Consider the following 144,179-nt stretch of genomic DNA (forward strand, 5'->3'; position numbering starts at 1 on the left):
CTCATCTGTCACTGTTGTGTGAAACGCTGGTTCAATACCACCATCTTGTGGGTGACAAGGTTCAGGACTTCTACAGCAGAAGGTGACCAAAACAGAAAAAATATTGAAACACGCACTATTCCTTAAAAGGTCAACTCTATAGCCGTTAATAATTCACTGCAAAGTGTAGGTTGGTTCTAAGGCTTCTGCATTATATTTGAGCAAAATTAAATGGGACTCCATTAAATATAAACCCATGAGCTTACTGTTGCACAGATTTATTTTAAAACAGCATCACATTGCAAACAATTGTTCACCACTTGAATGCAACACCAAATTTAAAGGTCCCACTACAACATCAGGCAGTTCATTCTCATTCCACGGGGGGAATCTGATAATGAGGTTTTTGTCAAAGTTGGCGGTGTGTCACATGAGACAGGTCAGTCACATCCAGTCCATCTTTTTTTTTTTTTATATATATAAATTTGCCTCCACATTGCAGGGTTACCACTGCAAAGAGATTCACGTCCTCCCAACACAAAAACTGTTTTTAATGCCCGCATATGATCAAGTAGTTTCATTTTAGTGCCTATATGCGACAGAGTACTGATTGGTTCTCACTCAAACACATCCCCCAACCAACAAGTGATAGTAAACAAAACAAAAACAAAATAAAAAACAGAAACAAGTGAACACAAAGTAATCTGAGTGGGGGGATAGAAAGTGAACTTCATGATCTCCAGGCTGACAAACCTGCCCCAGATGTTGTAGATCTTGCCACACGGTCCTCTCACATTGAGTACCACCACCAAACAATACGTGCGTTACTATGACTGGCAGTCAACGGTATCTGATTTATGACCTCCCCGGGATGAGAACGCATTGGGTCAGCAGAGCAAAGCAAACATGTCATATAAATGTATTTTAAAAAGGCAAAAAGAAAAAGTTGTGTTAATGTTTTAAAGAGCTGAAGTACAGTATTTACAGGAGATTAAAAGCAGACTACTGTACAACTCTTTGCTACATTTACATTCTCACAGATAGGCTTAATTTCCAGATAAAAATAAATACACATCTGATTTCTATTACACAACCCTTTGCATGTCTTATTGCTCATCTATTAAAATAACATTGTAATCATAAAAATCTCATACAGTATATACACACACATACATCTGAAGCAGGTGCATTTCTTTACATTACACACATGCCGGTTTGCATTCTCATATGATTGGACCTCTTCTGTTCCGAGCCACACTTTTGGTCTTTCTTTACATGCATGTTTGTATCATCTACAATATTTTTCCCCCTCCTCTCTCGTTCACTGGGATCTGTTAACTGGGTTGCCAATGAGCTCGGGGCACTGCTCCTCTCCTTTAGCAATCCTGTCGCACTTTCTGAGCAGGTCGTAGTTGATCTTGTCGGTTATGATGCTGTCCTGCTTGTAGTCAGGGTGCTTCGCGACAAATTCCCTCATCCACTTGGCCATGGTCATCAGTTCACCTATTTAATATCAGGAGAAGTAGTTTAGGGAGCGTTACAAGGAGAAAAATGCTTTTGCTTATGAGACTACTCAGTATTAACCTTTTAATGACACTTTACCTGAGGCACGTTTCTTTATGAGCTTCAGATAATTCAAGATGGTGCACCTGGTGTCCACATCCACCTCCATGTTTTCCAGGTAGCAATTAAGTATTGGGATAAGCCCTTGAAATACTCCCTCCTGATGATTGAAGGAAAAAAAAAAAAAAGAAACATAAAAAAACAAAATGCTGAAGTCTCCTCAGCAGGATAGAAAAAGAAAACTTAAACTACTGCAACTACAAACCATTCCAGATTATTTCAAGAGATTTAAAAACCGATACCCTTGCGGCCAAAACTTTTAATATTGTAAATGTCTCTCTTTTATTTGTATAACAAAGCTCCTTTAAAATTGGATAACTCAAGTCTGCGGGTTTCATTTCATCTACATGCATCTGCAAACAATGTTTTCTTCACAGGCAGAAATATTGTTCCTCTATCTCCATCCCAGAGTTTGGCTACTAAAATACATCTGCATGTTAATTTTAATCAATACGATGATAACTGAGGGCAGCTTTATTGTCTTATCACTTGCATAGTGCTCCATCCAAAAGCTGGTTCATGAATAATGACAACTTATAGTTGAGAACATCATGAGGGTTTTAAAATCAATAACATTCAACTCTGTTCAATTCATTTTTATTTGTGTAACAGTCAAATCAGTGCTCTGTATACTGTAAGGTAAAGACCCTATCAGAAAGAAAACCACAATAATCCTCTAGAACTTGGCGACAGTGGGAAGGAAAAAACTTCCTTTAACAGGAAAAAAAACCCTCTGGCAAGACCAGGTCATGGCAGGGACAGACATCTGCTATGACCAGACCAAGGTGAGGGGAAAGAAGAGAAAAGGAGAGCAGACAGAAGTGTACATCTGCTTCTGCCAAAGATTTCTTATGTTAAAAGATTCCCAACACACCACTGCCAACTGCTGCTGGATGAAGATCGTTAGGTTTCTAATTGTTATATTGCATGGCCTGACAATATTAAGTGCCTTGCAATAACTGCTATTGGAGTTTGGCATCATAAATCTAGGAATCCCTTTTCTAATCTTCAGAATCAACTTCTCAGGGAAATGGCTAAATTACTGGGTTTGTTGTTGAAGCAGTGGTTATCGAGGCAAAAATGAACTCTTCTCTCTGCAGGTCCTCATTTTTGTCTAGAGACACAATCCCCCTCAGCTCAGTCACGGTCTGATGAAAATCAGTTGTCTAATGCATTTTTGCTCTTCACAGCAACAGTTAACCTGCATGCAACTAATGCCTCAAACATGACTGGCCTATACTTGCACTACAAGTATAAATCTGTCATTACAGACTGAAAACAGGATTTAAAAAAAAAAAGTTAAAAATAAAAAGAAAGAAGGGATCGTGACTTACAAAAGGTGAACTGAAATAAAATGACAGATACGGTCGTTCAACATCATTTTCCTATTGAGTCATTACTACCAACATAGCTCAAACGTCATGTGCAGGAGAATAACTCACCTTTCCATTGATGATTGTGTCAATGCTCATCAGTGTGTACTCCTCATTGGCACCATCAGACTCCAAGCCGTTTTGAGCAGAGGCGGTGCCATCGAGCACCGGGTTGCAGCCTGCAAAATAAATATATCAGCTGCTTCAGTCTGAGGCCTTGACAACAAGCGCCGATCCAAAGATAAACTGTTTTTTTTTTTTTAAGCACCTTTAAAGATGTCCTTGCGGAAGTAAAACATGCCTTCCTGGACAGCGTTTCTCTTCTGCGCGACCTTCATGTTTTCATCCACCTAATAAAAGACACTTCCTGTATCAGATCACTGTGTACAAAAATTCACAGCCCTACTCACCGGTTAATTTCCTTTTTTAGAAAAAGAACTGTGGGGTCGTTATTACCTTTGACAGCGGGATTATGAAGTCCAGTTTGTAGGACAGGATCACACGGGTCAGCAGGACCACAAACACCACATATGCAGCGTTTTCAAAGTCAGTGAGCTGCACCTGGAAAGAAAGGGCAAAAAAATAATAAGACAACTCACCACATCACTGAATTTGAAAGCAGATTACAACAAAACAGTCAAAGAGGTGGGCAGTACCTCCATGGGGCGGAACTCGACTCTCCAGCCGATATCAGAGTTTGGAGGGGGAGGTTTGAACCTCATCGTCTGCCAGTTGGTTGATTGGAGGTTCTGCAAGAAGTCTGAATGAATATTCATGTACACTGCATTTTTACATGCAGGTGGCCCTCTTCTAAAAAAATCATTTAAATTCTCACCTCAAAGTGATCTGACTCGTTCTCGTCATCCAAGTGTATTTTCTCCTCAAAGACAGAGAGTGGGTCTCGTATAAAAAGATGTGCTATGTGCTGGGCCAGGAGCTTGTCGATGCCTATTCACACAGAATGCATTATTCATTTCATTACTGCACGATCATCTCGTTTAGAATTTCCCCTGTGGCTAAAACGTTTGTATTTTCAGAATCAGTACCTGCACTTAGCAGCTGCTTGTAGATCTCCTCGTCTATCGTCAAATCAATGTCATTGTACTTTTCCCCACAGCAGGACAGGTAGCTGTCAATGGAATCATACCTCGACTTGAAGATCCTGTATTTGTTGTTTTTTAACGGCTTCAAGGAAAGAAAAACATTTCGTTACTGCTTCACTTTCACTTCAACAAACTATAATGAAAAGTAACTTAGTAAAGAAAATAAAAAGTTGGCTCTTTACAAGGTTAGATGAGAAGCATCATAAGCATAAGAAAAAGGGGAAAAAAGCAGTTAGTAAAGTAGTAGTCGATGACAAGAAATTTACGGCAGAAGTTTGTGTTTGACTAAAACCTATTTTAAATCCACAACTGCCACTTAATAGGACTCAGCACAACACTCAAACTGCATAGACCATCAGTGGTCCTCTGGCCATTTTACTATACATATTTATCATTTAAGTTACAACTACAGCCATGATTACAAATTATTTTTTAAACACATGTAAGAAAGTCTGTATAATCTGAAATCTGAGCATACTCAGTCACTGCAGTGGTTATAATACAACTTCCAGTGTTTTGTTCCTTGCACCTTTATGCAAAAGCATTATGCAAAAGCAGAAATGCATCTTAGTTTGGCCTCTACACACAGATGTGACACTGCACTTCATTATAGGAGGAACGACTGTTTGCAGAATTTGGATAGATTAGTTTCCAGGAAGCATGAAAACACATGATGTGCCTACTGTCACCACGAACACCGGCTGGACTACTCATACTAGAAATACAGTGAGTAAATTCGAGGTTTTTAAATCTGATCAGTACACTGAACTAAAATGACGGCCTGAACTGGGTTTTCTGAGTTCAGCTCATCTGGCATCATCAAGCATGAAAAGCTTATGCTGACCTGCAGCTCACGCACTCTTTGTAGTTGGTTTCACAGTCTCATATCATATTAAACTGCTTGAAAACACTGTCAGCAAACTGCACTCAAAAGAAAAAACAAACATTCAAACTTTGTTGGGAAATCTCCCCAGTAACTTAGTTTCACCATTGCACTCGAGTTACTTCCGTGGATCTCAAGGGCTAATGACTTTAAATGTCAGAAACAGGAACACAAAAAGCCCCTTTTAAATCCAACAACTCACCAGAAGTCTGCCTCTACAAATGAATAAAACACATTTATAAAGTCATGGCTACTCCTGGCCGTTTTCAGGTCCACCTGCTCACCTTTAGCCCGCGCTCCTCCTGCGTCCTGTCGTCCACCGAAGCAGAAATAACTCCCCAGCGACAGTCGATGTCTGACACATGGCCTCTGTAGAAGGGTGAGGCTGCACTCAGTGCCATCTGGTAAAGAGTGAAAACTCTCTTTAGTGCATTTAAAGGAAATGTGGGTTCAAATAAATAAAATCGATGCAAATTTGTTTAAAAAAAAACAAAAACAAAAAACAAGCAACCTACTTAAATAGCTGTTAAGAACCCAACAGCGCTTCAGAGCTTCTAACAAATCAAATGAATGCATATCAAAGAGGTGACGTGGACTGCATCAACAAAATACCAAAGATTTGCATAAATATGTATTTATAACACTTGGTTTGTTTGCAGGTTTTACTTTTTGCATCCCCCTGCATGGACTGTGCATCTACTGTAGAGCCACAGACAGTGTTTATTTACAGCATCCATTTATGTCAGTGTGGTCTGTTTTTGGCTTCTTAGACATCACATCTGCTATAGCACAGCAAAAACTGCAGGTTCTAAAGCCGCTTCAGCATCAAGCGCATAAATAGCTTGATAAGCAGTTGAAACAATCCTGCTGAGAATGAGGTCAGTTACGGAAACTTAATATATGACAGGAAGCAAGTGTTTTGTTTATCTACTCACCACAATGGGGCAGAATGTTGCTAGTTGGTCATAAAGATACCTTGCCTCATCAATGCTGCAAGCCTGGAATGTCACCTGCAAAAGCATCGTAAAAGTAGGATGAAGTACACTTATAAGTTACTTATTAGGAATGTGAAGCTGACAAAGACAACCAGACGTGGCATGCTGCTCGGTCATTTCATTCACTACCTGCAGACAGCAGTTGCCCATGCCGAAGCCCATGGCATCCATGTAGATATGGTCAGGCAGAGCCGCCCTCGCCGCTTCGCCATCATCCTCAGGAAATTCTTCCACAAACGGAGATGGAGTGCACTTGTCTTTGAAAACTAAAGGGTGACAAGAAATTTGGTCACAGGCATTTATTCCACAATGTCTTAAAGGCAAATGAATCACATAAAAAAAACAAAACAAACAACTTTAACTCCATTTACAGTAGCTTACAGATTCCACATTACACATGTGTTCGACTCTGACCACATCTACAGGTCGCAATTGTTGCTTATCACAAAAAAACAAGAATATAAAAATATCCTCAATTCAGTCAGACTTACTTGGCACATTTATTACAACTTTTTCTCCCCTTCTGTGACGTATGTTTCTGGTTAGAGTGCTGAAAAAAACCCGTAAAAAATACAAGTAAAATGTATTTATTTATACAGCACTTTTCACAGATTCAAAAAAATAATAATAAAGTGCTACACAATAAAAACACAAGAAGCAAAAGTATGAGATCACAATCTAAAACGTAATAAAAATCAAACGTAACCATGCAGATATTTCCTGCCCATCAGTTTCTGATCTATTTTGCTCAACTAACTCCAAAATTTCTAATTAAACACATCTAAACTGTACTGACATTACAACCATGAAGCCTACCTGAATCTCGGGTGTCTGTTGATGGCTTCATCGGGGAAAAACAGCGACTTGGACACTCCTGTTTCAACAGGAGTTGGTCGGTACTCTGGTTTGGTGAAACCCGGGCAGCCTAACCTGAACAAAACCATCACATAACACAACATTAAAAAGCTGCGGCTGACATTTTTTTAGAACAATCCCATATCAGCTAATAGATTCACATTTGTATTGACTTCCTTTATGAGGGTAAAAACCTTTGATCAGTATAAACTGAAGCACCTTGGAAATGCGGTGACGGTGCAGAGCGTTTCTTTGGGGTTCAGGACAGACGACGCCTCGCGCCGCCTCTTCCTCATGTTGCCCTCGACAGTGTTGAACTCTGACATTGTCCCGCCATATGGCTGACCTGGAGTTCCCTCGATCATGTAGCTACCATACTCTGGTCTCCACAGTGTGGGGTGACTGCAAAAACACACAAAGTGTATTATTAAGCTACAACACTTAGAGGTCAGGCTGGAAAAAAGGCCCCTGGTTTCAGTATCACGATGACCTTTCTGATTAAATAAGCGGACCGCTCTCCCTTTATCATACGTCGGGCGTAATCCTGGCGGGGGCAAATGAACGCGACACATTTGTGCTTCTGAGCCTGCTCTTTGGTGTGTGCGACAGAGGGGCAGTAATGAGGAATGCATCGGCTCTACTATTCCCACTGTCACTGGTATTTCCCCTGGGTGAAGTTGGCTACACAGATTTAGACCAACGTCATGGGCTGCAAGCAAACATAACACTCAGGAGCCTGTACAAACACATTTACAGCGACTGCAGAGATAGCACTACAGATTAGACATGCAAACAGTATTCCCAGGAGGAGCTCATCAGGGGGGAAAATACCTTGGCATCACCTTGGAGACATCAGTCAGTCATCAAAACTTTTGTAACCGATTAATTTCTGTGTCACATATTTTTAAAGCCACCTAAACGACACTAAAAAAGGGCACATCACAGAAACACTGTGCTGTACCTTTTTTTGTTTTTAACAAGTGTGCTACGCACCCTTTTCTTGTGCTGCAATATTAATTGAACTATTGAGCAGAAAGACTGGAAGATTTAAGCTTTGGTACCATGTGCAGGGAGCCTGTGCCAAAATCAAACAGAATAACTCAAAGCTCTGAGTCGGGGAGATGTGTCTCTTCCAGTTAACTGCTTGTGCAAAGACAATGTGATCAACAGAGAGTCTCTGTGCATGTTCTGTATGGACACATTTTTTTTTTTTATAACCTTAGGTTAAAAACTTCTGATGAGATAAGACAACCATGTTTGACTGTTTAAGACTGTAGTTTTTAGAGTGTATAGTAAAAAAAAAAAAAGTTAATCTGAGATCATATTAGTAAAAGAATAACTACTGATCTCAGGAGCGTTTCACAGCATAAATACTCAAAAGATTTTGTGTTAATGGCACCAACTTGTGTGATTTGAGGAAAAACAAAAACAAATAAATACTCAAATACAGTGAATGGAAACAGCTGATTGAGAGTGAAAATCCAGCAGCCTGTATGATGTGAGAAACAGGATGAGACAGGAGGGTCTGACTCCTGGACAGAGCAGCCTGCACACTCAGAATGGGACATTCAACCCAACTGCACTTCTCAGGTGGTTTTGTTTAGGCGTGTGTGTATGCATGTAAATAAAAAAACATGTAAAAAATGTTTAGCATTTTATTTTTGCGGGTATAAGCTGCCACAGAACTCTGTTGAACATTGCACATTAAACTAAATGTTCTGCAACAGCTGGAGGAATAGGGAGCTGTAATTTCTAATGCATAAGACCTCCACTGAGCAGCTATAGCATCTGTTACTTTAAGTCACATTGACGCATATCAAAAAGAAGTGTTTTCTCTTAACTGCTGCACTTCCAATTTAAGTTATAAAAAAAGCCGCCATGCACCAACTCAGGAGGATTCACTGAGGCTGATAACAAAACAAATACAAAAAGAAAGTGTCCGCCTGCGATGCATCCTGATTTAACCTTTATACGGCATCTCATCTCACTCCTCCTCTTCTTATTATCCCACTGTGTCATAAGCAAAGCAAGATCCGCCATTAATCTCTCAGCGTACATTTATTCAAAACAAACCGACAGCCTTTTTGTCACAGCTCCTGACATTTGAGGTGTGGCATTTATTCAAATGTTATTCATATTCTAGTTTTGTGTGTTGCCATTTCAGTACAACAACACTGTCTCCATAGTGTAGTGGTTTACACATTTGCCTAACAAGTAAAAGATCCCCAGTTTAATATTGGGAGGAGACACAAAGGAGAAAACAACACTAGCCAAGTAAATTATGAGCATCTTTCATATTTTAGTAGCATATGCAACTGAACACACACACATACACAGTTAAAGTGTACCTACTTGGGGTTTATGTTTTCTCCCTGGTCCTGCAGAGTTGCTAAAACATCTCCACCATTCAGGACGAGGCGAACCTTCTCATCCTTGTCGTCAAACTCCACCAACATGTATTCAACCTAAAAGCAAAACGATCAAAGACAGAATTAGACAAATACTGTATTTAAAGTACTTGCCTGATTTTTTTCTTTTTAAATAAACACCAGACTTTCCATTGGCGCTATAGACGCCATCACATCAATTCCAATTCATCAGTTACATTTCCTTGACTTTTGACTCTGCTACCCTGTAATCCCCTGTCTGAAAGAGGGATTAATCTATAACAACAGCATTCCACATGGTTTGAAATCAAAATACTTTGTTCAAGCTGTACAGATTTTTGTGGCTGGTGACGGATGAAGAGATGTGAAGTTTTGAATGAAAATGTAAGAAAAAACCACAGCGAGCAACAGACAAAGCCACATACATTGCATAGTAGCCATTAAGTTACCATCCACACAGTAAGGAGTGTCCTCATGTGGTAGCAGGCATGCCAGCAGTGTAAGCAGTAAGGGAAAAATAAATAAGTGTTGGACCACCACCAGTGACAAAGCTGGACTTCTGTTTTGTCATGTTTTTTTGCTCACGGCTCTCTTCAACTCTAATTCAACGCCCCGAACACCTGACTTAAAAGTCAAAACTGGCTCCATGGTTACGGCCTTGTCATGTCAATAAACTCAAACATGCTGGGAATTACATTGGCCTGCTTGCAATATGTGAAGCAAACTAGTTTTATATCGGGGGCCATATACAGCTACCGGAGCGGTTGGTGCAAAGGAGCACAATTTCAACAAGCACATCTCGGTTTTTCTACACGATAAAGAAATGTCTAAAATTGCTACCCAGACTGTCCCGTAATTATAAAGCAGGAAACTTCTTTTAATTTACAGAAAATGTCCTGCTTTATTTATTTTATGGTGGACACATGAAAAAAAGAAAATTCTATATCAGACAAACACGAACTTTTCTGTCATTTAATTGTTTATCTATTACTTAATTACTTGTGTGTAGGCAGAGTAGGGCAAGCTGTAATATATGTAAAAATACAGTTAAAAGTCCAAAACGTATGCCTTCCTTTGAAATTTTCCAAATATGGCCAGAGGGTCGGATTGGAGTCTTTGCCTGGCCAATTCTGGAACCAGGTGTTCTGACAAAACGTCCTACCCATCAAGCTGCCCTACTTGTTGTTACTGCGCATGCGCACAATTCAAAACGGCCATGTTTCCGGTGTAAATAGTACACGCCTATTATTTCATCCTACCCCGATCTTGTGCCGATCTCATTGCTTTCGAAAAAAGGTTTGTATTATAAGTTTTACTTCTTTATTACAGATCATATTTGTTTACCTTAAGCTGCTCAGTCGAAGTCATATTCCAAGTGTTTATTTGGTGCTTTTAAACTTCTGCAAACCTTCTCAATTTATTTTAGTCGTCCTGCAGTTACTGGACACCACGCTCCGTTGTTATGCTGAAGAAAGTACTATTGCACCACATACTTGTTAATTGCGTGATAACGTTGTGTAGTCGTTTTATTTACTGTATGGATTCCGAAGCCATGTTGAAATTGTCCGATTTTCTCCTTAGTTATGGAGAAGAAATACGAGGAACTGCTCGAGTTCTGCTGAGTTTTGCTGTTAAAGGTAAATAATTCCATTTATTGTTAGCTACAATTAGGACTTTACATTATAATAATGAGAAATCTCACAGTTTGCAGAACACTACCTTGCTTTTGGAGAGGTCAGTGAAGTATTAACCACTACAGAAGCAGTTGTGCTGGAGCGAATGCAGATAGCTTGCACCCTACTTGAACATCGAGGTAAGTCCAGTAAAGTCCTTATCACGTTAGAGTGTGTACTTCCAATTTAAATAGGGCTTTTTAAACAGCACAGTACAAAAAGTGCTTTTCAAACACTTTCAGATAAGACCCTTCTTTAAGTCTAATTAAAAAAATTCAGGGGACAAATTTGCCATGAAGTATTTGTGGAAAAAATTTACTATTATTTTTGAATTAATCAATAAATAATGTTTGATTAAAACCTAACCATAAATGTGTTTCAGGGAACGCTGAGGATTACTGCATTGTTTGCTCTATGTTAGATGCTGACGCTGACCGCAGCATGATTGAAATGGTAAAACAAAACAAAACAAAAGAAACACATAAGTCTTAGTATCATTACTTGCTAATCATGTTTAAAATGTTGACTAATAGTATTCACCAAACATAATATGAGCTATTTATTTTTCCTTTCCAGGTGCAGTGTGAATCTCACCAAAGATGGGCACATTTTGCATGTGCAAAATATAAAGAGAGCAACCAAGAATATAAATGCAAAAAATGTAAGGAAAACACATAACAACTTCAAATAAAAACAGCTGTCTTTTCCCCTCCATGTCTCTTTGCATTATTTGTCAACATTAGATGATTGTGTGCTGGAGGCATGTTTTAATAGTGTGATTTGGCCATCTGAACATGCTACCTAAATAAATCCCAGCAGGAAGCACGTTTTAATAGTGTGATTTGGCCATCTGAACATGCTACCTAAATAAAACCATGCAGGAAGCATGTTCTTAACGTCCTAGCGAAATAACTCAAAGTTTTTAAGTGTGATTTGGCCATCTGAACGTCCTACCTATACGACGGAGCCATTAACCACGTAAGGTAGCATATTCTGATAAGGTAGCACGGATTGATAGACAAGACCATAAATTTACGCTACGGTAGGACGTTTTGACAAGGTAGGACGTTTTGTCAGAACACCGGGCCTTATGTTTGCCACCGTTGGTATACAGTATCAAAGAGCTGCAAGGTTTGTTACAGTTACATGTGTATGTGCTGCAGTCGGTCAAGGTGCGCACACACACACTTAGTCTCTATCGACACAGGACCACTGTTGCATCATGCCCAGCCGCATTACTAATAGATTAAAAGCATTAACAGACAACACCAGCATTAATATTATTCCACAATCCTTACCTCATCGCCCCACTTTAGCACATCTTTCTGACGATCCTTCAGTTTGTTGTAGATGTTGAGAAACTGGATGATACCGTGTTTTCTAATGTGGTCAGCATACTTTCGGGTTTCTTCCCAATTCAGTGGAGATCCCTGTGACAGTAGACCCATCGCACACGCTGACTGCAGGTATAAAGTGACCGCTGTTCGGCTCTTGCTGCCTGCTTTCTATTTAAACGGCACGCCGGGCGATAGCTAGCTAGCTCGTCTGTCCAGGTGGGAGAGCTCGCATGAAGCGTCGGTTAAAACAAGCGGCAGAGGATGGAGGGTTTTCAGCAGAGCCGCGGGCTGAATGAAGGATCTCTTGGGGCTTCTAAGCAACAACGTGCCCTGTCGGTAACCTCAGCTGGACGTCCAAAAGAAACAGGCCCCTGCTCATCACTTGCTAATGCCTCGTTAGCTCGGTACCGTGAGTTAATAACTCCGCACCCGCTGCTAAACGGACGACTTAGTGCCTGGTGACACCAGCTCGGTAAACAGCCACGAACTGAAGCCAGTAAAAGCGCAGCTATATGGGAGGGAATGACAGCGACGTGCGCCGGTAGAGAAGTCGGTGTTTCGGAACCACTCTGCCGCACGCAGTCGCTCAGTGTTGTTCATATGAACGCCCTCCTGCTTCAACACACGTGACATCTTCAGGCGGAGCGTAGCGTGGAGTTGCGTCACTATGACTCAGCAATCTTCGCTTCGAGTCTCCGCCCACTAAGCCGTCAATCATAGCGAGCACCAGGACACGTTCAAGAGCGCTGGAAAAGCGAGATGCCGTAGATCAGACGTTCCCAAAGTGTGGGGCCCGCCCCCTAGGGGGGGCGCAGAGCCATTGCAGGGGGGGCGCGGCATGAAAAGGGGGGGGAAAAAAAACAAAACAACGCTTGGACACTGCTAGCACGGGCGCCCACACAAAGGCAAAGCAGGAGATGAAGCATAGCTGAATATGTTTCCAAACCAACTTCATTCTAAGCCAAAGACTAGAAAATATGGTGAAGCATATCTTCCCTTTGGTTTCACCTGCACAAGTGCCGAGGTAGGTCTCCTTGCAGGATTGGTTTTCCCTTTGTTGGGAGCAGCGCTGGGCTGTTTAAATTACGGACAAACAGTATCCCACATTCTTGATTTGTAGTTCACAAACACTTGTTGTAATGACTACTCCTGACATTTTGGAGATGTTTGCTCTTTATACAGTAAAGTTACAGTGGGATACAAATAACATCAGGCTGATCCTGCCACAATTTGTTCCCCAGTTCAAATCACGGACAAACAGCATCCAACAGTTGTTTATGTTTTTGAACCCATTTTGCACAGAGAGGGATTTTTTGAAAATGTATTGATAGCAATGTTGAATATTATTACACAGGAAAAAAAACAACTACATGTAAAATAATTACACCGTGACGCCTCTGCCTTTCTAAATGGAGGGACAGTAACTGTGTGTAAAACCTGCAGACAGTCAGATTAACAGTATTTCATCTCTATCTGCCATTCTGCAATTCATCTCATGTAAACAATAACGTGCACACAGCGTGACGTGAAAAAAGGCACATACCTTTGACATTGTGTGAAGAACTCTGTATTCCTCGTCCACACTTAAACGCAAAAAAGTTTTAAAAAATCTCCGTTCTCGGTGATTCGAAACGCCGTTTACATGGACGAAACAGCTGTGTTTTCAAAAATACCCGTGTAGGTGCGGACGTAGCGTAAAAGACTTAGTAGTTTATTTTCTTACTACTTGTAATTTATTGCAGATTACTTGTATTTGGTTAATTGTTTACTAAATGTTTGAGGTGTGAAATAAACCGCAATGGAGCAAAATATGGGTGTGTGTGGTTGGAGGATGTGTTCGTGCGTGCGTGCGTGCGAGGGGGGGCGCGAGCATTTTTCTTGTAAAACAAGGGGGGCCCAGCAAAAAAAGTTTGGGAACCACTGCCGTAGATATAAGATTCGTCCAGATTACAGTTTTTCGCAAATGCTAAAACATTTCAAACGTTTCCACCATGTTCCCCAATGTCTAAACACACTCTTTTCCAAAGCTACATAAACACAACCACACCTTCTCACTGCAAAACTCAAACTTTCACACCAAAAGAGCAGCTCGAAGCTTTCAAAAATGTAAACACTATACACATCATTACACACTACAGCAAAACAATTGAAAACACAATGCTCAATTTGTGAGAAGGTTCTTTGTTTCATAACTGCCAATGCATATTTTTAGAAACCATACAGTAACAGATTGTCGTAGATCTCTGCGAGGATTAGGCATTTAGATTTGAGTGTTTCATATGAAGAGTATAAATCTATAGAAAATCCTGCATGTATGTACACTGTAACACAACTCAATGCAAAAACAGAATCTATTGCACACAACAGTACTCCTGAAAACATGATCAGGGTGTGAAGGTTTTTTTTTTTTTTTTTTTTTTTAAATTTACATTAGTCACGCCACAATCACTGTGCGGCATCATGTCGCTGAGCTGCATCGGGCCACATCACCTCATCCACGTCGCAGGCTATTTTATCTCTTGCCAGGCACCGCAGGAAAAACGCCCTGGAATGGCAAATCCATCCTTTGAAGGCCTCCGCTGGGATGTCAACACAGGCCAGCTCCATTGCCCTTAGGAGGTTCTCTCTTGTGTATGGTTGTCTGTCATAAACCTTGCATCTCCACGATGAGAAGAACTCCTCTATAGGGTTCAGGAAAGGGGAGTAGGATGGCAGACAGATGTTTAAAAAGTGGTCACTGTTGGTGGTGAACCACTCTGATTTGGTGGAAGCAAACATTGTCCCAAATGATCACATAAATGTGATGTGCAGGCCCAGGATGGTGTTGTTGGTGGTCCAAGAGGATGCCTTTTAGCTCCTCTAGGAAGGTGAGGAGACGTTGGGTGTTGCAAGACCCAAGGACAGCATGCCGGTGGACAAGCCCCTCCGAACCCATGGCCGCACAAAGGGTAATATTACCCCCCCCCGTTGGCCAGGGACCTCAGTGATGGCTCTTTGGCCGATGTTACGGCCTCTTTGCCTTCGTTTCTGCAGGTTGAAGCCAGCCTCATCCAGAAAGAGGTACTCATGAGGTCTGGCCATCGTGTCCAACTGTAATATCCTCTGTGAAAATGTGAAAGTGCACAGGTGTTCAGAACAACAGTCAATCAGGTAGCATAGTATTGTCCAGAAGTAATGTAGGCCACTGAGCAACACAGTATGTCCACTAACTGTACTGTGAACATGGATATATACTTACTTGCACTTAATCGTAACGTAGGTCTTTGTGTCGTGCAGAGTTGCGCTCAAAGGGAACCCTATAGATCTGTTTCATCCGCGTCTTTTTGCGCCGGAGAACTCGGTCTATTGTAGCCAAGCTGACATCGTCAGTGCTCTCAAAGTTGACATTATCGGCAATGACTTTGTCTCTGATCTCCCGGCGTCTGATGAGGTTGTTCCCAGAACCATATCCACAATGAGGGTTTCTTGTGCCACTGTAAATATGGCAACCCTCCCACCTCTATGTGGCGTTCTTTCAACTCTAAAGAAAGAAACGTGTTGTCAATTGACATGTGTTACAATACAGTCACAACTGATTTGAAACCAATAGACTACTTTCACAGGTTTGTAAAACTATTGTGACAAAGAAAGCAATCGAGTACAATACCTGTTGTGTTGTCTGAATGCCCTGATAATGGTGGCCACGGTGAACCTACTCAGGTTTGGACGGACTCTTAGTCCTGCTTCAGCCATTGTCACGCCATGGACAATGACATGGTCAAGGACTGTCGCTCGCATCTCGTCCGTTATGATGGTGCGAGGTTGTCTTGCTCTCCCTCCTGGACCTTCTCCTCCCCCATGTTGGCCTGCTCCTCTTCTTCCAGGGCCAGCTCTTCTCCCTCCTCTGCATCAAATTCCTCTTCCCCTGACTCTGCCTTCATCCATTGTGTTTGTTTGGACTCTTCAGCATGCTGTGCACTCTGAACTTGCTTTTATACATGTGGTCACAGCATTAGCAACAGGTGTCTTCAATTTTGAGTCGTTGTGTGTAATGAATGACGCCAGGTGTGTTCATTGTGTTCAAATATTGCTGACTGTGGCAAGCATGTTGCATCACATGAGCTTTCATTTGAGAATATGAGCAGAGTTCTTTTGCAACTTGTGTTTTAGCAAGAAAAGATGTGTTTAGATTAATGACAACGGAGGATTGTGTTCTGTGAATTGTGTCTTCATGTGTTTATGATATTGGTAAATGATGGCTAGATTTAGTAAATGTGTTTAGACAACTGGTCATTTGGTTTAGGGGATTGGCTTTTGCGTTTTAGCATTTGAGAAAAACTGTAAAATACTTTAATAATTTAAAAATTCTTTTTTATTTCTAATTTTAAGATTTTATTTTAGTTTCATTTAAAAGAAAAACAAGCAACACAAAGAAGAAGAAATAAATATCATGACAGTGAGCAACACCAAAATAATCAAAGAACTTATTTAAGAAGGTCTATTTTTTTCTATAGGGTCATCAGCGAGGCTCCACAGGCAACGTCTTTCATCCTCTGTGTTTCTAGCCAGGAACAGATTTAGCTACAGTCTATAAATGGTAAAATGATAATGGAAAAATGGGGCACTGAACTTCAAAATGGGGCACTGAACTTCCTTCCTGTGGAAATCAAGTTAAGCTATTGAATTACTGTTTTTGTTGTTTAATTTAAATTTAATTATCTAATCACGTTTACTCTCGAGCAACTGTTAAAATCAATTGACTATAGGGAAATCGTTCATATTCTCTTTACATTGACCTTTTCTAACGCAGATTACTGTTTGCCATTGTCTTTTCCATAATTATGAACTGATTATTTTGGTAAGACCAGAATCCACGCCAACTCAGGTTAACCTGCTGTATGGCAAAGTATTAAACATTCACTTTAGGCTTAATTATCAAAACTGGTATTATGTGACTTTCTGTCTTGACAAATAAATAATGAATATATACATTTACATGGAAGATTTGGTTTATTCTTACATATATGAAAAAAAGAGGGTTATTACATTAAGAACAATGACTATTAAAGACAAAATATCATTTTGTCTGAGTAAATGTGCCTCCTTGTATACACAGAACACAAAATTAAAACACTGTTGTTTATCTGACATAAGGCAAGCTTTTCGTTTCTTTAGTTTTTTGGTTTCATGTTCATTTGGAGTTTTCTGATTATTGGCTCCCTCTTTGTTTTTGTTTTTTAAAGTAAAGAATAGTATGAGGAAGACTACGGAAAACAAAATCAAAAGCCTCCATGTCCTGTTTGTTTGTTTTTGCAGGGTAACTTATTTACCCTTAGTTTCCACAGCACTAAAATGAACGAGTCATGTTTAGGGTAGAGTGTTCATACTAAGGCAAATTTGCAAAAGTAAATGTAATAATGATACAGCACTCTCGTGAGAGGGCGAGGATAGACCTATTGTATATGCATGAGTTGACAAAATAGCTTGTAGGGTTATTACACTCATAGCCAAATAAGGATTTAAGGATGTGGTTTAACCAAACACAATCGACTGCTCGGGTCACACCCCTCTGTGTCGATAAAACCTGCACAGTCACTTAGAGGCAATCACTACAAGCAATGTCACTGTCGATGTAATGTTTTTGTCCAAATATTAAGAGTTTCTTAAGTTTTATTCATAAATATATAGTAAAATACATTTGTGAGACTCGGTTTACAGCTTGTTTAAATACACGTGGGATGCAATTTTATTTTTTAAATTTTTTATTTTACTATAAATGAATATTTTGCTTTGAATTGAGGATTTATGAGTTACTAAAGTGGCGGACAGCAGCTGTAAGTGAAGACCATAGCAAAACCTGGCTAACATGTACATTACAAGTGATGTTAATGCAATAGCACAAATGTCTCACATGGTAGCAAAAAAATGTGTAAACGGAGCAGAACATGAACAGATGAGAGATCATAAATCACAGTCAAAACATAACTAACAAATTTCATTGTTCGGGCTGTAAAGTCACGTTTGCCTTTATGACAGGCCGTGTTAAACATATGATATACTCATGTAGGTTGCCTGTAGCACCGACTTCCGGACTAGCTGTGAGTTTTGCTTGTAGGTAGATAAAAAATCCCCTTTCACACTCTCACTTAAATAATCTTCATGTTTATGTAATTTACAAAATGCTTAACACATTCTCCACGTGTATGGTTACATACTTATATAATAATTATTTTGTCTCGTTTCTTATATTAATTACTTGTTTCTTTTTTTGAGTGTCTGGAAAGCAAAAAGGTGTGGCAAAGGTTGGAGGATTGTGAAGTACTGCAGCTAGATTATAAAGATTAGATTATTAAGCCAAAGCATGTGCTGCCATTGTATGGGGTTTAGAGAGGTTAGGAGAGGGTGGAGAGCTCCCACTGCCCCCCCAAGAGCACAAGGCAACATTAAAAAAAACCATTCAGACTTTCTGTTTGAATTGCTGTTGTCTTCAGGCAGACGTTTTAGGACATCAAAGATAAGGACAAACATATTATAGATAAGTTTCCAAAAACCACTAAACCACTTCAGTTACACTAAACTCTGCTGGAGAATGACTCATGCGATCAATGGTCATGGAGACTTTCACTGTATATTGTTTTCTGTGTATGTGCAGAGATTCAAAATGATGTGTCAAAGACATTACAAACATTGTGGGACCTATAAAGACTGAATTAAGACCAGAAACAAAAGGTGCATATCTCTTGGATATTTTAGAAGACAGGAATGCCGCTTTGCTACTCTAGCCAGTTTACCAACGACGCTGTGAAAACCACGCACAACTAAATCCCGCTGATAATCATTCAATTTAAGGTTTGTACCGTCAAACAATCCAATTCAATGTTATTTATGAAGCATTTCTTTTTTAAAAACAACAGACTTTGACAAAGTGGTGTACAAAGCACCAAAACAACACAATAAAACAATAAAAACATTAATAAGTACAAGATAAGAAAACACCACTCTCATTCTCATTAAAAGCCAAAGAGTAAAAATGAGCTTTAAGACGTAGTTTAAAAACAGGCAACGAGGGGACCAATTCTAAATCGGGCAGGGAGATTGTTCCAAAGTTTGGGGCTATAGCTGAAAAAGCTCAATCGCAGCTGAGTTTTTTGGGACTAGCAGGCCTCAGTGACCTCGAGGGGACATATGGAGTCAACAGCTCAAACTCACAGCTAGTTTGGAAATAAGACATTGTGCTACAGGCAACGTAGATGAGCATGTCATATGCCTAACGTGCCTCAAGGGCTTGTCATAAAGGCCAGTGTAACTTTAATAATAATAATAATAATAATGGATTGCATTTATATAGCGCTTTTCGGGACCCCTCAAAGCACTTTACAATACCACTATTCATTTAATCTCACATTCATACACTGGTGAAGGCAAGCTACAGTTGTAGCCACAGCTGCCCTGGAGCAGACTGACAGAGGCGAGGCTGCCATATTGCACCATCGGCCCCCCTGGCCAACACCAGTAGGTAGGTGAAATGTCTTGCCCAAGGACACAACGACCGAGACTGTCCGAGCCGGGGCTCGAACCGGCAACCTTCCAATTACAAGACGAACACCCAACTCTTGAGCCACGACCGCCCGACTTTACAGACTTAACAGTGAAATATTCAAGTTATGAAATTAGTTCTCTTGATCAGCTTTTGACTGTGAGTTATGATCTCTTATCTTATCAAGTTATGCTCTGTTCAAACACATTCTACTTTTGCTTCCATGTGAGCTCTTTGTGCTATTGTATTAATGCCACTTTTAATGCACATGTTAGCCAAGTTTTGCTGTAATACTTGCAGATGGTGCCCACCAGTTTCTGACTCATAAATTCAAACTTTATGAGTTGTGTTGAAAGGTCATTGGATTTTTCAGCCCAGTTACAAAGCACAGAAAGCTGTAAATGCACATATAAATTTGCAAACACAACACATTCTGATTTGTTGATTTATGCAAAGTGTGCCCAAGAGTAGCAATAAAAAATGGTTTTCAATAAATGACCACAGCTCAGACTAGCTTATCCTTATTCTCTTTAATTAAAACAAAGAAAAAAATGGAAACACATGAGCAGTCAGGGAATCCATAAATAACGATTTCCAGCAAAGCTCAGGCTCTGAACATCATTCCCGAGTTAACTTGTTCCTTTTTTTTTTTGTCCTTTTTACAAAAACAGTGTGTCACCATCACATCTAAACTCATTCAACCCTCATTGTTCCAGCACGTTCCTAACCCCAACCTGTTTTCTTTGCTGCAATAGTGTTTATGGTGATCACACAACATACAGAGCAAAGCTGCAGAATGCTGCACGTGGCACACAAGCAGAGAATCTGCAGTCTCGCTCCGTGGTGCGTTTCAACACCAGTCACGAGCACCTACTCCTGGTAGGTGACGCCAACACTTATTCCAGCTCCAGCTTCTTCTTCTTTTCAAGTATCTGAGAATCACAGTAGCTATAATCACCATAAACAAGACTGTCAGACCATACATTGTTTCCATGGCACTGGGCCAAAAAAATAGTTGTGCTGCAAGTGAATTTTAACAGGAATCTTGAAATTTATATCTTATATTTGATTTTAAATAGCACTCCATTTGCTGTAGAAAAAAGGCTAACAAAATTATTCTGGCTGAATTGGCCCCAGAGTTTGATTTGTCAAAAAAAAAGAGGAAAAAATAAAGAAGATAAATTAATAATTTACTACATCAATTTATCTCTTTCATAACCATTGCCTGGCTTTACTGATGCCAAATATAACATGAAAACTAAGGACCATTTTCAGGAGCTTGGACAAGTTGGAAACCTCCGGACATGTAAAGTACAAGGTTGTTATGATCTAATTCTTTATATACTGACAGGTGCAGATGAAACTGAACTGGCTCTGGACTCTCGTGTTTTCCGTGTCGGTATGGTGACGACACAGCATGAAATTCCGACTGTGGCTTCTGGCAGCTCATCATCCTCAGTCCATTCATTGAGGTCAGGGTTGTAAACCTGAATGCATTTCTTGTACTTCTTCTCGCCCTCGTTCCAGCCACCGAGGAGATAGATCTTGCTATTCAAAATGGAAATCCCTGCTGTGCTCACCCCCGTGTGAAGAGGTGCGCAGTAGCTCCACTGCCCACTATGAGGGTTGTAAGATTCGACAGCAAGGACGTCCACCCTCTCCCCACGCCCTCCTAGCTGGCTTCCGCCGATCACATAGGCGCGGTCTCCCACAGTGGCGGCACAGTGCCAGCCTCGAGGCGTGCTCAGACTGCTCTTATCCTGCCAGGTGTCAGTGGAGGGATCGTAAGAGCACACAGACCTGGAGTAGGCGTTATTAATGTAACCTCCAGATACGAGTATTTTTCCGTCGATCACGGAGCTGGCGTGGCAGCAGCGGGGGACCTCCATGGGTGCTTTCATCTGCCACTGGTTGGAGGAAGGCACGTAGCACTCCACGGAGGCCTGCACACCATCAGCATTTCGCCCTCCGATGGCAAACAAGAGGCCATTGAATGTGTTGAGGCTGAAGTGGGTGCGCCTCTGGATCATGTTGTTCAAGTGAATCCAAGCATTGAACCGGGAGTCATACCTAAGGAATGCAAAAGGGATTATTTTATGCTATACATACATTAACTAAAATGACAGATGGTGGGCTTACGTGTCTTAGTTCTTACCTGCAGAAGTTGCTCACGGCATGTTTTGCCTGGTTTCTTGCATCATTCTGGTCCTCACCCCCCGCAACATACAGGAATCCGTCCAGGACTGCAACACACTGATTGAAGCTCTTTGCTGGCATCTCCGTCAGCTTATTCCACACATTATCTGAATCTCTGTAGAGAACGTCTTTGCTGAGAGATTTCTCTGTCAAGGCAGGGCGTCCGCCAACTGTGAGAATCACCTTGAGACCACCACGTACTTTTGTTCTGCGTGACTGGAGGATGTTCTGTTGGTACGGAAGCAGATGGTAATTCATAGCATCGACGAGGAGGCGGTGGCACTCGGGGTCCTGCATCATTCTTGGCACACCTTGGACATGATTCACCAGGTCTTGGGGAGTGATAGTGCCAAACCTGATGAGAGTTAGCAGATCTGCCGCATACTTTAACCTCTTCTCATCAAAGTCCAGCCATTTCATGGCAATCTGGAAGGCTGTAACTTCAGAAGGTAGCTGCAGGGAATCATCTGACAGAAATTCGCTGATCTGCTCATAGGTTAGCTTCAGGAACTGCTCCATCTCAGAAAACTCTATGAAGTTCTCTCTCATGAACTTCTGAGTCGCTTCCTTGGTTTCTTTGAGGTCGTAGGCATCAGCGATATTGGCTACGTACATGCAATTCTCCACACTGAGCTCCTGCATAAGGAAGTCACTGCACATCTTCACTAAGGTGCCAATCTGCAGCAGCATGGCTGCAGCAATAGTGCTGCCAATGCTGTAGAGCGACAGAGTGAGCTTTCCCGAGTATGCGTACGTAATTGCAGTAGCGAGGCCAACCGGTGAGAGGTCGTTCAGGTCTATCTTCTGGAGGGTCGAGTCCTTCTTCAAGATGTTTCTAATGTACTCACTGCAAGAGGCCATGACAACCTTGTGCACATCAAATGACTTTGATTTGGTGGCGACTGTTAGATCACAGAGGAAGCTTTCGTTTCTCATGGTGCTCAGACCTTCAAGGAGGTTCGGGGCATACACAGAATCAGTGACTTCAGTCGAAATGCAGCTAAAGCCATTTCCGCCTTCAAGCAGAGTGTTCAGCCCGTTAATCTTGTTGATGGGGCTGTTCTCAACTATCAGGGCCATATCATTTATGTCTCCCTTGCTCTTTTTGGTTGCCTTGCTCTTTTTGGGTGCCATGGTTTTAGCAGCAGAACACAGCCCGGACCTTCTGAAAAACGAGCACATAAATGTTAGCTTTTTTAGTCTATTTCAACTTGAATGGATAAAAAAGTGTTTTATGAGTGAACTAGATAAAACCATCAGCTGCAGATAAAGTGCGACAAATGCAACTTGTGACAGAAATGAATTGTTCTGGGTTATCTTATTGATGAAAGCAACTCATTTTAAGCAGTGGGGACAGGGGCAGCAAAAGACACAGCTACCCAAGTTAATAGGTAAAATAATTGGGTAAAAAAGAGCACCCGAGAGAGCAACTGAAGAAAGTGTTCAGCTCTTTGTGGAAGACCATAAGGGCAAATAGTAGACATTCAAAGACTTTAAGGAAGATTCAGATAACCCTCAGAGAAATACCTGCACAAAAGGGACAAGACGGAGGCTAAAATGAACTGAGGCAAAGCAGAAAAACTGATTGTTAAAGATTTGAAATTCTGTTTGGAACTCATTGGTGCTCCGTCCCCAGGGCTAAAGAAGAAAAGGGAAAATCTAGCTTACTGTCACAGTGTGGGGTACGAGAGCCAGCATCTGTGAGGACATGAGGGTTCAGGAGGTGCACGTGGCACCCTTTATCCTGAAAATCACATAGTCAGGCTTTTAAGGGCAACATATGTTGCCATCCAGCCAACTCGTCTTTTGGTAAGAACCTTGCTTATTTTAACAAGACCATAATGAACTGCACTGAGCTCACCATACCCTGTGTGAACACTGAAAATGAGCTTATATTTTTCAATGAACAATAAAGTTTTTACAGTTTTAAAATGTGATGTGTTGTCCTCATAGTATCATCAATGAGCGAATAATTGCTATCTGTTTTGTATTTATATTTTATATTATGTTATTATATTTCTAATTTATATTAATCATTTTCTTGTCAAATATGTAAGATGTCTCCACCTCCAGTGTTGGTTTTGTTTTGGAACTGTTCAGATTTCTTTTGGCAGATTTGAAAACGTGTGCTACCAGGTGAGCCAGGAGTGTTTAAGTGCATCAGCATGCTCCCTCTTTGCATCTGTCACAATTTATCAGCAGCATGTCCAGGAATAGCAACACTGGCCGGCTCACCCATGACGTTCCTTTTATAGACTTTGAGACATGAACAGCAGGCCTAATGTCCTCTGACTGTTTGCTTGTTCTTTTCTTTTTTGACACTTTTCTTTCATAAATTGTTTCAAGTTTGTCTTAAAGTCTACACTGACGACCATATACAAGACAAAACACTATCAGAAATGTCATTGCTGGCATTATTTACCACAGGCCTAGCAGACACAGATGGTTCTTTTTCCCATGAATATGTTTGAAAAATGAAATTACAAGTTCTACTCATCAGACATTTTTGATATTTTGAAGCACAATATTTGGAGTGAGAAAGCAGATTTTCTGTTCTGTAAAAGCTTACAAATGCTGATGTACGAGCTTCCTCTGACTGCCTCCTGCTTTGTTATAATGCCAAACAATCAAGCTTTAGAAACTTACCTAAAAAATGAAGTTGAGGCCGGTGAAGAGGGAGCTTGCACCTCCAGTTACTGGAGCAGGAGAGAGACCAGCCGTCACCCCCGTGGAAAGGGATATGCAGTAAACTCCTCCTCCAGGGGAGTGGGTTCCAATCAAGTATTGTGCAATACCAGTGGCAGAAGACCCTCAACGTGAAAGTGTTCCACAATAGCCTGTAATCATCTGATGACAACATACTGCCAGGTGGTTGTGTATCCTCAGTGGGATGCCATGTGTCACGTGATTAGTGCAAACAACTTTGTACCTTTTTACAATAAAACTATTAAAAGTAAATATTCATTTGCAGACACGATGTCACTGCCAAATAAAGGTTTAATTATAGAGAGGCACGTGCAACATTTAAGCAACGTTAAAAATGTAATTGCAAAATTCACAGTGACCATACTGTCATTTGTTTTACACCTTTTTTTAATGTAATATTTTTTTTTTGTTTTACAGAATATTTATGTACTCCTAAAATACAGCCAGCTTACATTAAAATGATGTTTCAATGTAAAATGTAAAATATAGCAATTAGTGTCCCAGTGCAGCACATTTAATGATCTGCATGCTAAAAGGCTGCAGCTAGAGACAGAGACAGCAGAAGTCTGAGGAGATGTTGAATAAAGGTGAATTCTGCAGCTTGAGAAAGCATAAAGGTGACATATTTTATTATTAGTATTATTATCATCATCATCATCATTATTATTATTATTATTGTTATTATTATTATTATTATTATTAATAATAATAAAATAAATAAATAAAAATAAATAATAATAATAATAATATATAGTATCAGTATATCAGTATACATCAGCATATAATTGTGGGGACTTTCTCTCTATTGTCAGGTCTTAACTTTACAGTATAAAGTGACTTGAGGGGATTGTTGTGATTTGGCATTATATGAATAAAACTGACTTGAATTGAATTGTTCTGAATCAAATAAATTATTTTTTCAAAACTAACCTGCTTATAGATACAAAACCTTCACTTTTTTAAATCACACCAGCATGGCTTATTGCTGTTTGCTGATTTGAAGGGTGCTATATCCATTTTATTGGCCTTACACGTGTGTTCAAAAGGCCAACAGCCTCCAGATGGACGCCTGCAAATAACCAAAACTGAGTTAAGTCAATTTTAATTTAATTCAGTCAGTACCAAATCTCCACGATAGCCCGTGGGCACGTCTGATTGTAAGACCCACACAGTAAAAGGTCCCATAGCAATAATATTCTCAAGAAGCACTATATGTTACCGGTTCATATACACGTATTTATTATAAATTGTTGTAATTATAGGACCCACCCTCCCAGTAAATGCTTTAAGAAGCAGCTCTTTAAACAATAGGCTTAAGATGATCCGGCATTAGTGGCATCATTTTAAAAGCCACACCTCACATACCATTATATCATTTGTCACTGGTTCCGCCCATTACTATAATAGTGTCATCAACGAGCGCGCGCTGCCCGCTGTGTGTAGACGGCTTCACGTGAGTCACCGTGATGGCCAACAGCTCTGATGTGGTGAAGAAAATCATGAAGCTCAAACGTCAGCTCTCAGACAAAGCAGATCCCGCTACGGTAGTTATCGTTTGATTTAAACGGTTTAAAACGTTTTTATAATCCCAAAAAAAACGGAAAGTTTTGAAGAATTATTTCACCGCTGTTTCATTACCGGCTGAACAAATCCCACCTGCTTTAGTCATGGCTTTGTCTAATCATTGGCTCACAACACCTGCTGCCACATCAGTCGCTATTTAAAAAATGACTTTGTTCCCTTAATGAAAATTATGAAGCTCAATTAGATTTTTGTTTTTGTATCTATATATTTTGTATTAGTATATGTGTGAACAGAAGCTGAGCTGGCAGTGTTTCTCTGCCGCTTTCACACAGCACTGAAAATCCTTTGATTTGGAGTGTGTGTGTGTGTGTGCGCGCGCGGGGGGTGGAGGGTCAGGCTATTTAAACTTGGCTGGCTGCTGCTAAAAATGGCAGCTCCTGCAGTTGTTCAGCTTATGGCTGCTGTCCATCATCAGTGCACTGCAGGCAACTTTAACCACCTATGCCTGTGCAGTATAAGCCTACACATATCGTCTTTGTATCCCGTGGATTAATTTTCAGTTGAGGAATTTACACGCAAAATCTGTAAATGACCAATTTAGCTTTAAAGACATAAGCTGCTGCTGCTACTACTACTACTACTACTACTACCACCACCTCCTATCAGGCAGCCACGGCTATATCCATTTATAGTTCAGGGTAAAAGGAGCAGTCTAAGTGGGTGTGTAAGGTCCCCATACATAGGTTCTGCTCTAAAATGCACAGTCAGCTACTGTGGAAATCCAAAACCAGGACTGCCATATTTGGCAAGTCAGTTTATCTTCGACAGAGATCCCATTCTAGGTACTTTTTAACCAAAAACAATCAATCGAATCACCTTTATGTTGACAAAAATGCTTGAACATTATGAAATGCACCATAGCATGGCTGCAGGCAGTGGGGATAATATGCTTGTCACTCTTTCCAGGTTCTAAAAATCTTGCAGAAACTCAAGGATCTGGATATCACTTTAGATGTTCTTGCCGTGAGTCTCTTTTTCACAGACTGTTTTTTTTTTTTTTTGTTGATGTACATTGTGGTTGTTTTTCATTTTTATTCACCTGATAATGGTCTGATCATCAATTAGGAGACTGGAATTGGCAAAACTGTTAACTCCTTACGCAGAAATGAACAGGCTGGAGAATTAGCAAAGTCTCTAGTAAAAGGTTGGAAAAAGCTTCTCTCCAAAGAATCCACAAGGTAAAGTGCATTTAACAATAATAATAACAATAATAAAATATTGCTTCTTAATTTTATGTGTTTAGCGGCTTAATCTTGAATTTTCATTCTCCGCAGCCGTGGAGAAGATGGGACTTTCTCTGAGAGCCTTTCTGTGAAAGACAAACTAGATGATCAAAGCAGTCCAAATAATGGAAATTTGGAAATGGAAGATGTGAACAATAATCCTCTAACATCTCATCACAGTAAGAATAGTGATTCTTCAGATGACGGCAACTTTAAAACAGGGAAAAGGAAAATGGATTCACAGAAAGGACAATGTGAGGGACGGAAAAGAAAAACAGACTGTGAGAAAAGTCAAGAAAACCAGTACGACGTGTTAACACAGAAGGACAAAATAGACAAGAAGAAGAAGAAGAAGAAAAAGGATCGGAGCAACCAAAAACCTGGAGACAGTGATAGTCTGCTCGGAAACAAAAACTTGAAGGAAAGCCAACAAAAATCCAGATCTGATTCCAGAGAGAAATGTAAAAGTGCCTCTGAGAGTGGGAGATTCGGGTCAGACAGGGAGAAGAACACAAAATCAAAGCTTTCGAAAGAGTCGAGGGGAGGCAAGGAGGATGACAGAATGTCAGGAATGCTGAGAAGCTCCGACGCCCAAAAGAGAAAAACAAAGCATACAACTTCGCTGGAGTCTGAAAGGGAACATTCAAAACACAAGAAGGCGAAAACGAATGAGACTAAAAGTGATCCAGAGGAGCCCTCTATGTCTTTTGAGTCCTACTTGAACTATGATGTGACTGTTTACAAGAGAAAGGAGCGATCTGGAATGAGAAAGCCGTCCAAAAAACCCAAGACGATTCCCAGTGAGCAACAAATAAAAGATCCTGTAATTAAAAATATGGAGTTGGCCCCAAAACAGGTATATTTGTCAAGAATCTTTGCTTACAGAGAAAAGGCCAACTTGCTGATGCTGATTAACAATCCCTCATTATTTATAGAAGTTTCTGGAGCCTGTAATGCACCTGATGAACATTCCTTTGCCTGCTGCTTTACCTGAATGTGAAAAGCCCTCCAGCTTTGACTACTATGAAAGGAAAGGTACACGTTCAGTAAATGCAGGTGTATTTTGAGCTTTATCATCTGGCTCTTGACACCTCTGCTTTCATTTTAAAGTGGAGAAGGAGCCTGTGGAGCCTGATTTCTGTGACGTCTCTGAGGAGTCTGCAGTCTTCACCGGCCAGCGTCTTAACAGGAAGATGCAGGTGTACTCTGGTGCCAAGACCGTTTTTCTCCCAGCCATGCTGAGCTTGTACCAGCAGTGTATCCGCACCCTCCAGAACAACATTAACTGTGAGTGAAGCCCAGGAAGACATTTTTTCCTAGGCTCTGTTGGTTTATGTGTGATTTAATAATTAGGTGCAGGCATCTCTTCTTAGTGCTTTATGAAACTGGCGGGGTCCCGTTTGAAATCCTCGAGCCTGTGTTGGAGAAGTGTACCCCAGAGCAGCTGCTACGCATCGAAGAATGTAACCCAGTAAGAAAGTGACACGCCAACATGTTTAGTGCCCACTGCTGACCAGCAGTGGGTTTACTCCCCCCAGTTTGTACCTGTAAATCTGGGTTGAAAGCCTTGTTTATCTGCTTTTCCTTAACCACCTAATCATTACTGTTTGTGATATGGATTAAGAAATCAGTATTAAGAGCTTCATGCCCCTTTCCCAGAAAAGCAAATATTTACCCAATAGGAGTCAGGTGATCTACCAAATAACCTGAATATTTGTGGATATAATTTTTATGATAATGATCTAATGATAAGTACACAAATATAAATCTGGATTTAAAAGGTTAGCATTTTTAACTGCACTACAATGGTCATGCACTACTTAAGGCAGGGCTGTGAGGAACTTTGGTTTTCATTATACTTCCTGGTTGGTTATTAATTTATTAAATACTTTTCAGTCTATCTGGTATCAAAAGCTGAGAAGTGCACAATTAAAGTTCCCATTTTTACATCTTATGTTTGTTTAGAGAAATGGACCCTACAATAATGTGAAAATACCCATGAGCTGAGATTGTGAAATTGGGCAATCTGTTTATATTTTATATGAAAGGACAGTTACACAAATTCTTCCAAATTAGTTTTCTTTTGATCCTCTAGTCAAAGTTTTTTTCAGTCGTCCTCCTTGGCTATCAGTACAACATATGATCTTTTTCATATAGGCAAGATTCAGCATGTTTTTGATACTGCCTATGTGTCTTCTCTGGGCCTTGGCTAATAAGGTGTACACCTTCAGTCAACAGAGAAGTCTAAACTTGCATGCCAATGGAAAGTGCATCTTTGTGAGAGGGCTCCCACACTTGGCATCGATGATTGAGCCACATTCAAACTTTTAGACTGCGCACGTCATGCAGAACAATATTTATTTGAATAACCTAATCTTCTGACCTCATTATGCTTTATTTATTTTGTTTTGTTTGGTTACAAAGTATGTAGAGGATGTTGTCTCCTCCAAGGAGGTTATATTTTTCGTAGCGTGTTTGTGTAATACTGTAAACACAATAGCTTGAAATATTCTAAGTGATTTCTAATTAAACTTTGTAGGGGTGTAGATTTGGGGTCATGTTAACAATCCATTAAAATTTGGTTTGGCCACAAGGTCTTCAAGGCCTGGACAAAAAAAAAAGGACTTGGAGATGGTGATTGTGACAAATGTAGTGTGTTTTGTCAATTTCAAATTGACCCCAAAATGCTTCTTATCTTTAAAGTATTGTTGAGAGAGAATGCGCTGCCTAATTAGAAATACACTGAAATATACTGTGTATACTGTGGTATATTATAGTTTAATAAGGTCAAGGTATTTATGTGAAGTTATTTACAAAATTAATGTCCATCTATTAATTGTGTAATGTAATATTTGTGTAAACATCTGTCATGGTGCTCTTACTGCACTACAAATTTCTTAATGTTTTTTTTTTTCTTTTAAAGAAAGAACTTTTTTTTCCCCATTCATTAATTTTGCAGATCTATGTCGGCGTGACAGACCATTTATGGGGCAAACATTGTCAGAGAGACTTCAAAGACTCCAAACTTCAAGAGTATGAATCATGGAAAGAGATGTACATCAGGCTATCTGAAGAGAGAGAAAGGAAACTGAAAAGACTGACAAAAACTATTGTCTCAGCACAATCTCAGAAACCCAAAGGTGACTGCTGTACACTGAATGCAACCCGGGTCATTTCTACTGGTGATAATTCAGAAATAAAACAGCCATATGGTCGATGCAAGACATTTTATTGATTGATATTCATCCAGAACTTCTGGATGAATAAAAAATCTGAAATTTGTATAAAGTAGAAGAAAAGCAGTCTCTAGTGATGTTTGTTTTGTATACTAGCTTTCATTAGACCTTTTTTTTTCTTTTTTTTTTTTTTTTTTTTTTTTGCATATCTTAGGTCGGCAGGTGAAGATGGCATTTATTCACACGGTTGCCAAGCCACCAAGAGATGTGCGAATTCAGCAGGAAATTCATGGAACTGCTGTTCAGCAGTCTCATCAGCCCAGGAGCAGGTGGGTTTCAGCGTCCTACATACAGATGATACATTTTCTGACCAGGTTTTCTTAAAATCACATTAGAGCATATTTTTCTAATGTGTATATATTCATGACATTTATATTATTGGTCTCAATATTAAGTACATGAACAAAAAGCCCATAAAAGAGCTTTTCTGGGGGATTTATATGCATCTGTTTATCTTTGGCAAAGTGTGGACACCTGGCTCGCTCTGTTCCTTTTCCACATAATAGCCCTTAACCACAACGTGATCACTAAACAACAGCAGCTTAGCGGGGTCATAACCCATCAGAGATTCATGTGATAACGGTGGGCGAAATGCTTTTTGGGTGAGCTTAGCTAAACACAGGAATTAGAGCAATGTGCTGGATAAACTGGTTTTATTCTAGTTGTAGAGAGCCTTGGGTGCTTTGTTGTGACTTGTTGCAACATGAGATGTGCTCACCAGCAGTGTGTAACACCGATCTTTGGAGGTAGATGGACACTAATTTTGTAGTTTCATCTGCATTGTTTGTTGTTTTTTTTTACCCTTTTAAATAGTTCAGTTTATTTATTTCCTCTGTTCAGTGTCAAGGTTCAGGACAATCGATCGAAGCAGAGTTATGAGCCCAGCAGGCCCAGCAGCACCAGTTCAGGGGGAAGCGGAACACAGGATGCGCGCAAAAAAACAAGTGAGCTGGTAGTTTATGGCTTTCCAAGCTTCCCAGATTGATTGCTTCAGTTGTTTCTTTTATGCATATTTTTCACTGATCATCAGGCTGGAGGTTAAATGAATACATGTGCCATGTGCATAGTAATCCTGACATAATTTTACCTGATGATTTATACTTTTCTTTGTTCTCACAGGAGTGGCTCCAATGATGGCGAAGTCCTTGAAGGCATTTAAGAAACAGCTCGGACGTAGATAAGTGTTTATACAATGCTACGGTGTGGATGTGCACAACATGAACTCGATCAATGATTAACTCTGGGCAGTAATAAGCCTGTGTTCACTTTAGATTATTCTGTGTTGCTTGTCTATATGTACTGTGATCAGGCAGTGCCATGTCTCTTTTCTGCAAGTTGTCTTCACTATTAAATGGGCCATGAAGTCAGCAAATTTACTTGGCTTTGATTTTGTCTCTGTTCTTTAAGGGGAACAAGGTCATCCATTTAATGGCATTTGGTGCCCTCTAGAGGGTATATTGTTAAATATTTTTCTCTTTTGAAATTGGAGAGTTCATAGTCATATTATATGGGCATTTTGGCATTACTGATATCATATCTCTCAGCTCTTGCAGGACTATAAATTCAAAACTGAATCCAAATGTAGCAAATGTGTCAACCTTATGTGCGGTACTGTGCAAAGTCTTGAGATATCCCTGATTTATTAATATTTTGCTCCAAAGAGCTAAAGCTGGACTCTGTTCTAATTTTTTTTTTCTTTTAAAGTGGTCTTGAGCAATAGTTGATGGAAGCCATTTCAACAGACAAAAATAATGGCTGCTTTCTTTGCTCATTTTGAATCCAGTAACCACTTTCAGAGGAATGTTTTGTTTAAATCACTTAACGCTGACCTGTGACTCATCCAGTTACAAAAAAGGCAGAAAACTCATGAACCAATGTTGTGCCTGCACATAACAGACAACTTGACAAACAAGCAGTTTTAATTTGGGTCTTTATGCACTTTTCTTTGGTCAAATCTGCAAAAAATCCAAAGATAAGTGTGATGGGGAAAAATGGTATTTTTGCACAAGCAAAGGTTTCCAAAATGTTCTTTGTTGAAAATGTGGTATATCACTGCATGGCGTCATCTGTTTACTGAAGCCTCACTAGGCATGTCTGTGCAAAGGGTGTCTGTCAAGAAGTCATTAAGAAAGGGAGATGGGGAGAAAAGTCAAGAATTGGACTGCAACAGGTCTTATGGTGAGTGCAAATGTGAAACTTTTGGATTAAATGGTCAGTATATACGGAGGTCAGAGAGGTACAACAGTTACTACAGTCATCTGTAAAACAAGGTGGAGGATCTATCTTGGTTTAGGGTTGCATTTCAGCCAGTGGTGTTGGGGATCTTGTCAAGGATGAAATTTTCATCACAGCAAAGTGCAGATTGTGATCCACCATGACCAATGATCCCAAACATACTGCCAATACGGTGAAAGCATACCTGGATACAAAAACACACAATGGAGCACTGAGTCAGGGATTTGCGTCCCCAGAACCTGGACTTTATAGAAGCAGTGTGGGATCATCTTGGCAGAGAACGGAACAAACGGAAACTCTAAGGGTTAATGAAGCAGTCCTTCCACAAGAGGACCAGATAAATAAGACAAATGGAGCTGATGCTGACCCTTAGAAGGATATAATCAAGGGATTATTTGTCGTGCTCCGCACATTCCTCAAGTCTGACCTCGGCAAAGTAGCAGAGGGCAAAAGATGGCTGCAGCACAATGATTCACACTTGTGCAAACAAACTGTTAATGTTTCTGCATCTTCATCAAAGTCAAAGTGCACAAAGCCATTGTAGTTGACCTGAACCAGGTATACAGCTGTCAGTGGGTAATTGGTTGAACAGGGTTTCAATCCTATTGGGTAATACATTTAAGAGTGGGAGTTGCCAAAGTCAATGCGTTAAGTGTCACACCTCCAAAAGTACAAAATGACAAAATACAGCAAGTACAACCACAATTCCAAAAGTTTGTATACTGTGTGAAATATGGAAAAAAAACAACCTGGAATGCAATGATTTGCAGATCTCACAAAACCACATTTTATTCTCAACAGAACACAGAAAATATAAAACGAGAATATGTATTGTTTTATTTCTAAGAAATGTATGAACTTTTTGCTTTTTTTTGCTGTCAACAATTTCAACATAAGCTACTTTTTTTTTTTTTTTTTTTACAAAATAGTATAAAAATGTCTCGGTGTAAAGATTCTTCTATGCCCTATTGTGAATACAACAAACAGTTGCCCTCCATTTTTATTTACATTTTACACAGTCATTTTTCAGTCTGCATGTCTTAAAAGATGCACAGGGGCATCTCAAAATAGATGTTGTGCAGCTGCAGTTGATAAAGATGTAATGGAGGACTTTCCCAGTATGTGGTTGCATAAGTACCTGGTATTTTGACAATTAGAACACTGTGCACAGTGGCCATAGCAAAACAAACAACCATGCAGACTGGTTAGACAGCCATGTGAAGGTATTTCTGCATACAGGGGAAAATGCTGAAAAACTCAGTTACTTTTGGTGCTCTCGGGTGGCGCTTCATTAATAACAGAAGTGAAATTTTCTGCATGAGCTCAGCAACACTTTTGAAAACTACTGTCAGAAAACAGTTTGTCTCTGCAATCACAAAATCAAGTTAAAACTTGGAGATTCTGAGAAAAACAGAATTACAAGTAAAGCTTTGTTTGTTTTTGTTTTGTTCTTCGCTTTCCTTCTTGCCACTCTGCCCCCTGGCATTGTTACACTATACACATATAAATGTAACAAATCTAAAAAGAAAAAGAAATCGGCCAACAATAGGAGTCAGGAGGAGACCAGGATTTTTCTTGCTAAAGGTGCCACAGTTTAGTTAAAAAGACACAACAGAAAAAAAAATGCTGTAACTTTTTCTGGGTACAAGCTCATGTAAGATGGACTGAGGCAAAGTGGAAATCTATTGTGGTTTCTGATGAATCTATATTTAAGGAAATTTTTTGGAAATTCTAGACGATGGTCTCCGGGCTAAAGATAAAAGGGACCATCTGACTTTTTACCAGGGCGAGTTTTAAAAGCAAGCCTCTGTAATGTTGTGGGAGAGTGCATGTGGCACAGACAGATACATAAATGCCCGATTAAACAATGACATTTTATATATAAGCTCTTATTTGGTTTAGTGGCTCTGTAATAAAAGAGTCCAGGGGAAACTGGTCTTCCAGACCTGGCAACTAAACATTTAGTGCTTTATGAAGAGCAGAAGATGCAGCATAGTGTTAAATTTCCCCCCATCCTAGCCATTTTTAGGTGTGTTGCTTGCATCAAATTCAAAATGATTAGGTACTAAAAAAAAGAAAAGAAAGAGAATGTCCCAGTTTTGATGTCAGTGTCAACTTTAATCTTACAGGAGATTTTGAATGATTGATTGTCAGACTGTTTTATTTCAAACATGTACAGTTATCTGAAATAGCAACAAAATACATTGTAAATAGAAAAAAGTAAAGAAAATAAAATTGCCACAAATATCAATATACAACACAATGTACACGTTTAAAAAGGAGTACGATAATCCGAATCCTTTAAATCTATTTCATTAGATATGAACTCAACACAGGATAGAAAACAAAGGCAAAAATAATAATAGGATTTATTATTAGTTATATAATATTTATATTAGTTATTGTGTGTAGGCTTGTAAGAATAAAACGGTTTTAAGCTCGCTTTTGAATTGAGCTGTAACTGACCTCAGGTCAGCTGGCAGCTTGTTGTGAAGAACAGGATCAAAGTAAGAAAGTCAAGACGCTTAGATTTAATTGAAGGAAGAAGATCTGCCCCTGATGACCTGAGAGGTCTGACTGAGTTAAAAATACTGAGATGCACTGGGACTTTATGAACTATAATAAAAGGATTTTAAAGGTAAGTCTGTATTAAACTGGGAGCCAGTGAAGTGGCTTTGTCAGTTTTAAGACATTGTATTTGTACCATTTTAAATGAGATCTTAACATTGGATATATATTATGTGAAATTCATTGCTTTCTGTTTTTATATTGAGTTCACAGTATTTCCACGCTTTTTTTGTTGTTGAATGAAATAAAATAAAATAAGATAAACAAAGCAGGTTAAAATAGTACAGGATAAAACACTGTAACCCTTTAAACCTGAACCATGGACTAATTACCAGAAAATTCTATTTTTTTTAAACTAAAGTACTTATTGAACCCAATGGCATTTAAAAAAAGGAAATTAAATCACAATTTGCATATATGAGTAGTACAGGTCTCAAAAACTCATGTATCAAGTATGAGTAACTTGCAAGTGAGTAACAAGTTAGAGTTGTAGACATAATACAGGTTTGAACCCGGATAATTCACATACTTGAGGTCCGGGGTTTACACTGTGGGTGCCCTTCCCCCGCCCCCGGCCGCTGCCAGTCATCTGTGCCCTATCATGGCGGCCCCGTGCGGGACGGGATCCAGAGGAGGGACCGGAGGGAGGAGCAGCCTGGAATGATGACGTAGGATTGGAATGAGGGAGTGAATTTTCCGGGTCAGAAACAGGACGGGAGAGGAAATTAACTCCAGGACGAGACGAAAAAAAGAAGAAAAAAACCACACGAGAATGCCGCCCTCCTTCACACTGAGATGTAGCCCGTGTGTTTAACGCTTAAGAGGGGGCTTTAAAAAAGGCGGACGTTGGACGAGGAACCGAGTGGAGAGAAAAAACAGGTGTCTGCAAACTACAAAGTGAACCTACGACGGGGACTAGAGCACCCATGTTACTCGCGACCTGCGGAACGTTAGCTCGGTAACGTTACAGCGGCTGACTTACAGCGGGAGTTTCGGTGTTTACTTGCCTGCGAGTTTCGCCTCGCTTGTGTTTGTCGGTGGCTGTCCCGCCATAGCAATCTGTTGCATCTTCCACCATCTCCTCCTCCCCGCTGCTTGTTTTATCGCACGGGTACGAGATTTATTTCCACCTCCCCCGTGATGTTTAACTGTATACCCCTGTGGCGGTGCAACCGTCATGTAGAGACGATCGATAAACGCCACTGCTCCCTGCTCTATGTGCCCGATGAGATTTTTCGCTACGGACGGAGTTTGGAGGAGCTGTTGCTGGATGCCAACCAACTCCGAGACTTGCCCAAGGTAAGGAGAAAGCAGCTTCCGCTCGTTTAAATTAAATGGCAGGTAACTGAGCTGATCTGGCACCCCGTCTAGGTGGGATCCGGGCACGAAAATTACACAAGATTAGTAAAGTGAGACACCGTAAGGGTGGAAATTTCCCCCAAAGATACACTTTTGCACCGCAGGGTAGCTAGAATTATGATTCACAATCTTAAAACTTAAGCTCTCAGATATGCATCGCACTGATACTACTATCTGAACTGCTCAACCTGTTTGGGCAGGTTATGTTGACCTTTGTGTTTGTGCTTTTTCCTTACATGTAGTATCTTTCTGCATGACAGAGAGCCATAAATGCAGATGATGTAGCTTATGTATATTTCCCCCTGGGAGTATAGATTTAAACAGCACTGCTGCTCCAGGCTGATATTTATCCATGAGTATGGATGTCAGATTTTAATTAAGAGAAATGCAGTCATCATTTATGTGGATGTGGTTGCCAAGCAGGAAGAGGCATTCACTTCTTTAAACGAAACAGCTGTTTTTGCTCTCCTCTAATGCAAATGCTGAATGGCCTTGGATATATGTTGGCGAAAGAAGCAACCTGTCTGCTGATAAAAGCATTGAGGCCTCTATAAAAATTCCAGCAAGGAGATCATAATTTTCCGTCTGTGGCAATAAGGTAGCTTGTAATAAAACCATGAATAGACAATAGATAAATGATAGGACAATCAACACTGTAAGTGGCTTTTGTACCATGACTACTAGTCTAGAGACACTGCATGTACAATGAATTGTTTTAGAGCTATCTGATAGCACAATTTGGCAGCACAAACTAACTAACAGCATCACCTTGGTCTCTGCAAAATTGGGATATCAAGTTTGTGATAGGGCTTCTTTCGCCAACATATATCCAAGGGTACTTTGACATTAAAAATAGCAATCTTTGCTGTGGGTTGGTGATGATCATGGCTGATGCTTCATCTGCTGCTAATACAAATTTGAGAAAAAAAAAAAAATAGCCCTATCACAAACTTGATATCCCAATTTTGCAGAGACCAAGGTGATGCTGTCAGATTGATTGTCCAAAAAAAGGAAGCAGAATTGAGAAACAATCATGCTGAGACCACACATCCAAGTTTTACTAATATGTACGTGAATGTAATCACTCAAATGAGTCACTAATGGATTGTCTTGAAAAGTTCTGTAAAGCCAAACTGCTTTTCTCCCTGACATTAGATATTATGACTAAAGTCCTGGTCCTTCATCCTTTAAGAGAAACCACGTATTTTGATTGCAGGCTTCTCAGTGTGACTTACACTCTTGGTGAAGTTGGGATACACAATCCTAGTCTGCTTACATGTGACCTTAGAGATCTGGATTACTACTCAGAAGATTTACGTGTTTTTTCCCAAGCGCATGAATGGGTCATGTAGAATTTTCTGGCTGAAGATACCTCGCCTGACATTAGTATTGTCTTTAGCAGAAAAGTTGGTTTATAGAAGGTGCCCTTGGTTCAGCTCTGAGTACATTTTAAGGTGGAGAAATTGTTACTTGTTCATGCTGTAACCTAGGAGTAGTAATTCATTGGGTTTACAGCTGTTCCTGACAAGCAAGACCTTCCTGAAGTCACGGTGGGTCAGGTGGAAAGCTTTGGTTCTGGAGGGCAGTTTTCTGCTCAACCTTTCTTCCTTGTGTCAAAAAGCTGAGATGTAGCCATTTTTTAAAGCTGATGAACGTTATCTAAACAGGATGTACAGTGATTTGATCTGCAGTTTTCAGAGAGCCACGCAGGAAAGAAAAGACCACAGAAAGAATATTTTTGGGTCTGGCATGAGCATAGAAACATGATGGAACAGAGATAATGTGAGCAACCTCCCATGGCTGTGCCACACTGCTTACTTTGTCCATCGAAGAAAAGCACAGGAACAGGTATTCTGTCTGAAAACAAAGACTGCATTATGTGTTTTGTTGTTGCTTCACTAGAGCAATTGTGTGTTCTAGCATTTTCTAATGAAGTCATAATGAATCAATGACCTGAATTGTAAAGTACAGACTGATAAAGCCCCAAACAAATGCACAAAAAAGAGAAAGGGGAAAAAAATCCCCAACACTTGACAGACTGGATATTTGCACCAGACAGGATGCAGTTAGCAGGTGTAATCTCACTGTGACAGTGGACACAGAACTGTGTGACATTTAAGCTATTTCTACACTTAGTTCACAAATATTTTAAGCATGTTCAGGGGATGGAGGGGTTGCATCATTTGCGTGGTGACAATTGAAAGTGTTGTCATCAATGCTTGCCAAGAGAACCCAAGAAATGCTCGACTGGGCAAACTGTTGTATCCGTCCAGTTCAGTGCGCACCTCGCAATCTCATCACATTTGCCTCGGAGGTGGCTAACTGATCGCACTGAAGCCTCCCCAACGTTATCATTGTATTGACAATGGCATTACAGAGCCTTGACAGTAACGTATTTCAAGTCGCTTTTACACAGCAGGCAGATAAAAACATGCACGAGGCAGTATTAATAGCAAGATAAAACGGCAAAGGTGTGTTTTTACTGTGACAAGATTGGGCAAGTTGAGCAGATGGTTTCATAGTTTTACCAAGACAGATCAGCTGACTAAGTCAAGGAACCTGAAGTGTGGGTTTGTGTGAGTAGGGTTAATAGTTAGGCCCTGCTTCTCTTTGTTGGTTTAATTGTTTTATGTGTTATTTGTTGCCCAGGTACACGACTAAGTTGGCAAACTGTAACTCATGACTGTCCGTTTATTCAAAGTTCCCTTTAAGCAGCTGGCTCTTAGAGTACACACATCAGGCTGGCTGGTAAACAGCGTTCAAACGAACAAACTGCCTGCAGAGACAGAATAGGAATGCAAGACTAGCTGGCTGTTGAAATGCACTTGCCTGTTCATCCAGTTTAAAAATGAATGCAGTTTCCAGCATACTGAGCTTCACTGAAACTGTAAGACGCAGAGGTAGCGGTGACTCTGTTAAAGGTCTTTGAATGTTTTTTTCTTTACCTGTGTAAGCATCAGTTTGTAATATCAGACACAAAACAGAAACTATCAAGCCACATGTAAAAAAACCCAAAAAGCATTTAGTAGAGTAGAAACTATGATGACAGTCGTTGATATGAAAAGCTAAGAGCGGCCGATCTGGCCTTTACTGGGAAATTTAAAATAACCGTTTTGCAGTTTAACAAGAAAGTTGAGGACAATGCTGCCCTGATGGGTAGCTGAAAATTGACCTGCGAGGACACGTCCAGGAGAAGCCAGAATACTTGATGACTTTCAGGCTACTGTTAAAGCCGAATAAATGAAAGCAGATCGATTAATAAGTCAGTCAACTTTTAGTCCACTGAAAATTGGTTCTTATTTTTGATCACTGTCACAGTAGCATGGTTCATATGTTTTTTTTACTGTACATAATCAGCAGATTGAGTGACAAAGTGAAAATAGGCACTAGTTTTTGGCCTCGGTAACCTTTTGGAGATCTAGTGTGCATTCGTTCAGAAAATACAGACACGGTGACTGTGGTGATGGAAGGAAGAAGCAATATCCGGTCTGAGACAGGAAGCTGCAGGGTTTATGACCCAAGTTAAGTGGTAAAGAAAGTTGTGCTCTGAGTATCCTGTGATCTACAGGAAGAACTGTCATAAAGGTAGTGCAGTTGTTGGCTGTCTGACATGCGGTTGAGATGGTTTTAACTCTCGCCTATGCTGCGATATATAATACTATAGCCTACTTTGCAGTGAATTAGACTCCACAACACATTTGACACTCATGTCTTTCACTTAAGCTTCTGTGCTTATAGGATTGTGCCTGGCAGTCAGTTTTGCTAAGTGTGTCAACATGTAATAGTTAAGTTAGTTTAATGCAGTCTGTTGTTTGTTTGGACTAGACTAAAATAAACAAAGGTATTGTGTGATTATGTTTCCCGATTGCAGTCGTTACCACAAAATCCCTTCAGACTGCTGCTTATGTTCTAACTAGCGCTGCTGAAGGTGAACCTGAGGATTCAAACGTCGGTTTGGACTGCATGAGAATGGTTAATGTTTTCTTGACTTGCCCTGTTTTGGTTTTTTGCGTTTCATACATGGGTGATTGTTTGGGGCGGAGCGTGAAAAAACCAACAGGAAGAACAGGTTTGTTGTCAGGGTTTCAGTTAATGCAGGACTCTGTCACAGTTAAAATAAAAGGTGGTAACAACACTGGTACCGGCTTTGCATTGCTCCCTTTTAACTCCGATTGTCTTTATTGTTAAAAGGATTTCCACGAAGCTGTATCTGTTTTGTCCTTAGCTGTTCTGAATCCTTGACATTGAACCTGTATGTCCTTCCCGCGTCGATTGTTGTGTCATAAAAGAGTTACACAGGAGGAAGTCGGATAGAGAAACACACACACTATAATTGAGTTTAAAAAATAAATTTTCCAAACATGTTAAACTTTCAGTTAGTTTCCTGGTTGGAAACATGACAAATCTCCAGGTGTCCACTTGTAATATAGATACTGGCTTAGCAGAAAAAAATGCACCCACACAAATTTGTTTTTTAGTGAAAGCAAAAGATCAGACATATATTGGACATCAGCTTTGTTTGTGTGTTGAAAAGACAGATTAAGGTGTTTAAATGTCCTTAAGAGCTTGGAATAACATGTGCATTTTGCAACAGGGTGGAGTTTGACTTTTGGACTCGTGGGTTTTATTTATTGTGCACTGATTATTACAGTGTGATCTGTATCTGGATTTGGTCTGTGGATAATGAGCAACACATTTACACCTCACTGACAGTAACTCAGATCAGATCTGCTGCTGATTTGGCAGTTCACTAACATTATCATTGTATTTGGTGCTGCCTATGGTTACGGCTTTTTATATTGCTTATCCACATAGATAGCATCTGTAGTCTTTATGTAGTTTAAAGGTGGTGGTGTTTAACTTTGAGGAAGTGGCACAATTTATTAAGTATTAGTCAGAAATCATTAAAGCTGGTAATGTGCTGAACAGGTAAGTTTAACTTGGTAATCATAAGCTGCAGGCATTGCCTGTGTGCTAGGCAAACAAAGGGGAACAACTGTCTAGTTTCCTCTAAACTGCAAAGACAAATTTTCCCCATAGCCTGCAGGGTTTCTCTTCAAATAAGAGAATTGTTATCCTAAAAAAATTTGTTAATGAAATGAGTAGCCAAAAAGTTTGTACTAAGCAGCTGCAGTATGAATTCATTTAGTTTTCAGTGGATTACAATTGTGAGGCATTTTTTACATTGAAGTTCAAATACAGTGTTTGGAACAAACCGGACATGGAGCTAAAAAAAGAGAAGAAGTGGTTGGTTGATTTAAATGATATGTACAAAGTGGATGAACCCTCCTGCCCTCTTGGCACACCTTTAACTCACAAAGCCCAGAGGGGAAGATCAAGAGTTATTTAGTTCATGCCAAAACATTAAGAGAACCCCCACCACCACCACCACCACACACACGCACACACGCACACACGCACACACACACACACATACACACATTCAAGGCTCTGCCTGTTCTTGTTATGGCTGTCAAGTATGTGCCTGTGATAATTGATTTTTGCATTGTAAAGAAGTGTGCTGGCTGGATCTTTCTTTCTTTTTTTGACCTCATGTCTGATATCATAGTCTGAAGGACACAAAAAAGATCGGAGGGACCTGTGATGAACGTAGCCTGTCGGTATTTTCTATTTTGCTTTAACTGTTTTAAGGTAATCAGTGTTTTAATAGTTGTTTATTTTTATTTCTTTTGTTAATTCATATTGTATTTGGAGTTTTTATTTCCATTCAGTTTAGGACGAGCTAATTCATTACTTTCAGTATTTGTTTTAGTCTTTTGAATTATTTATGTGAATGGATGGTATTTGTTAGGGGTGAGTTGATATTACAGTGCAAACAGGCTTGCGGTCACACAGACATCCCAAGTTTCAATAAACGTCTGTACCAAAGCAGACCTGCACCAGAAAGCAAGGTTAACAAACCCGGAGTCTGATCCCGAACTTCTGAGCTCGGACTCTGCTTTTAGTATGATCACCCTGAGTTAAACATGCGCAGAGGAAATTTTAAAAATGGAGCTCAAGGATTGACTGTTTGCAGGTAAATTTGCAGATTTCAGTGTTTGCAAAGATGTACATTTCTTAATTAATTAGTTCTGATATGAGTTTACAAATCGATTGTATGAATGTGTTTGTACACCACTTTGCATTTAATCATTAGTTATTATTAATCTCTGGCTCTCTGTAGTGAGTCTTCTGTGCTGTCTTCCTCTCCTCATCCCCAGCCGATCATGGCAGGTGGCTGCCCCTCCCTGAGCCTAGGTGGTTGGTTGATTGCTGGGGTTTTCTCTGTATTATTGTAGCATGTTTACCATACAGTATTAAGCACATTGAGGGGACTATTGTTGTGATTTGGCACTATATAAATAAAACCTAACTGAACCGAATTGAATGAGGAAATAAAAACAGTGGGTCAGACAAATGCATTGTGAGCAGTTCAAAAGAGTTGTAGTTTAAGTTAATACTCTTTCTGGAAAGTCTACAGTTCTCTTGCCAAAACTCAAAGTTTAAGCTAAACCTGCTCTCTGGAGCAGACCTCAGGCAGGTTGTGTTGACAAATGTGACTAAAGTCACTAAAACATAGGCTTTTAATTTGTTTTCATTTTAATTGGATTCAGTTTTGTTACTTTTTCTGTGTCAGGGAATGTTGCTACTATGTAACAAATTCCTAACAATGAAACAATTATTTTTCATTAAGTTGGAATAAAATAATAGTGTAAATAATTTTTTTACAGTAGCAAGTTGATGGAAGAGTCATAATGAGTAGCACATACTTTTCATTGTATTTGAGTTCTCCCTCTTTACAAGACTTTTTCTGAGTGGTTGCTAGTAGCCGTTTTGTTTTCGTTCAAGTTTCTTGTCATGTGCTGCTTACTTTTCAAACACCTCAGCTTAAGTAGACACATGACAAACAGTATGCAGACATTTTGATGTGTCATACTAGAGAAAACACAGATGTTAATACCATTAACCTCCTAAGATCTGAACTCTTTCATGGCATGAATTTTTATTTTTTCTTTGCTATTTGGGTTGATTGGGACCTAAAGAATGTAAAAACAAAGAATTACCAGTTTGTTTGTTTGTTTGTTTTTTAAACCTAATTTTTGTTTTTGAGAAAAATGAGATCCACATATGAGGACATTCATTTCAAATTTTGATAGAACAGTGGCAGTATAATGTTCTCGTAAGTGGATATCAGGCCCTTATAGAGAAAAATGAAGTATTTTGGTGTAGACGTCTACATATGTGGACGGCAGGTCCTAGGAGGTTAATGTTGGCTCTGTTCTGTGTCCCAGTAAGCCCCGACAGTGAACCACCATAACAACCCCAAGTTCTAGAAACCGCTAAATATGTTCAGCTTTCTTCATTTTATTATTTACAGCTGTGACACAACCGTGGCAAAGGTCTGTAAAGTTGTTTGTGATAGGAGAGCCGTATATTTATCATGACAGACTTAGGTCATCAAATATTTCAAGACACAGAAAACTACTTGATGTTAAGCATGGGGTACAGGGTTAGTGGCTTTTGTGTGAGTTTCTGCAGTACAAAATCAAACGTGTGAAAGATCAGAATAACAGATTTTAAAGGATTTAACAATTGTGTTCTTGAAAATAAAACCTTCTTCAGTATTCAGTTTTTCCTTCCTACAGTTGCCTACTTCGTCCTTATAGTGATCATCTGATTGTTGAGGTTTTCTCTTTATCTTACAGTAATTGAGGAATCAAGGCAACGTTTGTTGTGATTTGGCACTATACAAATTGAACGGAAGTAAAAATGCATTTAGTCTGCTGTTGTGACATTGTGGCAAAAGTAGCGGTCTTCCAAAAATAAAAAGCTCTCAGACTGTTTTTGTTTCTATTAATTTTGTAATCCAGTGTCGTACAGTTTAATCATCACTTATTATTTATCTCTGGCTCTCTTCCACAACATGTCTTTTGTTCTGTCTTCCTCCCCTCACCCCAACCGGTTACGGCAGATGGCCGCCCTTCCCTGAAGGTGGTTCTGCTAGAGGTTTCTTCCTGTTAAAAGGGAGTTTTTTCCTTCCCGCCGTCGCCAAAGTGCTTGATCATAGGGGCCATATGATTTTGTTGTTTTCCCTATTGTATTATTAAAGGGTCAACTTTACAATATAAAGCGCATTGACGCAACTGTTGATGTGATTTGGCACTGTATGAATAAATAAATAAAACTGACATGAATTTAATTCATACAAGAATGAATCTTTGACCAGGTTGTGTAATTTGAATGTTAAATATCTCAAAGCCTATTAATAAATCTATGTTTTCCTCCCTTCCATCTTTCAGCAATTTTTCCAGCTGGCAAAACTTAGAAAACTTGGCCTGAGTGACAATGAGATCCAGACAATTCCATCTGAAATAGCCAACTTTATGCAGCTGGTAGAACTGGATGTCTCTCGAAATGGTAAGCAGAGTAAACACTGGTATATCACATGGCTAAACCACAAAATAACAACACAAGTAAACATGTTCAAAGGCGTTTCATCTGTCACTGCTAGAACAGGTTTTTACACAGAAGAGCTCAGAAAAAGAATTGCACTCACATATTTAATTGCCATTACAAAAACTAATGCCACAAACAAATTTAAAGATTAATTGACTTATTATTTTTGATATACTGGTGAGGTTCCTTCTGTAACAGAGCAAGCCTTTCTCAGCTGTAGCTGTAAAGACCTCTTAAGTTCAGAGACAGCTTAAACAGCTTTGTTCTACATCAAAACACTTATTATTTCACTTATGTACTTTTCATTTTGCTGCTTTTTTTTTAAAGTTGGCACATTTTAAGACCCAATTGCAGTCAATGAGCAGTGTTATAATCAACGTATTTTCTCTTGTTCAGATATTTTGGGCATTCCAGAGAGCATTTCATACTGCAAAGCTCTCCAAGTGGCTGATTTCAGTGGAAATCCATTAACAAAGTAAGAATTTGACATACTTTAAAAAACTTTACCTGTGATTATTTTTAAGACTTTTACAACAGTCTGCATTCAAGGCTTTTTTCAAATGGTACATTTCATATGTGTTTATTTTTATATGAAATTATATATATAATTTCATTTTGTGCATTGTGTGGTGTTAACCTCTCTGCTGTTAGTAACATTAGTAATATTTATATACCTGGCAGATTGCATATTTCCCATACTCTGCTTTTCCATGTGTGGGTGAGATCATGTCTAATTTGCACCTCAGCAGGGGCACAAAGCGACACAAGTTTAGGAAGTAATAGTGACGCTTTGGTGTTCAATACTGTTAAAGTGCACACAAGCTTACACGCACACACACACACACACACACACACACACACACACACACACACACACAGAACAGTACTTTCCAGAGTAGTAACCTAATTTCCCACTCTTCATTCTACATCAGCCCTATTTTAACAGGTTAATAGTAACACCCCAGGGATGACTGGACTGTGGACTTTGGCTTTACAGGAATGTGACATCATTTGGTTATCAGTCATAAATTCAATGGAGCAATAAAGCCCAAACTGGTGTGTGTATATTTGGGATATGCATACACATAATAACACCTAAACTTAAGGTTGCATATGGTCTTTTGTTTAATATAAAAAGAGCCAATCTGAGGGCAGAGATGATAAGCAGCAAACACAGATAATGGCATCAGGGTCATCAATGCTAAAAAATACTGTCAGAATGATTGAAATGTCTGGATCAAATTATACTGTTAATTCTCGTGGATTCACTTTGTGTCTTGTTGTTTGTTCATCCAGGTTACCTGAAAGCTTCACGGAGCTGAGGAATTTAACCTGCCTTTCCATCAATGACATTTCATTGCAAGTGCTTCCAGAAAATATTGGAAAGTAAGTGATTTAGCACAAGTATGTTAAAGTATATATATTTTATCATGAAATCTGAAGTGTGTCTAATGGTAACATACTCTGTTAAGGATGAACCTGAATCTTTCTAAGCCTACTAACGGTTTGTTCTGGAGAGTTTTGATGCACTGGTAGACTGATGTTTATCCAGTTTAAGGGAGACTTGTGTTTGATAATATCTCACCTGCCTCCCTTTGCATTTTCAAGTCACATACCTTGCTTTAGTCTTTGTGATCTTGCCAGAAAGGAATTTGATAATTACTGTAACAAAAGGCACATATTTCTGTTGTTTTAATGGCAACTTCAATTATGGGGTTTGTCAGTTACTCTGCTCAAACAAAGCACTTAGCATAAGCAACAACATTTTTACTTTAAAACACACAAAGCTCCAAAGTATTCCTTTAGGGTGCCACTTCTCTGCGTGATAACTTTGTCTAGTGGCAAATTGTGGAGGTTGGCCTCCTACACAGCTAATTAACACACAGTATGTTCCTTCTGGAAAGCATTTCAAAATCTGTGATGCTCCCAGGTCATTATTCTACCTCCCACTGTTCAAAGGTTACACAGTAAACACCATTAGAAACATAGAAGCAGGTTTCATTTTCAATATCTCCTTTTGCTGTCATTTCGCCTTCTTCAGAATCTCCTCCATCTCACCGTATCTCACAGGCGAACATACCAACCACGTTACTCCTTACCAACTCATCAGTTAGCATCTTTTGCCTTTGTACATAAAAGGCAAAAATGCTTGTTTGGAGATGGCATATAATCCAGAGTAGTTACATTCTCAGTCCCGTGGGGTCCCTTTTTAAACGTTGAGATCAGTTCTAATTGAATTTAATAACAAAGCTATTTGCTTTCAGGTCAGAGTGCCACAGGAGATATTTTAGTAGAGGTTTGGTATTTTAAGGTAAACTGAATCGGAGGCCTGACAGGGATAGGATTATTCCAGATGTGTGAAGCTGTTTGACTGTTTTTCTCAAGAACGGTTCTCTGCCAGGTTTTCATTTTGCATCTCGCTCTGGGTCTCAAAAAAAAAAAAAACAGACAAGAAAAAAACCTTCTGTGGAAGGATTACTGTTTGATTACAGAAAGTCTTTGCTAATTCTTATGGCCTCAGGCCAGGACTGTAGTGTTTGAAATGATGTTGAGAAAATTCCAGGTGCCGCTGTGGTGGTGGTTATTCCTTTAAGATAAAGAAGATGAATGCTCATATGGTGATGGTCATGGGTCAAAGCCTGCTAGAAGTAACTCTTAAAGCTCCTTTGTGAACTGAGCGGCTTCTGTCATATTCCAGGTCTGCTTATAACACACAATGCCTATGCAGCAACACAGAAGCTTTTCAAGTGATCAACAAACCGAGTCTTTATCGATACAGTTCATATTGAGGTGTCAAACTTGTTTTTGAGGGTTTAGGGGAGGTAATCAGATGTCATCTTTATGGGGAAAAAAGTTAAGGATTTTGATTGCACAAACTCTTAGGATTGCCTCTTCCCCCTCTTTCTGCCTCATAGTACGGCATGTTCCGCACATATGTCCAATATTTTATCTTGCTTAACACAATGGCTTAAGGCCTGCTCTCTGTCAAAAGGAGAAGGTAATGAAAACCATAGCGCAGCTGGAACAGGATGCCTTGGTTTTTTAGAAGTAGATAAGATAAATGTCCAAGGGGTTACACGGCAGCAGCGGTTTATCTTGTGAGATGGGAGTGTTTGCTGATGTGAAATGGCACGCACAGAAATCAGAGAGTTGAGCAGTAAGGTGGTGTGTTTCAAATCAAATCTCAGGCACAGTATGCTGGAATTGGGAAGATTTTCTTTTGTCTTTTTAATATCTGGTTTTAGTGATCTGCTGCAGTGGAAGCAAGGTGAATGAAAACTAGCAGCAGTGTTGGAGCTTTGCATAAATTAATTTATTTGCTGCCGCGTCTGTAGTTTTCCACAGTGAAATTGCTAACATGCAAGGAATGCCGGCTTGGAGTTTCAGTCAAGGGTGTGCTGTAAAAGGCGTCGTCTCCTTGGTCCATCACTAATAACACAAAGTCTAACCTATTTAGAGTTACTTCTCGTAAACAACATAGACTTTGTACTGTTCTAGGCAGCTACTGTTATAAAATCCTGTATCAGCTAGGTGCATGTATAGCACGAAGGCATACATGAATGGCCAGATGACAACCCTGTCCTTTGGTCTCTGTTTTTTTGCTCTTCATTTAAAGTATGCAGACGTTGTTTATCCTGCTGCAATTTTACAGCCTCGATAAGATGGACACACCTCCAAACTACTTCCTGTTTTCAGATGTCTGATTGCAAAAAGACTGTCTGTGGCCATTTTTAACTGTCATTTAAACTCGTTGTTTTAAAAACACTCAGCGTAACATGTAATCATCTTTCTTTTTTACCTGTCATTGCAGCCTCACCAATTTGGTATCACTAGAACTCAGAGAAAATGTATTGCCATTCCTACCAGAGTGAGTACTCATTGCTTTATGTGGATATGCATGCGTTCTTAAGCATTTTTCAATTTTTTTTTAACTTGTCTTGCACGTGTCATCCACAGATCATTATCACAGCTTCATAAACTTGAAGAACTCGACCTAGGCAACAATGAACTCTACTCTTTGGTGAGGTTTTTTGTTTTAACCCAGAAGAATGCCAAAAACACAACTTTTCTCTTTGCCTTGTTCTTGTCATGTACGAGCAGATTAGCATCCCTCGAGGACAGCTTTCACCTCTTATCGTGCAGATGGGAGGATGGCCATCTGTTTTCAGCTTTGGTTTTAAGTTGTAATCTTATGTGAGAGGTTTAACTCCGATGGTGAATGAGGTACTGGCAGATCATGCAAGGATGAGCTGCCAAGAATTGTCTAACGGAGATTGTGTTTAGAAATTTCAATGGACTCTTTGCTATTTTGCCAAAAAGCAGCACAACAGGTGCAGCATTGTATCGGAGGGAAACTCATGTTCAGTTTAAAGCAAATAACGGAGATGGCTTTTTCTGCTTTGTCCCTTTTTTTTCTCTTTCTCTTTTATATTTTCCTGGCTCTTATGGTTCCTCCCACGCAGCCTCAGTCAATAGGCCACCTTGTCAGTTTGAAGGACTTGTGGCTGGATGGAAACCACTTGACAGAAATACCTGCAGTAAGCTAATCACGCATTTCATGTCTATGTTTTACAGTCTGTTCCAGTCTTACTGCTAATCATAAAACCACTGTCATTTGCATACTGTTACATATATAAAGTTTAGAAAAAGACTGTCTCTGTTCCTACTCCTTGATCAGGTTTGCCGTTGTATTATTTTAACATACACACGTTTTTGCTGTGAACCTTAGGAACTGGGCAACATCAAAAGCCTGCTGTGTCTGGATGTATCAGAAAACAAACTGGAGAAACTTCCAGAGGAGATGGGAGGCCTGGTGTCACTCACTGACCTGCTAGTATCTCAGAACAACATTGATTCTCTACCAGAAAGCATTGGTATGCATATGAATTTGTCAGCTCTTTTAGTAGCATGATTGTAATAAATCTGAAACATAATACAAATGTTCTTGGGTCTCTTATGTTTTTAAATGTATAATAATAAAACACAATTAGCCATGACTTATGATCCACCAGAGGTGTGTTAAAGCGTGCAGAGAAATCATTTTTGCCTGTCGTCGTATTCTTGGTGTGTTTGAGAGGTTTCTGACCTTAAACCTTTTGGGCAGTAGGTGTGTCACCAACAGCCAATAACAACTGTAAGTCTAACTCTAACCCTGTCTGTTTGACAAAGGTGGGGCTGAGCTACACACGCACGCAGAGCAGGATGAAGGGTGATTTTTGTCCGCATTTATACCAGTTGCCTTAGAGCAGCAGTCCCCAATCTCCGGGCTGGTCCTTGAGTCGTTTGGAACCAGACCGCGAGAGTTTAGGCTCAGATGTGAAATTTGTGGTTATCAGGATTTTTATCGTTAACTCGGTTTCCCTGCGTCTTATTTCGAAAGAAATATTTACACGTTACCATAGCGACCAGAGAGCATTAAGGGGTAGAGAGGAGGATGTTACTCTCAATGTTGTTGGCGCATTTCAGGAGGACGCTGCTAATAAAGTTGATATAAATGCCTCAGTTGACTGACTGCCTTTCAATGCTTACAGGGTTTATATTGTTTAATGTATATCATGTTCAACATATGTATATATTTTCTCTCTCTGCAGGAAAACTACGAAAACTTTCTATACTGAAAGTTGATCAGAATCAACTGGCGTATCTTCCAGAGAGCATTGGCAACTGTGAAAGTCTTACTGAACTTGTGCTCACAGAGAACCAGCTACAGGTTTGTTTGGGGTCTTTTCCAACTTCATGCATCCTCTTTAAAAACAGATTAATGAGCTCATGGTCTAATGGAAAAATGGCTACAGCCAAGGTTATTGTGCAAATGTTTAAACTAAGCCTTGGTAAACTAAGTATTTACCAATAAACGTACACTCAGTGGCCACTTTATTAGGTACACCTTGCTAGTACCAGAACTGTCTTAATTCTTCGTGGTATAGATTCAACAAGGTACTGGAAACATGTGCCACAGAGATTTTGGCCCATATTGACATGGTGGCTGCTGAATTTTCAGCTGCACGTCCATAACGAGACTCTCCCGTTCCACCACATCCTAAAGATGCTGTATTGGATTAAGATGTGGAGACTGCAAAAGCCATTTGTCATCAGCCTGAATAAGGCAGGGTGGACTTGTGCTTGTGCTGACAGCCTTAGTTTGCTGTTCTTAGCTGTATGGAGCGGCACCTGGTGTGGTCTTCTGCCGCTGTAGCTCATCTGCTTTGAGGTTCAACCTCAGATGCACTTCTGCATACCTCGGTTGTAACGAGTGGTTATTTGAGTTTGTGTTGCTTTCTTAACAGCTCGAAGCAGTCTGACCATTCTCTGTAATCCATAGACATTGGTATGTGGGAAATTCCTAATGGATCTGCAGTTTCTGAAATACAGCCATGCCACTTTCAAAATCACTAAAATGATCTTTCTTCCTTATTCTGATTATTATGCCTGAATGCATAAGCCAGAGTTAAGATATCTTTTTCTTTGAAGACATGAAGGAGATGGACAAACTGATTACAGTTAGGTTTCTCAGGATGCACACCCTGCACACAGTGTAAGCAAACAGTGAAACAAAGTATTGTACACATCATCACCACCGATAAGTCGGCCTGTTTTTATGTTGTTGTTTTGTGTGTAAATGACATGACAACGTGGGCAACACAGTGCATGAAAGCACTACATGCATAATTTGATTGACTTTATTGTCCTTGTTTTATGGATAAATTGATAAGTTGCTTAGTAATGAGAGAAATAAATATTTCTATTTAATATAAAACCGAGCAGATGCTGATGTTTCCTCTAATTTTTGTTTTGGTTTATAATTACAGAGCTTGCCGAGGAGTATTGGAAAGTTAAAGCGACTGTTTCACCTGAACTGTGACAGAAACCAGCTACTGTCGTTACCCAAGGAGGTAAGCTTCTTTTATGCCACCTGACAATGCTGGCAAACTGCTTATTCAAGTTTATAGCTGCACTGAAGCACTTCCTTTCTTTGCTGGTAAATGACACAGATATGAATCTCTTGGGCCTTTGCTGTTACTGGTTTTGTCATTTGTTTGCACACGTTAGAGTGGAAATTGAAACCGAATCTGTTTTGTACACACTAATGTAATGTGGTTATGCCAGACTGCCATTATTGTAATATGATGCTTTTCTGCAACTGTTATGAGGGAGTTAAAGCTCAAACCGAGGTTCATTCACATTTGACTGGACAATGCTCTTGCTTGTGGTGCTCTCTCATTTCATTTTTACTGCTCGGCCCCCTGGTTTGTTCAGCTTCAGCTCTGTCTCAGTGTGTCCTTTGTGTTTGCATGCGACATTCTTCTCTAACCTCTTGTCTGCGTAAGTGAAGGCTCGCTTGGTTTAAAGCTTCATCTGAAAGGCTTCTTGAAATGTTGGACAATGCCCCTGTGTCTAAATGATGCAAAGCCTGCAGTGTTTGGGGAAAAATAACAGTAGGCACACTTGGCCTAGATAATGAATCCATGGTATCACTGTTTTGCATTGCATGACATGTCTAACAGTGACAGTGTTACTGTGGTGTGTGTATTGATTTGAGCTTTGCTCAGCTACTTGATCACTGGCCAGGGCTGGACAATTAATCCGATGTTATTTTCAATTAGGATGTTGGCTTCAGTTGAATACAAACACAAGGTGATCGATAATTATTGTGTCACATTGTGTTTTGTTGTCATGTTCTTGTTTTGCACCGGATTGTGTGTGTGTGTGTGTGTGTGTGTGTGAATAGCTCTACCATTGGCCCAGTTGTATTAACTTTATTGACTCTATCAATTGATTATTAGATGCACAACCCTTTCTCCTGGATCTGCTTGGATGTAAACCGGCACATTTAGAGCCCTTATGCTCCAGCAAGGACTTGCTTTTAGCACCTTTACCCATTTGCTTTACCCTGCACCTTTTAGCCCGATTGGTCTAATCTGTACTGGTTAGTCTGTGCTGATAAATATATTGCAGCTGGAGTTCAGCCGGCACATTGTTTTCTCTGGCTACCAGGCCTAATTGTTCCTAATTTTAGGCCACTCTGCCACATCTTATTGACATGTAATTGTTCTTCCATCAAGATCACTAAACCGGGGACAAAGTTTCCAAATGCTGGCAAAAGATCTATCGTGCTTTTTATTGCTGGGGCGTTGTTGAAAAACATCAGATGTGCATTTAGACTGGATTCATAAAGCTATTAAGACAGACTTGTATTGGCAGTTGTGTGTGCGTGTGTTTACTTATGATTAACCATTTCAACTTTGAAGTGCCGGCAGCCTAATCACGTTGTTGTTGTGTCTCCTGTTATTAAGATTGGCGGCTGCAGTAGTCTGAATGTCTTCTGCGTACGAGAGAACAGGCTGACGAGGATACCGTCAGAGCTGTCGCAAGCCACAGAGCTGCACGTGCTCGACGTGTCTGGGAACCGGTACGTTCACTCATCTCGAGCTAGCGATGTCGGATTGTCAGTTTATTCCGTCTCGATTAAAAAAACCAAAAAAAACAAAAAACATTTCATAATAAGTAGCAAAAACAGGGTTTGTGTTTCATTTTTATGATGCTGTTTTATAATTAAATACTTGGTTTCGGCCTGCTAATCCCTGAAGATCATCTTGATATTTTGACCATGTTATTCAGTTAGTCAGAGGTTGTTTTGACCTTTATTTCCCTGCCTGTACCTGTATAGCTCCCAGCTTTGTCTAGAACGAAAGCTGCAGATATCTGCAGCTTGAGTCACACAAAGACACGTTCACCTCTGTGTCTGGAGAGTGTTTTCCCTCCTCCACATAAATAAAACAACTGCCATGTACCTCATCCAAATGTGACACCTTTACTAATTCACACTGTGCCCACAGCAGTGTGTATGTTTTGGAAATAATAACCAGGAGGTATCTTGGAAGTGGGGGAGTTGTGTGGGCAGTGATTTATTTCCTGTTTGTTTTTCAGGCTCACCCACCTACCGCTTTCTCTGACAACGCTACAGCTGAAGGCCTTATGGCTGTCAGAAAACCAGTCGCAGCCGCTCCTCACCTTTCAGACTGATCAGGACCCTAAGTCAGGCGAGAAGGTGCTTACCTGCGTGCTGCTCCCTCAACAGCCAAGTGACGACAAAGGTAATGTTATTCATCGAGTATAAGCCTGAGATAATTATGGAGGTTTGAGTGTAGAGAAAAACATTTTCTCACTGGTTGATTGAAATCACTCTGCTTCTTTGCATGTGAGAACTTTGTGTGAATAAACATAGAAGTGGATCAGCGTCTCCATGCTCTTAAAGTGATGGGCTTTGTCCAGAGTGAAATAACTTTGTGCTCGCGCTGAGACATTTTTAGTAATGTTCATCGTTAAGTCTTGTACCGTCTCCTGCAGTTTTCGTGACATTATCACATGATCTGCTCGGAGGAGCACAGTGTGTTTTGCAGCCTCTGATCCCTTCCTGCAGTATCTGTCGATTATAAGGTCCTGTAAGGGATCACAGCGCCTATAACAGATCAGGCCCTCTCTTGTCCCTTGAGGCCCTCTTTCAATATGTTTTTCAGAAATGTTGTGGATTGGACAGCTAAAGAGGCTTAAAAGCGCCTGGCTTGCTGCCATTAAAAGCTCACAAACTGGGTACAGACATGCCGCTGACGGCTGGCTCTATCGCTGCCTGATACAGCAGATTATTGTAATTTTTTCTTTTTTTCTGTCCTGTCATTGACAGATTTTCACACAGATTTGTAAATATTTGTGATATGCTTGCTGATCACTTTATTTTTCATGTTGTTTTCTGCCAGCAAAAATAATAAGCAAATTCATCCGTTAATTTTGAGAAGTGCTGCATGTCTCCTGTCAGAGAAATGCAGCTATAAAGCTGGCGGAAGTGGGGAAAGTTAGGCTGAGGTTGGGGGCAGGGAAGATTGTGTTGCTGTAAGCCTGTGACTAAGCTCAGATTTGAAATGGTGATCTGACAGTTTCAGGCTCGCTCATTAGCACTGGACAGCTTTTTCTTGTGTTTGCAGATTGCAAACAGATTGGCAGAAGTAATCGTAACCATACTGATTTTGATCTGTTGACATGTTTGCTTTTAGCTTGTACTAACATTTTTATGTGAATTCCAGTAATATTAAATATGTTGTTTGTTTTAAAAACAACCCCAGGCTCTGATAATCTTGCCCGCTGCGGAGGTATGGAGAGCTTGGTGAATGACATTGCTAACGAAACATGGGACAACAACGCCGTGAACAGGACCAGCGTCATTCACTTCGTAGATGGAGATGATGTCGACGATGATGACGATCCGGTGAGTCCATAGGCTGTATATAAAAGATGGATGCAATCTTAGAACTCCCATTTTAAATAAGACTTGAACATTTGAGCACAATTTAATTATTTAGCAAGCTTTACCAAGAAGCAAGCTTGGTTAGCTTAGTTTCCATAGATTTTAATGGGTATATGTCCTCATCTGTATTAAATATGCCATAAATAAGGTTATGGGGATTGCCTCAAGTGGCTTTTTCAGAAACTCTGATTGTTTTATATCCACAGCCTTGGGGTAGGATAGTCATGCTAAAGTGCTACAAATTACTGGAAATAATAATAATAATGTTTTCTTGGATATTATTTTGACAAATCATGAATGCTAGGCACGTGCATCGAGCATCAGTCTGCTGTCATGTAAACATTGTTCTTCAGCTCTCTCCAAGGCAATTTAAGCAGATTTTAAAAGCATCCCACTAATTAGATTCTGTTTCATCTACACAGGGAACACTACTTCGGCGGGCCACGCCTCACCCCGATCAGCTGAAAAGTATGAAGAGAGCAGCAGAGAACCTCCGCAATGACATGAATGCCGCCAAAGGGCTGGACTCCAACAAAAATGAGGTCAATAACGCTGCGGACAGCGTGACCACGTCTGTGTGACCTTTACCTCAGAAATGTCTTTTACCTCCTGTGTCTCGCCGTGTTGTCCTGCACAACCCAGTTACCCCTTTTCTCTTTTACCTACAAACCCTGGTATGGCCTACCCCTCCTGTGATTAAACCCTAGGGCGCCTGTAACCTTACTCTATCTCCAGTCCTGTGTAAATCCCACTCAGTCTACCAGGGCTGCTGTGCCTTCCATTTTTTAAAAAAAATTGTCCACAGGAATTTTCTGCACAGAGAGACTCCTTTTAAAAGACATTTTAGAGATTTATTACTTTTTTAAATGGCTCATTTTAAGAATATAATTTAGGTAGTTGCACTATTATAAGTCTTTTATTAATGTGGTCAAACCTTTTAAATGTATTATTATATATATGTTCTATATATTTTTTAAAACACTGGGTGAATACTTCTTTTTATCTTTTGGGCAAACAAACCAGGATTTTTTTTTTTTTTTTTTGGACCTACTGATTAAGGATTATTGTACATACTCTTGTGAATATTGATACTTTTATACTTTTTGGCAGCTCAGATGTAAATAAAATGTATAGCAAATTTCTTAATCATTTGCAATTTTAAAACTTTTTTCCCCTTTTGCAAATGTGGTACATTTGTCTTTCTTTGTTTTTCTTGGTTTAAATCAAAGCAATGAACAAAACACAGTCACTTATGTCTTATTCAACCAATATAACTGTGATCGGATGAGTGGATGGCCTTGGATCCTCGTATTAATCTATGAAACATCTAGACCCATAATTTTGGAAATAAATAGATTAATTTAGTTTGGATTTAAGTACTGCACACTAAATTTGAATTACGCATCTGCAATGTAACTATGCAGAAGTAATAATGCTATCTTATTATAATATGTGCTGTGCTTCACTGCTTTGCAATCTTTTTCAAATAGATGCCAAAAACAGATGTATTTTTCTTTGTCTTTAACAAAGAGTACTGTCAAGAATAATCATTGGAAGTTTGAGGTTTTTACCACAGTGTCGGCATTCTTTACAAATGTAGTCGATAAAGTTCCTTTTCAATACACTTTTCAGCTTTGCTCAAATCCTGTTCTTGAGATGGTACACGATCAGCTGTATCATTTTGTTTTTAAACTGAAAAAAGTGGACCAGGGAAATTGGTTCAAATGTTGGTTTTAATGTTTTTAGCTGTTTTCTGATCAAACTGCACAAAACAGATCTCAAATAGGTGGTGAGCCTGGGGATTTGGATGACTTTCTAACCACTGATCAATAAAATGAGTGCAACACTAAACGATATGTTTGTTTTTCCTTTAATTTCATTAGTCACCCTGTATAATTCAGACTACAATTTAATATTTTCTTCTTCTTTTTTTAATTGAAATACATTTGGTGGGATCTATCTCCCTGTCCAAAAATAATATATTTTCAATGTAAGCTTAGAGTGGACCCGTCTCATTTTGAATTAAAACCTTTCTTGGCCCTTTCATGCTTGTTCTGTCTGTCTGGAATTGCATGACATTCCTGTAATGCTTTGCAGGCATGACTTGTTTATGCTGCATGTGCTGCATGTTGTTTTGCTGCTGGCATGCTTCCACTTCAATGCATATATATGTTTTAAAACGTTTAAGGGAATGCTGAATCATCATGTAACACAATGTCAGGTAAACTTGGGGGGATATCAGCCTGTCTAGTTTATAGACTAGTCTAAGATTTATAAACTACTTTGAATCCATTTCATACTTTGGTTCAAATGAAAGTGATGTCAGGTGACCTGGAGAGGCAACAAGAAGATAACCCCCATTAGGTAAAGTTTTTTTTGTAGGTGGTGGCCACAGATCATTTCTCTCCTTATCCCCACTGGACCGATGTTTCTTCAGTTTTGCTTTCTGTGAATGCCCTCATCATGACAGATAGCGTGATATGGTACCTGCAGCCCAGTCATGGTGCACAGATAGACCAGCTCTTCCAGGATGGCATATATGTTGCAAGAAGGTTTAGTGTGTCTCCTGGCACAATCTCAACACTGTAGAAGAGGCAACAGAAGACAAGCTATATACAAGAACACCTGGACAGGGGCCATGGAAGGGATCAACCCAGCAGCAGGACCGGTATCTACTCGTACAAGAAGAGGACAGCTGCAGACCTTGTTTAACAGTGTGCCTCCTGTTGTCTCCTCCACACTGAGACCGAGTGGGAGACACAGCAAATGTGACAGCACATATGGATGTGCCATGAACGGAGGAAAATGTCTCTTCAGGTTGCACAGGTCCTTGTACAGTCACAAGGACACCAGAAAAAAGCACATCTAGAGAAAAATCAGTCAGGAGGGTAAAGAGTGTCTCTGGTGTCCCTCAAGGATCAGTGCTGGGACCATTTACGATTTATCTCCTCTGTCTCTGAAATGACTTTCATCATTTTGGTGTACAGTTTCATATCGATGACTCTTTTTCTACAAAACCAAGAACCTCTCTTTCCTCCCTCTTTTCTCATCTCCATTACCTCAATCAGACCAAACTCGGTGACAATAAAATGCAAGTTTTTACAAAATTACGCCCTTTTGTTGTCTCTATATATGTCAGGCCCACAGTGTCAAAAGTCTTGGAATCATCTTGGACAATACTCTCTCCTCTACTGCCCACATCAGTAATGCCTAATTCCACCTGTAGCATTTCTAGACTACGCCCTTTTCTCTCTGAACACAGCACACAAGTCCTGGTTCATGCGCTGGTCACCTCTTGTTTGGATTATTCCATTTCATTTATCTCTGGTCCCCCCCCCCCCCCCCCCCCCCCCCCCCCCCCCCCCTAAAACTTCTCCTTAATCCATTTCAAATGGTACAGAACTCAGCATGAGTCATCACCCTCATCAAGTCTATAACACCTATTCATATCCAGCTTCACTGACTCCCCATTCCTCAGTGTATCCAATACAAGATTTTGCTTCTTACTTTTCTCCTCCTTTCCAAGGCACTTAGCACTCCTGTAATTTTTAGACCTCATTCCTCACATCCCTCCCAGCAGCTTCAGCTGCTCTTCTGATTGCTGCTCACTTCAGGCATCATGGGTGCCCTTAACTGTGCTGCACCTTTGCAGCTGATTACCACTTCACCTTTGTCAGCTAGACTCTATGACGTAATTCAAATCGAAACTCAAAAACAATAACTATTTTGTTTTATGTTTTAAGTTCATATTATTTGTGTCTTTAAGTGTCTTTAAGTGTCTTTCACGGTCGTTCATGTTTTAATATTCTGTTATAAGGTGACCTTGAGTGCTTTGAACAGCACCAAAAAATAAGATGTATAATTATTGTTATTAGGGGGAGAGCAATAGTGTGTGGACAGCACATATGGATCCGCCATGGCTTGCAAAACCATCCTCTTTTTCGAGGTGTTGTCCTATTTTTGGCTCTTGAGTATAGCTGTTGTCACTTTCATTTGCACCAAAGGAGGTGAAAGAGATTCACGATGGTTTGTTTCCTAATGAAATAGATTGACATCCCTGAAGTTTGACTGACTTCATGCTATATTGAGATGACAAAGTGTTGTCTTAATTTATTTTGAGCAGTGTATATACAGTATATACAGTGTTCTCCAGTCCGCACCCAAACACAGTGAAACTGGAGCTACAGATCAAAGGGGCACACGTATGTATTGGTCTGTTATCCTAGTTCGAGGCATCAAAAAGTAAGCTAGTACTCATGCACTTTTCAATTGGATCAAACATTTAAAGACAAGTGTACTAGCCTTGGTACTGAAAGAAGTTTTAATCTTTTTTTGTGAGTTATTAAAAAGCTTTCACTGGTCCTGACCTGTTTGTATTGATACATTTAGCACTGCCTCAAGTGACCTTCTACTGTTTTAAAGTATGGACTCCATAAGTGAGACTCCAATGTGTTTAAAGCATGTCATCATTCTTTACTCCTTCTTTGCCTTGCTTCAATCAAACAGTCATGGGAAGGAAAAATTGTGGCAAAAAATTAGAGAAAGAAAGATGAATTCAGCTTTTGTCTTTGTGGCTCTTCAGAGCTTTAAAACTATGTAAGGGAAAAGGTACTACAGTAGGATACTGACTGTTTTGATGTACTGTGGTGCACAAAATCCTAATGGTCTCTCCTAGCATAACATTGTCCCAGGACCAGAATGGCAACCAAGTTGGTCCTTTGCTACAGACAACTGCACATTTGCATTCAAGGTTTACTTAACCCTGAGCCATCATTGTCATTAGATCGTTTCTACAAAACATCTCATTGACTTTCAAATTTTCAGCAGCAGGCACTGTCTTCTGACCAACTCCAGGAGTGTAGAAATCCTCATACTAACCAGCCCCTCAGGACCACTTCAAAAACCTGGGTCATCCCAGGCTTCAGCTGGGTGGCAAGCAGAGAGCGTCTGCAGGAGGAATCTCAGGTGCTGCCACCCAGTGACAGTGTGTGCAGTCGCTTCACAGAGGAGGACGGAAAGGAAATTAAACAACCCGAGGAGGTTTGTTGTCCAACCTAGATATCTCAATCAGATGATATTGCTTAATTTGTTATCTCTTAAAGCTTCTCCAATTCTTCACCAATTAAAGATTTTACATCCTGTGCCAAGAAACTTTTGTAACTGGAGATTTCATTCTTCTAATAATCAGTATCTTTCATAAGCCCAGTGAATAAAATTTAAATGTTGTCATCTATATATGTCACAGAAAGCCAGTAAAACCATGAAATTATTTCTTATCACCAGGCTGGAGCAGGCGAGCTGTCAGAGTGTGATGCCTTACCTCGTCTGTTTCGCCACCAGAGACTTGAAACCCAAGAGTGCAGGAAATTTCAGCATCACAAAGCTCTTATTAAAGTGGGCTCTTTTCCCCATGGAGACCCCGTCCACAGCATAAACATCCCATCCATCACAGTGCATCAGAAATCTTCTGTGGTGACCGAGAAGTCCCTTCTTCAGGAATCATTCATCTCCCAAGTGCCATTAAGAGTAACTTCAGTCTTTCTTAAATGTCACATTGCATCTGCAGGATTACTGTAGTCACTGCAGAGAAGTGTGTTCATTCTGTCAAATTGTTACTAATTGATTTTAAATATACCAGGGAGTGTTGCTCCATTAGGCCTCAAATTACAGGATTTTAGCCTTTTAACTCTAACAAAACTATTTCCTTTAGTTACAGATCAAAGTGTCTGGTCAGAGGGGTAGTTTGGGAATCAGCATAGCTGGTGGAAAGGGCTCACTGCCATACAAAGATCACGATGAGGTGAGTGCTGGTGGAGAAGAGTCGGGTATTGCTCAATCTCTCAAACACTGTACATTTATAGCGCATCGTTTGGCTGCCTGACTGAAGATGATGAGAAGCAGCTGCCGCGAGGTTCTCATAGATTTGCTGGTTTTAGTCAAACTCGTATAGATCTGTGTGCAACTTGAAGAGATTACCCAGTCACAAAAGGCTTTCGTTACATACTTAAACAATAATTTCATCCAAGGTTATTGTGTCTGTTTCTTTTTAGGGCATTTTTATTTCCAGAGTAACTGCAGGGGGGCCGTCTGAAAAGGCTGGAATCCATGTTGGAGACAGACTGCTGGAGGTATTTGTAATAATTATTAATAACTTCTGATTTAATCAATATGTGCAAAGGTCTTGAGCCACCTCTCATTTCTTTATATTTTGCTTCCAAGCAACCTTCTTCCCATTTTAAAAGTGGTCAAGCAATAATTCTCCAGGCTTTCTGAAGGCCTTTTCAAAGCTTTTCTTTCCCACATTTTCAGCCCTGCACCTGAACATTTTCAGTTGCTGGAAATTTGGCATATCTCTGTATGTTGTCTGACAGTCGTGTCCTTAAGAAATAGGAATAATCCAGCTAAGAAGATGGATCTGGTCCTTCAGTTGATCCATCCAAAGTTCACTGAAGCATATCAGTGAATGGATGGCTGTGAAGAAGCCATTCCTAAGGAACATTCAGCTCCTTCAAACGCTTAGAGAACTATTCCTGAAGACTACTTAAAGACATGAAAAGATAAGCTTGCCTAAGAAATTTCAGACTCCTTTGAAGATTAAAGGTACATACCAAATATTTTCATTTAATTTTTAACTTTAATATGGCAGAGTACCGTATTTACAAGTTTCAGTAAATTGCTACACCTTTTTCTCATTTTCTTATAGCCAATTATAAAGAAAGCAGTGTTGGCTCAAGACATCCACACAGTACTGTATGTGCAAGTTTGTGAAATGTGAGTGAATTTAAATAACACAGAGAGATAAAACTCAGGTACTTCCCATTGATGTTCCTCTTGTGACCAGTGGAGGGCATCATAAGACTAACAGAGGAGACAATCACTGCTGTGAGAAACAGAAAACCGCAATTAAAAAGTGAATATCTACCTTTAGGCATACTATTTCAGTACTTATGGTGTGTGTGTGTGTGTGCGTGTGTGTGAGAGAGAAAGAGAGAGAGAGTGAGAATTTCTCTCCTCTGACTCATGCTCCTAGTTTCATTGCTCCTCAAAGTGTAATGTGACCATCACCCTCCCAGGTCAATGGCATCAGCATGCAGGGGGCGACCCACCACGAAGCGGTCAGCGCCCTCCGGAATGCTGGGAGTTGCATCAAGATGAAAGTGCTCAGAGAGAGGCTTCTACCTCGAGTGGTGCATGACCTGGATGTGTCTCAGGATCCTCGGGACGTGGCTGGACGGCAGCTGTGCAGCCAGCACGGCGGAGGCTGGAGTAAACAGCTCAAGCTGCAGAGCGCAGAAGACTGTGTATCCAAGAAGATTGAGGCGGTTGTGTGCAATGGCAACGGCATTGTGGGTGGTTTACAAATATATATTATATAGCATACAAAACACACTTTTTTTCCACCTGCCATGTGTGGATTAAAACTTCAGGAAACAGCACTCCCTGAGTAATTCTTTTACACCTCTTCCCAATTTGCTCTGTTTCTCTTGTTTCAGTCTGATTTGGAGAGTGATCTGAAAAGGACTGTGTCTGAGCTGGTGGCAGAGGCTTTAACAAAAAACGATTTCCTAGCAGGGGGGAAACAGACGATGACAGTAAGCAGATTTCTTATCCTTCCTTCTGAAATAAAGCCTATTGTTATTATTTTTCAGGGAAAGCTTAGTGTCTTGAGACACATTAGGAAAAGCTGAAACGTTTGTGGAAAAACTAAATACATGACCGGCCTTAGACACTAGTTTTGTGCACTTAGGAGAAATGACTTTTTTGTCTTTATTTTTTATCACAAACACAGAGGTCACATTCTAGTAATGCATCTGGTCTCCATCCTGTTGAAAGGTTCATTTGATTTTAACTGTCACGCAGATGGACTCACATTATATTCAATCACTCTTTGATAAGAGGCAGCTTACTATGCGCAAGCTGCCCAGTCCCAGAAGCAGCTAAGCAACCCCCCAAACCATCAAATTTCCACTGTTCTGAGCTTCCCAGTTAGAACATTTTTTATGAAAAGCTGTTTTTTTTATCTGCTGAGAGCACGTCTGCTGCTACCGTGGCTGCTTAATTTGCCTATTCTGGTCAGACACACTCATTAGTAAGCTAATATTTCTGCTCTGTTGCTGTTTTTGTACGGCTTCTTCCTTGTGTGCCTGCAACATATTTTCTTTAAATTGTAGCACGATGGTTGCAAGACTTACCTGCATATCTTGGAGGCTTCCTTTTGCAACTAGAGACTGTGTGTGTGAGCTGAATGTCCTAGGGCAAACTATCTTGGCAGTCATTAAAAACCTGCATCACTTGTTGCTGATTTTTTTTTCACTGTGTAAAGACTTTCAAACAAATTGACTTGCCAGATGTATGCACAACCACGAAGGCTTTGGGGAAAATGCTTAACATTTGGCATAATGACACCAAACACTTCAACTGAAAGCAGAATGCAAGAATTGGAGAAACCCTATTCCACCTGTCTCTCGCTAAGGTAGTGCTGATATTGGACACCTAATTTGGAACTCCTGACTCTAATCTTAATGGATTTTAGGATGTGCACTTAAATAAACCTTTGATTGGATTTTTTTCAGTTGGATTTTGCTCAAAATTATTGCTTCGTGTTTATGAGAGCCAAGAATAATTTTTTTGTGTACTTTCTCAATTAAAAACAAGCAAACAAATAATAAGAAAATGGTTGCAGGGTGTAAATATTTTATGTCTTAGCCGTGAGTAAGTCTCAGTCAATTGATCAAGTAAAAAATGGGACGTCATCATTTTTCCACCTGAGTTTAAAAGAATGTCTTGTCTCCTGGAGTAGTAGATACTACTATTCTTCTGAGACTTCAGCAACTACACATCATATCACCTGATAGCTTACCTCTTTCCTTACTCCATCCTGTTTCCTTCTCTAACAATCATGTGGCAGATCCCCCGGATCATCCTGACTCATCCCTCTACCTCAGATGAAGATGTGGAGCTCTTGACACAAAGCCCCTGCAGAGAACTGCTACGTGACTTTGACGGTCCTGGCAAACGAGTGTACGCTGACCGCTGCGACAGTGCTTTCTGTCTGCCCTGACCACAGATTGGTGCTGCAGAGATGCAGGACACAGACTGTTACTCTCCAGCTATTTGTTTTATTTCAGTACTGAAGCTTCACTGATGTTACTGTGTAGTCTAGGTTTGAAACAGACTGTTGGATTGTGGTTTTTACTGTCACTGCAAAGCTTGTTTGCCTGTCAGTTTCAACTGCTGCTGATAGTGTTTAATAATTTTTAAAGCTTTAAATGCTTATTAGAAATGTTTGTTTTTTTCTTGCAAAGCTGAATTAAGACGACTGTACAGCTCTGCAAAGTCCACATAAAATACAGGTTGGAGTGTCAAATGTGATCACTTAAACAGCGAATGATTGCTGGATACCTCTGCTTCACACTGCGGAGTGTAAGTAATGGACATAGAGGCACACAGTGTCTCCGCCCATGACAGTGTGAAGCCCTTAAACCTTTTATAGCCCACGTTGTGATAAAATGCTACATGGATGAACAGAGAGCACAGCAGGGAGTCTGAATCCCACAGAGACCTGAGACTGACTGAACTCCGCTTCTCATCTTCACACTGCGCGTACACTGTGCGTTTTGCTCATACTGCTGTATGAGCAAAACGCACACTTGTGAGATTATACGCAGAGCTGAGGGAGAGAACGGACACATCGCAGGAGGAATCTGCAATCTCGCTTCCACAGCCCTACAATGTTCAGACCGTAAATGCATAATTACATCGTGTTACTTTCTCAATAAAAAGCAGCAATATCAATATTCCAAGAGGGTTTTTTTTGAGTCGCAGGAGGCGTGTTTACTTGTGCAAATGTAAGATTGCACAATGCTGCTGTTTCTGTTCTCACTCTTCCTTTGCTCACAAAAAACGGTCTGCTTCTTTAACATATGGTAGTGATGACTCCTGGGTGATATTCTTTTAGGGATACAACCTGTTTGGAAAGCACATCCAGTGTGTGAAATTCAATTCAGAGTCTATTACTTAAAACTGTCTCAAGAGGTGTTTGTGTAAATTTGCAGAAGGAGATGAGGAGGATGAACATGGATTTGGAGGACTAGATAATAAACTGTGAATCTGTTAAGATTGTCACAGGGTATATGTTTTCATAAGCGCCTTTACTGTAGGAAACATCAATTCATTTGTCGATGTCAGATTTACTGCAGTGAGTTTTAGTCTTCAAATAATGAAAAATGGTACATCACGGGATGGTTTTCTGATATTACTGAGTGGTCAAATCTGTATTTATTCATTTACACAAACACAAACTTCCCTGCACAGAGCTTTAACTTTCCACTTTAAGTGCTTTTTAAGTGCTTTCTTTTTACCGTGCACACAACTGGATGATATATGAAGTCCTCTGTCATTCTGTTACATGGTGCGATGAGTCCTATCTTTAAGTAAACATTCCTAAGACAAAAGATATGATTGCTTATTCATGAAAGGAGTGCGTTCAATCTCGGACCAATTATTAAATCGAAAGTGGACTATGAAGCAAACTGTGGAGCTGTGTGCAAAACAGGCCACCGGCATCTGTAGTGCTTGAGGAAACTTATTTATGTCCACAGAGTGGAAACAATGACGATCTTATATTTTATTGTGTTTTTATTGAGGCTATTTTATATTGTTCCTTGGTATCATGGCTTGGATGCTTACCTTTTAAGAACAGCAGCTCACACAGAATAAAATTGTTGAATAGTCTAACAGGCTGATTGGTGAACCACAGCTGAATCCAGCATCCCTGTGTGCTCCGCAGGTGACTGGTTAGATTATTTTTTTAGATTAATTTTAGTTTTTTTTTTAAAGATTTTATTTAACAACTCCCATCCTTTGCATAATACGTTTCATGTTTGTAATCCCAAAGTGTAGAACAGCACGATCTAAAAGTTGCTTTGTTTCAGCCGCCATCACTAAGGCGACTTTAGGTTTCAGGATAGCTTTGAACCTTGGAGAGTTATTTCTTTTTTTAGCCTTAGGTATACCGTATATATATATATATAGGTATATTATATACTTATTGCTTTCATCACAGGCACAAAATATATTACCTAACTGCAGACTTGTTGCCTTACAGGCTATGTCACTATGTCTAAAGACACATCTTTACAGTTAATATAGTCATATTAGTTATATTAGTTCTTATTAGTTGAATTAGCTGGCAAGCTTTTGCCGATATATTTTGCCAACAATTATCATTTTGACAGCAAAAATAACATTTCCGGATAAAAATGACATACTAATTAGTAATACTAATTACTAATTAGTATTACTTACCGTTATATTTGTGCCACAAAACCAATCAATCAAAGACTTGGATGCAACTAATCTGATTTGGTCTCCAATCAGCTCGAAAAATAACGCCATATTAAACACCATTTGTAAAATTTACAAGACATTTTGCTTGAGTCCAGACCACATTTACTGTTCTTGAGCTCATTCATTCATGTGTAACATGAACCAGTGGGAAGGGAGGCGCCTCCACAGGCTAAATCTTATTCATGCATTTTTTCCACAACCTTGACTGAGAAAGACCCAAATTTGTGAAAGCTTCAAAGACGTCAAAACGCCAAAACACAGTTTTCTTGTCTGCTATCCAGTTCCATCCGCACGCATTCATAATGTTACAGAGTAATGAACAACTGAACACGCATGTCTCAGCTGGGTCCATCATTAGCACATGTGGAAGCTTTTTGCAGGGAAGACCTTTTTGCTTGTGTTTCAACTATTGTGCCGTCCTAATCAGCGTCCCTTAGTGGCTTCAAGAAAAGAAGAATCCTGTTGTGCTGCTTGTTTGGATTAGCCATGATTTTTTGAATTCCTTCACTATTTATCTCCTCCACATAGTGCAAAAGATTGCAACCACTAACACAAGCTTGAAGATGTTCAGTGTCGTCCAGAACAATAACTGTGTCTGAAGCAAAACTGCAGCGTGTGTTTGTGTCTGTTTGAGGGAGAAAATGTAGTTGTGGAGACTCCATCTGTAGCAGGAACTACTGAAAAAAAGCAGTTTTGAGTATTTTGCAGGCAGATCAGTCACAATAGCATCCGCGTCTTGAAAGGCGCAGGTGTATGGTTGACACAAAATAAGGAGATAGCATTCAGGGGTACACGAGGTCTGACATCTGAGAGCTGAGTTAATGTAATCATGTAATGCAGTAATGACTATGATGACAGCATTATGTCAAGATAATTGCTAATTCAAATGCTGATTCGCTGTAAGTGGATTAGACACACATCTCTGCTGATGTTCACTTATGCCACCCAAATCGATGTGTCACTACACTCGTAAGAAAATCTCCTCAAAGATGAAAGCTAAGAGTCATGCTTCCTGCCTACATGTGACTCTCCCCCACACCCTCTTATGATGGATGCCAGATGTCAGGTGAAGCACGATCACATTTATGGTTCGAGGCTGTAATTTAAAAGTTGAAGCTATCAAGATTTGCCACTCAAAAAGCATTTTGGGCACTTGTCGAATACTTATTAGGATAAAAGAAAATGCCAATATTCCTGAGAGTATACAACAGTTTGAGTAAAATAGAAAGGAAGAGGAAGCAGTGTTGGAGTACGCTTTATCTTAATGTGTTTTTCTCTGCCATAGACAGGCAGGAAGAGGGAGACAGCAGGGTGGAAATGGACAAGAACAGCTGTGACAGGAATGAAGAATGTAGTGTACGTAAAGGATTAGCATCCACTTCAGAGGTCTGTTTTCACTCACTGATAAGGGAGCCGGGAGGTCGATGTTGCAACAGGGTAATGAATTCTGTTTCTGCTTGATATCTCATTATTGCAAATGTCACATTGGTCTGCTGGCTTACAGGATTTTAGATTATCTGGACACTGTAAATGATAATCTGATATTATATAAAATTTTTATTTAAAAGTATATAATTGTTGTTCATTCCAAAAAATGACTAATTTTATAATGCTGTCCTCGGTGCACCAAACCGCTGCATTCTTGGTGGTTACACGTGAAAATAGGACAAAGGCGCTATTATTCAGTGTTCTCTGCTATTACAAAAGCTTTGCCAAACAATCAGATAAAAAAACAAGAACAAAAACATTCATAAACGCCCTCCTTTGAAATTTTTTTTTCTCAGACACATTTTTTTCCACAGAATAATCAATTTCACATTCATCTCTTTTTGTTATAATCTGGCCTCTGTCAGACAATATACTTTTTTATATTCAAAGGAGCTTGCAAAGAAAAGCGTCAGTTCTGAACTGAAGAAGCTTCTTGGATGAGAAGTGAAACGTCTTCAATCAACTTAAAGAAGTCCAGACGCCTTTCTTTGCAAGCTCCTTAGACTACGATGACCTGGATGACCGAGAACCTTCACAGACATACTTTTTTATATGTGTAACAGATGATGTCTGCTTCACCCATCAGCCCTCCAACCATCCACGTCAACTCCACATGCACACACACCCACAAAACTGACTTGTCCTTATAAGATAATCTTTATTAGTCCCATTCGTGGGAAATTTGCATGCATGGGAAACACAGAAACATGCCAAGAAAAATCCACGGAGGATCACACACGATGCAATGAAAGACTTTAAGGGACTTTAAGGGTTCAAGAAACTGATTAGTGATGGGAGAGAGGAGGGGGAGGACTACAGGTGAGCACATTTAACAACAGGCGATAAGAAGAAACACCAACACAGGAAAGGAAACAAACCTTTCAAAAGCCAGACATGAATACTAACACTTAGCAAGGAATTGGAGAGGAGCCAAGGCATAAATATGGAAATGAGACAGAGGGTTGCACAGTGAAATACTAAAAACAAACACTTATACAAATCACAATAGACACAAGCTAAAACAAAAGATAACGCAAAACCTATTTAATTCAATTCTATTGATTTTGGTACTTTATATTCTTGCCTTGCAATCATACAACAATCAGAAGCAAACACTTGGGCCATCCTCAGCTACCAGTTGGGTGTGAAGCTCTAAAACAATAAAAGTAAGAAAAATACTGAAAGAAAGCATCCCACTCAGGACAGTTTCTTTTGTGTGTCTGATTGTGAAGCAGTAATTTTAGTAACAGTAATGCGATTACTGAATTTTTTGAAAAGTAATGCTTTCTAAAACCGTGTTACGAAGAAAGTAGTATTATTACAGTGAAACTGTAAAGATTTGTGGGTGACAACCGGATCAACTCAACTGAGTTGTGAGAAATGTGAGGAAAAAGAGTTTATTTTAAAAGAAAGTCAAAAGCAAAATGAAACAGTTGTGGCTATTTTCTCCTGTGTGTGTGCTGCTCCTGTTGTGAACATTGTTACCACTGCCCAGCAGGCAGATTGCTGTCTGCAAGCTATTTGTGGCTATTATGTGTCTATAAAAGGAAATCGGCAGGGTGATACATACACCAACAGTAATACACTTTGAACTTCATGAGAGGAGCTGAAAAGTGGGCATCCTGCTTTCCATATCTACTTTGATTTCCATGTGAAGTCATGTATTAAGTCTGGAATCAAGAGAAACTTCTGGATGGGGAGACATTTGAGACCGAAATGGACAGTTTAATTCTGGGTACGGGAGAGGTAAGATGGTTTGGAAATATATATACTTTTTTCTCTTGAAGACATTTAAACTTCTTCTTGGGTAATTGCTATAAAGCTGAAGTGATGCGACTGACCCGCCTTTGCCTTCTTTTGACTTTTGTACTTCCAGTGGAGCTCATTTAAAATGACGTTTTTAGAAGAATATTTCCCTCAAGGCTATTTTCCTGCTAGAAAAAGGAAACCAGGAATTTAATTTTAATGCATTAACACTATTCTGTCTAAACAAAACTCTCTCTGTGCTCTCTAGCAGCCATCACCACCCTCCAGGCTTACGCACATAAACACTTAGACGCAGTTTATTTTCAGAGGTCGGGTGAATAACAGTTGCCACATTTTCACTCAGAGTAATTTCGGAGAGATTTAATGCTAACTTTTACTACAACAGAACTATAAGTTACAAGAATAGAACTTATAGTATAATGCTAATATATGGCTGGAACTTTATATATGACTTTTATTAGCTACAGTATCACTAAACTTTCATTTTTCTCTACATGCCTTTTTATCCATGTACATGTTGCCCTAAAATTTTCAGGCATTAACTGAAATGCCTTTAAGTGCTTTGCTGTTGTTATTGTATGAGATATGTAATGATAATATTTGTTTATAATCTTGAGCAACAGCCTAGTGAGCTCTGAAGCAGCTGGCTGTGAGCTATATTTGCACAGACTATGCTGGAGGGAGGGGTTGTGTGTTTGCTGTAATTAAACTCTTTGCTTAGTGGCACACCCAACTCCTTATGCATGTGCTGTGGCGCAGCATGTACTGCTTTGATATGGATTTTAGCATCTGTGGAACACAGCAGTCTGGGCTTTACAGCTGTAATTATGGAAATTAACTGAGCACTGTGAATAACAAGGACTGATAACAATATGTGAGATGTCAACTCTAAATTTTTAGACATTAAAGAAAAAAATGCAAAAAGTGCACAATATTGAGGATATTAAAACTGTGATAATGTTGAAAAAGCATAACATCCCTGGCATTCATTCATAATGCTGAGATTCCTCAAAACAGAGTTTTCATTTTGCAGGAGGCCACTTTATGAGAGTCCCTGAAGGCTCCCACACAGGGTGGTCTCCTTCAGGAGATGATTTAGTGCAGCTTTTATAAGGTCTTTGGGACGGGTTTGACAGACCACAAGACATAACTGAGTGATGGCACTCGCACACAGTGGGGACACACGCAGCACACTAAGCCAGTGGTGGCTGGAAATGTGATCCATGAGGACATCATGACCTCAGCAACACTCAAACATTCACGAGGGCTCCGCCAGGCAAGTAGGAAATGCCTGTTTTAACCTTTCACCATGTAAACTTACTCTGCTATGACTACAGAGGACTCACAAACAAGGGGGTTTCATAATAACACAAGTACATAAACAAGTTAATGTGATGACTCAGGATTATTTTAGCTTGAGAATTTATTCAGGTTGTTTATAAAAAGCTGATTAGTGACACGCTGGATATAACTGAACCTCCTCACGGCCACAGAAGTCTAAGATGTCACAAAACTCAAAACAAAATTATTGTTGTTGTTTTTATGGTTAACTGCACTTAAAATTGGACTATTCATCATAGAGACAGAAAAGGTACTGTCAGTGTTATACTTAACCTTAATATTGTTTCTGGTAAATATGAAAAAATTATAGTATTCATCAAATGCCACTATTGATAACTATTTTTATCTGTGACATGTTTTTTTTAAAATCATAAATATGATTTCAGCAATACAGATCACTCAGATCAATTTTGCATTTGTTTCTGTCATCCCCTTCTTTGAAATGTATCATACCAATAAATACCACAGTTATCGTAGCAATACCATCAAAAACACATTTTTGCATTTAACACACACACACACACACACACACACACACACACACACACACAGACACACACACACACACACTATTTCCCTCTCTCTGCTCTTACTGCATACAATTCATCATTTGCTAGTTCTACAGCTTCTGTATTCACTAAACATGCAGCCTAAATATGATCAGAAGCATTTTCTCCAAGAAACCCCCTGAATAAAATGTTATGTAATCATTTATTCAGTTTCCTTATTAATTATAATAACATAACACCCACCAAAACAGAGGGCATCGCACCCGGAAGTGTTGTTCCAGCAAAGTTATACTAGTATATATGCATACATAATTTTTACCTAATATATAGTGCTGATAAATGGTCAAATAGCTTTTTTTAAATAATGCATTTGCTAATAAATTTTGAAAAGCCGATTCATTCGAAAAAAATATTAAACTGCTGATTTGGAGTATCTTTATGAAGCACTTTTACTGTCACCATTAAGCGCCTTTGCATTAACTACAATCACACCAATCATAAGTATGATGACCCTAAATCATATCCTGCTTTATACTATCTGACTTAATAACACAACAAAAACATTAAAGGTACTGCACTACAGTGGTTTAAATCATATGTTTCTAGTTGGTTCATGTAAACTGGGAGTCTTCTACACACACTAAGGTTAACTATGGTGTTCCACAGAGTTCTGTGCTGGGACCAGTTCTGTTAACATTATACATGCTTATGTTAGGTAGTATTATTAAAAGACATAGCATACATTTTCATTGCTATGTAGATGATAGATGATACCCAGATTTATGTATAAAGACAGGTGACATACACCAGTTATTTAAACTGCAGGACTGTCTTAAAGACATGAAGGCCTCTCATTTCCTGCTTTTATAATTCAGCCCTAATTTTTTGTAGAAACATAGTGTCTAACCTAATACTCCATTAACACTGTGAGGAATCTTCAAGTCACTTTTGACCAGGATATGTCATTCAATGTGCATATTTACTACAAATATGAAGAACTGCTTTCTTACGGTGCAACATCTCTAAAATTAGAAACATCCTGTCTCAAAGTGATGCTGAAAAATGAGTACTACTACTATTACTAGATACTGGTTACTATTACTTATAGGCTGGACTACTCTCATTCCTTATTTTCAGGTTGTCTTAGTTGATCCAGAATATGGTGAGAGAACTGACAGGGACTAGATTGACAAAGCATATATATCCCATACTGGCTTCTCTTCATTGGATCCCTTTTAAATCCAGAATAGAATTTGAAATCCTTCTTCTCATATAGAAAGTCTTGTATAATCAGGACCTTGTCTTAAAGACCTCATAGTACCATATCACCTAATTGAGTACTTTGCTCTCAAACTGGTGGTTAACTTGTGGTTCATACGGTAGAATAAAATAGAATTAAAGGCAGCGCCTTCAACTTTCAGGACCCTCTTCAGTGTAACCAGCTCCCAATATGAATTTGCACATCCTTCTCTAAGATCAGGCTTAAAAATATCATTTTTTAAAAAAAATAAAACTTGATAAAGTGCTGGATCAGGTAACCCTGAACCCTCTCTTAGTTATGCTGCAACAGGCCTAAACTGCTGGAGGCTTCCCATGACACACTAAACACTTCTCCTTCACCCACCTCTTTTCACTCTCCACAGTATTTGTTTATACAGCACTTTGCATGTTATCATTAGTTATTATTAACCTCCTCCACAGGGTCAAAGTCTAATGAGATATTTTTGAAGAAAGAAAGAAAAAACCTGTAGCTGAAGTCTTCATTTCCTGTAAGGAATTCAATCACACCTAATTACATTCCACTGTTTGCAATACACATCTACGTGACATACAATATAAACGAAATGATATCCTGAATAAGGGAACGCAGTTTTACATTTGACACGAATAAGAAATCTTGTTTTGTAAATATCTGAGTAAATATTCTATCCAAGCTCCTTTATAAAGTAGTTTGGCTCATTCTCCGAACACTGAAGAGCAAAGGTTTTGTGATCCATTTTTAGCACTGCCTCAAATATCTGCTACAATAACTCCACTGATTAAGCAAGACGCTTCAGCGGCTTTGCTCTCCAGCTTGCTGTTTGCAGATGACCCCACCACACTGAGCAGAGAAGCGTCATTACTGAGCAGCAGAAACACTTTTGATGAACGTGTGTGAGCTTTGATTGCCGCAGACAAAAACACTTTCACAAACTCAGAATAAGAAACACCATTAAACTCTCATTCTGGAGGGAACTGGAAGTTAGCACTTCCTCATATATATGCACAACACTTAGAGTGCCTCAACACACCAGGGTAATGTTTAGAATGACTTTGTGCAGTTTGAGCTCAGCTTTGTAAGTGGAAATAAACATCATTTTCTGCCAAATTTGAATTTGTACACCTCTCAACTGCATGAGTGGCCTCAGTGAGAGTGAGCTGATTATCACTGCTAGCTAATGTGATACGTACTGAGCTGTAGAGGCTCCAGAATAGTTGAGTCTTTGATGTAAAGACAAGCAGCACAGCACAGCATTGCAAGACAATCATCTACACCTCAAAATCTTTTTAAATGACAAATTAACAGAGACACAATAAAAATATTTTAATAATGGGCTTCTCAGGCTTTTTTTAAACATATTTTGGTAGTGCCATGTTAATCATTTTGCCTCTCTATATCATTTATGCTCAGTGTTGGGAAGGTTACTTTTAAAATGTATTCCATTACAGAATACAGAATACATGCCCCAAAATGTATTCTGTAACATATTCCGTTACGTTACTCAATGAGAGTAACGTATTCTGAATACTTTGGATTACTTAATATATTATCATGCTGTTTACAACTACATGAATGTACTATTGCTGTGATTTATTACTGTTACTGAAGGTCCGCGGCTCCGAACCGTAGTAAAGGGACCTCTGGCTAATAGGGTGGGTTCTGTGTCGGGCTCGGCCGAAAAATAGCTTTACTTTGTTGTTTGGGTCAACTTTGCTAGTGAGAGACAGAGAGAGGCGTTGAAAGGCTGCTCTAATGGAACTTATTGTTTCGGAGGAAAACACGAACACGGTGTACAGTCGAGTCTTAATAGCTTACTTACAACTGGGCTCGTCAGGCACTCTTCTTGGCTGCAGTGGTTATTATTATATTTACATGCTTCCAGCTCCCGTTTTTGCTGGATGACAGCTCATACTTTTCCTTTTTCTCCCTCCCTCGCTCACAGACACATAACGTGTATGGCAGTCCATTCTCCCTGCAGCACGGACTACACTGCCTATGATGCTACATTCTTTAGAGCTATACCTGTAGCATTCTGCCTATTAGCTTAGCACAACAACAACAAAAAGGCCTCTCTCAACCAGAAAACACGCAGAGAGAGAGCGTCACCCTGTAACCATGGCAACCGTAACGCTGCCGCCTGGAACAACAGAACGTAGCTGTCAAACAAAACCCAAACAGTCCTGACCCGCCACAATATGAAACAGGGAAGTACCGCCGTGTAATCCATTTATTTCAACAAAGTAACTGTATTCTAAATACCACCTTTTTAAACGGTAACTGTAACGGAATACAGTTACTCATATTTTGTATTTTAAATAGTAACGGCGGTACATGTATTCCGTTACTCCCCAACACTGTTTATGCTAAGCTTAGCACAAGAGTGATATGTCATTTAACTCTTGACAGAAAAGTCTATTTACTCTCGTATCTCTTTACAAAGCAGTAAAAATGAACGTTGGACGATCCACAGCTTTATTACTGTTTTAATATCCTGCTAATCTTTAAGTGTCTGTGTCCTCCAGCGTGGATTCCAGGAGGACTTTTGCAGAATCCGTGACATTTCCATGACCAGCTGGTCCACCAAAGAACTACCAATCGCTTGCACTTAACAGCATTTCTAGCCAATACACTGTGGTATTTGATTTGATGATAATCCCGTTTAGTGCATTCCCCTTCAGTGTTTTTCTCTCTGATGACACTGACATTTTGACAAGCACCTTCTTGTTCCTTGTTGTTGTCATGGCTCTGTTGTTGTTCAAGTTTTAGTTCTCTTGATAGATGCAGCTGCTGTTGTGAAATGGTAAATATCATCAGGATAACAGTGATGAGCGGATCACTTATATAGCAGGAACAATAAAAACAATGCCACTTGATTCTGTTTGGCTTCTTTCTTTCTTTCTTAGGTTTGCATTCATTCCTTTTTTTATTATCTCGGTATCTCATCAGAGCTGTGGTGACTGAACACAGAGCCAGACCTTATGAGTTACTAAATTATTTAACCGGCTTCTTTCGATGTAGTTTCTTTAAAAAAATACATAAAATATGAGTGAAACATCCCAGTGCACGCATGTCAGTGTGGCCAATTGGATTTTAAGGCTTATTACCATTTTAACTACAGAGTTATATAAAGACTTATCTAGACTGTAAAAAGAAGCAAAGAAAAAAGTCTTAAAAGAATAAATACAATCATAAAAGGTAACATTTTTAATTTATTATATTTGGTAAAATTCGACGTGTGGTTAAAATATGGAGAAAAAAACAGCATCTCTGAAATATTAAAACAGGAAATTCATTCATTTTAAAATGGTACATCTTATTGAACTTTTTCAGTGTAGATGTCATGAAGAGGGAAATTAGTAACAGCGACCAACATTTCTTTCCGCTGTAGAGTCCATGAGGGTTTGACTAGTTTTTGAAGATCTACAGCTCTTGGCACTTTTCAGACTTTTCAGACTGCTTTGTTGTTACACAGACACACAGAAGCACTGATTCGTACTTAGGCAATTTCCTTCCAGCCAGTCAATCTGAGGTTCTTGCCTCAGAATAGTAATTATGTCCAACCCACAGAATGTTCTGGACATTGACAAAATGCCCAGATTATCAGTCTGCTTCAGGTCCCTGAAGTTTTCCTGAGCTTGTTCTTAGTGGTCCATTAGTATCACTGCCTGCAAAGCTGTGATTGCATCTGTCACATGCATTTCAAACGACCCGCTTGTGCAGCCCATGAATATTCTCGCCCAAAATATGGAAATAAAAGCCGGCCCTGTGACGAAAACTCCTGCTGTGGAAAAGCTACAGTTTTACTCTCAGTTGTGTTTGTTTAACACAAAGGAGGATCTTTTGCTTATTTGATGCTGATGAGAAGAGGAGCTGATTTAATTGCAATCATCACTCCTTGTTGAGGGTATGTGTGTCAGGCCACTGAGCTGTAGAGTGCTTAATTGCCTCATCTGTGTGAAAGTGTGATGCTGGAGAATTAGTGGTCGGGCATAGTTACACAACCCTGTGATCAGAAAGAGATCAGAAATGGGAGCTACTCAACGTTTCATTGGGCGCTCGGCATCTTTCCTTAAACTTGTTTTCGCTTTCTAGCTTTTAATTGAGAATAAGCCTCTTTATGCTTGACTGAGCATACTCTCCCATACTATATGAATGATTTGCTCCCCTCCTCTCTGTTCTACAGGTTTCCATAGGAGTGCCGTCGAAGCTTTCTACTTTCACGTTTGTGCCAGCAGTGCAGAAATTGCCAATTAAAAACGTTTTTACTGAGGAGGGGAGATCTGGAGCTCTGACAGAAAAACCAGATAAGGTACAGCAGCACCACTTGTCCACAAGATGGCAAAGCAATAATTATATAACCAATAACTAATATTCATCTTTGAAACAATTTGATTGTAAAACATTAATCAAATTTTATGCCTGATATTTGTATTGGTTGTGTGGTGAGTCACTAGCACTGAATATGAGCCCACTCATCTGACTTCCTCCAGCTTATGTCAAAAGTTGAAGTAATCATGTTTTTGAAATTGCAGACTCTGTGTTAAAACGAGAAGTTTAAATTTCTGTCCTTACTTAAATCGGATGACAGCATTAAAAAGTCCTTTAAAAAAGTTTTCATAGAGCTCTACGCAGTTCTGTGAAATACTAATCACACCTTGTGATTTAGTAGCATGTAGAAGCATATTTAGCACCGCTAACTTGAAGTGATCTTTTTCTGTATAACTCTCACATCACTGTGGAAGAATTTTGGCCCACTCTTCTTTAATGTTACCTCATTTTATTGTGGGTTGGTGGACATTTGTTTACGCACGGTTCTCTTAAGGTCCCAACACGGCATTTCAATCAGGTTGAGGTCTGGACTTTGACTGGGCAACATTTTTTGGACGTTTTTCTTTTTAGCAGTTTGCTGCAGTGCTTGGGATCATTGTGCTGTTACACGAACCAGTTTGGGCCAAGCTTTAACTATCAGACAGATGGCTTCACAGCTGATTCTAGAATATTTTGGTATACAGAAGTATTCACGGTTGACTTGCAAAGCAACCTCAGTTCATCTCCCCTCCACCACTGCTCCCGATTGTTGGGGTGAGGTGCTGACATGTTTGGTTCTCACAAAATGTGAAAATGTGTGGACTGCAATAATGTCCAGTTCAGTCTGTTCTGTCCAAAGGACATTTTTCCAGAAATCTTGTGGTTGTTCAGATGCAGCTTGGCAAAGCTAAACCTTGCAGCCAGGTTCTTTTCAGAGAGCAGAAGCTTTCTTTTGGTAAACAGTACGGTCATTAACTTGAACAGGGAGCTGAGAGTCTGAGATGCCTGCTTTTATTTATTTTTTATTATTGTGCAACTCCTCTGACCATGGGATGAATTTGCTGGGAAGTTTATATCATTGTGTTAACACACACCTGACTGCTCCACACCAGCAAACTGCCAAATATTCTGCTTTCATAGAGGTGGTCACACCTGCTGATAATCAAGATTAATCAAGTGCATTTAGTTAATCTTACTTAACCTTTTTAATTCCTATGAAAACAGTAAGGGTGTACTTTTTCACATGACTACAAATATATCCACTTTCCTTTTACATTTAACATGATATATACATTGCCATTTTTCTCACTCTAATAAGTCTCAAAATGAAATACTTATTTAATCAAACTTCATATATTTTGTCAATGAATTACTCAACTAAGTTTGCATGTGACTGTATATGTCATTGGAGACAAACCACACTAACCCTATTTTTTATTAATGGAAATCGGAATGAATATGTCCCTATTTTCCATTAAACTCTTCCTGCATGGGGGACACCCCAAGTCAGTTTCGCCTTAGGTTAAGCTGGGGTTAGGTTTATCACCTATGATGGCTTAGACCTCAGACAGAATATTAAATTCTTTTCAGTGGAAAATGAAACTTAATTGTAAACGATTAATAATGCCAGTCACCCGAGGATCAAAAGACACACCTTAGTTTCGGAGAACAGTTCATCTAACTCTTGGTACTTCCTTCTCAGACAGTGCAACAGACATCTGCATGAATCACCTTCCCAGAGGAAAAGGCTATAATTAGTTCTCAGGTTCACAATGAAAATATTTTACCCAGGTAGAAATTTCCTGTTACATTTCTACATCTTTAAACAAATTGATGGAGTCAAATTATTCTAGGTATTCCAGCAGCCAGACTCATACAGCCTATATCATGTTTGAAGATTCATATATCCACATCAAACATATGTCAGAGTGACCTCAGGCATTAAATTTGATGTTCTCTGACTGTAAAGGGCAGAAGAAATGGTTCTGATGCTAATGACGCTCCTCGGCTCATCGTGTGAAAGTTACATTTTGTATAAAATAAGGAGCAAAAATGAATCAAATGTAAATAATCTCACACCAAATACGTAACATTTTTTCTGCTGGAAACTACTTTAGTGCGCGCGCACACACACACACACACACACACACACACACATTAGAAACACCAGCTGATCTCGGGGAGGGGGCTGATGCTGACCATCAGTTGTCATGATTGCTGAAGGGGTTAACGTGCTATTGGATGTTGATGCAGCATCAAAATCACAGCAGCATCACAGCTCTGCGTGCCTGTAGTCAGCTTGCTGTCTGCCTCTATATAGACTTCAAAGTTCTTCTCACTAGGGGGGTGACACCATTAGTTTCTCATCTTCCTCCACAGCTATTACCTACAGGAGCGACAGCCCTTCATCTTATTAGCTGACAACATATAGGCGTAGCTACGCTGCTGCAGTGCAGAGAAGTGCAGAGAAGCCCGTGTTCAGTCTTTTCGTAAATGAACAACATAGAACTCTGTGTGTGTGTGTGTGTGTGTGTGTGTGTGTGTGTGTGTGTGTTTGCATGCATCCAAATTTCCCTGCTATGAATGCAGCTGATCTTCCGAGTTTTCTTCTCTATTCAGTTGGACCTCTACAGTGATCTATATCTTCCTCTCATATGGTTGCATTTTTTTTTCTGTTATTCAATTAGAAAATGATTAAACACCTGTGGAAGTTAGATACAGAGGTTCTTCTCATATAGATTTAAATGATCAGGTTTTATCATCTATCATCTATATTAAGAAGTAATTAAGTATTACTGTAATCAAGCCTGATAGCTTTTTATATAATGATAAAAAACTATAAATGAGAAATGAAGTGGTATATAACTCCGTTGTACTCAGTTAAACACTCAAAGCGCTTTCTTAAGGCCTTTACACACCAGAAAAATAAAAATCGTCAAATGTTTTATTTAAAATGTTTTTCGGACTCACCTGTTCTTAATGAAGTTGCTCATACATGTAATTTCACTGGACAAATTTGCAGCGTTTAGCTCACATTCTTCTTTTTTTTTCTTTTGAATTTTCTCTTAAATAAACAGATCTGACCAATCAGATCAAAGGATTTGGCTGCAACTGCGCTAGAGGCTCAGGCGTGCACCAGTAATGAATATACAAGTAGTAAAATAATATTATTTTACCTCAGACACACAGCTAGACGCTGCTCCGGGTCGATTGGCTTTCTGAAATTATTTCTCTTGCTCCTTGGATGTGGCCCCAAATCTGTCAGCAAGAGCTCAAACTGTCCCACTGACATCCTGAAATATATAAGAAAGTGGTCGTGATACGGCTTCAACTCCTGGATCGAGCCATGAAATTGTCAGTGCTCCTGTCTTGTACTGAAAATTGGATGATGGACCCAGAATCCTCTCAGTAAGGCCCTTTACTACCAGTCTCATTCACCCAAACACACACACACACACACACACACACACACACACACACACACACACACACACACACACACACACACACACACACACACACACACACACACACACACACTCACACAAGCACTTTTATGTACACTTAAGTGCATGTATGCCCAAGCCTACTCTCGTGTGCAGACTGGAGGAGCTGAGGGCTTAATCCTCAGACGTTCTAGTTGGCAGACGACAGATGTTGGTGTTATTACTAGAGAAAAAAATCACGTATTACTAAGATTACTAATGACTTTTCCTAAAAGCAATGCAGTATGTTAATTAATTGCTTTCCGCAGAAAGTAACTCACCTTAATGCTTCAAGCTTGGCTGCTCATCACTGCCTTTGTTACCTGAAGTTCAGGGTCAGGCTGCTGGGTCAGCAAACACTCAGCTTTAACATCATTCTCAGTTCTTGGCTAGCTTTGTGTTGGCATGCTGTCTAGTTGATGTTGTGTCGGGAGTATACTGGATTTGTTTCTGTCCTGGACACAGTTTTCATTTCACCATTGCACTAATGTCCTTATCTCCACTGCTGAAAAGCTGTCGATCACTCCACCATTGCCCTCCTCCTGCACAGGAACCAAAATCAGCTGACCGTAAAAGGAGGCAAAAGGTTGTTTGATATATTTTCTTTTCTTTCTATTCTTAATGTGCAGACAACTGACAACCTTTGTAATGCAAGTAATGACATAATTATACTGTCACGTAATAACTGACTTTAGTGTAATAAGTTTCATTACTGTGTGACTGATTACAGTAACACGTTACACCCAACATCAAAGGGTACGTGTGAGTCACAGCCACCCCAAAAAGGAAAGAAAATTATAAATAAATGTAAAATTATAAATAATGAAAAATAAAGAATATAATATAAAGAATATAATAGAATTTTGTTGCATGGTGGTGCAGCGGTGCCTCACTGAGTGACATGCTTTTAAATCTTCAACACACACAAGTCGCCCCTGAAATAAAGCTCTCTTTGTTTCCTCCTTTAATTTTTCTCTCCCTTATTTGTTGAAGTCCTTGTCATCCTGGATAAAAGAAAGGCATTCGATAACAGTGAAAAAGGCTGCTTTCTGCTCTTAAATTATCCACTTTGTTAAGCCGAGTTATGAACTCATTTTCACACCACTTTCCATTAAGCGCAGAAAAAAAGCCTCTTTGGTTCCACTATTGCAGTCTTCCCTGCTCAGCCGCTGATATTTTACACTCAGGTTAATAGGGTGCCCATCAGTTTCACGCAGCGATCCGAGACCAGACTGAATGAGCCAGTCACATCTTTATTAATCTTCTATTCATTTGGGTTTTTGTTAAAACTGAAATCTAACACGAACAGTTGATCCCACCATTTGAAGTGCAAGAAAACAACTCCATGACACCCTTTCAAATTATTTCATTTTAATTATTTCTACAGGACTGATCCAATTCTGGGCTCCTTGTGGCCATTAATTGAAGGTTGGCAGCCCAAACACACAGACAATTGACTGGTATTATCTGCCTTCTGATCTAGTTTTTTGCTGGGGAGCAAAAAATTTCCCACAAATCTGGACAGATATCTTTGACTTGCTTCCATCCTTTGGCACAGCCTTTCTACACAATCCCCCAAATCCTTTTTTCTCTCCCTTTAATGAATTCAGTGTCACAGGATCTAAAGGTCCATCTGCGAGAGAGGCAGACTAACTGTGCTCAGTTATCGCCATCCTTGGTTTGTCTTTCTTAATGAGATGTTATATGGTTATTAGAAGTGAAGCTGTAGTCGCTGACAGGCCAGAGTGCAGATCGGACTCTGTTTGGTCCATCACTCAACTAGAGGGGGAGATTAATTAACGAGCAGACTTTTTCCTTTTTCCTCTGTTTGTGAAGACACCGGTTTATTACAGTGTGCCTTGTTTCTGCTGAGTTGTAGCCTCAAGTTGCACACAGCTATCTGGGATAACTGTGCCTTTCATAATATGCATAAAAATAACAGGCTGGCAGTCTGTCACAGCTCAGTGCTCATCCTGATATTGTGCTTTCATGTCAGCTATATATGAACACGACTCCAGCATCTACCTCCACCTGCTGTCTATAGCTCGTGCATGCTAAAACCCACATCCAGCCACACGTTGCTCACTTTGGCTGATCGAACGATCCCATTGTCTACACTTACTGCCTGAATTGAGCTGACTCCTATATTGACATCCCAATATACAGAATGTAAAGAATTCCCAGTGAGACATTCAAGAGCTCATTCATCCTTCAGTGTGATTTAGAGTAGCCAGATTTAGAGGAAAGACACATGTCTTTGCGATCAATGGTGATAAGTTCTCATTGACAGTTTGCATTCTGATTGGCCGACATTAATTTGAAATGAGGCTGTACAACACAATACTCAGATTCTTCCCATAATTACTAACTCATTTTGACTTTTTTCTTCATTTTTATTCCCACTTAATCTGCGGTGCATCACAGATTTTCAAATGATTTACAAATGCAGGCCATTTACCATTTTCTTCAACTCTATAATGAATGCACCAATGCTGAGCAATGAGCACATCTCTTTCTGAAATACCCAGCGCTAAATCTTCAGTTTCTTGCCAAGAGATGGGGAAGCTTAACTAAGCCACCATAATAAACAAATGTTGTTATATTAATTAGTTAAGAACTAGGCAGACCAGAGTAAGACATGTGAAGTTAAAATACTATATTTGTATCATAGAGGCAATAATTTATCTTATCACTTACATTAACATTACTTTTTTTTAAATGGCACTTAGTTTAGATAAGAAAAATCCCTTTCATATAGGTTCTAAATATGATGACATTTGACACAAGGTGTTTGATAATCTTACTGACATTAGATGACATTTATGCTGCACACACTTCCAGAAATGAATGTCCTTCTGGCAACTTTTCATTGCTTTGATTACTGCTCATCTACATTACAGGCAAAAGAAAAATACAGAGAATTTTTTAATTGGTTCAGAAATCTGAAGGTTGTCATTATAAGATAATGTTGTATGTATATTTAGCATCCTAATTGCCATGCCAGGGAGAGTGTGCTCATATTTATAATGATTCATATAATGAGCAGTTACACGTTTTAGCTCAACATGTATTTTCACAGATAATCCTGTTTTAAACTGGATTCCTGAAATGCATTTATAGTTCACACACTAATATTAATTATATGTAAAACAATGAAAAGGCCTCATTTTTGGTTATCTGTGGCACTGGGTTTAAACAGTGTTTGCCTCTGCAACACAAAGTGAAATAAATGTTCTACATAATGTGAAATTAACTTAATAGAGTTTATTTGAAGTTCTTCAGTGTTTAAAATGTATGCCACAAGGCTGCAGGAATATGGGCACTGCTGGTGTCGTGACTCAGGAAACTTAGTTTTACAACTTACCAGTTTGCCAGGAAATATGTGACTAACACTGTGAAACTGTGCATTTTAAACCAAACTCTATTTCTTTTCTTTTCTTCTTCTTTTTTTTTTTTTGCTAAGTCTAACCACACAGCTTTGTTGCCCAACTTTAACCAAACACCAGAAAGGAAAAGTCAGAAATGAAAGTAAAACAAACAGGTTCAATGCTGACTATATCAAAAAGATTAGCTGTCGCCTCACACCAAAAAGCTTCTTGGTTCAAACGTGCTGGTCAGCGTAGAGCTCTTCCTGCGCCTGTGTGGGTCTTCTGGGTGCTCACGTTTCCTCTAACAGACATTTACTCAACGTAATTAAACACCATAGAAGTTTTTATGCTTCTAATATGGAATATATTTCTGAAATTGTAGCTATATAGTCAGAGATGTTTCTTATATAAAACTTCTATGTGCCTCATTCACACAAGCACTTTTTCCTACATGTGAGTGCATTCTATGTACCATTTACACAGATTCACACTCTGGTGAATGCATCAGAGACTTGGGGTTTAGTATCTTCCCCAAACATAATTAGGCATGCAGACTGGAGACTAGGGCAGCCGGAGACTGAACCACCAACCTTCCAATTAGTACATGACCTGCGATACTTCCTGGAAGTCAGCCTTCCCAGTGTTTCCACAGATTATTATTTGGATATTCAGTCCTGAATATAAACCTTAAGGATGCTCTGTTATCCTGATTGTTGCAAGCGCTTAATTTTTTGTTTGACTTCATTCTGTCTAAAATACACATAGCTATATATATTTTGATTGGGTTGGGATCTGGAGAAATGGGTTCAGAAGGAGCAAATCCTCAGGTGAGAAGGATCCTGCCAGAGCCTAATATTTTAAGGGTTTCTTATGCTACTACCTCGTCTTTCTAATTATGCCCCGGTAAGAGGATTAAGGTCAAAAGGACACCACAAGCGCAAAATTTAAATTTCGTCCAGTGGCAAGCATGCTGTGTTAATACACAAAAACAACAAGGCTTTAACGTTTTACACTCTCTGCTGTCACTTTACATTTTATTAATACTTTGGCATGTACACAGACCCTGCGTCAGAAGCTCACATGACGCGTATACTACGCCGGTGTCTGCATGTGCGTGCCCATGTGAGTTATATCTGTGGGGGGATGTGGCGTGTAGAAACCAAACACACCCCCGAGCTCAGAAAGGGTCACTGATGATCACCTCGGGTTTCACTCGCAAAGTTTCTGTTTAACATTTGCTTCATTTTCCCCTGTCAGAACGGAGCCGTGTCCCACGAGAAGACGAGCAGGAAAAGTGTATCAGACGGGGAGATTATCAGAGCAGAGTGGGTCTTAATTAACGACTCTGTGGAGGGAGGAGCAGGAAATGTAACCCTACCGCAAGTAAGTAAAACTCTCAATGTCACGAGCAAGGCAGAACAAAAAAGCTTTGACTTAATGTGATGTAGATATGTGTTTGTGTGTGTACGTGTATACACACAGTGTGTATCTTTGCAGGGTCTTAATTTACAACTTAATTTACAAGTACAAAGTTAAATTTGGTAAGCTGACATTCACTAAAGAAGCACTGTCAGGAAATTAATTTAAAAATAAAACGACTGTCCAAGGTGTGCGTGTGCTGCTTTTCAAATGTGACATTTTAATTGGACTCTAAAAATACAAGAGTTCTAGTGTCTATAATGAGTACATTTTAGTTGTGCTTTTGCAGGGGGTCAGATGGTGTTTTCATCAAAGTAATTTCACAAACCAGCCACAAGCTTGTTACAAACGCTATTTTGCAGGGGTAGCATTTTTGGTATATCTGGGCTTTTAAGAAAGTGGAGGGAAAGTCCATTTTCAGTAATTGCTTCCTGAGGTGTGAATTTTCAGATAAGACGCAGGAAAGAAAACGAAAAAAACCCCCAAACTATCTTTTTTCTTTCTTTTTGTTTTTTAGTTGAAGACTTCTCCAGCTCGTGCCAGCCTCTCTCAAACCAAATCCTCTCTTTCAGTCAGTGCCCAGTCTCAAAATACACCAAACCACGCAGCCGCAGAGACGGCCTCCATGGAAACAGGCGCTGATAAACACAGGGACATTTCCCAGCAGCAGTGTCACCACACCTCCAGACACGTTGAGGTTAGCTTGGGTTGCTGTGCAAATAGAACGCCAGGGTCAGAGGACATATTAAGCCCCGCAGACTCTGGAGACCTGCTTCCCACACTGGCTTCTTCCAGGGAGTCCATCCTCTCAGGTGCCTCGGACAGAGAGAAGAGCTGGTCCGCCGTGCGGCTTTCCTCGGTCACTTCTCCTGCCTCGTTAAGCCGTACCATTTCTCCCTGCTCATCCGTCCCCTCTGGTGTCTTCACGCCTTCTGTGATCCAGGTCAAGAGGCACATTCTTGCTCCAGGCTCTAGTCTGATCCACATCCCTCAGACCTGCTTCTCATCCTGTGAGAGCCTCTCCTCCTCTGTCTGCTCCCAGAACCCTCCTCCCCGCCATCGGCCTCCTCTCACCCGACTCTCTCTCCTCACTGCCATCCTGAGAAAAGGTCGTCTTCCTGTTCTGTCCTCAGCGCTACAAAGACCGTACACCCCCTGCTGGCCTGTGAACCCCGTAACACTGTCCTTCTGTAACGCGTGCTCAGCAGCCTCCAGCGTGGCCTCCATTCCCCTCGAGTTTTCGTCTCGGTTCTCCTCACTGGCATCTATAGACGTTCAGAACCACCATTGCAGGGAACCAACATGTCAGTCAAATGAACTCAACAGAACGTGCACGCCATCTCAAGTGCAAAGACGTTCAGAGCCAATGAAGAGTTTCGCGCTACCCCGAGCTCCTGTATTTTGCTCAAACTTCCTCTCTGCTTCTCCACCAAAGCATGAAGAAACAGTCTGTACAACTTCCAAAATCTTGCCCCTCACACACATCTCCATATCCAAACTCCCTGAGCTGAAGCCCAGCAGTAATCACACGTTCCTCAAGGGCAGTGCGGATAATAACCTTAAAAAACTCATCTCCCCGTCCCCCAAACTCATTAACGAGCCACAGACTTCCACGCCCCAGAAATGGAGTCGCAAGCCAAATTCATCTCTCTCAAAGCTTCGTTGGCTTTCTCAGCAACTGAGATCTTCACCTGTCTCCCCCCCTCATCCTGAGCCTTCTCACTCATGTGCAACGATTTTCCCCGCTCGTGCTGACACAGCATCACCTCTCCCTCCTCCACGAAATCCCACAGGAAGGTACGAATTAGAGAGGAGCCACTTCGACCCCACAGGTGCCACACATTCGCAGGGCATTCGCAAAGCCCCCTGTCTGTCGCCTTCCTGCTACACGCCCATTGTTTTTTCTGGATGGCCTTCACCCACCAGCTCTCCCACGCCAACGCCTTCTCCTGCTCCACCAATCAGAGATCTCACCCCTTCCCCTTTCTCCCTGCGCTCCACACCCTCACCAAGGCCGGGGAGTGGAATATCAGACTACAGTGACAGGGAGGGTAAAAAAAGAAAGGTAGCCTCTATCTGTGCCGTGTGCATGACTCGTTTAAAGTGAGGATATTTTTTACTGTGTTCCCTCTGACATACTGTTCTCACATCCTGCGTGGCTAAAAACAGACTTCTCGCACTTGACATGTGGATATCAAGCGGCATCGTCTATGTGGAGCTGATTTTAGATGTGTCTTTTATCCATTTGTCTTTGTCAGTGCTCATTTGTTCCTTTGCAACAGTTTCAAGTGCACTTTTCCAATGCCTAAAAAGTTTTTTTTTTAAAGCTGACATTAACCGAATGGGTGCAAAATTCAGAGTATTAACCACCAGGAATTCAATTTATTTCGAGCCAGCAGGGGCAAAATAAGTTGATAACACACTCATCCAGTTTTCTTGCCCGTCGGTGAAGGAAAACTAAGCTTGTTCATAATGTAATCCATCAAACAGGCCTCCTCTGCAGCAAAGTGATGTAGTTTCCACAGGCTAACACACTTCGGCTCACACTGCTGGGCAACTCTGAGTTTGACTGTTTTGCATGATAAGCAGCCAGCACCAACAGAAGACAGAGCATGCCTATAAAACAATTTCCATCAGACTGTCTACAAAGTTTATCTTCAAAATTTAAATTGTAATTACATTTATATTCATATTGTTTGCTCTTCTGTCTCCAGACACACAAAATTACGCTAAGCTACAAATCCCTCGCCGCTATTCCCACAAACACCCTGCTACTGGATCAGCAAGTGAGTTCACTTCTGGCTCTAATCCCATTAATTTGCCTTGTTAAATGGCCAGCCATACAGTACGAAGTGCTAATGATGCAGCCAGTGTTGCTATGGTGAGCATGATGTGAGTAATTTAAGATAAATCTTGAGATGCACTAATCAGATTTAGAAACTGCAAAAAAAAAGAAGACATTTTGTTCCTTCATTTCAGAAGGACTTAACAGCAGCTGCAAGGACAGTACTTCTTAAAGCTTTATTAAAAGTCATATCATGCTCAGGGAGACATGAAAACACATTCACACCTCTGTATGATACATGTAGACGAAGGAGTTATGCCTGTGAAGAATATAGAGTGGATCAACAGGAATTGTCTGGAGGAGATGTTGTAATGAATTGCGTGCTATTGCTCCAGTGAAACCATTAGTCGTGGAGGGGAGCTCAATTTCTTCTCTCTCTTTGTATTCACAGGCCATAGATGAGCAGGTCGAGAGAGAAATGAGTTCCTGTGACACGCTGAACACAGGCATCGCATCAGACACCCACACTGAGGTACCACTGCACACATCGCCGCCGTTATTTACCGCACACGTTGCGAAACGGCATCAATAAGTCTGTGCTCTCCACAGATGTGCTCGCCTGCTCAGCTCCGGCAGCAGTCTGAGGAACTTTATGCCGTCATTGATGAGATATTGGCAAATTCCGTTGCTGCAGTGAGTTTGGTGTTTTATTTCACTATTAATATAAAATTAAACAAGTATAAATGTGGTGCTGAAAGTCACTTAACAGGTTTCTTTTTTTTTATCCTTTAACTCCAACACAACCCTGGCACTGTAGTCCACCAGGTCATCAACAACCAACAATGGTCTGCAGGTAAAATATCTCTTTAACAGCATGTGAGCTATTTTTCCTTTGAAACTTTTACACCAAGATATTATCACTTTAAAACTAAGAAGTTGGAGGATTAAACAGTTACTTAGCTAACAAGTATTTTAATTTGCAAATAATGTGAAACAGGGAGGAAACGAGGGATCTGAGCCCACAGTGAAGTACGCACCTGTATATGATCATAACCTGTCTTATTTTCTGATTTCTTATCAAAAACTGTATTTTTCTGAGATTAGCATCGTGCTGTATCAAAGACATAAAAAGCTTAACCTGGCAGTAAATCCAAAAGTATGGTCATTTTTCCACAAACTTCTATTCAATTAAACTTGAGTTTTTTGCCACACGAGTCACTCCCGGATCCTATTACACAGAATGCAGCTTTAATTCAAATGTTTCACACTTTTTTTTTCCATACACACTTTATGCTTAGATGGAGCATGTCTTTATACTAACCTAAGGTGACTGGCTGCTGACTCCAGCTTCATATTGAACTGGGACACATCTGAGAATGGTGTCAGATCAATCTTTGGCCCAGTCCCAGGTGAAATCAGTCACAAAGAAGTTTATTTATCTCCTAGGACACTGCTGCTCGCAGTCGTCGTTCACAGGCTCAGAATCTCTTAGCTTTTCCTCGTACACAACTAAAGAGCTTTCAGTCACTACAACTGCACTAAATCGACTCTGTGGAATCTTTTTAAAGAAGCAGTTAAAAACATTTTAGACTAAACATGCCTTCTGTTGGGAATTGCATTTTATGTCTTTATATTGGCTGCTAAAATGTTCTTATTTATTTGACTCTTTTCCTGTTGCTCACTGCTTTGTGACTGTCTGTCTATGGAAAGTCTTACCTTACCCTGCACTGGCAATAATCTGATTGTTTGCTTCACTGGAAGATTGCAGCACTCACAGTTTATATGGAAGATGTCAACTTGTCTGCAAATACCAACCTGCTCGCTGAGCAAATTGGAAACAGAACCCATTTGCAATCATCACAAAATCTGCCCCCTTTGAAACACGTGGGTTACAGCTTTTACTTTGAAGGTGAACATCCTCCGTTTCTAGTTTCACATTCTTCTGCTTGGTGGTTAGTTAGCGAGTGTTTACAGACAAATGGCATCTTGAATACAAACTACAGATGACTGTCTGCTGGTGACCAAATCAATCATGAGCAGATTCTTGGTTTGTCCCCCCCCCCCCGCTCTGCTAATGATTTCCCCAATCAACAGCCAGATAGACGGTTTCCCCTAGTGACTGGTGGTTCCATGAAGGTCACTGGCTGTTCTCTAGGCCTCTGGGACTAGTGGTAGCTGACTGTGTCTTTGTCAGCTACCACTCTGAAATTACATCATCTTGTCCAGTTTGTGATGATTAACAAAACTTAATTTTTTCTTCTTTTTGTCTTTTTTTTGTAAAAACTGTTAAAAGTTCACACTGCAAATTTTGCACACACAGTGATGCAAAGCTGACTAAAGCGTTGTCATCTCAGTTCTTTAGTGCAGAATCTGTTTAGGTCAATAAAAAGAAAAAGAGTAAACACATGCTCTTTGCACCCAGAATAACAATGCCAATCAGTGTCATCATTTTGCATCCTAATTGCAGTTTCATCATTTTTAAAAGGAGCAGGCAAGCAGCTTTCACACAAAAACACACCCAAAAACAAATAAAAGAGAGAAAGAAAATATACATTTGTGTCTATATATAACTAAAAGTGTGAACCATTAAAGTAAAAATGAAATAGAAAAGATAAATAAAGAACTGCAGTAGCTTTGGAACTGAAGAAATGAGTCCTCTGTACTGTTTTACTGAAGCACAAGCAGGAAGTTGGATAAAAGTGAATTCTAACTATATGAGCACAAGAAATGAAAGGACATCTGTCCATTATTTATCAAAGGAGAATGCTTCCTATAGTTTCCAGAGAAAACAAGTGTGTGTGAGTGTGTGTGTGTGTGAGAAAATGTCATCCATGGGACGTGTGCTCTTAAGCTAGATGCTTGTGTAAACTCAGCAGGGGGGAAAGTATGCATGAGAACATAAATTTTTCAATCGCTAACAAGAGAAACTGTGTTGTGTAACAAGAAAACATGTTAAATTCAAGTCTGAAAAAATAAAGACACGCGTTCTGGAGAGACCATGATTCATGTTCTCCAAGGACTTCTTTTGATCATCTTTTCATTAATTGCTTTTCTAAAAAGTGACCATCACAGTTACAAACGAATGAGTCGTTTGATGATTCTTTTTTTTTTCAATTTTCCCTGACATGCAGCTTGTGTCATTCAGTTTCTGTTATTCTTCTTCATTTCCAGCCAAAAAACTCATCATTTTCAAAATCATTGGGACGTGAAACCAAATATGTGAGTAGAGGTCAGGTAGTTTTGCACGTTGAATTAAAGGCAAATGCTTTCTGTTTTTCTCAGCTTTTACCCCACAGGATAAAAAACCTGCTGCTGACGGTGCTTATTCTCAGTGTTGTTCAGATGCTTTTATTTGCTCTTTGAATATTATAAAATAGAACTTGACAAATTTCAACCAGCTTCAAAAAACTTATAGAATAGTTCACAATGGGAATTATGGGTGGCACAGTGGTGCAGTGATTAATGTCACCTCACAGCACAGAATTTGAATCCGAGATTACATGTTTTCCCTGTGCCTACAGTGCGTGGGTTCCCTCTGCTTCCTCCTACAGTCCACAGACATGCATGTTGGGCTCTCTATTGATTCTAAATGGGCTGTAAGGTGTGCTCTTGTACTAGGACAGCAGGGATAGACTCCATCCTCTCGGTCTGTGTTTGTACTGAGCTTCTGACAGATTTCACAGTTCACCAGGAACACGGGTCATTTATAAAGTAGCTTACTGCATAAGTATGCACGTATAAGAGGTTCAAAACAGCGTGCTATCATGTGTTGAAGCTACTTCATCTCATAGCAACAGTTTATTAGCAAGCTCAGAAATAAAACCTTATTCCTGGGTTCATTAAACTCCAATTTAAAACTTAATTTTCCTCCATCCAATCCATCCAATCACTTCCGCTTATCCTTGTCAGGGTCGCGGGGGGCGCTGGAGCCTATCCCAGCTGTCATAGGGCGAGAGGCGGGGTACACCCTGGACAGGTCGCCAGTCTGTCTCAGGGCCAACACACAGGGACAGACAACCATTCACACTCACATTCATTCGCACATTCACACTTAATTTTCCTCTAAATTGTATATCTTCTTGCATGAACAGAATAACTTTGTTATTTTGAGGAAGAATAATTAATCTGATTTAAAACCAGATGTTTATGTATTTATGCTATCATAAAAACTCAAAAATAAATTACTTCTCTCAGTTGTGTATGTTTTCTCTCTGATGGCAAATATCATAATTAATTGAAAGAGAAGAAGGCGGGAGTGCTTTTGGTTATCAGTGTTTAACTTTTGTGAGAGGCATTAGTAATTGTGTTAATATTGATTTTTTTCCTCTAACTTATTTATTCAGGCATCTTTATGCAGCTTGCACCCATCTGCCGACGTGGAGAGAAAGCTGCTGGGTCGCAAACAGGTACACATTCTTTATTTGATCACGCTCCTTCATCTGCTGAATTAGGAGAATTTATGAGCTGCTTATCAGAATGAATTCCTTTATGCTGTCAAATGTCTGAATTGTATTATCCAGACAAAACCTGGGGTCATTCGCCCGATGACGGCCATTCCAAGACTGACAATAGAGGATAAAGATGAATTTCATCCAAAGCCCTTCAGGCAGTTTGCCAGCAAGCAGACCTCAACTGACAAGAAAAGGGTAAGCTTGTGGCATTCAATCAGTTTTTAATTTAAGTGATAACAAGACTTTGCAGTCTGCACAATCCTCTTTATTGACTTGAAATGTGTCTCGTTGGTGCCAGTTGCACTGAACTGCAACTGTCAGACTCACAGTAAAAATAAACTTCCAGAAACTACTCAAACTATATTCCAATCTCCATATCATGGATTGCATGGATACTTTTTTTTTTCCACCAAAGCATTCAGTACATTTATAGTACAGAATATACATCCATCAGGCATAATATTATAGTCACTGACAGGTGATTATTTCTTTATTGTGGGAAGTGGTTGGGATATATTAGGGAGCGTGGAGTGAACATTTTCTTCTTAAAGCAGGAAAAATGAGCAAGCATAAGGATTGAGCGAGTTTGAAAAGGGCCAAACTGTGATGCTAGATGACTGGGTCAGAGTTTTCCCAGTCTGCAGTGGTCAGTACTGTATCTGTTGAAGGTGGTCTAAGGAGGGAACAGTTGTGAACCAGCAACAAGGTCATGGGTGGCCAAGGCTCAGGGATGCACGCGGGGAGTAAATATGGAACAGAAGAGCTACTGTAACTCAAATTGTCAAAAAAATGTAATGCTGATTCTAAAAGAAAGGTGTCGGGACAAACAGTGCATCGCAGTTTATTGCGTATGGGATAGCTGTAGACACCATGCGGATGGCCCAGTGGGTGTGGCACCACAATGAAATCTGGGTAAAAAAGCAAACCAGTGGAGGCCATGTGATGCTTTGGGTAAGCTCTAATAGGAAGTCTTGGGTCGTGCCATCCATATGGATGTTACTTTGATGCTTAGCACCAAGCATTGTTGCAGACCACCCTTTCAAGCAAACAGTGTATTCTGAATGGCTGTGGCCTCTTTCAGCAGAATTGCTCCCTGCCACAAAGCAAAAATGGTTCAGAAATGGTTTGAGGAGCACAACAACGTTTGAGGTGTTTACCTCTGCGGGATGTGCTAGGCAAACAAGTTCAATCCATGGAAGTGCCACCTCTCAACTTACGAGACTTAAAGGATCTGTTTCTAACATCTTGGTACCACAGCACACCATTCAGGGGTTGAGCGGAGCCCATGCCTTGACCGGTCAGCAAATGAGGGACCAACATGATATTAGGCAGATGGTCGCAATGCTACAACTGACTGGTGGAAATTTCTAGATTCACCATAATATAAAATCACTTCAAACATACAAGAAGACAAAAAGTTTTAGAAAAAAAGACTATTCTGGTAAAACTTCTGAACTTCACCGTATCCTATCTCTCGCCCTTCGTTTCCCTGAAGACACAAGGTAATTTGTCTAAAAGCTCTTACCAATTTTCCTTATGCTGAGAAAAAGACAACAAACTTGAACACCTTTGCCTCTATTATCAGTGTAGATACCTGTTCTTGTCTTCCTTTGTTGTTTGTTTTTTCATACATACAAAGATATTTGTAATGTTTCCCTTCATCGTTCTGTCATCACCCGGTCTTGTCAGATTCTCTTAGAGGATGAGTCCCTTTCCTTCACGAGCCACTGAGCTTTGGACTTGTGTCCAAACTGTCTCTTTCTCACATTAAAGAAAAGTGAAGTGATGCAGAAAGCGGTAACTGCTTCACTCAGCATCATGCTGGACGCCCAGAAAGCCATCTTTTTAGTAAAGTGATTTTGCAAAAGAAATTCACTTTTTTGTTTAAAAAGTATTGTGGAAAAAACATTACAGGAGAAAACATAATTAGCTTGAATGTATCTAACAGGAAAGACTGTGGGGGAACATGTTTAGATATTACTGGAGCATGGATAACATCACACGTCTGAACTCTGACCTCCTGTAGCTAGTAAACTACAAAAATTAACTAGAAATGTATCCAAAAGCAAAACACAATTAAATAAGAATAGTCTTTAAAGATTTTCCCAACGATTCAGAAAAATGTAAGTTTTATAACTACTTTTAGATCGCAACATTTTGGCACAAAAAACATTTTAATGAGGGCTTTTTTGTTTTAAAATATACCCCTTTATATTGTCACACATTAGGAAGCTTCATTCTGTAAGCATTCCAGGGTGGCGACTTTAACCTAATCTCCACCTAAAAGTTGATGACTCCACACTGTATTTTCTGTGCAATTATTCCTTTAATGGTCGCTTAACTTTAAAACATAACGATGGGTCATAATTTCTGCCTGCACAAATGGCTTATGACCCACGGCCTCTAAGGGCTGGAGTAACAGCTGTTAAAATATGCAGACGGGGGGCAGCAAGAGTCATATTCACCATCCGGCCTTATGCTGTTTATACAACTGCTGCCATTTAACATGCTGGTGTTGTTTACCCATACAAACACCCACATGCTGCAGCAGATTGTGAAGAAAAAAAGGTAAATGACCTGTATTTGTATAACGCTTTACTAGTCCCTAAGGAACCCAAAGCACTTTACACAACCAGTCATCCACCCATTCACACACACATTCACACACTGGTGATGGCAAGCTACGTTGTAGCCACAGCCACCCTGGGGCGCACTGACAGAGGCGAGGTCAAAAAAGGTCAAATATGTGTAATAAAATATTAATTTCTTCTTACGTTTAGGTGTGGGACTTGGAAGGAAGTGTTTCACTTTTTGATTGTTCCTGCAATTATGTCACTGCAGCTGCAGTCAGAAGGCTCCAGCCACCAGTAAAACAAGCAAACAAGAAAAACATCACTGTATATAAAACTCAGCCATTAGCACATTTGAAGAAAAAAAACAACAAACTTTTTTGTTTAATTAGTACTTCCATTGAAGCATTGTCTAGAAGGCTACAGGCGGTCCAGCGTGACAGATTCATCCAGTTATTCTAATGGTGTACTGTGTTGGTACAAAAATAGGATGTTGCTGTCTGCCACAATACTTTTGACAGGGTGCCTTTTTGGTCAATTTCAGCTGTCATGTTTTGAAGACTTGTGGCAACAACAAGCCGTTGCGTCAGTCCGTATTTATTGCCACATAACAAAGGCAATTTCTGTGACTATTTTCAGGAGGTCTGGCTAGCATTTATGATTAGAAGTGTGCAGTTGAACAAATTATTATATCAGCAAATTGTGAAAAATGAAACATTTGACATTTGAAAATGCTACTCATAGACCAGATTTATTGTATTCATAAAGAGAATAAAGATGCTTTCTTATTGTCACGCAGAGAGGTGTAGTGTGGAAAACAGCAGACATCACTCTTACTTGACTGAGCAGCAAACAATGTTAGTTTAATGTTAGAAGCTTTCTAACACGTATGCATTCCTATTTGAATCTGGTCACCAGAGTTGTTATATTGTCATAATTTGAATTAGGATTACATTTTTGATTTTTGATTTGAGTTTAGTGTCAGTCATTTTCCAAATACAAAAAATAATAATAAAATAAATCTATTTTTGCAACAGAGTTTATTACAGATGTCAACAAAAAGAAAACAACAAAGAAGAATTTTATCCAATGTGAAATGGAGACACAAAAATCACAAACTGAAGTAAAACTACAGGAGGAAAAAGACCCACTTAGAATGTCAACAAATGGTTCTGACTAATAACACTACATTACTACATTAAACTACAAAATGACATTAATTTATACAGAGAAAGTATACACAATTGAGAATGTTAACAATATAAATTAAAAAAAATTGTTAATTGTAATAAATGAGATAAAATGCATGATTAAATTTACTACGTGTTTAATTATTTGGAAAGTTTGTGGATGATAATTAGAGCATACTAATATGCAGCAATGTGAAATAGAAAGTTTTCACATGGCTCTCTATAATCCCATGAAAAACTAAGCAGAACCCATGATTTAGTAGCTACTAAAACCATCTTTAGCAGAAATAATTTGACTTAATTATTTTTTGTATGATTTGTCAGTCTCTCACACTATTGTAAAGGAATTTCTACCTGTTGTTTACAATGTTGCTTCAGTTCATCGAGATTTGTTAGCATTCGTCTGGAGGTCAGGACTTTGACTGCATAATTGCCAAACCTGGATTCTTTTCAGGCTCTATGATATAGATTTGCTGTTGTGCTTGGTATCATTGTCCTGTTGTATGACTCAGTTTGGCCCAAGGTTTAGCTATCAGACCGATGACCTCAGAATATTTTGGTATACAAAGGAGTTCACGGTCGACTCAATGACTGCAGGATGCCTAGATCCTGTGGCTGCAAAACAAGCCAAAATCATCATCGCTCCATCACCGTGCTTGACAGTTGACTGAAGGTGTTTGTGCTGATATGTTTGCTTTTCACCAACTATGCATTCTGGCTAAACTCTATTTTGCACTAGTTTGGTGTTTTGTTAAATTTTACTTTGCAAACCTAAACCGTGATGCCATTATTTTATTCAATTCAATAAAACTTTATTGATCCCAAAGGTTGACACCGAAGGAAATTGGGTTAAAATTGGCTGTCGACCTTTGCCATTGCCATCTTACCCTCCGACCATACGTACATTACACAACATCACATGGGGAAGACAGGTCAGAGAGGTATAACAATGGAAAATGCACAACATGAAGTAAGACGAGGAGAAAAAAGGACTCCCCCCAGGCTGAGCGCCAACAGGGAGATCAGTTTGAGAACAGAAAAAAAAAACACCTCAGGACATAGCACATGAATCATCACATCTCACAACGTAGAAGACGTAAGCTTCGAAGGCGTTTGGGGGGTGAGTGTAGGTCTGTGTCAGTATTTTAGGGAGAGAATAAGGGTTTTACTGGCAACCCTTCCTAACAAGAAATGCCTATTCAGTCTTCTAACTGTACTGTCAAGAGCTTCAATGTTTAACATGCTAACAGAGACCTGCATAGCCTAAATTATAGCTCTTAGGTTTTTTGCAATTTCTTTGAGTATGTCTGAACTTTGTATGAGTTTGTTGGGAGGTCCACTCCTGGGAACACTGTGGTACTGTGTTAACACACCTGAATACTTCAGATCAGAAAACTGACAGAATCTCTGCTTTTATAGAAGTGCTCACACTTGCTAATGATCAGTCAATCAGATTAATCTGATTAGCAGCACCTGGCTGCTACTTACCTTCTCAATTCCTATGGAAAAAGTGAAAGTCCTTAGTCTTTCACAGGACTTCATAGAGTCCTTTAAAAACTTTGTTCTTCACATAACTGCAAAGCTGGTACAGAGTAGGTGTTTTTGCAAACTTAAAAACTTAAATTCAGTCTCACCTTACTTGCATAATATGAAGTATGCATGTAGAAAACATATTCTTACATCAGGCTGCAGAAGTTCATATAACAGCAGGGGAAAAACTTTTTTTTTTTTTTTTTTTTTTTGGGGGGGGGGGGGGTGTCTCAGTTTAAGTCCAATTTTCAGGCAGATAGGTAGGGTTTTTTTTCCTATTTGCTTCAAGGCATTCAACAAACAAACTTTTGAGTAAGAAACTTGGGAACATATCTGGTAATTAAAAATAGTGACCTCCTTCGCTGCAGCCATCTGTTTAGCCTTCACATGTAAGATTATTCAGATAGTCAGATACACAAAATAAATTACTGCTGTTCAATAATTTCACATGTTTTTGGCTCCACTAATAAATGTCACACCCTGTGAATGTTGATGATTATGTAACTTCTCTGGCTTTGGATTCCATCCATCCTTTTCCACTTATCCAATTCAGGATTGCAGAGGGGCTGAAGCCTGTCCCAGCTGTGACAGAGCAAGAGGCAGGGTACACCCTGGACAGGACGCCAGCCACTGCAGGGCTGGAGAATGACAACTAAATTACCTAATTTTGAAGATACAATCAAATAGTTCTTGCCTAAAGGTACCATGGAGGCTGGATGCATCAGGGATTGAACCACTGACTTTCCAGTTAATAGAGCGAGGCACCCAGAACAGAAATCTTAAAACATACATCATTTGTAATTTTAGTAGCTTCCTCAAAGAGTTTCAAACACAGCACAAGTCAGAAAAAAGGTGCATAAGAAAATTTAAATGTTGAAAGCCAGGAGATGATTAATCGCTGCTAAGATTACAACCACTTGCAGTTCTGCAACTGGTTGTAATCTCTGCATGATGCTCATTATTACTGATCTGCTGCTGTCCTTTCACAATTCCTGCTTCTTTGCCTGTCTGCTTTCTTTCTTAATCCTAATTGTGTCAGCTTGTCAGATCTCAATTGACGTCACTGTATATGTATATTTCATATCCAAGTTATATGCATCAAACCAGCTTCATGTGGAATTGCTTCACAGCGCTCCCTGGGAAATTTTATCCTGCTTTGATTTAACTGGGGCAGATTTTAAATGCCAAATGCAAAAACCAACCAAATTCTGTACGGCATTATGTCTGTTTGGTTTCCTGTAAACCCATCGCATCGAAGCAAATTTAATATTACAATCGCAGCCACAGCCTTAGATCAGCATCATCATAATGTCAGAATGAAAGTACAAAAGATGTGAGTGTTGCATTTGCCAAGAAGAACTATTGAAAGAGTGAGTATTTGACTGACAGAAGAAAACCAAATACGACGGCCAAAAGTCAGTTTTTCAATTTGAGAGGCAAAAAGATTTCAGATTAGCTCCTTGACAGATACTTATGTGGTTATATTTAAAAAACAAAAAACAGACTGAGGAAACTGCACAAAAAAAGAAAGAATACTGCAAAACAACAAGCATTGTCAAACCTTTCTAAAAAAGAAAGATCAGTTAAATGTTTCAGTGACAATTCATAGTGTGCCTAAAACAATATGTGTATTAAACAAACAATAGCACTTACCCCAAAGAGCAAGGGCTATACTAAAACTTTAATGCTTCATGATGTTGTTATCACAACATGCTGTTGGCCTGTTGTTATTACAATATGATTACATCAACCTGTCATGGTGTCATTGTGATGTTGTAATGATGTTGTGATGTTTTGAAAAAAAATAAAAATTGTGTCAACAACTGAATAAGTGTTAACATCCCTACTAAATATCATTGTCTGGTTAAAAGCAAGCAGTTTAACTCCAAAACTATCCTCACTCACAAGTATTGACGTGCTTAAAGGTAAAAGTGTCCTGTCAGACCATTTTTATTTGATATCATTAAAGGTGACGCTATAGAGCTGTGTTGTTGGTGAGTGTATAAATATACATGTACTCAATGTACATCAAGAAATGCAGCAGTGCAATGCAGTTACAAAGACTGGTAGCTGGTAAATATACATGCAACATACAACAAAAAAAGTACAGCTTTTATAAGGGAACACATTTAACGTTGACATTAGACCTTAATGCACAAAGTGCATTAGTTAAACATTAAGTAAACACAATGTAGTTCAGGACAGGTCTCCTTCAAATCGGTATAAAAACAGAGATGAAGACAGTTAGGTGCTGTGAGTTTAAACACAGATGTATCAAATGTGTTTGCTTTAACCGCCCTGGCAGAGGAGATGTGACTCGCTATGTCAAAACACAACAAAAGATTTGAAACAGATCACTGTGCTGTGTTTGATCATGATGATTCCATCTGACTCCAGTTTCTTAATCTACCTTTTATGATGCCCTTGGTTTGTCTGTGCAGGTGAGAAATACTAAAGAGCAACATCGTGCGGAACATCAACCCTGTGGAGGTCCAGGAACCCTTGTTACCCTTACTCTGATCTGAACATAATGTTTTGGAGAAGTCTGGAAAAGGTTAAATAATTCTGATTTGGCATTACCAACCGCCATGAGTTGCACCAGTGCAGTGTGGGTGAAGTAAAGAAAAATTGCGGTTTCAGTAGTGACAGAGTTCGAAGGAGACCTTCAGAACATCATAAGAATTGTCTGTGCTCCCAACACATTCCTCAGGCTGCCACACAGACAGGTTCCTGCTGGGTCTTTGAAGGCTCACAAAACAGTGAAATAGTAAAAGCCAAAAACTCTGAGTGATGATAGATACAGTAGTGCACCTCATGAAATGAATTATACAGATGTCTGAGAGTACCTTCCCACAGATGTGAGATCTGAAATCGAGCAGCACAGTGATGGAGAGGTCAGCAGTGTCACGTCACAGCAAGACAGTTCCCAGCAATGGTCTTTATGTGCAACATTTGCCTGTGCCTGCTTGGGTTTCTGTCTTCCTCCCACAGTCTAAAGGCATGCATGTTAGATAAATTGGTGATTCTAAGTTAGCCCTCTTGGACTGTATAGAATAAAGTGTTGCATGCGCTCGTTACATGGCGAGTATATTACATTTGCTCCTGCATGCACCCACAATGTAACTAAATAATCTAAAAATAAATAAATTAGAATCCAGCCATTGAGCTAACTGTGTCATGCTAAGAAAGAGCAAGCACACCAGTGCAGAGTCAAAGGCAGGCTTGAAACTTAAAAAAATCATTTATTGAAGGTCTATATCAATCTGTGAAAGTGAGAACAGATATCAAGGAAAATTAATACCGGGGACAAAGATTGGGCGAACGGTATGACACGACTAGGCTAAGGGGAGACAGCATAATGGGTGGGAAAGACAGTGGGAGCAAATCAGAAATAGGTAGACTAGGGAAGTAAATTTAACACAATGCACACCGAGACAAGAGACTAGCACAAAGTATAAGTAATACTGAAACTTCAACTAAGACACGCCACATTTACACGGGCAGAAAATAAACACGGTTACAGAACAGAGAGAACAGATAGACATTATGACAAGACTGAGGTAACAATAGGATCACTAACAACACCAACTAAATATTACAAGGCCAAGAAGAAGAACCAGAGTATAAACAAAGACTACAGACTACGAACTTGATTTGAGCCTATAAGTAGACATAAACCAAAGGTAAACAAACACAGAGACAAAGGCTGAATGCACAGAGATGAGACACCGGAGAGGATGAAGAACCAAGGTATGTAAAAAAATAAACCCACAACAAACAAAACTTAGAAGCAATAAGAAAATAACATTAAACTCGAAAGACTAAACGCCACCAAAACTAGAATATCAATTATTTTCACAAACTCAAAAATAAATCCAAACCACCAAAACTCAAAAACACATGGTCAGAGAACCTAAAATCCTCACAAACTGACTTCAAACTAAATGAAAAGTAACTGAGATTGAAAGAAAAGAGTGCGTGGGAGGTGGGGAACTATAAAGGCTCCTGGGTTGCCGTTTCAGAGAGTCTAGGGAAACATGTGCGGATCCCACACAAAGTCTCCTACTACCACTTTAATTGCACTAGTTTGCCATGAATTAATAGGGATATTATAGATGTTAGTTATGGAGGTGTTTCTGGTATATACTATAGCAGTGAAGGCAGCTGTAACTTAAGGTAAGACAGATTGTAAGGCCAAAAACAAATGTGCTAAAAGCTAAAAAAAAAAACAACCCACACTTTCTCTGACCTCTGAAACATTAATTAAGGATTGATCATCCATTCATTAATATCAGGTAGGCTGTTTATACATTTTAAATCGATCTGTATTTCAAATTTTCATGAAACCATGAAATATTTAAAATATCAAAGGTTTAAAAATGCCCCAAATCACATCATTTAAATTACTGTAGCACAGGGTTAATTGCTATGTTATGTTAAAGCATTGATGACTTGCTTACACTTGTTAAGGAATATATAAATACGTGTGAATGTTGTCGATAAAAAGGAAAACTTAGACATATTTTCGGATATGAAGCACAATTTTTGAATGCATGGTTGGTAGTCCTGGCATTTTTCTGTTGTTCATCTTGTTTGACAGTGTAATGATCCTGCATGAAAAATGATGAAAAATGATGTTTTTCCTGTAATGAGACAACATAAAATTCAACACTCAGTATTGAACAATTAGACTGACTTTTACACCTCTGACACCAAACAGTCTCTTTCCTGAAAATTCAGACACAAAACTTACAAAGCTACAAATCTTTTTAGATTGTGTTTATTGAGGATAATGATGTTGGTTTTTCAGTATGCATATAATATGTGCCCATATAGAAAAGAAATGTTTTAATAAACTTAAAGATTAATCAAGCAAACAATATCTCTGATAAGCATGGAAGTGATTACTTTATATTTCATATAAAACAAACATTGATTTTTATAGGTACTCTGAAAAAAGTTGGTTTTTTTGATAGATATTTCTCCATAGGCATGGATTTATGTGATCACACATCATAATACGTCAGCTACCCAGGAGTGAATTTTATAGAATGTGTTGCTATTTTGTTTGTTTTTTTAAAGAAAGGGTAAGAATATAGACATTGATTTAATGTCTGTCCTTTTAGCAGAAAAAAGAACTAGTCAGACTGCACTGGAGAGAAGAAGCAGTGGGTGGTAGCTAGTCAATACAGAAGAGGTAAATCTTTCAACAGCTCCAAATTTGTCTCATTTAGATTCTTGTTTTTGTAAACCAGAGAAACAGCACTGAGTAAAGGCAGTTCTTTTGATCAAAATCACCTTTAACACAAAAACTGCTTTGAAATTGCTGTCTTATTATTCAAGGTTTTTTTTGCGTATTTCCAAAAACACAAGTTACAACATGTATTTATGAAAACTTCCAACCGAGAATCACCTTTGATGGTATAGATACTGGCTGACTATTTCCCCCTGCATCCAGCCTGTATGATGCACAGCGTGACTGAGGCTCTGCACTAAATACAGAGCAAAAAATAATTTTTTATAGATTTTTTCATGCAGCTTCTCGGTCAATCAGAGGATTTCCAAACGTTGGAGATTCTCTTGAAGATGGAAATCAATAGATTTTTAAATAGTTCTGTCACCACAAAAATGTTAGCAGAAGCACAAGTGATGTGCATATACAGTAGACCTTCAAAGGTCTTTATGCAATTTGCTGGGATTTATGCACAGGTCTCTTAAGTTCCCGCCACTGCATTTCATTCGGGTAGAAGTGTTGCAACACCTTGATGCATGACCTACCATCCTTGTCAGTTGATACAATCTTCAATCTTCTTCTTGTACCTTCATGAACTTGAAAACCGAACATGATGACAGTGGCCTGCAGGAGTCTGAGATGTAGCTCTTGGGTTTTTTGCAGTTTCTCTGAGCGTTGAACTGTCTGACCTTGGGAGGGATTTGCTGAGATATCTGCTCCTGAGAAGATTGTGGCATTGAGTTAGCACATATCTTAAAGCTGCAGACACGAAAACGGTCAAACCTCTGTTTTTATATAGATGTTCACATTTGCTGATGATCGGTTAATCAAGTGAATTTGATTAGCAATACCTGGCTTACCCTCCCAATTTTCACACGACTGCATGAACTTTCTTGTTAACATAACCTATATTTTCCCAGAATGGAAATCCTGTTTAATAGGAGGTTAAACAATATTTATTATTGAAAAGTTATTCAAATATTAATAGAGAGGATATAATACCAGACAGCTTGCTTCATAAAGTGTCTGAAGACATGATGATTCTCACCCAAACTTCATGTTCTTATTCCCACCTTGCTGTCTTCTGCTTTGCTGAAATATTTTCTCAGCTTTAGGGATTTTCATAGTGAATTGTTTCAGAAATTAAGCACATATTTAAACTTCAACAAATGTGTGCACGGTAAATGTAGCTGTCAGGTTGCTATTGTGTGCTAAATTAAACTATGAAATGTACAAATATATACAATTGTTGGAATTTGCATAAAATATTTGTATATGATATAGATATTAACACTCACAGTGCCATGAGCAATGTTCCTGTTTATCAAGGTTAGTCCACTTGTCTAGGAGCAAATAGGGAACGTACAAAGATACATATATATGAACACTACGATCATTATAGCATGACATCAGACTTCATTATAGTAGATATGATACTAGGTTTCTTTAAGTGATGTTGACTTATTTTAAAGTAGGGATCAGTTCATTCTCCATTTGAAACAAGCTGTTCTTGTTATTCTTTAAAGCCAGTCTCTCTAAAATTTGCAAACAAAAGGTTTATGGAGCAAATGGGTTGGGCTTACATATCCATCGCCTGAGCTGTGACAAGTTTGAAACAGACAGTTCAGAACAGTAGGACGTTTTTGCCTAAATCCACCGACCTCATGTTTTGAAACTGTGCACACGCCATTATACCGGTAATTATAAGTAGCAGAATATGAAGGAACAATAGGTGCACTCTCATGCCTCAATAGTGTACAATCTTCTTTTTGAGAGACATATTTGTTGACAAAACAGGAAATTGTAATAATACATCAGCACAAACACCAATGTTCAAACATTTCCAAATGTGTCATATTTTGGCAAGTAAATTAGCTCAGGTGATTTAATATAAATTATTTATTTTTGTAGAACTACAGACAATATACCGGAGCATCTGACCAGGAGTCAACATTCAGTACAGGGAGATATCTGTCAGTTAGAATTAATCACACAATGAATATTAATGCAGGAACAAAACCCAAGTGAAGTATCAAGAAGCTTCACAGTGGGATGAAATTAGGCTCAAGGGGGGAAAGTCTAAATTGAAACTGACAACTGAAAAGTGCAGAAAATTGCAAAGCCTGTAATTGCTCATATAGGCCATTCAGGACATTAAAATGAAAAGCACTGTATTCTCATCTATTTCAGGTGGAAAACAAACATCCCGACGAGGTGGGGAAAGATTCACACACAGGTACAAAGGGCAAAATGTTGAGAGAGGAGAGGAAGGCTGAGAGAAGAAGTCCATTCTCACTATGTGATCTGCACATTAAAGAGCCTGACGAGCAGCTCAGTCGCTACGGGAAAGGTGCTTCAGCAAGTTTCAGCTCCACCGAGAGGCATATGGAAGCTTTTGAAGCTCATATTTAAAACAGTGAAAACTCTTATTGAATTTCTGATAAGCCTCACTCGGCATATAAAAAACATCACATCTAAAGGATGAAAAATTATATTTCATTTTTATCTATACAGGTAAATCTCATTGAGACACAAGGTCTCATTTTCAGGAGCAATCTTTATTTTACCTTTCAAGAATGATAAAAAAAAAAATTACATCTCCATATGATTGTTTACAGTAAATAACACTGGTTTAGTATTCCTTACAGAGACCTTAAATCTGTGTGCAATTGACCCTTTGCTGCTTTCCTGATCCTCTGATCTTGTTCTTTCCACAGCGCGTGTGCAGCTGATAATTAAGTGCTTGCAGATTAACCACCAAACAACACGCCTTTAATTTCAGACATAGTGGAGAAAAATAGTGACCTGATTACTCATGTAATTAAGCTACATGCTCCTAGCTCTAACCAAAGTATTTTAACCAAATTTTAATAGAAAGCTAAACTTAAATATATAAAAAAATAAATCATGCAAATAATGCAGACACTTTGTTGTTGTATTGCACCACTGAGCTACAGTATAACCGATCTTGTAAGTATGATAGGGAAGGGTGTTGTGTCATGGTTGACTCGGTAAATAACATGCAAACATCCTATTGGTCCTATTTTATTCAGCATGTTGATAGGAGTGCAGTGCTATGTCATAACGTACTGACTACAGGAGACATCCTTAAATCTAGTTAAAAGCTCACAGAGCTGCTAAGATTTACCGTAAAGTTGGAACTCGTAGCATTCTGGATTACAGTTGTGAAATATGTGACAGTTGCAGGTTTTTTTGTTACTTACATCATCAGCCATTAAACTCTTTAATTGTAGAGAATGAAGTTTATCGAAACGTCACCTGAATCCATCAAATAATCAAGAGCTTGACTGATCAGCAGTGCCTAGATTAGCGAATGGTCAATTGCTGTTTTGCAGCTGTTCAATTTACCAACGGGCTGCATTAAATTAATGCAAATTATGTAACTCACTGGGAAGAAAATATTTTATTATTTCTAATTCGTTTATGAAAAATTGTAACGTTTAATAAAGAAGCTCTCTATTTTGATGTGTGTTTGATTTCTCTATGCTTTGGTCATGTGAGACTTTCTATGAAAATGACTAATGGCTAATGATGTGAAACTCTGGTTAACTCTGGGTGGCTGTGGCTACAATGTAGCTTGCCATCACCAGTGTGTGAATGTGTGTGTGAATGGGTGGATGACTGGATATGTAAAGCGATTTGGGGTCCTTAGGGACTAGTAAAGCGCTATATAAATACAGGCCATTTACCATTTAACAACAACACCACAACCACCACCATCATCAATAACAAGCACATGGGCTAGGAGCTTTAAGAGAGAAAGTAGGAAGAGTTTTCATTTCCAAAGTGTAAGTCTTTTTATGGATCCAAGCAAACATATCAACACACAATCAAATGTTATCTACTCTATATAAACATCTTGAACCTTGAATAGCTCAGGGCTGTTTTCGGCATGTCATTCATCTCATCTGCTGCCAATTTAGAATCACCAGTTAACATAACATGCCTTTGGATGGATGTCATCATGTGACTCTGACCGGACCGAAAGAGCAGAGTCGAGCGACAGTACTTATGGAGACATTTATAGAATGATTGAGGGTGAAGTTGAGAAAGAAACTTCAGTTCAGGCAAGTTCACATGGGTGTTAGGGAAGAGGATAGGTTATTGTCTATTCCAGAAGGTGAGATAAGCGTAATTGGAACTGGAGTTGAGTGATCTGATGTTTTTGCACTGTGGAGGTTGAGTGGGGAAGGAGCACTGGGTTGGCAGACATAGTTCTAAGATTTTCAGGTGGATAGAAGCAGGCATTTTCGGGGCTGAGAGACTTCTTACTGAGATTTTGGGGCCAGAGAGGATCGCAGAAGCAAGAGAGCAGTGTGGTCAGCTGAGCTTGACCAGGATTCTCTGGCAAGAGTCTGCGAGGTGAGTAAAGGCAACAAGTTAGCTTAATAGTTTTTCCAAAAGCAATTTCAAACAAAACAAACCTTAAAGTTACTATAATGATATGAGCAGTCTAAAGAGTCTTAAAGCCACACAACCTTGATACACCTGCTGCTTAATTGCTTCATTGTGGAAAGTTATAAGGAGGACGACTCAGCGGGAAAGGCTCCATCGATAGATTGAACACAGACCAACGACTCCAATTAACAAAAGAGAGGAAGAAAAAGAACAGAAAGAAAACAAACTCCACCCAGTCCTAAAACCATAACAGGAGCACCCAGTTAAATAAATGCCATTTTGTTATTTTACATTTCTGTTTGCAGCGCACAATAATGTGTCTGTCTGCCACACTTAAAACATGAACAACAGGGTTTTCGTTATTAGCTTAGTTTGACAAAAAACACATTTTATTTAACACAAATTAGCATTTGCAGACTAAGACCAGATGGATGCTGGATAGATCACAGAGACTGTGTGACTGTAGTGTAAAGATCATGTTTGTCAGGATCCTGGGTCTCCTGACCCAGCGTATTTTGGTTCTTAGTCTTCAGCTTTATGGTTTATGTCTCTGTGTTTCTTAGTTGCTGTCTCCACCGTGTCAAGTTCGTGTCTCTGTGTTATACTTCCTGTTTTACTTTGAAGGTCTGTGTCTTATGTGAATGTGTCCAGAGAGAACCCATGCATGCACAGAAAAATCCTGGAAGCTCCACAAAGAAAGGTCCTAGTCTGAAATCAAACCCAGGACCTTGCTGTCGTCCCAGACCTTGTTGTGGGGCAATAGTCAACAGTGCTAACCACTGCACAAGTGTGCTACCTAGTTTAATAGAGTAGGTTCAAAAAATAAAAAGGCATTTAAGCTCAGACGATAAAACCTGAACAAATATATGCAAGAGAAGGTCCGTGTGGAGTAGATATCTCAGGGCACTTAAAATGCACATTGTAAGGTCAAGAGGATAAGAAAAAGTCAAGAGTCTGCCAAATGCCCAGAACAAACACTTGACTTCCCCTTTAACATACATATGAAATCAAATTATTATGAGGAAAGACTGCAGAGATTGAATTTAGTGTGAGATACAGGACAGGGGAAGAATCGTGGCCAAAGAAGATGAAAAACTCAGGGTGAAGCTTGAGGCCAGAGGGTGGCGGTGAAAGGTCTTCAAAGTCAGTATAAGAGGTTTAAGAAATGTGAAGGGCTGCTAAAAGCAAAAGAAGAGAAATATGAGTTCGCAGTAGGGACTTGAGGCCACTCGAAGGGCATGGAGGAGATGCGGAGTAAGGTAGGAGGTTGCTGAATATCAGAAAGAACAAAATTAAAGTGTGTGCGTCAGTGTAGGAAAAGCAGAAAAGGAATATAAAGATTTTGAGAAATTTGGTTAAATATGAGTAACCAAGAGCCAGGTTTGATTAGATTTATTGTCATTGAAAAGTATATTAGTCAAACAATAAAATAATGTTTGGCATTCAATTTGACATGCAAACATGCTGCAGTGTAGCTGCTGCACAACACTGTAATGCAACTGGTCAAGACTCTTAGAATGACGTCTCTGTAGAAGTTCGTGACATTTCAGGGAGAAAGCTCATTTTTCTATAAAGTCTGTAGAAAGTACGACCATTTCTGTATGTTCTATATCAAGCTGATTGTGTTGGTGTGCCAACTGAGCACGCCCAAGACAATCAGCTTAAGGACACACTCCACCTCACTGCCTCTGAAAATGATTAAATGGAGTGTGTGAGCTGCCCCAGTGTTAGTCTACAGTAAGCTCCTTGGTCTTCTTGGTGCTAAGGGTCATTCATATCTCCACACCAAGCAGCCAGCTGTTCCACCTCCTTCCTGTAAGACTCCTTGTTGTTCCTGCTGATAAAACCTGGCACCATGTGGTCATCTGCGAACTGGTATTTGATTCATGCTCATAAACCATTCAGAAAGTTTTTGTCCTTTGCAATTTTTTTTTTATTTTTTTTTATTTTATTTTATTTTATTTTTGTGTGTGTGTGTGTGTGTGTGTGTGTGTGTGTGTGTTCAAAAATAGACTTTTTACAGTGCTGGACTTTTTTTTTTTTTTTCATATTTTAAGTAAGGCAACATGGTGGTAAGGTGGTTAGCACTGTTACCTCAGAGCAACAAGGTCTTGAGTTCAGTTCCACCATCAGGCTGAGGTCTTTCTGTTCTCTTTGGGTACCCCAACTTCCTTCCACAGTCCATAGACATACAGCTAGTGGGGTTAGGTTAATTGGTAACTCTAAATTGCCCAAATGGTTGCCTGTCTGTATGTGACAGACTGGTGACCTGTCCAGGGTGACATCTTTTTTATATGTAAGAAAGGCTAGTGAAAAATTCAGGCTTTTAGCTTCAAACACTGCCTCAGTTTTCAATGTGGAAAGAAAAAAAAGGCCTGAAAGCCTTAAAAAGTGTTTGATATATGAAGTTAAAATTTTACAGCAATCATTATATACGTTTAGAGTTTGTGCCGTGACATTTTTTTCAAAAATAGGATGCAGTCGAGGAGAAGGCCTGTGCTGATTTGAAATAGAATGAATGTTAGCAGCAAAGTAATCACAAAATTTGGAACATGTGGCAGACGCTGAGCCTCTTGATATGCAGACCCTCCATCTTGATCAGGTAGCAACACTGCACTGACTTTGAGACTAATTTTACAATGCAAATTAATACACTAATGGGTATAAATAAGGATAGAATGATTGTCTCTGCAAAATGAATAACTTCTGTTTGTAAGTTCAAAACGTGTATTCATATGCAATTTATCCAGCTTGAAAGGTTGTCATATTTTTAGGCAGTTTTAAAGAAAAATGGGTTGCGGCTCATTGGTTACCATGCCTATATTTGAAAAAGTTATTATTTGTGTTTTAAGATTGTTTTGCTTCCCAGTTTTTCAGAGCTCCTCCATCAAACAGCCCTTTGGGGATTCTTTCAGCTAGGCAACAGTTTTATGAAGGGAAAAAAAAATCTGTTAATGCCTTGAAAGGTCTAATCTGTAAACATCTTTTCAACAAAGTAGCAGATGCACTACAATTAATGCTTTAGGGAGAAAGCCTAATCTGTTTCAAGCAATTGCATATTGTGGCCACAAATTATTTTAAGATGGGAGAATGAATAATTCAAAACCTGGGATTTTGTGCACAGACAACAACTTTGAGTTGCCGTCTGTGGCGACGCTCAGGCTTCAGAGTTTAAGAGTACGACTTGTCTTCTGTTTAACAACCATTATTTTAATAATTGTTGAAATTCTCTTTCATCCCAGATTAGCTGTGGTATAATCCACAACACCCTGTGGACAGGGTTTAAAATACAATCTGACTTATTGATCCAACAGTTTATTTCACAAAATAGAGCAATGTAATAGATGTAGTGCTCACCAGTACCAGCAGCTGGAGACTAATACTAATACATTTAGCTGCCCTGGAGGAAATGTTAATACATTTTCAGTAAACTCAACGTTGCGTCTCATAAAAATGCAGAAACACTTTTTGTTTGCAAATTCAAGGTTGATGTTGTGCTGTTAGTTTATGCCAGACCTGGATCTGTCACTGCTGCCTTCCTCTGATATCAGAACCCCTGAGCAAGAGACACTTTTTGTAATACATAAAAGAGCTTGCATACAAAAAAATTAGGAGTACTTATATTGAAAAAGAAAGTTAAAGTTTTTGCACAGCATTTTCAGGGCAAGGAATGTTTTAGTCAAAGCAGTCAAACAGGTTGCACAACAGTGCATTTAATATGATGGCTTGATGTCAGAATACTTTTTCCCCCATTTCATACTCTTACAACCATCATTCAATACCACACTTACTTATTTTTAAATTACATGTGAGTGTGAACTGAAAATTGTAATTTCACCTGCACTGACATGAGTGTGCCCTGAGATTCATATGAATGAAACTAGATTACATTTTAAAGTTTAATATGCGTGACATTTGAAGAGGTTTTGCTTTGCAGAAGGTGTCATTACTGGTCTAATCTATCAACATTTTGAGGAGAAGGGTGAAACAGAGACGATGAAGAAGCTCCAGAGGATAAATCATGGTGAAATCGAATAAGGTCAGGCCTCAAGAGTGAGGAGGTGAACTTTTGTCTGGCTTCAGTTCCACCCTGTGAGAGAAACAAGGGATGGAGTACCACTTGGAGGTGCTTCAAAGAAAGTTACTAGCAAAAAGAAAGGTGAAGCAACAACCTCTTATAGATTTGAGAGCCAAAGTTCTGTATGCGTGAGTTTCAAGTACTTGAAGCACATGTAATGGCACCTCTGCGTGTAGCTATTTGTAATGAATGAAACGACAGGCTATCACTGAGAAACCTCTGATTTGTTTTGAGAGAAGATGATGAATTTGGAAAACAGTGTGAGGGAAGAAGCAGACATATTCCGGTCTCTCGGATGCCCTTGAGTCAGAAACCTTTTGAGGAAGCAACACTTCTTTTTAAATCCCTAAAAAATGCTTTGTTGTTTAGAAGAAAACATTTTTTTAAAGAATAAATCCTTTTGTTTTAGAAAACATTAAAACATTTATTTCCCAAAGACAGGGAGAAATTACTGACTGTGAAGTCAATGCAGCTGTCTGTCCAACCTCACACACTAGCCTTTGTTTGCCTTTGTGTGGGTGGAGAAATGTTTTTATTGCTTTCATTCTGAGTGTGCTTTTTTTGCTCTGTGTAAATGTATGAAAGCACTATCCATGGTTGCTTATAAATCCATATAAGGAAAAATGCTCAGCATTCAGACAGACCGACAGAAGTTTTCCTATCTGGCAACACAAAGTTAAAGCTCTAATCTGTAATATTATGCTGTATTTCTGCAAAAAACACTGTAAGATTCTTGTGCTGCATGTGCTGTAATAAATGCCCTATTTACCTCATTTAGTGCTGAAAAATCTTATTTTCATCAGAAAGTGATGCAATAGTTCCCACTAGGAATGAAAGATTTGTCAGAGGGAAAGGCACCCGTGGGAGGGAAAACTTTTTAGGAGCTTTGGCTCTGTCTTGTAGCTCTTCCCCGAGTCTTCATTCTGAATGTTTAAAGCCGAGCCACATCATTTTTTGCTTCAAGAACAGCAGTATTTGAATGCAGCAGAGCAAAACTTAATGAACTTAATGTGGCTTGATGGAGAGTTTTAGAGTTCAAGAAAAGCAGGGGGTCAGTTGGTTACATTGACAAACACAGTTATCTGAGTATTGAACATTTAAGTTTAGTAAGTATTCTATATCTCCTGCTACTATGTATCCTACTACTCCTCTACTCCACAACATATCCTATTAGACTTAGACATGGCTTTCTGGAAGAAATTGGTGAACTTTTTCCCAAATTAAAACAAAATGTACTATATTAGTGTCATTTAATTTTAATATTCATATTGACAACTTATAGTAATTAACTTGCAGTGTCTCACATTCTCATCCAATTACTGCCACAAGCCCGATGTCCACATTTCCCCCCTGTAAATTCAGAAGAGCTGGATTAGATTAACTATAATTTAAAGACTGGCACAAGTTATACAGTTCAGTACATCTCACAACACGGCAACAAGTTTGTTTTACTCAAGTATTTGAATGAAGCTAAGCAAATTAAAACAAATTTATCTAGATTTATCAAACCCACAACATTTGGACTGAAAATCTAATAATCTGAATTTATTACTGGCAAATGTATTTGATGTTCACATATCTCAGAGATGTCTTGATGCATCCCTAATCCCTAAAAGTTGATTCTGTTTATCTGGATGTCACGTTATCAGTGCGAGAAACATTTTATCACTGATCCAAGGGATTTCTTCAGTCTCAGCTGGCTGCAAGTTTCCCAAACCTTATAAACAATACATTTGCATATTGACTTAAACTAGCACCACTGACGAACAATGGGCTGTGAGGTCAGTTTTTTGATCATTAATATGCAAATTGTCATGACCATTGAACAATGACCACTGATCAATGGCCATGAGTACCATCGACAGAGGGGGGAATGTCTCATGGATCTGGGTCATTTGACCCAGTACTTTGAGTTTATTGTGTTTTTGTGATTCTTTGAGTTGTAATGATTTAGTTTTCTGCAATTTAATATTGAGTTTAGTACTTTTCATGCCCCTGAATTTGTTGGTCATTTCTGGTTTATGTTCTCTTGTCTATTCGGTTCCCTTTGTGTCTTTGTCTTCGTCTATGTGACCCTCACTCCCTCACTCTCCAGGTGGTAGTCATGTCCTTGTATCTCCCTTAACAGTTTACATTTTTCCCTCTTTGTGTCTCCTCCCTTTCTCTCCCCACTATGTCTTGTTCCTATGGTCCTCCGGGCATACCTTTCACCATCTTACAATGCTGTGATTGCAGCTATTCCCCAACTCTCTGTGAATGGCCATTAATCAGTGGTCACTGATCAAGTCCAGATGAACATAGTCAACTTTTTGGGATAACTTTGAGACAGACAGGTACCTGAGTCCTTCAAAGAGACATGGTGGGAATAAAATTACATTCATTCAGCAGATTTTGTAGTCAGATATGACTTGAATCAATTTAGTATTGTGCCGCTAATACCAATGTATTTCTCAAGACAGGAAATCAATTTTTCATGTGTGAATGCAGTAATGAGATTAAGGAATACAAGCATAGCACAGTCACCAGCATCTGCAATACATAAAAGATCATTAGAAGCTCCTAAAAGTGCACATTCAGTGCTTTTTGCTGTAATTTAAAACTAGACTGAAAAATCCAATCAGTGTCAATCAAACTTCAAAAAGATTGCAGCTTTAAAAGACAGCTTTCTCCAGAAGTTTAGACAGAAATGGCAAGCTAGAGATTAGTCTAGAGTTTGATGGATCATTTGGATCAACAGTGGTTTTCTAGCACAGCTGCATGCTTAAAATGTGGAGAGACTGAACCTGTGACCGGACACAAATTTGTAATTGCTGAATCTCTGGTAGCCAGTGAACAGTGGACACTGCTATGTTGTACTGTGCTGGGGCAGCATAATGAGGACAGTGGACACCAACAGACTGAATAAACTGACCTGCAAGGCCAGCAACACTGTGGGTGTGGAGCTTGACTCTGTGATTGAAGTGTCAGAGAGGACAGGTTACAGAAAATATTGGACAATCCTTCGCATCATCTCCACGATGTGCTGGACAGGCACAGGGACACATTCAGCAAAAGACTAATTCGACAAACAATGCCCCACAGAAATTTCTCACCTGTGGCCATCTAACTTGATGGCCCTGTGACACCTTGGCTAGTTTCACTTGCCATAGCTTGTTTATATTGATTGTATGTGGTTTGACTTTGAAGTATTTATTTTAACATATTGCATCTTGATGTGTTCTGGCTGGTTCGAGTTTGAATCTGAAATCAGTGGTCCTTTTACTCTCTATACCTTTGAAGAACCTGGGTGGAAAGAAATCAGCGTTTATTCAACTTGTCAGTTTTAGTCTAAAAGGGAGATGGGCTCAAACTGATGAAACACAGTGGTTGGTATTATGTGGTAAAGTGCTATAGCTGAGCACAGCAGCATTAGGCAGACAATCTGGTATCTGGTCATTTAATAATACAAATGAACTGCAGCTCTGCTCTCCTGTATTGCATACATGAGTGAACAAATAGGCTTGTTCAGCGGTGGTTGGAGTTTTACTTCAGAGATGTATGACCTTAATGAGGCAACAATAGCCATGTGACATTAAAATAATTATGATCTCATCTGTGTGACAGTTCAGCACATGGTCTTTGAAAGCCATAGCAAACTGGTCAGTGGTAACTGATGTGAAAGGATGTGCTCTTCAAATAGGGGCACTGGTTTTGATCATTATTTCAGCAACCATAAAAATAACTGACATGTGATCATTAAAAGTGGCAAGTACAATTTCAAAGATAGTCAGAGATGAGCTAAAAAAACCCCTAAACTAAATCTTGCCTGTGATCCAGCTCATGAGTAGGGCCTTACTCGAGGCACAGAGGCCCATGTTGTACAAAGTATTATTCTTTACTTATTATGAGTCCACACAGATTTCTCTGCTATTTAAACTGTTAAACAGAAATACAATGAAAGTGAATCCCATGGCTATTAAAAATGGATAATAACATTTTTTTTAATGTAGTCCTTTTATAACTTTTTGAAGTTCCCCACATTCCCCACATTCTTACACAGACGCTACTTTTCTTTATTTATTCATGTGCATGTGGCTCTATAAGACTGCACAAACGGTGCCAGCTAGCTAAAGCTTGTCTCCTTAGTCTGATTTCATTCAGCTGTGCTCCCTCAAGTTTCTCATGTCCCTAATTACCTGGTGAGTATATATTGTCTGAGTCTCCTTTTGTTCTTTGTTGCGTTGTCCCTCATGGCTGTGTCCTTGGACTATTTTCTCCTAACCTGTTTTCCTTGTGTTCTGAGAGAGTCAACAATAAAGTTGTTTTTGAGTGTTACTTTGTGCTTTTGGAGTCCTGGGTTTGGGTCCAAAACTTACCTTCCACACATCTGAAACTTAACAGGTACTTGACATCACTTGTCTGTATCTAAATATTTATAAAGACTGTTTATATCTATAGTCAAGCTAACACAAGATGCCAATAGAACCTCTCACTCACTCTTGCTGCTGCATCAATAATACACAGAGGACCCAAATGTTTGACTTGATTGAGATCTGGAGCTGATCATGAAACATCCGGAACTATAGTCTCAAAGCCCAGTCTTAATCCTTCTGTGGAGAGCAGCAACGGGGACTATTTCTTGGAAGGTGTTTTCCAGTTGAATGCATACACATCTTGAAGAGCAACCATGTCCATGTATATGTATATAATGAAAAAAATGCTATGGGCTTTTAAAACACAAAAATAAATTTTACCCCAGTCATAATGGTGAAATCATGTGTGGCATGGTGGTGGAGGGTAATGAGGAGAAGAGCAAGTAACCAGTGATGTCACAAACACACGAGGACTGCAGCAATTGGCAGCTCAAAAGCGTTTACAATTATAGTCAAAACCCAACAACGACACTCTGGGAATGTCACCCAGAGAATAATGAGTTTGAAACTATGCTAATTATTAAGAAGGCTCTTAGATAAGATTTTATTTTATTTTATTTTATTTTTTTGTTTCACACATGGTACAGCAGTAATTCATTTCCCATACACAACCTTCCTTTCAATTAAAGTAACACTGTTTCCATGCATGAAAAGGAGCAGGAAGAAGAATGAATTCTTATTGACACCTGCCCCCTATCTGTGATAATACAAGTAGGCACTTACAACCAAAATTACACTCTGACAATATTCTGCACATAACAAAACAAAGCAAACAGAACAATATACTCAACAATGAGCAATTACACTGAACAGATAAGATAAGATAAGATGAGATAAGAACTTTATTTATCCCGAGGGAAATTCTTTTGTCATAAACATGCTCAATGCGTCAAAAGAAAAAAAAGTACACAAGAATAGAATAAAATAACATGATATCAATACAAGTGACATAATGTCGTTGCAAGGAATAAAAATAGAGTAGCAGCATATAATGGGGGAATGAGACAAACATTTAATAACAAACATTCAGTAAGATACAGATGAATAATAATATTGCATAATCTGAGTAAAAAGACAAAAAATACATTAATATTAATTCTAAAAAAGTAATCTACAGAGGGAGGAAGAGTTATACAGTCTTATTGTCTTATTGCTAGAGACACCGGCAACCATAGTCAATTGTCTTCCAGGGGCCAGAGCAGGCGACATTGAAGGAAATTTAAAACTGCTGGCTAAGGGTAAACGTAAATTCAGTAAAATCATAATTCACGTCGGCAGTAATGACACCCGGTTACGCCAATCGGAGGTCACTAAAATCAATATTGAATCGGTGTGCAACTTTGCCAAAACAATGTCGGACTCTGTAGTTTTCTCTGGTCCCCTCCCCAATCAGACCAGGAGTGACATGTTTAGCCGCATGTTCTCCTTAAATTGCTGGCTGTCTGAGTGGTGTCCCAGAAATGATGTGGGCTTCATAGATAATTGGCAAACCTTCTGGAGGAAACCTGGTCTTGTTAGGAGAGATGGCATCCATCCCACTTTGGATGGAGCAGCTCTCATTTCTAGAAATATGGACAAATTTATTAAACCCCTCAAAATATGACTATCCAGAGTTGGGACCAGGAAGCAGAGTTGCAGTGTTACACGCCTCTCTGCAGCTTCTCTCCTCCTGCTACCCCCCCAAAAACCCATCTCCATAGAGACTGTGTCAGCTTCCAAAAAGACAAAAAACAAACTAAAAACCAGCAACAAACAACTTAAACATTTACAAAGAAAGAACAATACAGTATCCACATCTGAACCAAAGAGTAAAACAGTGAAATGTGGATTATTAAATATTAGGTCTCTCTCCTCCAAGTCTCTGTTAGTACATGACTTAATAATTGATCAACAAATCGATTTACTCTGCCTTACAGAAACCTGGTTGCAGCAGGATGATTATGTTAGTTTAAATGAATCAACACCCCCGAGTCATTCTAACTACCAGAAATCTCGAAGCACAGGTCGAGGGGGCGGTGTGGCAGCAATTTTTCACACCAGTCTATTAATTAATGAAAGACCAAGACAGACTTTTAATTCATTTGAAAGCCTGATGCTTAACATTGTCCACCCCAGCTGTGAAACTCAGAAACCAGTCTTACTTGTTATCATCTATCGTCCACCTGGGCCTTACACAGAGTTTCTGTCTGATTTCTCAGACTTTATATCTAATTTAGTTCTGAGCTCAGATAAAATAATTATTGTGGGTGATTTTAACATCCATGTTGATGCTAAAAATGACAGCCTCAACATGGCATTTAATCTGTTGTTAGACTCAATTGGTTTCTCTCAAATTGTAAAAGAACCCACCCAGCACTTTAATCACACTCTAGATCTTGTTTTAACATATGGCATAGAAACTGAACATTTAACAGTGTTTCCTGAAAACCCTCTCCTGTCTGATCATTTCTTGATAACATTTACATTTACAATAATTGATTACGCAGCAGTGGAGAGTGGACTTTATCAGAGTAGATGTCTTTCTGAAAGGGCTGTTACTAAGTTTAAGAATATAATCCAGCCACTGTTATCATCGTCAATGCCCTGTACCAACATAGAGCAGAGCAGCTATCTGAACGCTACCCCAACAGAGGTCGATTATCTTGTTAATAATTTCACCTCCTCACTACGTACAACTCTGGATACTGTAGCTCCAGTGAAAACTAAGGTCTCTAATCAGAAGTACCTGACCCCGTGGTATAATTCTCAAACACGTACCCTAAAGCAGATGACTCGTAATCTGGAGAGGAAATGGCGTGTCACAAATTTAGAGGATCATCATTTAGCCTGGAGAAATAGTTTGTTGCTTTATAAGAAATCCCTCCGCAAAGCCAGAACAGCTTACTACTCATCACTGATTGAAGAAAATAAGAACAACCCCAGGTTTCTCTTCAGCACTGTAGCCAGGCTGACAAAAAGTCAGAGCTCTTTTGAGCCAACCATCCCTTTAACGTTAACTAGTGATGACTTCATAAACTTCTTCACAAATAAAATTTTTATCATTAGAGAAAAAATTACCAATAATCATCCCACAGATGTAATATTATCTACAGCTACTCTTAGTACCATTGATGTTAAGTTAGACTCTTTTTCTCCAATCGATCTTTCTGAGTTAACTTCAATAATTACTTCCTCCAAACCATCAACGTGTCTTTTAGACCCCATTCCTACAAAACTGCTCAAAGAAGTCCTGCCATTGATTAATTCTTCGATCTTATATATGATCAACCTATCTCTAATAATCGGCTATGTACCACAGGCCTTCAAGGTGGCTGCAGTTAAACCTTTACTCAAAAAGCCATCTCTAGACCCAGCAGTCTTAGCTAATTATAGGCCAATCTCCAACCTTCCTTTCATATCAAAAATCCTTGAAAGAGTAGTTGTCAAACAGCTAACAGATCATTTGCAGAGGAATGGTTTATTTGAAGAGTTTCAGTCAGGTTTCAGAGTTCATCACAGCACAGAAACAGCTTTAGTGAAGGTTACTAATGATCTTCTTATGGCCTCTGACAGTGGACTCATCTCTGTGCTTGTCCTTCTTGACCTTAGTGCAGCATTCGATACTGTTGACCATAATATCCTATTAGAGCGATTAGAACATGCTGTAGGTATTACAGGTATTGCACTGCAGTGGTTTGTATCATATCTATCTAATAGACTCCAATTTGTGCATGTAAATGGAGAGTCCTCTTCACACACTGAGGTTAATTATGGAGTTCCACAGGGTTCAGTGCTAGGACCAATTCTGTTTACATTATACATGCTTCCCCTAGGCAGCATCATTAGAAGACATAGCATACATTTTCACTGCTATGCAGATGACACTTAGCTCTATCTGTCCATGAAGCCAGATAACACACACCAATTAGTTAAACTGCAGGAATGTCTTAAAGACATAAAGACTTGGATGGCCACTAACTTTCTGCTTCTTAACTCAGATAAAACTGAGGTCATTGTACTCGGCGCTGAAAAGCTTAGAAATATGGTATCTAACCAGATTCTTACTCTGGATGGCATTACCTTGGCCTCCAGTAACACTGTGAGGAACCTTGGAGTCATTTTTGACCAGGATATGTCCTTCAACGCACATATTAAACAAATATGTAAGACTGCGTTCTTCCATTTGCGCAACATCTCTAAAATTAGAAATATCCTGTCTCAGAGTGATGCTGAAAAACTAGTTCATGCATTTATTACTTCCAGGCTGGACTACTGCAATTCATTATTATCAGGATGTCCAAAAAACTCACTGAAAAGCCTTCAGCTAATCCAAAATGCTGCAGCAAGAGTACTGACAGGGACTAGAAAGAGAGAGCATATTTCTCCTGTTTTGGCTTCCCTTCATTGGCTTCCTGTTAAATCCAAAATTGAATTCAAAATCCTGCTCCTCACATACAAGGTCTTAAATAATCAGGCCCCATCTTATCTTAATGACCTTGTAGTACCATATCACCCTATTAGAGCACTTCGCTCCCGCTCTGCAGGCCTACTTGTTGTTCCTAGAGTATTTAAAAGTAGAATGGGAGGGAGAGCCTTCAGTTTTCAGGCCCCTCTTCTGTGGAACCAGCTTCCAGTTTGGATTCGGGAGACAGACACTATCTCTACTTTTAAGATTAGGCTTAAAACTTTCCTTTTTGCTAAAGCATATAGTTAGGGCTGGACCAGGTGACCCTGAATCCTCCCTTAGTTATGCTGCAATAGATGTAGGCTGCCGGGGGATTCCCATGATGCATTGAGTTTTTCCTTTCCAGTCACCTTTCTCGCTCACTATGTGTTAATAGACCTCTCTGTATTGAATCATATCTGTTATTAACCTCTGTCTCTCTTCCACAGCATGTCTTTTATCCTGTCTTCCTTCTCTCACCCCAACCGGTCGCAGCAGATGGCCGCCCCTCCCTGAGCCTGGTTCTGCCGGAGGTTTCTTCCTGTTAAAAGGGAGTTTTTCCTTCCCACTGTCGCCAAAGTGCTTGCTCATAGGGGGTCATATGATTGTTGGGTTTTTCTCTGTATCTATGAAGTGCCTTGAGGCGACTTTTGTTGTGATTTGGCGCTATATAAATAAAATTGAATTGAATTGAATTGAATTATTGTCACAGAAAAGGATTTCCTGTGGCGGTCAGTTCTGCATTTAGCTGCGATCAGTCTTGCTGCGTGTGCTCCGATGGACCATAAATGGATGCATGCATGGGATCAGAAGAGTTGTTCGTGATATTGAGAAGCTTTTTAGCATTCTCCTCTCAGACCCCTCCACCAAGTTCTCCAGTCTGACACCCAGGACAGAACTAGCCTTTTAACCAGCTTGTTCAGCCTGTTGGCATCAGCTGTCTTCACATTTTCCTACAGACATTGAAGGACCTGAGCCGCCTCAGTAGAAAAAGCCGGCTCTACCCTTTCTTGAAGACAGCATCAGTGTTCTTGGACCAGTCCAGTTTACAGTGAGTGTGCACCCCCAGGTACCGGTAATCCTCCGCAACCTCCACGTCAGCTCCTCTGATGATGACAGGGGTAGGAGGAGGAGCATGCTTCCTAAAGTCCACAATCAGTTCCTTTGTCTTTGTGATGTTAAGTTGTAAGTGGTTTAGCTCACACTGCTCAACGAAGCTGTCCACCACCTTTCTGTATTCCTGTATTCCTCCTCCTGCCCATCGGTCCATTAGGTCAGTTATACTTGAGAGAGAGAGAGATGTGGTTTAGTGTAAAAACTATTTATTGACAGCTATTTATCTAAAATGTATCACATAAAAGAGCCCAGGAATCGATTTTATATGTACTGTAAAGCCGTTGCTTACCACTGGGTGAATGGGATGCCAGATGAGGTCAGGTCCAGAAAATCACCAACTTATGTTACGTGCAGCTCATCTTCACACACACACACACACACACACTATGGTGCAGCTTGAACTAATGGTGCAGAAATAAGCACAGCACACAGAAGGCCCCACCACCAAGGCACCCAGTCACCTCCACTTTAGGCCTTCTGCTTCTAAATAAAAGAGCAACACAAGTTGTTAATGTATCCAAAACAAAAATCAAATGCACCCTCTGTGGTTAACCTGAATGCAGAAACACACTGGTGATCATCAGCTAGAAAAAGGGCCTCCTACCAGCTCAGTAACACAAAAGAGAACCTACAGATCAAACATATCAATATAAAAACACAAAATAAATTAAATCTTCAATTTAGATCAGATGACTTCACAGTGCTGGAAGGCTTCAAAGGAAATAATCTGCAGGTGATCTCTACAGAAACTTGAATAGCACCAAACAACAAAAATGAAACCAACTGAGTCTGAGGCAGCAGCGACATGTGCGCGACTCCCACCTGTAACAGTTATGGAAGGCCGTACAGTAACAAGTGAGCTAACGGAAGATACTCAGATAGCAGCTACGATTTATAGTAGCACCATATAATGTGACTGACTAATAAGGGTCATTAATAATGGAATACTGAAATATAATATTCATTCTGCTACACATACATGTCTCGTTGACAGCATCCTCACACCTATTTAATTTTACGGAAACCAGATGGATTCCCAGATACTGGCCTGAAAGCATTTTCATTCAGACGGCACACTGTACATGTGGTAATAAGAGAATATTGTACTCTGATAACTAGAAATTAATTTTAAACAGCTGCTTCAGAGATTCCAGCATTAAACGGGAGGTTCAATCATCTGCAAATAGCTCTACTGTAATCAAAACTATAAATGTGTTAGAATAACATTATGAATTATTTATGCCAATAACCCATGGCTACAATATAACCATGAAAAAAAGTGTGCAATTACACTGAACAGAAAATGTTTGAACTCTTACTGCACACTTAGTGACAGCACACATGCAGACTATGGAATAAGCCGGCTTTTATATAGCACTTTGAATAATCTTACAAACCACACAGTGCACTTTATTCTATTCACTGTAAACAAATAACTTCTTCTCACATTAAGGCCAAGTCCTGGCACTAAGAGTTTTTAGTTGACTTGCTAACTGATTTAAATTCCCACACTCCTAAATCATAACTTGGATTCTTTAAAGGTCACTGATTTATCTTGTCTAGAAATGTATTCTATGAGATATTTATCGGGCGTGGAGGCACCACCAGTGTGACTAAAAATATGAATATTTAAAATGAGACAGACATGTTGGCAGAAGAAGAAATGACTAAATATGTGCAGCTACATTTATCCCTATAAATAGAAAGGGATGCAATGAGGGTTGCAAATGTAAAAGACATCTTTGAAAGCCGTGGACGAATGCTCCGCAGACAGCCAGACTGAAAGGTAGTGGTGACCTACCCACATAAAGAAAAAAGGTGGGTGCTTTTTACAAAAATGTGCTTTCATATATAAAAGCATCCATTTGAGAGCATCTTTTCAGAGAGGAAGATTAGCTTTGGCTATGGTGGTGGACAGTGGAGAAGTGCAATAGACTGAAATTTTACTTCTTGCCCACACAGCTTGACTGACTCCAGTGAAACCTTTATATGTTAAATACTTATTAAATAGACAGCCGGTGTGGACACAGAGACGTGTCCTTTCAGTCTGATGCTAGCTGTTCTCTTGTGTAATGAAGATGTCCCTTAAGATGCTTCATATTCTTTACATTGAAATTGATCCTCACATTGATTTTATCTTGATTTATTTTTAAAAAAAAAGAAGAAAAAAGGTGTGTGGGGAGATTGGGGGAAATTTCTGGTTTGTGACTAAGACCACTGTAGTGTAGAGGCAAAATTAAGCTTTAGATCCAATTATATCAAATTAGAAGAAAATTGGTCTCCGTGTACTACTGTTACTGCCTGCTAATGTATGTCATTATTCCCTGCTGAGCTACAGAGGAACGCCATCCATCATGGGCACAACACAGTTTTATTCAGGTCAGCTGATAATATTGACACTTGCTCTAACATGACAACATGACAAAGATTGCTTTACAAAAATGGAGCGGAGAGAAACAATAGACTGTGAGGATACAGGCTCAGTGCATTGCACATTTAGGGAGGAAAACCTCGACCCCTACAGCGAGCATGAATCCAGTAGCTGCTTTATGATGTGGAAGCCTTTTTCTGACATGGTTTTGGTTCACTTCTCCCATTACAGAGACAATGTCAAAGAAAATCAATACAAAAGTTCTTCTGAGTGCTTCTGTCCTGCTGGATAATAGTGCCCCCATCCAGCAATCATGATGGGTCACTGAACAACTTAATGAGTATTAAAATGATATGAATAATTATGATAAAATTAAACGAGGGGGTATCTTTGGCAAGAATGGTGCTCCACACAGTTCAGAATCAATGACAGCTGAACTTTAGTTGAGTCTGACCACCCATGGTGGCCCCAAACCTTAGAAAAAAACACTTCATATTGAGCTTTTTTGGACCTGCTTTAACAATGTGAAAATATACTGCAAAGTCCATTGACACAAAACTACATACATGTGCAATTAAAATATAAAACCAAAGTATAGAGTCCAAGATGATATATAAAAATGTGTCTATTACATTATTATATTCTCACAATTTTGTGGAATTATAAATTGCCTTATGCATTCAAAATATAAAGAGCTACTTTTAACATATCACCTTCACGTGAGGGCTTGGAAGTTTATCCATCTCATGTATTGTTTGCTGATCCAGAAATGCAGGGTGCAGCCAAAACTCAACAAAATTTTGATTTGGTTTGTAGATCTCGGTTGCTGTTGTGCAAGTGTGGGTAGCAGCCGTGAAGAAGATCTCATAAATTATTTCAGAGAGCCTTGATATGTGTCATGTGTGGAGAGCTGTATGTTTTGATGTGCTGTCAAAAGGATTGCCAAGAATATCTATAAAACATTACTGTTTGCTTTTTTGCGTGCCCCACAGAAAGCTTGTTTACTTCCTGCTGGCTTTATTCCAGCAGTAAAACTAGATATCCTCCCTTGTGTTGGTATTCACAATGTTTACACAAATGTTATTATACTGTAAAAACAGAAATAATATATCACTGTGAGCAAATAATGAACTCGTGACTAGGAAGATTAAATTTATCTCCAGCATGCATGAAGAACAGAGCGAAGAAAACTGCAACAGAAAGTATGGTGGCCTGGACACAGTAGCCTCTGTAAATGTCAAAGTAAATCACTCAGGTCAGACTATAAGTTGCTTTTCCTGAGAGGAGAACTTGTTAATAGAACAAAAAAAAATACCCTTTAATGGGTTTAATATACCAATAAAACGGGACAACTTATAAAATATTAATGCTGAACAATGCTTGTTTCCTGCGGGGGAACACGGCGGGTCTGTGTGCCGCGCTGGAATGGTAGCGCTGTGCAGGGCGGCTGCTGTGTTCGCTTCGGATTACTCCTCACCCCCCACCCAATCCTGTGGCTTGTCATGTTTTTCCACAATGTTGTGCTGTGGACATTTATGTGCTTTTTTGTGCAGAGGAGTTTTTTTGTTTCCTGTTCTCATGCTGTCCTACCATGGAAGCACAGCATGAGTAGAGGTCTCTTTTTTTCCTCTTGTACTTTCCCACTGTAGTGTATATTTTAGTGTTTTTCTGTAACGCTACCGATCTCCGACTTGTATCCCCATGTAATGTCTGTTGTGTGTGTAAGGTCGGGGGGGGGGGGCGGTCCCATTTCACTGCAGGGCAACCTGCATGTGGCGAATAAAGCTTTGATTGATTGATTGATTGATTGATTGATTGAAATGTTTATTTGTTTTCTTTTGGGGTGTCACCACCAGGTCAATGCATTTCAGGTGCACAAAAATTCAATACAAATTCATCTGCTAGCAGTCACTTGAGGGCAATTCTTTTAAAAACCCAAATGGCAGAGCATGGGGAATCTTGAGGTGTCCCTGAAATATCACTTGTGTCATCAGCCAGAGGCTAAGACATCTGTCACCTTTTATTCTTTTGATACATCATTAAATCTTCATTTTCTCCCATGCATATAAACTATGGCTATATTGTGTGCTATAGTCCTGCAAATACATCAGCATCATCCTATATTTTCTCCTTTTTCATTCACTAGAGATAGATGATGTCAAGGTGAACACAAATGTCACAGCAAGTGGATGTTATTCTCTAAACTTAATTAAGTGAGTAAAAAGGGATGTGACTGTTCTTGCCAAAAGAAAATTACCACAAGATGAACAGGCAATGAAGCTGCAAATTACAAAAAGAGCAACTATTGATGCTTCCTCTGTGACAAAAAAAAACCCAAAACAAAACTATTCTGTGTGCTCAAATAGCAAACATTATGAGATCTAAAGTTGTCTTATCAATATGATAAGCACACATAAGCACTGGTGTTTTTTCTCTATTTCATAAGCATAGGGGTTTTTAAACATGTGGTAAAATGTGACTAGATTAAAAAATAGTTTTGACAGAAAAAAACAAGGCTGTGAGATAAAGAGTTTATCTGCTGACAGCATGATACTTCCCATAATACTGATGCTCAGCAGTGCTGTGCAATACTGCAAATTTTCACACCAATACCTATATCCATACCAATACTGATACTTTTAATCTATAAAAGCAGCCTAAGTAGGGGAGATCAGTGTGTCATAATTTATGAGATTAATAATTTCTGAACACATTCTACAGACACTTCCATAGTGTATGTAAAAGTAACACAATTCATTGGTCTACATTCTGAACTTATAGGCGAGAATTAAGATATCAGTGCTATAAAGCTAGTATTGGTTGGATATCAATGCTAGTGTTAGGATGGATACTACGGATATTTAGATCAATCACCTTTAATGCTCAGAGTTGGCTACAGAAAAGCAATATATGGATATAAAATAAAAAGATGAATGAAATTTAAAAACCCCTGGTTAGATTGTTGCAAACAATGGAAGTACAGGGTGGGCCATTTATATGGATACACCGTAATAACATGGGAATGGTTGGTGATATTAAAGTCCTGTTTGTGACACATTAGTATATGTGAGGGGGCAAACTCCTCAAGATGGGTGGTGACCATGGTGGCCATTTAGAAGTCGGCCATCTTGGATACAACTTTTGTTTTTTCAATAGGAAGAGGGCCATGTGACACATCAAACTTATTGGTAATGTCACAAGAAAAACAATGGTGTGCTTGGTTTCAATGTAACTTTATTCTTTCATGACTTATTTACAGGTTTCTGACCACTTATAAAATGTGTTTAATGTGCTGCCCATTGTGTTGTGATTGTCAATGCAACCCTCTTCTCCCACTCTTCACACACTAATAGCAACACCGCAGGAGAAATGCCAGCACAGGCATCCAGTATCCGTAGTTTCAGGTGCTGCACATCTCGTATCTTCACACCATAGACAATTGCCTTCAGATTACCCCAAAGATGAAAGTCTAAGGGGGTCAGATCGGGAGACCTTGGGGGCCATTCAACTGGCCCACGACAACCAATCCACTTTCCAGGAAACTGTTCATCTAGGAATGCTCGGACCTGGCACCCATAATGTGGTGGTGCACCATCTTGCTGGAAAAACTCAGGGAACGTGCCAGCTTCAGTGCATAAAGAGGAAAACACATCATCATGTAGCAATTTCAAATATCCAGTGGCCTTGAGGTTACCATAATGAAGAATGGACCCACAGCCATTGACATGTCAATGGCATATCACAGCCATTGACATGTCAATGGCTGTGAACAAAGAGAAACTTCATGAGTAAATAACTCATGAAAGAATAAAGTTACGTTGAAACCAAGCACACCATTGTTTTGTCTTGCAAAGGAACAGAGATTTCTGAATAAGGATAAATACTTACTCTTTATAAATTTGAAGTGTTCATTAAAATCATTAAAATCCTTGAACTTTCTTCCAGCGTGTCCAGCCAATGAGTCTTTAGCATGGCCTTAGCAGAAGCTATGACAATATTATGATCAACTAAACTCCTTTTTTTAAATTATTTTTCTTCCTTGGAGCCTCCTACACATGGCTTGGCAGTGTTATGACTGCTAGCACTTTAGTTTAATTACTTTTTACAAATCATTTCACAATTTGTTGCAAAACTCTGAATAATCTCCATCAATACTCATTCAAGTGAAAGGCGGGGTCAGAGTGGATGAATTAACCAACAGAGTGGGAAAAGCAGAAACAAAATCTATTAGTAAGACCATAATTTCAGATCCCTGGGATATGTTGGAGCCTATCCCAGCCACCACAGGCCGGAGGCGGGGTGCACCTTGAGGTGTGCCATGCAGGGCTAACACAGAGAGGCAGAGAATCATTTACGCTCACATTCACACCTATGGGCAATTTAGAATCACCGGTTAGATTAACCCAGGTAACTGCATGTTTTTAGACTGTGTGGGGAAGCTGGAGTACCTGGTGCGAGCCCACACAAACATGTGAACGCCATTCAGAAAGAGCCTGGACTGATGATGGAGGTGCCGTGAGGCAACAGCGCTATCCACTGTGCCACCATGCTGCCAACTGTGACTCTTATAAAGATAGAGCTAAGTCTAACTAGATGTTTTCTTTCACAAATACTGTTCAGCCATCAACCAAAAATAAAAATGACTGCAAGTAAACTACAAAAAATTGACTTTTTTGAAGAAAGACTCCAACAGAATATATATATATTTGCCACAACACAAATAACAATGCAGTGTTCTTATTAATTATGAATATGTTTAACAATTTTTTGTTCAGTTTGTTCAGTTTAGTCTCTTATTTTTGCTTTCTTCTTTTAGATGATTTTCCAACTACGGTCATTATTGCATCCCCATGCCTTATTAAAAGTAGTGAACTATTTAAAATGCACAGTCCAAAAATGTTGGAATGACACCATTGAGGAGCTAGGCAATAAACATTGGAGAAGAAGCAGGATTTGGAGTAGACAAAATTTTATTATTTTTATTTATCAAGTTACCATGGAGTGGTTGTGGCCTCCACCAGCTGCAGATACAAATTGGGTAGTCAGCTGCCGATGAACCACTTTACTCATAACAAGCCAGGCGTGTTTCCATGCTTACTAATAGTATCTCTTTATCTGTCCACCATACACTCTCATATGCCTAGAGAACAGAATCACACATAATTTTTAATGTGGAAAAGTGTTTTTGAGTGCAAAGTGCTAAAAATAGCAGGGCAACTGAATAGTGAAACAGCAATGTTGCATGGCAATATAACTCATAATCAAAATGTTTAAAAGGCAAGGTTTAAGCCACATAATACAATTACAACATATTTACAGTGTAAAATGGGGAAATAACTAAATAACACAGAGGCTCTGCGTATAACATGAATTACAGTTTAGGTATTTCTACTTTCCTATGATAACATTAATTATTACTCCATTAGTCTAGAGTAGAGTACAAAATTATGAGACCCCTATGAAATTTGTTTTGTCAACATTTTATCAGGAAGAAGAGAATAAGACCAAAGTGAACCTTACTGACTGGCCTGCACACAGTCCTGACTTGATTGAGCCCACTGAAAATCTGCGGGGTGAACTGAAGACCAAGGTCCATGTCAGAAAACCATCAAATCTGAAAGAGAAAAATGGGCCGGGATTGCTCAGGAGACATGAGTGAGACTTGTTGAAAAGTTTGGCAAACAACTACAGGCTGTTATCCCCCCAAAAAAGGATACAAGTATGTATCTACACATTTTCAAGTAAATATAATTACATTGTAATTTCAAATAAAATGCTTTGGAAACTCAACTTAATTCTAGATGATTTGTACCCTTAGCCTGGGCTGCATTCCAGATATAAGCAATGGACGGCTGAAAAATTGATTCAGTTTAATATTTCTATCTAAATGGTTAATTTCAATATCCTTTCTCGCCCAAATATCAACCCTGTGATTGGCTGATATTTGTCTTGTGCAATCGCACCAAATACCTCTCTGTCTCCCAGGCAAATGCTTGAGTCTGATTATAAGGCCATGTTTGAAATTATACACATTTCAGTGTATTTAAAGCTATCTAGCCATCTATCTGTTATATCTGTGGTGTCGCTGACAGTCTGTGACCGTCTCCTTTGGCGATGAAAGTACAGAAAATACAAACACATGTTTTGAGTCAATGATATAATTTATACTCTGTTTTAAGACAAATTGTAACAGCATGTATGTATGTAGGTAAGTACAGTATGTAAGCTGCCATTCTGTCATGGTCCTGGGTCTTTTTAAATGTTTTTGAGAGTTCTTTGTTCTTTTTGTGTATGATTCATGTTTGGGTTTGCCCTTTGTTTCTTTTGAAAAATTAGATTACCAGTGTTGTTTATACTTTTATGAATATATATGTTTTATGTATTATATTTCCGAGCGGCTCCTGTATACATTTAGCTTATTGTTCAAGTCTTTTATTTTAGGTTTTCTTTCTGTAAGTTTTGGTTAGTCCTTAGCTTGTTATTTATAAGAGTTGTTTTCATTCTTTTCCTTCAGTTTCATTTGTGTTACCCTGCCTGTCTGTCCTCCCTGTGTCGACTTGTTATCCCCTGTTCAGTTTTTTTTATTTCCTGTTTTTTTTTCGGTAGAGATTTGCTCGTCTCACCTTTGTCACATTTTCCACGAAGCTGCTTGTTCTCTTGAAGTAGTTTATTGTGCTTCATGGATTTGTATACCTAGCTTTGGTCTTTGTTAATCTTTGGATTTTGAACTTTGTTAATCTCTGGTCTTATCAGCATTAAATGCTCACCTTGTGTTTGACTTCAGCCTACAGCGCCCTGCTGGCAGTAGTAAAGTAAAACACGGACGCGCACACAATTTTAAAGCTGTCTGCTGCTTTCTCATGACACATACTGATGTACAACAGACAACAGTCCCAGTTGTCTGTTGTCTGTTGGTTCTTCCTGTTAGTAGCTAACAGGAAGAACCAGGTGTGTTGTATTTTCAAAATAAAAGCCATTGGTTGATCGGGAGACCAGTGTGATTTAAAATGTATGGACTTCTCAAAGTACAACTTCTCAGTTTGCACATACAGCTACAGTTATTTTGTTGTGTGATTTTCAAAATAAAAGCCCCAGGATAGTTATGGGAACTTAAATAAATCCTCCAGTTACATATTACACATTTTCAAGATGTTTTAATGTTTTTAAAAATAAAAACTGTGTGTTCATTAAAAAAGATCACTGATTTTTGGATTAAAGTCTTCACTTATGGAAATTTACTTGCATGCTTTAAGCTTTTAGATTTTCAAAATGAAAACATTCTATTTAGCTTTTTAAATATTTTTTAAACCTGTCAAATGCTTTGTCACTTTGGCGAGTTTAGTCAGCCTTTTGAGTTACGAGTGTTAAGAAACCAGCATAAGATAAATTCCAGCAGACAGAACAAAGATCCTTGACAGTGATGGGCTGAAAATGGGTTTCCATTGACAGCATGGTGACAGACAGTAGGGATCTATAGACAGACTGTCTACCTGCAGAGAGCATCTGTTGCCAGATAAAGGCAACTGGTCTGTGGGCTACTCTTGTTCTGCTGTTGTTAGTGTGGCAGTCACTTGTAAAGAAGAGTGAAGTTTAAACATTAAGAAGAGAAAAATCAAAACAGAGCCACACTGAAGCCACTGTCTGTGCTTTTCATTCTGTATACATGGAACAAGTATGTTTTTTAAAAATTGCACATTTTCAACTCCACCCCCCCACCAGTCATTGCAATCAACCAGTTGCACCAGCAGCAACAATTTCTCTGGAGTTTCTTCAGTAATAACAAAACTCTGTTCAAACAATTCTCTACATATTTGACATTGGACCATCAGAAATGAACATGTGGTTTGCTACAGTCTTGTAAGAAGTCAGCAATATTAAATGTCCCACGATCCATGAAATAGCTAACAAAAATAGCTGTGTTGTTAGCTATTTGTTGTTAGCTAATAAATGGATACTAAAATTTAAGTTCACTGAGATTCTGTCTTCTTCATACTTTTGTGGGTAGCAGAAAATAAAGAAGGTGATAATCGTTTTCAACCCCAAACCAAAACAGCTGTCATATACAGCATGGTCAAATGGCACACTGTGCACTTCTAAGGTACAAAAGTTTCTATAGTTCCTTTCAGCACCTTAGCTTTACTTAATTCCACTGAAATAGTGCTGAGGGTGGCTCTGTGTTTGTACTTGTTTCCAGGAAACAGTTTTGAGATGGCAGTGGGAAATCTTTTGTTAGGCATTATGCACGAATGCTAATGAGTACTTTAATGTTCAAAAAAGGGGATGCTTTGTTTTTCAAGCAATTTCTAGTAAGAATGCAGCCATATTGCTTTTCTGTCATGTACTTAATTTTACTTTTACTTTTTAACGATAAACTCACTGACAGTGAAAAGAGAAAGCTGCAGTGCAGACATGACCATGCACTGAATGTGAACACAACGGGGGAAAAAATTAGGAACTGCGGGTGTTAGCACGGCCTCATGAAAATGGACTTTCTCACTGACATCTGAATGCCAGTGTGGGGCTTTGATTCAGTGCTATCTAACAAGCTGAAGAACAATGCATTTTGTTTGAGTTAGACACAGTGTGGAGACATTGTTTTGAAGAAAGGAAAACCACAAATGAGAAGTTTTTCCTTCATTACTGTGGGAGGTTAGGGCTAGGTGGATTTGGGATGGGGAAGGGAATGTGATTCAGTGATTTGGAAACAATAAACAAAAAAACACAAGAAAAAAGGTTTAAAATAAGTGCCATCAGCTGACATCATATTTAACTGTAAAATGTACTTGAGTGGCACTGATTTGTGTGCTGTAGAGTGCCTTTAAATTAAAAATTAGTCTTCAATTTCCATCAAATTCAGCTACACTGTTTGAATGTGTTTTTCTTTTTTAGACTACAGAAAAATGCACATAATATGTAAGTCTTAGCTTCCCACATCTCTCCCCATTAGTTTCTCTCAGTTTCTGTTATCAGTAAAAGCTTCAGCATATCGACCCCTTTGCCCTCCCTTTCATTGATGGGCAGGATATAAAAGCAAAGTTTTAGATTAAGAAAATATCACGATATTATAACTCTATGTTTTGCCATATATGACTAGAAAGTGTATAGATACAATATCTGTAAGAGGCTGTACTGTGCAAGTCTTGAGCAACCCCTCATTTCTTTATATTTCACTAGGTAAATGAGAATTAAGTGCAACCATTTATTAAGACATGCAAACAGAAATGGAAATACAGCACAGGCAAGGACAGAGTTTGTACAAGTCTAATGAACTTGAAAGTCTGTATAACCAACTGAACTATTTTAGGAATAGTTCACCAGTCTTTTTAAAGGACATTCAAAGCTCTTCTTTGGACGCTGGCTGCACTTTGTTCCATTGTCTCACAAGATGATCTCACACTTCAAAAGGAGCCAGTTGATAGGATCTGGGCATCTGTGTAGGATGCCTTTTAGATAAGGCATTTTGGGTATGTTCTACTAGGAGGAGGCCCCAGGGCACACCCAGGACTCGCTGGAGAGATTGCATCTCTCGGCTGCCTTGAGAATCTCTCAGTGCACATTATATAACATGCCTCATTTACCCATCTACACACACACTTTTTGGTTTACCTAAGTGTTTTCTATCTAGAATTCACACTGTGATAAACGCATTGGAGAGGAACTTGGGGTTCAGTATCTTGCTCCAGGGATACTTTGGCAGCGACTGAACCACCTATCTTCTGATTAGTAGAGGACCTGACCCACATCCTGAGTTACAGCCTTGCAGCACCAATAGAATCCCACCCCTGGGGTCCGTTCTTCGTACCTCGCTAAGTAAGTTAGCTGGATTTGATTGTTGACGATTTGATCTTGGATCGTTCGGTTTTCCGAAGCTCATCCGGGACTTGCTGTCATAGCAACAGATCCATAAGCGTAAACCTGCTTGGGAACAGGCTTACTTTATGTAAACAGGATTAGATCGCAGCCACTCAGGCATGTCCGCTTCATTTATACGAAAGCAACAGCGATATTTTTCCACTGTTTTTCCATAAATAAATATTATCAATGTAACTAAAGATAATGCAGTATTTGATTCTTTTATTGATTTCATACAGATACATACAGGTCAATTCCTAAAAAAAAGGGAAATGTACTATTAATCATTCTATTTCATGTATTTGATTATTTCAGATGTAATTCATATTTTAGAGTAGTAATAGTAAATTACTTCGTGTAATCAAGATGAGAGACCACGGCTATAAAAGCGAAGGTGGATTTGGGACGTCTGTCGCAGCCATGTCCTGTCCGTTTGTACGCGAGCAACCCATTGCGGAAGGTGCAAGATTGATAAGGAGAGTTTTGGCAAAAGTGCTGTCTGCCGTTCCATTCGCAAAGTATACCTGGCACTCAAGCATTTCCTGGGTGTGTTTGTGGTTTTTCCAAGCCACTTAAGACCACAGGTTGTCAAACAGGGCTTTTTTTCTATTGCAGGTACATTAAATTCGATAATGAATGTGATGCAATCATGACCTATGTCTGTAACTATAGCTCGATTGTCCGCAGGCTTCCCTAATGTGATTGGTACCATAGACTGCACACACATTGCGATCAAGGCCCCCCCAGGCCCCAATGAAGGGGATTTTGTCAATCGAAAGGGGGTTCACAGTATAAATGTGCAGGTGAGTAATACTAATATTTTAGATGGTATTATATAATTAAAAGGAGTGTGTTCACATATAATTAAATCTCTTAGATGGTGTGTGACTCTATGTGCCATATTACAAATGTGGAAGCTAAATGGCCCGGATCAGTGCATGACTCAAGAATTTTCAGAGAGTCAGGGTTATGCACATTATTTGAGCGTGGTAAGAAAAAGAGACTTATTTTGATATTTCATACTTATTTTGGGCCTAACATAACAGCATTTCTCCATTACACAGGGGCCTACAATGGGTTTCTCCTTGGAGACAGGGGTTATGCATGCAGGCAGTACTTCATGACACCGTTCCCTGACCCCAACATTGCCCACAAACCCGCTACAATGCAGCTCTAGCCAGGACAAGGGCACGCATTGAAATGACCTTTGGGCAAATAAAGGGAAGATTTCAGTGTCTGAAAAGTGTGAGGGTTGCACCTGACAGGGCATGTGACATTATTGTTGCATGTGCCGTACTGCACAACATTGCCACCATCAGAAAGGAGAGGACTCCTGTGGTGGAGGTGCAGCCTGATGATGACCTCCAGCCAGTGCACTTGGACCAACCTAGTGGCAGAGCTGCACGGGACAGAATTGTGCAACACAATTTCGAATATTAAAAACATGACAAAACATATTTTTCATTGAAATTTATTTGAGCATCTTTTTCCGTCTCATCAAAAAAAAAAAAGCCAGTCATCATTTGCCAGGAAAAAAATCATATATACTGTATCACGCAAGGTCATCAATAGTGCTCTGTATGAAAGTGTATTTTTACTTACTCTGAAGTTCCTTTTGAAGCAACTCGATTTCTAGTTGAACTTTTTGCCTCATTAGAGCTTGAAGTTCGATTTCACTTAGAAGCTTTTGTTTCTTTAGCTCAGTATACTCCATTTTTTGCTGGAGACTTCTCTTATAGAGCAAACGAATGTCACCCTGTTTCAATTGTAGAGACAACATTTAATGGTCAATACATGTCATATAGGAAGTAAAATTAATTACAAGACTGCCCACCTCTGTATCAGGCCTCTCTGCCGGCCTCTTTGCCTGCAAATCATACTGCAGTCAGAAACACATAGAAGTACACAAGTAGATACAAATTCAGGCCAAATTATGCATGCACTTACAGGGACCTCCTCCAAACCACAGTCATCTGACAGGGTTGCTTCACTGTCCTGTGCAATGGAAACAAAATGGTGTTACAAAGGGATGTGGTACAGCCTATTGGTCTAAATAATAAAAAAAAAAAAGATTATATATATATATATATATATATATATATATATATATATATATATATATATATATATATATATATATATATATATATATATATATATATATATATATAATCTCCCAACTTACTGTGCATGCTTCAGTCACCCCTTGCATGGGAACAGGTAAAAGTGATGGAGTGTTATGTAAAACTACACACAAAAAAACCCACAATGTCAATAAATGTCAAAGTACAAAAAACATTTTAATTAAGGCAACAACCAAATATTTTACATTGTACAAATAGAATTATGAGCTCATTTACCAGTTATGAAGGTGCTGCTGCTACTGCACCCCGGCTGCTGGTCTAAGGAAGAGCTGCCCCCAGGGATGCCCTCAACAATGGGTCTGGTGGCATTCAACCCTAGGGCCAGCTCCTCTGCCGGGGTGTGACGAGGGGGTGCAGGACCACCACCTGTCTTGTTTTGCTCTGCCCTTTTCTTGGTTGCTGTTATAAACAAACAAACAGATTATTTCAGGGTCTCTTTTCAAGAGACTAAAAGCAATATAAGTGATAAATATTACCATTCTGTAGAATATTCTTATATTTCACTTTTACTTGTTCCCATGTTCTAGTGGGTCCTGTTGTGGCTCTAATGTGAAAGAGGACATAATGTAATATAATATAATATGATATAATATAATATAATATAATATGGGCAGCACGGTGGCACGGTGGTTAGCACTGTTTTTTTTTTTTTTTTTTTTTTTTTTGCCTGTCCCGTTTGGCTCTTTTGCCATCAGAATTATTGTCTAAAGGCGAAGAAAGATGCCCAACGGATTTTCTTTACCAAATTGACCATCTCAGCTTTGCCGTAATGGTCCATTTGATTCACCTTTTATTCTTTATTTTATTTTCACTTGCTGAATACGGGACAGACTTGACTGGGGGAAAGAAAAGGGAGAAAGAAAGAGGGAAAGAAAAACAGTTGAGAAGAGGGACGGGGGAGAAGGGCAAAAAACAAAAACCAATAGAATAAGCAAAAAAAAAAAAAAAAAAAATACATATATCGATCACCTGGATCACCTGTTGAGAAAGAAAAAAGAAAACAAGCAGAAGAAAACGAGAGTAATACAATAAACAACATCACAATGATATATGGGAATATGACAGTAAATACTAAATATTAAACATTATTGTGCAGCACGTAAGATCGACAGCACAGTGTGCATTGAGGTAGGAGCCAAAAAGGGTGTAGTTTGTGTGTGTGATCACCCGTGTGTACACCTGTGAGCATGGACGCGCTTGTTTTCTTAAAAGGTTCCTTCATGTAATGATCTGCTAGAGGGTGTGGGGGGCCACTGCCCCGTCCTCCAGGGCATGAAGCAGGTATGGAGGAGATCAAAACTCCAGACATCCAGAGGCCCCCAGAACACAAGAGACCAAGGAAGACCAACAGAGGGGCAGCCGTGCCACTGTCCCAGAAAGAGCTGAGGAGAGTCCCAGATGAGGGGTCACCCAGCAGCCACGGAGCAGAAGCCAGGGGGGGTTGCAGCGACGTGCCCGTGAGCTCCGCCGGCAGCCAGCTGTGCCTGAGTGACCGAGCCCCAGGCCGAGAGGCCGGGGGCACCCCACCTCCGAAGTGGCCCAAGCGAGCCCCAGGCTCCAGGCCCCGATAAGCAGCCGCCAAGGAGTGAGCCGGTGTGTACCCGGACGCCCACCCCCGGACACAAAGAACCACCAACGCACCGATGTCTGAGGGAGTCCGCCCCCGGCAGGGGAAGTGGTGGGGGGAGATAGGCCTCCAAACCTTGGAGGGCCTGAGCTGTCCTCAGAGAGGTGGCGTCTGATACCCAACCTGACATATGGACACAGACATACAGGCACACACAGATACAAACATCCATTCCCACCCTCATGCTCTCATATGCACTTACTCCACACTTAACCAACGTGGAGACAGACATAAAGAGACGCTGTACACACAATCACACTCCCCAAGCGTACTCTACGAACCGGGTCTAGGTACCCTTGCCCCTGGAGGGGGGAACTGCACCCAGACCCAGGTTGTGTTACCCTTTTTCCCTGCGGTGGGGAGAAGCAGACCGCCCCGACTCCGCAGCAGCAGGGAGGCCCCACATTCCGGACCCCAGTCGGACGGCCAACTCCTCCTCCTAGCCCCCCTGCTCCAGCAGACCGCAGAGAACGAGGGTGAGAGAAGACTCCTAACCTCCCTCCACCCGCTCATTGTAGTGTTGATGTATGTGTGTTCTAAGGTGCATTTAAAACCCAGGAGGGCATGGAGCTACCTGCCAGAGAGCAGCAGGTAAGCGCATAGTCCCTCCTGCTAGCCCTCAATGTCTACGTGTATTTAAAATTGAGAGGTGGGCAACGACGCCAGGGGTGAGGTGTACACCCTGATGGTAATTGGGATTCCGTGTAGCGTGCCCACCCCCAAGATCCTATATGTATGTGTAATGAGAGTGTGAGTAATGTGAATGTCTAAGTTGCGGGATAAAATTGAGGCAGAGGCAGCCAGAAGGGGACAGAGGGGGGGGTTACCTCCTCTGCACCCTGGTGACACACCCCTACTCCAAGGCCCTGCATGTGTGGGTGGTTGTGGTGGAGCGGGAAGAGGGAGGCAGCTGGAGATGGGGAGGGAAGGAAGGGAGGGGCAAGTGACCCCTCCCTGGGGCCAGCTCCCCCGCTGACCCCAGTAGGCACCCCCATACTCCGCGACCCGCCAGGGAAGGGGGGCCCAGGCCCATCCGAACCGGGGCCCAGTGCAGCGGCGCCGCCCGGCCCCACAGAGCCCGGGGCAGTCCACCCAACCCCACCACAGAGAAAACTGCACCCACCCCATCATCCACTCATCTTCCAGACTACATAAGACAATAGACGCCCAGGCTGAGATCTTCCTCCACCTCTCCTGTATCTCCCCCCCTTGCAGAGAGAGTTCCTGAGAGAGGAAAGCTCCTGCAAGATGTGACAACCCCCCCCCCCCCCCCCCCCCCCACCAGTTGAAGAGCCCCCCAGGTGGCTCGGCGCACCGGCGGCACCCCGCGCCAGTGGTGGGCCCCCATATACCCACCGGCCCACAACCCCGGCAACACACCAACCAGGACCCAGGCCCCCCGAGGCCCGGCCAGGGCCCCAGGCCAGAGCCGGAGCGCCCCCAGAACCTCACGCCCGTCCTGGACCCACCCAGGGGCAGCCAGGCTACCAGGTCAGTAACCCCCGTCCGTCAGCACAGACCCTCACCTAGCCCCGCTGCACGTAGCCACGAGGAAACCGTCACCTAAGAGCCAACAGAGCCCCTAATTGGCCATGACCGCTACCCCGGGTTGAGCCCCCCAAGGAAGATGCTCCCGGGGAACCCCCCGACGCCCTAAGCCTGACCCTACCCCCACACCAATCACAACAGTGAAGGCGAGACCAAAATATGACCCCCCACCCCCACTAGGTGATGGAGCTGATCAGAGGAGCCCAGAGCGATTGATCTGATGTGGTGGCAGAGGCTGTATCAAGACTAATGTAATCTAATAGATAATTTCTATATTGGTTAGAATTAAGATTGTTTTTATTTTTCCAGTTCATGAGGACTGTTTTCTTGGCTATGCATAGGGCAGTGAAAACCATATGGGCTATATTCTTTTCTGAAGTGACATTATCTAAGCTGCCCAACAAACACACTAAGGGGGAAGTTGGAATGTTACATTTCAGACACTTTGATAAGTCTTCACATATCTCGCGCCAAAACTTCTGAACTGGTGGACAGAACCAAAGAGCATGGATATAATTGTCCGGTGAATTGGTTTGGCAGTGTGAGCAGTTGTTGGTAGATGCAAAGCCCATCTTGAACATCCGATGACCTGTATAGTGCACTCTATGTAGTATTTTGTATTGAATTAATTGAAGACTGGGATTTTTGATTAGATGAAAGGTTTTTAAGCAAATCTGAGACCAGAAGTTTTGGTCTAAGTTAACTGATAAATCCGCTTCCCATTTTGCAATAGGAAGTGATATTGATTCATCTGTTTTAGAAAGCATTCTGTATATTTTGGATAGTAATTTGGGGGTTTTAAGAGTAAAAAATTGAACCACACTTGGTGGTGTTTGTAGTTCAACTTGACCCGGTTTAAATTTCTTTTTTATTATGGATTTAATTTGTTGATATTCTAAAAATCTTTTCTTGTTGATCCCATATTGTGTAACTAGTCTGTCAAATGAAATAAATTCTGTTCCTTCTAGTATATGTTCTACATATTTGATTCCTTTTCCATTCCAATCTGAAAAGTTTATCATATTATTGTTTTGTAATATGTCAGGGTTGTTCCAGATAGGTGTACGTTTGCATGGGATTAATGAAGACTCTGTCAACTTCAGAAACTCCCACCATGCTGTCAGAGAAGAGCTGATGTTGATGCTTTTGAAGCATTCATGTCGTTGAATGTTTGAGCTGATAAATGGTAGATCTGAAATCTCTAGATTATTGCAAAGTGCTTGTTCTACATCTAGCCAAGGTTCATCTAAAAGGGTATGTTTTAGCCATCCTGAGATAAACTGAAGCCTGTTGGCTAAGAAGTAGTGCTGAAAGTTAGGTAGTTCTAATTCTCCTTTATCCTTGGTCTTTTGTAGTGTTTTTAAGCTTATACGTGGGGGCTTATTTTTCCAAAGGAATTTGGACATATATGAATCTAGAGATCTGAACCAATCTTGCGGCGGTTTAGTTGGGATCATTGAGAATAAATAATTTATTTTTGGTAATACCATAATTTTTATAGCAGCAACCCTTCCCATGAGTGATATGGGTAGACATTTCCATCTAGCCAGATCACCTTCTACTTTCTTTAAAAGTGGGGTATGGTTTAATTTAGTTAGATCTGCAAGCTTGGGAGAAATATTAATACCTAAATATTTTATATTTCCCGATTGCAGTGGAGTAGAAGAGGAATTATGGAAGCAGCAATTAATAGGAAGGACTGTAGATTTTGACCAGTTAATTGAGTAATCTGATATTCTTGCAAAAGAGTTTATCAATTCAATCACCCGGTGGTTAGCACTGTTGCCGCACAGCAAGAAGGTCCTGAGTTCAATTCCACCATCAGGCCGGGGTCTTTCTGTGTGGAGTTTGCATGTTCTCCCCGTGTTTGTGTGGGTTCCCTCCGGGTACTCCGGCTTCCTCCCACCGTCCCAAGACATGCAGCTTGTGGGGATAGGTTAATTGGATAATCCAAATTGCCACTAGGTGTGAATGTGTGAGTGAATGTGAGTGCGAATGGTTGTCTGTCCCTGTGTGTTGGCCCTGCGACAGACTGGCGACCTGTCCAGGGTGTACCCCGCCTCTCGCCCTATGACAGCTGGGATAGGCTCCAGCGCCCCCCGCGACCCTGAAAAGGATAAGCGGAAGCGAATGGATGGATGGATAATATAATATGATATAATGTAATATAATATAATAAATTACTTACGAGTTTAATTTGTCAGCAACTTTCTGCCAGCCCTCTCTCCTTGCTTTTGCAGCCTTTGCAGTGTTCCCTTGCGTTTTAATTAAACTCTGAAACTCTTGAAATCCCTCAATCAAGAGTTCTTGCTCTGCTGCCGAAAAATACTGAGCGCGCTCCTTCGACATTTTCGCCGACCAATCAAAGGGTTGCCGATCAATGTTTCTACTATTGATGCATAGCCCCTTTTAAGCCACCCAGTGATCTCACATTACTTCATCCAGCTGTACTAATCATCAACAACAGGTGTGTTCGGAGAACCGGAATAGCGAGCTCAAAGTTGGCGCGATGATTTGATCTTGGATGTAGTAAGCGAGGTACGAAGAACGGACCCCTGGGCGCTTGGCCCCCCTACTGGCCAACAGAAAAAAAAATGTTAGGTTACAATGGCTCCACTTTTCAGTCTCTGAATCTTGAATTCCCATTTTTCATATACAGTCCACTTTAGTAGACTGTCTTACTGTTTGAGAACTTGGTTCATGGATGAAGTGGACGGTCGGTTAGCTTCTGCTAGGGCACAAGAAATGAGTATCAGCGTAACTTCAAAACTGAATTTTTAATATGTTGTGTTGAGCTGGCTTGATAAAAAGCTGGAGGGTGAACCACCTATCCACATCCTTGGCTGACTGCTGAATCATCAAGTCAGGACAGGAAAGTATGTATTTACCAACCACAGCAGATAATGAGTGACCATGAAGAACCTGACTACTGTTTTTCTGGATGCATTTCCGGCATCTGTGTTTTTCCATTTGTTACTTAAAGCTGTGGTTAGCCTGGCAGCAACGTTTGATTTGTGTGGGCTATTAACTAAAAATCCAAACCACTAAACAAGGTGTGATCAAGCTTCTGTACCGAAGCGGTGATATAACACTTCCTCCTGTGTTTAACAGATACAAATCCAGCATACATAATTACACCTGTAATTTACAACAGCTGAAACCTTTGATTTCACCTTGTATGTGAGGATACTTCTATACTGATTACACTGTAAACCATTCATTTAAATGTTTCAAGAGGAATGATTTAAGATTTAATTAGTTGTCTACTAAGCCTGCTGCTTAGTCTCTGTAGGAGATTTCTCAATATGGAAAACTACTCAAAACATTTTTTTTTACTCTCAAATACAAAAAGAGCAAAAAGCTATAGGAATGCAGCATGAGTTTTAAATGCTTCTAAGACTAATAAGTTCCTTCTTTATTGTGAGTGTACTCAGTGACAAGTTTCTTGCTTCAGCACTGATGTTTATCAAGACGTCAGAGCTGTAGTTAACTGATTACAGGCGCTGCACAGCGACATAACAACACACCACTTGCTCAGACTTGCCAGCAGGAGCTGAGAACAGCCTGAGGAACTGATCATGACTACAGGGATTGGGTGTCACAAAAGGTGACTCACAGGGAGGCCGATTGAGGAAAAGAAACTCCCTGCATACGTTACTTAATCCACACACACCCAGACTCAAGACAGAATAATGGTGCAGAGATTTTGTTCGTTGTGGTTTTACTTTTCAAGCGAAATACTGGAGAACTACCTGAGGTGTGTGAGCCCTTACCCAGGAGCAGAGTGTCGACACTGTATGTAACAATGCCATTTTTCCATGAGCAAACATTCCCATGAATCTTAGACCAGAGACAAGTAATTTGGAATAATGTAATGAGACAGAAGCTTTTTTAATCAAGACCCTCTTAAATAATCATCATATTATTGCTTTAATTTCTCAGCATTAGCTCAGTGAGACACATATATGTAAAAGAACTTGATTTTCATATCTTGGTCATATTATTAGGAACAGGTTACTTAAGACAGAATTGATTTACTGATTAAAAGAATGTGATGCACAGAAGAAAAAGAACTAGGCAAACTGATAAGCCATGGTACTCTTAACTAGTTGTGACTGACAGTGCTTTAGCACACTGTGAAAGTTAATTGATAGTTAATTGAAAGCAGAATAAGCAGTCGCTTAAATGATTTCACTCTGCTGGACCTGTAATAGTGTTTGTGGTTAATAATTATTTTGCATCTAAGAGAAAAAAAACATTTAGGATGCTGATAGGTTTTAGGAGTGCTGGTAGGCAGGTCATCTTTGGATGAGCCATTTTCCCCCATTTCCAGTCTTTGTGCTGTTGCAAGGATAATTCAAGCTATCTTTTGTGACTATCTGTTAAATCGATACCTCCTAAAATGTCAGACTGTTTTTTTTTTAACTTTCCCAGAGATTAAACAGACATCTTTTCAAACTGAGGCTGCAGGGAGTGGACTGGAGGGGAGTCTGTTTCTCTAGGCACAGGCTTAATGGTTATTTCAGTGGGTGTCCTGTGGTGTTAGT

The 144,179-nt window shown here is 39.7% G+C and overlaps 7 protein-coding genes and 1 long non-coding RNA gene across 12 annotated transcripts; 5 read left to right on the forward strand and 3 right to left on the reverse strand.

Annotated features, from left to right (window-relative positions):
- Positions 1-241: 241 nt before the first annotated feature.
- On the reverse strand, positions 242-12,828 carry gclc (glutamate-cysteine ligase, catalytic subunit). The gene is made up of 16 exons (XM_006800732.1): positions 12,170-12,828; positions 9,164-9,276; positions 7,031-7,213; positions 6,773-6,886; positions 6,448-6,506; positions 6,086-6,222; positions 5,897-5,971; positions 5,246-5,362; positions 4,022-4,160; positions 3,811-3,923; positions 3,632-3,724; positions 3,432-3,536; positions 3,244-3,325; positions 3,045-3,154; positions 1,582-1,702; positions 242-1,482 (listed from the first exon to the last, which is right to left on the reverse strand). The coding sequence occupies exons 1-16, from the start codon at positions 12,317-12,319 to the stop codon at positions 1,301-1,303; spliced, it is 1,893 nt and encodes a 630-aa protein (XP_006800795.1). The 5' UTR covers positions 12,320-12,828; the 3' UTR covers positions 242-1,300.
- LOC102779098 (uncharacterized) lies at positions 10,356-11,651 on the forward strand. Its single transcript, XR_004843944.2, has 5 exons — positions 10,356-10,494; positions 10,780-10,835; positions 10,903-11,011; positions 11,254-11,324; positions 11,448-11,651. It is a non-coding gene; the product is annotated as an uncharacterized LOC102779098 (long non-coding RNA).
- A 7,411-nt stretch (positions 12,829-20,239) lies between the features above and the next one.
- klhl31 (kelch-like family member 31) lies at positions 20,240-24,681 on the reverse strand. 2 transcript variants are annotated; one of them, XM_006800733.3, is made up of 3 exons: positions 24,567-24,681; positions 21,880-23,085; positions 20,240-21,794 (listed from the first exon to the last, which is right to left on the reverse strand). In XM_006800733.3, the coding sequence occupies exons 2-3, from the start codon at positions 23,052-23,054 to the stop codon at positions 21,062-21,064; spliced, it is 1,908 nt and encodes a 635-aa protein (XP_006800796.1). In that variant the 5' UTR covers positions 23,055-23,085; positions 24,567-24,681; the 3' UTR covers positions 20,240-21,061. The 2 variants fall into 2 exon arrangements, with proteins under 2 accessions (XP_006800796.1, XP_006800797.1); XM_006800734.3 differs by having other exon boundaries at positions 21,880-23,082; positions 24,567-24,647.
- Positions 24,682-26,092: 1,411 nt separating this feature from the next.
- On the forward strand, positions 26,093-32,032 carry eloal (elongin A, like). Of its 2 annotated transcripts, none has more exons than XM_087849716.1 (11): positions 26,093-26,170; positions 27,117-27,173; positions 27,276-27,388; positions 27,485-28,289; positions 28,369-28,468; positions 28,544-28,720; positions 28,807-28,904; positions 30,393-30,651; positions 30,824-30,938; positions 31,510-31,613; positions 31,789-32,032. In XM_087849716.1, exons 1-11 carry the CDS (start codon positions 26,093-26,095, stop codon positions 31,848-31,850), a joined length of 1,968 nt encoding a protein of 655 aa, XP_087705842.1. In that variant the 3' UTR covers positions 31,851-32,032. The 2 variants fall into 2 exon arrangements, with proteins under 2 accessions (XP_087705842.1, XP_087705843.1); XM_087849717.1 differs by having other exon boundaries at positions 30,393-30,573.
- Positions 32,033-36,069: 4,037 nt separating this feature from the next.
- Positions 36,070-57,430, forward strand: lrrc1 (leucine rich repeat containing 1). Its single transcript, XM_006800735.3, has 14 exons — positions 36,070-36,771; positions 45,132-45,249; positions 45,685-45,763; positions 46,585-46,674; positions 49,100-49,156; positions 49,246-49,309; positions 49,752-49,826; positions 50,018-50,162; positions 50,880-50,998; positions 52,098-52,181; positions 53,583-53,698; positions 54,217-54,383; positions 55,407-55,549; positions 56,011-57,430. The coding sequence occupies exons 1-14, from the start codon at positions 36,613-36,615 to the stop codon at positions 56,167-56,169; spliced, it is 1,575 nt and encodes a 524-aa protein (XP_006800798.1). The 5' UTR covers positions 36,070-36,612; the 3' UTR covers positions 56,170-57,430.
- A 2,819-nt stretch (positions 57,431-60,249) lies between these two features.
- LOC118454908 (disks large homolog 1) lies at positions 60,250-65,673 on the forward strand. The gene is made up of 8 exons (XM_087850501.1): positions 60,250-60,297; positions 60,413-60,628; positions 60,872-61,114; positions 61,299-61,388; positions 61,639-61,716; positions 62,662-62,934; positions 63,082-63,180; positions 64,497-65,673. Exons 1-8 carry the CDS (start codon positions 60,250-60,252, stop codon positions 64,647-64,649), a joined length of 1,200 nt encoding a protein of 399 aa, XP_087706627.1. The 3' UTR covers positions 64,650-65,673.
- Positions 65,674-69,928: 4,255 nt separating this feature from the next.
- mlip (muscular LMNA-interacting protein) lies at positions 69,929-107,128 on the forward strand. Of its 3 annotated transcripts, none has more exons than XM_087850252.1 (12): positions 69,929-70,171; positions 77,487-77,612; positions 85,722-85,847; positions 86,401-87,948; positions 88,598-88,669; positions 89,120-89,200; positions 89,278-89,361; positions 89,486-89,521; positions 91,840-91,887; positions 93,012-93,074; positions 93,189-93,314; positions 105,833-107,128. In XM_087850252.1, exons 1-12 carry the CDS (start codon positions 70,142-70,144, stop codon positions 106,052-106,054), a joined length of 2,562 nt encoding a protein of 853 aa, XP_087706378.1. In that variant the 5' UTR covers positions 69,929-70,141; the 3' UTR covers positions 106,055-107,128. The 3 variants fall into 3 exon arrangements, with proteins under 3 accessions (XP_087706378.1, XP_087706380.1, XP_087706379.1); XM_087850254.1 differs by lacking the exon at positions 105,833-107,128 and adding an exon at positions 100,851-105,825; XM_087850253.1 differs by lacking the exon at positions 105,833-107,128 and adding an exon at positions 98,963-100,240.
- A 14,846-nt stretch (positions 107,129-121,974) lies between these two features.
- LOC148099927 (uncharacterized) lies at positions 121,975-141,981 on the reverse strand. Its single transcript, XM_087850503.1, has 9 exons — positions 141,821-141,981; positions 136,934-137,001; positions 136,674-136,856; positions 136,499-136,560; positions 136,261-136,308; positions 136,148-136,180; positions 135,912-136,069; positions 135,572-135,712; positions 121,975-122,257 (listed from the first exon to the last, which is right to left on the reverse strand). The coding sequence occupies exons 1-9, from the start codon at positions 141,979-141,981 to the stop codon at positions 121,975-121,977; spliced, it is 1,137 nt and encodes a 378-aa protein (XP_087706629.1).
- Positions 141,982-144,179: the final 2,198 nt, after the last annotated feature.

Source organism: Neolamprologus brichardi, chromosome 13 (genome assembly GCF_056152115.1).
Source record: "Neolamprologus brichardi isolate AB-2024 chromosome 13, ASM5615211v1, whole genome shotgun sequence".
Lineage (NCBI taxonomy): Eukaryota > Metazoa > Chordata > Actinopteri > Cichliformes > Cichlidae > Neolamprologus > Neolamprologus brichardi.

Bases quoted from the DNA above. Each gene is read 5' to 3' on its own strand.
- gclc (XM_006800732.1), bottom strand. From the start codon at position 12,319: ATGGGTCTACTGTCACAGGGATCTCCACTGAATTGGGAAGAAACCCGA. The intron at 6,223-6,447 runs GTAAGTCTGACT...GTCACCCTTTAG, and splicing joins AGTTGTAATAAATGTGCCAA to TTTTCAAAGACAAGTGCACT. The intron at 1,483-1,581 runs GTAAAGTGTCAT...GATATTAAATAG, and splicing joins CATAAAGAAACGTGCCTCAG to GTGAACTGATGACCATGGCC.
- klhl31 (XM_006800733.3), bottom strand. From the start codon at position 23,054: ATGGCACCCAAAAAGAGCAAGGCAACCAAAAAGAGCAAGGGAGACATA. The intron at 21,795-21,879 runs GTAAGAACTAAG...TGCATTCCTTAG, and splicing joins GCCGTGAGCAACTTCTGCAG to GTATGACTCCCGGTTCAATG.
- eloal (XM_087849716.1), top strand. From the start codon at position 26,093: ATGGCCAACAGCTCTGATGTGGTGAAGAAAATCATGAAGCTCAAACGT. The intron at 28,469-28,543 runs GTACACGTTCAG...TTCATTTTAAAG, and splicing joins TGACTACTATGAAAGGAAAG to TGGAGAAGGAGCCTGTGGAG. The intron at 28,721-28,806 runs GTGAGTGAAGCC...ATCTCTTCTTAG, and splicing joins CCTCCAGAACAACATTAACT to TGCTTTATGAAACTGGCGGG.
- lrrc1 (XM_006800735.3), top strand. From the start codon at position 36,613: ATGTTTAACTGTATACCCCTGTGGCGGTGCAACCGTCATGTAGAGACG. The intron at 45,764-46,584 runs GTAAGAATTTGA...TTGTTCATCCAG, and splicing joins AGTGGAAATCCATTAACAAA to GTTACCTGAAAGCTTCACGG. The intron at 54,384-55,406 runs GTAATGTTATTC...AAACAACCCCAG, and splicing joins ACAGCCAAGTGACGACAAAG to GCTCTGATAATCTTGCCCGC.
- LOC118454908 (XM_087850501.1), top strand. From the start codon at position 60,250: ATGGTCTCTCCTAGCATAACATTGTCCCAGGACCAGAATGGCAACCAA. The intron at 61,717-62,661 runs GTATTTGTAATA...TCACCCTCCCAG, and splicing joins TTGGAGACAGACTGCTGGAG to GTCAATGGCATCAGCATGCA. The intron at 62,935-63,081 runs GTGGGTGGTTTA...CTCTTGTTTCAG, and splicing joins TGTGCAATGGCAACGGCATT to TCTGATTTGGAGAGTGATCT.
- mlip (XM_087850252.1), top strand. From the start codon at position 70,142: ATGGACAGTTTAATTCTGGGTACGGGAGAG. The intron at 70,172-77,486 runs GTAAGATGGTTT...TCTGTTCTACAG, and splicing joins TAATTCTGGGTACGGGAGAG to GTTTCCATAGGAGTGCCGTC. The intron at 89,522-91,839 runs GTAAAATATCTC...CTTCATTTCCAG, and splicing joins CAACCAACAATGGTCTGCAG to CCAAAAAACTCATCATTTTC.
- LOC148099927 (XM_087850503.1), bottom strand. From the start codon at position 141,981: ATGTCGAAGGAGCGCGCTCAGTATTTTTCGGCAGCAGAGCAAGAACTC. The intron at 137,002-141,820 runs GTAAGTAATTTA...CTTTCACATTAG, and splicing joins GTTGCTGACAAATTAAACTC to AGCCACAACAGGACCCACTA. The intron at 136,561-136,673 runs GTAAATGAGCTC...TTTTGTGTGTAG, and splicing joins CAGCAGCACCTTCATAACTG to TTTTACATAACACTCCATCA.